At 43.5% G+C, this 104,788-nt stretch overlaps 5 protein-coding genes across 7 annotated transcripts; 1 reads left to right on the top strand and 4 right to left on the bottom strand.

The window, feature by feature from the left end:
- Nucleotides 1-3,228: 3,228 nt before the first annotated feature.
- On the bottom strand, nucleotides 3,229-34,758 carry fubp3 (far upstream element (FUSE) binding protein 3). 2 transcript variants are annotated; one of them, XM_079735268.1, is made up of 19 exons: nucleotides 34,649-34,758; nucleotides 28,549-28,660; nucleotides 19,778-19,811; nucleotides 19,365-19,414; nucleotides 19,217-19,288; nucleotides 18,821-18,878; nucleotides 18,091-18,253; nucleotides 16,985-17,083; nucleotides 15,230-15,334; nucleotides 15,002-15,104; nucleotides 13,483-13,583; nucleotides 12,034-12,169; nucleotides 7,345-7,505; nucleotides 6,376-6,446; nucleotides 5,839-5,915; nucleotides 5,488-5,544; nucleotides 5,227-5,277; nucleotides 4,983-5,125; nucleotides 3,229-4,796 (listed from the first exon to the last, which is right to left on the bottom strand). In XM_079735268.1, the coding sequence occupies exons 1-19, from the start codon at nucleotides 34,739-34,741 to the stop codon at nucleotides 4,788-4,790; spliced, it is 1,695 nt and encodes a 564-aa protein (XP_079591394.1). In that variant the 5' UTR covers nucleotides 34,742-34,758; the 3' UTR covers nucleotides 3,229-4,787. The 2 variants fall into 2 exon arrangements, with proteins under 2 accessions (XP_079591394.1, XP_079591395.1); XM_079735269.1 differs by having other exon boundaries at nucleotides 19,778-19,808.
- Nucleotides 34,759-42,540: 7,782 nt separating this feature from the next.
- On the bottom strand, nucleotides 42,541-69,772 carry ass1 (argininosuccinate synthase 1). Of its 2 annotated transcripts, XM_079735946.1 has the most exons (16): nucleotides 69,621-69,772; nucleotides 66,282-66,357; nucleotides 65,208-65,361; nucleotides 64,521-64,589; nucleotides 63,271-63,459; nucleotides 60,631-60,687; nucleotides 60,429-60,503; nucleotides 59,964-60,034; nucleotides 59,820-59,850; nucleotides 54,913-55,003; nucleotides 51,726-51,810; nucleotides 50,755-50,819; nucleotides 47,669-47,800; nucleotides 45,937-46,093; nucleotides 43,450-43,515; nucleotides 42,541-42,908 (listed from the first exon to the last, which is right to left on the bottom strand). In XM_079735946.1, exons 3-16 carry the CDS (start codon nucleotides 65,307-65,309, stop codon nucleotides 42,860-42,862), a joined length of 1,239 nt encoding a protein of 412 aa, XP_079592072.1. In that variant the 5' UTR covers nucleotides 65,310-65,361; nucleotides 66,282-66,357; nucleotides 69,621-69,772; the 3' UTR covers nucleotides 42,541-42,859. The 2 variants fall into 2 exon arrangements, with proteins under 2 accessions (XP_079592072.1, XP_079592071.1); XM_079735945.1 differs by lacking the exons at nucleotides 66,282-66,357; nucleotides 69,621-69,772 and adding an exon at nucleotides 65,843-65,963.
- A 269-nt stretch (nucleotides 69,773-70,041) lies between these two features.
- On the bottom strand, nucleotides 70,042-83,027 carry surf4 (surfeit 4). The gene is made up of 6 exons (XM_079734555.1): nucleotides 82,873-83,027; nucleotides 81,000-81,186; nucleotides 76,792-76,868; nucleotides 76,655-76,698; nucleotides 76,244-76,430; nucleotides 70,042-70,829 (listed from the first exon to the last, which is right to left on the bottom strand). The coding sequence occupies exons 1-6, from the start codon at nucleotides 82,918-82,920 to the stop codon at nucleotides 70,563-70,565; spliced, it is 810 nt and encodes a 269-aa protein (XP_079590681.1). The 5' UTR covers nucleotides 82,921-83,027; the 3' UTR covers nucleotides 70,042-70,562.
- Nucleotides 83,028-84,072: 1,045 nt separating this feature from the next.
- Nucleotides 84,073-87,571, bottom strand: surf2 (surfeit 2). The gene is made up of 6 exons (XM_079736001.1): nucleotides 87,181-87,571; nucleotides 86,838-86,989; nucleotides 86,546-86,649; nucleotides 86,008-86,202; nucleotides 84,773-84,924; nucleotides 84,073-84,434 (listed from the first exon to the last, which is right to left on the bottom strand). Exons 1-6 carry the CDS (start codon nucleotides 87,253-87,255, stop codon nucleotides 84,363-84,365), a joined length of 750 nt encoding a protein of 249 aa, XP_079592127.1. The 5' UTR covers nucleotides 87,256-87,571; the 3' UTR covers nucleotides 84,073-84,362.
- A 333-nt stretch (nucleotides 87,572-87,904) lies between these two features.
- mzt2b (mitotic spindle organizing protein 2B) lies at nucleotides 87,905-92,621 on the top strand. Its single transcript, XM_079735883.1, has 5 exons — nucleotides 87,905-88,062; nucleotides 88,157-88,363; nucleotides 88,472-88,635; nucleotides 91,054-91,188; nucleotides 92,213-92,621. The coding sequence occupies exons 2-5, from the start codon at nucleotides 88,179-88,181 to the stop codon at nucleotides 92,350-92,352; spliced, it is 624 nt and encodes a 207-aa protein (XP_079592009.1). The 5' UTR covers nucleotides 87,905-88,062; nucleotides 88,157-88,178; the 3' UTR covers nucleotides 92,353-92,621.
- Nucleotides 92,622-104,788: the final 12,167 nt, after the last annotated feature.

Raw genomic sequence — 104,788 nt, 5'->3', positions numbered from 1 at the left:
CTGCAAATCAATCTTTCATGGTGTTCTGAGGCCAATTTGACATCCATGCACTCCTCTTTCACTCCAACGACTACAAGGGGGATTGTCCGAAGAAATGGGCAAGTTCTCTCTGGACGAATATGGACTATGGCAATGTAATGGGAAAGAAGATATGGCACAACTAAATACAATAGACGAGAGTTTCTTGGAGTGCAGATAAGTGTGAAAAGCCAAGGTGAGTGACAGGGCACGAAAAAAGATTACTGTGAAACAGCTGCTTTTTATGACTGGGCTCCTCCTACATCGGTCTCCTTTTTCCCAATAAATATCTCTGGTGTGTGAATGGGATTTCTCATCTAGATTGATTTACATTTATTGCATTCATTGCACAAATCCCCGCTAAATGGCGGGGCCAGGGGGCTGGACCGCTCTTTATTAAAGATGAATTAAATGAATTGAATTGAGGTAACGCATGGATTTGATTTGCTTATTTAGGCATTAACCTATGGTATTATTTCTATCTGGTAAAGCCTGAGGCATGTCAGCAATAGCAAATCACCCGCTTAGCCGTCCCATTGTGACACCATTTAAACTATTATTCTCTCTATTTAAAGCTTATCAATTTATTTTGGATGATTGACAATTATTGCACAAAGAATGTAGTAATTGTATTATTTCAAAGAGTCGGTGGGAAATGTATCAAAGAAAAGCGTTTGATTATGAATAAATTACAGAGCTTATGCTTATCAAGGCTTATTAACATTAAATAAAAGAGAGAAAATAGCCACGGTTTTGAGTAATTCCTGGCTTATTCATCGCTGCTTGCGTCAACCTTTGTAAATCGAAATACAATATTCGAATAAAAAAACCTCTTCAACACAGTATTGTTAGGCTTATTTTGAATCAAGTAAATACAATTAAAATAAATATTTGTAATAGGCGCGATCTAAAATAGGCCATTATTTTGTTTCCAAAAGCTATTTAGTTGCTGAAGACCTACTGTTCCCCAAATGTTTAAAATTATAGGAATAACATATATAATACAATATTAGGCAGAGGCACAAGCGGTCATTTCCTTCCCCTTTTGGAGATCACTAAAGGGGACGAAATAATCATTTGAATAAACTGTCTCCCGTCTACAAAGGCTCTCGGTCCCTAAAACAACCCCACGTCACTCACTTCCTCTTTCGAACAGCTGGAAGTCTATGGCAGGGAAGTCTCGCGGGACCACCGTAAGGCCCATTAAAAAGAGATTAAGTTAGATGTGACAGGGTGTTGGATACTGTAGATCGGCTTATCTGTTGCAGAGGTGAGAGGTGCAGACCCTCCCTGAAGGGGGGGCCCTGTGCTCTGCAGGACAGTCGGAGGCTGAGGGCCACCTTGTCTGTCTGAAGGGAAAGAGAGAGGCAGAGGGCCACCTTGTCTGAAGGGACAAAGAGATGCTGAGGGCCGCCATGTCTATATGATGTGGGCTATATGTCGGGACAAAGAGAGGTTGAGGGCCACCTCGTCTATAGTTTGGGGGCTATATGTTGGGACAGAGAGAGGCTGAGGATCCCCTTGTCTGTAGTTTGTAAGCTATATGTCGGGACAGAGAGAGGCTGAGGGCCACCTCGTCAATAGTTTGTAGGCTATGTCGGGACAGAGAGGCTGCGGAGATGCAAGGACATTCACTTACAACTGGGTTTCTTGCGGCTAAATAAAGCGGGCCTATAGGCTATATATGTTTCATCTTTTATTTTTAAATGGCAATGAATGTTAATAAAACTAAGCTGAAGGCTAAATGGAAAATTCTTTAATAAAATGTCTGCCACTGAAAATAGTGCATTTGAAGATGGATGCATCGGAGCCCATAGACGTATGCACATGGATGCATGCACAGGAAGACACTTAATGGATCAATAAAGATTATTGAATCGACAACAGCAATTCATCGCCATAAACAGTAGACCTATACACTAACTGATATTCGTCTAATGTACAACGACAGCAGAGTTCATACCTTTATTGTGAAGTATTTAATAAGGCCTCAAATAATGACAGGTATGCAATGAAAAATTTATCTTCAACCTACGAGTGTATAAAACTGAACATATGAAAGGCAAACGTTAATTATTTGCTTGGTAAAGATCCCCCCCCCCCCCCCACCCCCACCCACCCACACACAATAATCATGGGCAATTTACAAGCCTCTGACGTCACAGTTGATGCAAGCGCGTTATAGGATAACGTTATGAATACAAGTGAGATTTTAACTAATTTTTTAAAAATCAGAAACAAATAACGTAATACAACGGTCTTTGACCATATGTAGGCCAAGATCCGATCTAAAAAGATACTAATTGACCGGATAATTAAGTAAACAAACGATGTAAATCCTCCGTCCCGGTGTGGGAGCCGGAGCTTGGCAGAGTCCGAGTGACCCCCCCACCGGGGACTACCGGGCCGTTCGCTGGACCGACAACACGTTACCGGGGAAGAGGATCAGAATCAAGGCGTGGATTTGGAAACAGCTGCGGAGCATCAATGAGAAGGTCCGTGTGAGGCTGGAGCCCCCCCCCCTCCCCTGAGAGCCGTGATGGAGATAATAAAGAAAGCTGCTCGCAGGGATACAGGCGGGACATGTCGCCCACCTGGAGGAGAGGAGAGGATATCAGGGGATGTGCATTGGAAAACCTTTAAAACCGACAAATAAATAAGTAGTTATCAGCCTGCACCTTTGTGTAGGAGAAGGAGCATGGACAGCATGGGATTCGTGGTGGGCATAATCTATGATCAAACAGCCAGGGTTGTGATGCTGATTACGCTCATGTGATTGGACAAGGGGAATTATTCATGAGGCAGACGCGTAGATTTCTAGGGAAATGGGGACGTTTACCAACTTTGCGTTCGGAAATGCAAATGATAATTAGCCATTTGGGAAATAATTGTAACAGTATTTGATGGAGGAGAAACTAATACTTTATCAATCCACAGAGGCAAAGGTGGACATTTGAGGGATTGTGCAAATAATGTCCAAGTTTTATTTGCTGCAATCACAATAAAGACCATCTTATCTATTCTGAGCATGTAGTAGAATACTGATTGATTTTTTTGGTCAAACATTGCAACCACCCCTAGTCTCCTTGCGGCCTACATACAATGACGTGTAGAGATGAAGTGTGTTGCGGTCAGCATTATAGTTGATCAGATAATTACTTCACCCACAACCGATGCTTGCGGAAAATTTATTGGAATTTTTCATATGGCAACGTGCTAAAGAAAATATATATTTTCCGTTTATAAAACAAAGACAATTAACCTTTATATTCTTTATGTATAGAACACAATCTGTTAGTATAAACAACAGTACCGTTAAAGTTTTTAGATGCTATGCAAGATAACTAACATTTTGTATCTTCAAAAAAACTAAACATAATGGCATAAGAAAAAAATTTGATTATCAGTACACAATAAAAGGTATAGTGTGGATTCTGTTTTAATACATTTGTTAACTGAACACAAGGGGAAAAAACTAAATTGGACATTTTTAAATTATATCCCTTTTCATTGATAAATGTAGTCAATACTATGTATTTTTACAAAATGGAACTTCTTTAGGTCACATTACAGAGAAAAACATGTAATTAGCAAGTCCAACAATACATTGATTTCACACAGTGGACTCAAAAGGTGGGTATTAATAACGGTGTACCAAATGAAACTTTTTTATCACTTAACTTAAAATATTTCATTAATAAAAAATTACAGATAGAATTATAAGGAGGCTTTGCAGTCTTGAATAGTCCAGGTACCGAAAAATCATCATACACAGAAATCTATCATTTTTGTCAATAGCAAGATGCAACATCAAATTTCAAATGATACATTCATGATCTTCATTTTCATTATGAAAAAGAAAAAACGAGGGATACCAAGTCCTGTAAAAATGACACCAAAAACAATTTTTTAAATAAACTATTTATCAAATATCGTAGCATATATACATAGTTTTACAAGATAGCAAAGAACTCAAACTATATGCAACATCCCCCTAACTACTATAAGATCTGTGTAAATAAATTATCCATTACAATGCACTATGCCAAAAAAAAATATACATGTAAAACTAAAATTATCTAAAAAGTTAAAAAGTCTGTCAAAATATTAGAGAATCTATCTTTGTTCCGAAACTGAAATAAGATATTGCACCTTTTATAAACCAGAGAACAATAAAATGACCGTGAAAAACTGCATACAAAACACAAAATGAATTAAATCTTGAATTTGTCCACATAATTAAATTTACCATGTAACAAAACATTACCTGTAACAAAAGAAAAACCACAAATATCACAGCTTAATTTCATTGAATTCTGTAAAAAGAACATTTCAGATACACCATAAACATCTCAGGACATGCCCAGAACCTCTTCAAGACTGCCAAGCCCCACCATTAGAAAATAATAATAAGCATTCAACGGTTACAAGCCCTGGATTCATTTGGCAATATCTAAATAATAAAATCATAGATCAAAGCTAAATCATAAAAAGAGAACCTTCTAGAAAACACAGTTCTGGAGTTCAAGGGAGCGACTCCCAGGGCACCACAAGAAAAATGCAGGTGGATACAAGTAGTAAGTAACAAATTAAAAGTTCCTGATTTAGACATATTCTTTTAAAGTATATGTAATTATACCACTACCATTTCCCGCCAAGAACAAAATAAAGAAAGTAAAACATCTTTGAGGCAAATCTAGAAACTGTTTCGTTATCAATTATTAGTTTCAATCCTTGAAGTCATTCAAGTCACATCAAGGTCCTCTCCTTTAATCGTCCTGTGAATGATAAACACTCGTCAACAACCATGCAGACAGAACAGCAACACTAGATGCTTCACAAGGACAAAGGCCGTTCTGAGAGGTAGAATCACACAACGACGAGTCATTGATGAGAAGACTTAATAACTACATGTTGAAGGAGGCCACTCCATCACAACGGCCTCCTAGTAAAAGGGATCTCACCTGCAGCCCGCTACTCTGGCTGTCCGGCCCGTCTTGGTTGCAGTAGTTGACGGTAGGCTGGTTGTAGCCCTGGTCCCAATAGCACAGGTCCAGGCCCGGGGCGGAGATGTAGTTCTGCTGGGAAGCCGACCCTGCTGTCTGGCCTACAGGGGAGGGTGGGAACAATCAGCCTTTAAGTTCTGAGAGTACAAGCCTCACATTATAAAAGGCAGAGCAACATGGGGGTTAACCTGGCTGGACTCACCCCAGGGTTTGCTGAACTCGGGCCCAGTGTTTTGTACTTGGCTCTGCTGACCTGTTGACGGAACAACATTGAATGCTGGCCTACAGGGACAATGCTCAGACCACAACCCCTTTATGTTGCGCACAGAACTACGTTTGTACTCCAAGGAACAGAATCTCCAGCAACAAGTACGTGAGGTCATTTCAAACCAGTCAGCCGTAGGTTGGTCAATTGGCTTCAAAGTGGGAATTGCCTGAAACCTTTTATTTCAGTGACACTTGCCTAGCTTTTTGTAGTACTGCTCCCAGTCCATCTGGCCCGCCTGCGATCCATTGTGATCTGAAAGCAGGCGGAGGCTCAATCAGCAACACTATCAGCCCTGGCTGTGGCTGAAGAGCCGCCACAGACCCCCCAAATGCATCACCTTCCGTTCTCAGGGCCAAACTCTTCCCCTAGAACCACTTCAATCGGGCCCACAGGTCCGCAATTTAATTGTGGCCATCAACACTGCAAGGGTGTTAAGCGACACATTCTATACACACACACCTACTCAGCTACACACCCAGCCACATACATATCAACCCACATACACCCAACCAGCCACATTCACACACGTACAGTTGTGCTTCTTACTTTGATCCTGCTGGCCTGGAGGCTGCCATATCTGAAATGTTGTTCCCCACCCTCCAGCCACGAAGGCCTGGGGCCCTCTGTAGAGACAACACAGGGGCACACTGAGGAGGGGCTCAGTGACTCAACATCAAGTGTTAAAACACATGAAAAAGAACTGGATCAAAGCAACTAATTTACAAAAGGAAAAAGTCAAAAGTCAATGTGTGATAATAACTAGTTTGCTGTGTGCCATCAGCAGAAGGTAGGCAATTGCTGGTTTAAGAGCCCTATTTGCTCAGGTAATGGCTAAGAGAAGGCTATTTAATTTATTCACTTTATTAACCCTAATCCCATTTATTTATCTATTTTGGCAGTGATGTGCAAAACTACTTCAGCAAAAAAAAAAATTGATTTTGTTCTTAAATGTTTTTTTGATCCGTCTGTTAAAGACAAACTTGTTCTTCATGGTTGATGGTAATCTGTGTTTTCTATATCAGCATGAAGAGCAACAGCGAGCTGCAAACAGAGAAAACAACTTTCTCCAGCTCAGAGCCTTACTGTTGTGGAGGGGTGGTCTGTCCCTGGCTGAAGAGATTCATCCCGAAGCCACTGTTTACCAACGCTGCAGCCTGCAGCAGACAGACGGAGACAGAGACACTGAGGAGGACAGTTGAGGGACCACACTTTTTGTTTAAAGGGCCCCAGCGTTGCGGTCAGAGGGCAGGGCCGCCAGTGCACTCCATTAAGTCCATTTGAAGATTCTTCATGTTTAACCCCCGCTGCCACTGAGAGCCACCACCACCCCGCTAACCTCAGCCGCTCCCCACATTGACATGTGCACTCATGAATATCAGGCCGGACAAAGGCTTTGAGGGGGGACCACCTACCCTCATCTGGGACCCACAGCCCTACTGTGTTAGGGCACCACTTCTGGGGGAGACGGTACAGAGCCCAGGAAACCAACTACTGCAGGGGGGCGGAGTAAGGCCTTATTCCGGCTTCATGACAGAGATATTCTACCGAAGGGAAACTCATCTGGGTGAGTGGGTGAGGCTTTCAGGAGGGTGTTTTAGAAAGTCTATTTCTACAGTGGCCAGTCTACATGGTGTCAGTTTCAAACCACTGCAGTTCACTACTGCTGGCCTAGTTTGAAACAAACAAAAGTGAAACTCCCCGGTCACCCTGATCCGGTCTGCCACAGGTTTAAGATATGAATCATGTCCTTGAGGCTAGGTGTACCCCGACTCTCACTTGAATATGAATCTCCTGTCCTTGAGGTATACCCTTATTCAAGGTACTTAATTGTGTAGCATCTACCGTAGCTGCTATCATTGCTTTACACGGGGAATGGGTTAGCCTATCGATTGTAATACATGCACTTGGTTCTATGAACATCTTTACTGTACCGACAGCGATATATTGTTTCACTTCTTATGACAAATGTAGTTATTGTAACAAATGCACTTATTGTAAGTCGCTTTGGATAAAAGCGTCTGCTAAATGCCCTAAATGTAAAAATGTAAATACCCCAACTCTCTCGTCAATGAGCTGCCGGGCCTTGTCCAGCTGCTGGGGGGTGCCGCGCAGGGAGAAGATTCGCACGTTGGGGTCCGTGTTGGGGGGCGGGTTCCTTTGCAGCTCCACGTGGGCGCAGGACTGCTCCTTGATGTTCTTGATCGTCTCCCCACCTGCAGACAAACACATTGTTAGGGTAGATACAAAGTGTATCACCATTTTACAGATATTGCGATACGATATTAAGATGCATTTGTCTGGTTTTATATTTTGTATGGTTTGAGCTAGGTTTAAGATAGGGTTCAGGTTCCACAGGTCCAACTATTTATTTTTTGGATTAATGTGGCCGAACAAAAACACAATGTTGTTGTGTGCATATTGACAACTGGTGAATGCTGTACAGCGGCCTCTATAGGACTGTTCTAACGTTTTGCTTCCACTAAGATAACATTTCTGGCTTACATTTTATTATTTTCTTTATAAATAAAATATACTAATTTGACATTTCCGATATTGCAGAAGCAAAGTATCTGATACCTAAAGTACACAACCAATCAGAACATAATACCTGTAAACGCCCCTTAGACAACAACACATCTTAAGAAACCTAAATGCCACCAAGCATGCTCAAATTATCTTGTCACATCTCTTCTGGTTCTCTTAAACAGTAGAATATCTGATTCCCTTACACACAGTAGAATCTCTGATTCCCTTAACCACTTAGTCTTCGGGCCATTTTTGGCCATTTTTTAGTTTTTGCGTTGCGCCTACTCTAGAGAGCACCGCTCCTTCATAGTATGACCTCTAATCACATGCTTGGTCTCTTTAGAAAGCTGAGAACCTGTAGAATTGAATAACTGTCCGAATAACTGTATCATGTACTGACAGTGCTGGGAAGGCTACAATATTGTTTTTCCTTCCAGCTGGTTACACACACCTCTAAAACCAAGCTGATTGTAGTACCCTGGGTAACTCCACATCCCTTGGGAACACTACTGAGCCCTAGCCCTAGGTCTTGTGATGCTGTGTGTAAAAGCAGATCAACAAAGCATAAAAGATAAAGTCTCCAGCTCCTTTTATGCAATGATATGTCCATTCATTTTGGTCAGGGTCCTTTTGGAGACTCCAAAAAAGACCTTTGGCTACCCAAAATGCATACTGTAAACAAAAGTGAACCCAAACATGTAGAAGCATAATCTTGGTCTCAAATTAAAGGTTACCCTCTGGGCTTTCTTGTGAACCATTTAGATAGCATACCAGATGTTCTGATATGTAACGAGACTATCAAAATCAAAATCAAAATTTTAGCTATTCCGCCTATGCAATTTTGACAAAAAAAAAGAAGGTTTTGGCTATTACTTTTACTTAAAAAGTGAAAACGGCAATGGTATAAACACCAAAACTGAAATAGTAAAAATACTATAAATAACTATGTACAAATAAACAAAAATAACTTTTTACATGATTCCCTCCCTCCCTCCCCTTTCTTCTCCGGGCGTTTAGCCATCTTTCAAAATGTTCATAAAACCAAACTCACAAAATAAAACCACACACGAGCACGCAAATCAACCACCTGCTCCACACTCGCACTCTGGCGAGGAGCCTGCTACTTTACGCACACCCCTTGCGCATTTGTTTTCTCACCCACACGTGAGATGGTGTTTGTATCGCCAAAAAGGTCTTTTCATTGGCTATTAGGATATCTAAGGCCCGTCCCCGACCCTTGCTGTCTGCTGGTGTATCTGTCAAAGTATACATGCCCTGTTTTGAAAGTGATCACCTCATTGGCTTGAAAGGCTTGTTTACAAGGAAGTATTGGTCTTACAGACATTTTTGAGGGCTCTACATCATCACGAGACCCTGGCGAACAAGAGTGACTCGCTGACACCTTAAAATCGCAGTTTTCTACAAAAAAACATTGCAGCGTTTCGGTTTTCTATTTTTTGGCTGCTTTGTATAAGATGGCTTGTGCATATACACAATGTAATTAGACTAAAATAATATTGATATTCGATTTCTGTGGACTCTTATGAACATTTCAAGACCCAATATGAAGTATCAACTCATTGCTAAGGATATCCACAACGACGATAAAGTAAGAATGCACCAAGGGAGGAGGAGGGGTAGGGGGGCCATTTTGACCTAAGACACTAGGACACATTCGATCTATATTCGCTAAACATATTTATTCCAACGAATGGTTGACATTGGGTGACATTCCTGAGATTCTAAGCTTTAAAACGGTGTATGACATGACTATATCGCTCAACCTTATGATGCCGAAAATTTACCCAGCATGTTGGGGGGAAGGGGTGGTGTAACTAAAACTTGCCCGCTGGCCAGATTAGAATCTCTGATTCCCTTAAACACAGTAGAATCTCTTCTGATTTCCTCAAACACGTCACATCTCTTGCGTTTACCATCTTACACCACACTCCTTCAGCATAATTCAAAGGAAGAGAAAACCACTAAACAGGAAATTAAACCTTTGGAATCACTGCCCTCTATCTTAAGACCACCATTGCTACAGATTCATCCCCACACATCTCGAGACATCCTTCCCTCGTCCGAACCTCCACCAGCCTGTACCGCCCTCTCAGCATTGGGCATGTGTCGGACCACTTTCCCTTAACATCCGTGAAAAATGACGAGACAAAGGCGCCCCCCACTGCAGCACACACGCACACAGAGACAAACACTGACGAATCAGACGCCAGCTTGGCGACGTGTGGGGAAAGCAATTAAACCAGCAGGGAGAATTGAAACAGAGCACTGTGGAGAAAAGGGCCAAAATTGAAGCGTATCCTTCTTCTGGGGTATGGTTGGTCCCCCCCTGCCCACCACCCCCTCCTTTCAGTCTTGACTGTTGTCTCCGGTGATGAGGCGGTGCGGTGGTGGTGGGACAACTCACATCACACCCGCTGAAGAGAAGAAAATAGCCCAGGGGGTGCTTCCCTTCTGGGGCGGGGGCGGGGCCACATTGGGGTTGTCCCAACATCAATTACACATTTGTTCGCTGGTCGCTGACACTTGGGACGACCCCAGCTGACCCCAGAATGAAAACGCTCATCAAAAAAAGCTCTCCTCCTCCCGCGCCAATAGACTGCACACGGACCATTAAGCCATTGTCAACCAAATGAAACTTCTGCCTTAATGAAGCCATTATGAGCTTCTCCACTCAGACAGCGCAGAGCAATGAAGACCCAGCCCATTCACTTCATGGACTGGGCTTTAGTGCCGACAGATAATACGGCCTTATTAATGAGACTGGTTTACTGAGCAGGAGAAAGGGAGGGGGGTACAAAAGTGCAACGGGTGACCATATCCAGGCCGCGCCAGGGGACTGGTTAGCGGCTGCTGGGGAACTCAGACAAAACACTTTAGGCTAAATGGAGAGAAAGCAGCAAGCGCTACATGCGGGCATCAGAAACACGCATGCTGTTTTCTTGTTTTAACCGACACGTTAAGCGGAAGACGATGCTGCCGTGCATTATTGAACACAAACCACTTTGTTACATCAATGTGGCATTTAAATTAAACGCGCTGGTTTCTGCCTCTATTCACCTACGACCACTACAAGGCACTGGCCTCATACCGAGTTGGACCCGTTTATAAAACTAGGGTGAGACCTCATCTAGGAAAGCTCTTTACTGCGGATTAACATCCATGCTTGACTTAAAGTCATTGCACTTTGGCTAACGGCTGGATTAGACAGCCTGAAGTTTGCCTTTTCTTGCTCCTTTTGTGCTCAATTTAGCCTGCATTAAAGTCAGCGCAGGATGGTGGGTGGCTCAGCCCATCAACAGAGAGGTAGGGGTGTGTGTGTGTGTGTGTGTGTGTGTGTGTGTGTGTGTGTGTGTGTGTGTGTGTGTGTGTGTGTGTGTGTGTGTGTGTCGGGCTGCATATGGCATCGTAAAGATATTAATCACTACGCGGTGTAAGAAACGGGTGACAGCGGCCAGACCTCAGCACCGCCACCATATTGGCCCAGTTCATATGGTAATGAGGAGGGGGGGGGGGCACCGCCCCGGTTTATTTGTTTCCCGCACCCCGCTACACGGACAAAAGCTCCTTGACATTTCTATTGCCGTGTTTTTATCTTAGGTAAAGAGCCCCCCTGGACCACACCCACCAGCACAAGCATGCACATAGACACTGAAGAGGCACACACACACACACACACACACACACACACACACACACACACACACACACACCAATGGTCAATGACTTTTAAATAGCTGGCAATAGAGTGGGCATGAATAGCCAATAAGCTAATTCCTCCTATTCATTCCCTTGCTGCACTCTATTGGACTAAAAAGGCCTCATTAGATGCCAGGCAGCCTTCCACATGATTGAGGGCTGTTATTATGCACCTTTAACAATTAATGTCACATTACACGCATTATCCCCATCATTAAGCCCTTAGTGAAGCCAATGAATGCCACTTGTGCTGTATACATGCGGCTGGGCCGGGGGGGGGGGACGCACTCTTTCCATCAGTATTCAGCAATGGAAAATAAACAAAAAAAAGACACTGGCTTGCAGTTATGAAAAGGTCAAAATGTGTTTACACTCTAGTACACATTCGCTAGTCTGTATAATTTTAGACTGTTTGTATATCCAGTACATCCTTCCAGATGCCGATCCTATGGAGTATGGAGGAGTGGTAAACCTCCTCGCCTGGAGCTCCTCACTCACCTTTCCCGATGACCAGGCCGCACTTGTCGGCCGGCACGGCGTAGGTGATCTCCTGCAGGTCGCTTGACGCCCCGGGTCCACCACCGCCGTCACTACGGCCACGGCGGCTCATCAGTCCACTGAAGCCATCGCGCTCCTGGAGACAGAGAAGAGGGAGTTGATGGAGAGGAGACTGAGGAGGTGATGGGGAGAGGAGAGGGGGACGATGGAGCAGGTGAGGGGGAGAGGAGTGGGAGATTGGGAGGGAGATGACGGTGAGAGGAGACAGAGGTGAGGGGGAGAGCAGAAGAGAGGAGGGGAGAGGAGACTGATGAGAGGAGAGGGAGGGGGGGAGGGGAGAGGAGACGGAGATGGAAGTGATGGGGAGGCAGATAGCATGCATACAAGCTAGCTTCTGCTCATGTCAACAAAAAGACACTTGGCTACATTAAAATTAAATTATGAAACTAACATGCCTTATTTTCTACAACACTTGTCAGATGAAGGTCTAATTGCACATTGAAGGGAACACTGATCCAAGCACCCACACGGGTATCACTGGAGACGATCATTGAGTCAGCTTGCGTAGGAATATAATGACACAGAATCGTCTGAATTATAGAGATGATGTATGGATAGCTTCTATACTAGAGATCCTGCAATTAGGTGAACAGGACAAAGTCAGTCAGCAACAGAAGCAAATAAATATTACATATATTCCCACTGGAGGCTGTTAATTAAATCAGACTTACCTTGAAAAAAAAGAAAAGAAATCAGAGCAAAATTTAATAAAACATTAAAAAATTGAAATAGTTCTTGTTATAATTTATAGAAAATCGGTGTTGGAGCATCGGTTATTGGCTAAGGTTGATGAAAAAAGAAATCGAACCCTAAAAAATACATATCAGTCGATCCCTAATATATTGTCTCACTTTCTTCTTACAAATGTCCTTATTGTAAGTCACTTTGGATAAAAGACATCTGCTAAACGCCCTAAATGTAAATGAATATGGCCTGTCAATTAAATGGTTAAACAGGGAGCCGTTTGGAATCACCTTTCATTGTGCACCCATGTGCTTTAGAGCAGTGGTTCCCTAATTTTGACTTTAGGGGTACCATTAAATTGTCATCAAGACATTTCGCGGACCACCTCATATGGAAACATAAATAAAGACCCATGCAGTAGACCTATGCAAATTATAAAATGCTAATTTGTGTTCATTTATCAAACACAGTCTTACATAAAACAAGGGAAAACATGCTGGAATGCAGAATGCAACACTATTATTAAAATAAGCAAAAACACAATATTGACAAATCAATATATATATATTTTTTATAATTATCCATTCAACATTTTTTTTTGGTCTATTTCCAGATCAAATGCCCCCCGGGCAGTAGCATTAGTGGGACTCGTACCACAGGTCGTAGACACTGCCTTAGAGCAAGGCACTTGGTTTGGTATATTACCTGTGCTGTGTGTACCAGCTCGTGGATGAGGTGGATCGCTAGCTGGCATTGGTTTGGCTGGCCCGTCACCTGGGCCACGCGGTCCGTACTGACTCCGTCATCTGACAGGGAGGGAGGGCACAGTGGTACCAATTAATGGCTCATTTCTAATAATTAGACCTAAAAAAACATAATAAAGTTAAAGTTCTACATTATAAAGTACATTTTTAGCACTTATTGTTTTATACTGAGGGAGAGCAATGCAAGTATGCTTTTGTAAAAAAAAAAAGAAAAGAAAAAAAGTGCTGTAGATAACATTTAAGAGCTTTAATGTGAATTTAAATTGTAAGAAATGGCCCAGCCAACAGCCAGCAATAGTGAGTGCTGAGAATCTGATTCTAGTTGACTGTGTCTTTCTCGGTATGAGAGTGTTTACATTCTAGACTGGCCAATCCGGGGGCATCTCCTCCTTGATTGGTTTGGGGAATCCCTCTTGGTGGCTAAACATTAGGAGGGAGGGGACATAATTTGTGTTGTAAATCTTTACCTCTGTTAAACTAGAGGTCGACTGTTTAATTGATTGGCCGATTATTCGACACATATGTATTACAACCCAAACCCTAACTATGGTTATGGGCGGGACTTGGCTCGATAGTGTCCGATGCAGCGCACCACAGTTCTGCACGGCAGCTCCACAAAGTCAAGGTGATGTCATTGTGTAGCTGAGAACATGTTTCTGATAGTTGTTGACCTGAGCAGGAGTAGCGTAGCTATAAATACTTGTCAGACTTGATATGTTTTTCAATGTAGACTCCAGTAGAGATTATCTTTATCAGAAAAAAATTCTCCACTCAATGAAAAAAGCTTCAAGGCATTATTCTGGCGATGGTTAGAAGATGTGGGCCAAGCCTGGCGGCCCCGGGGTAAATGTTGGTCCAGCTGATTTCATAGTGAGGCCAAGTCATTTCGGAATAATTTTCAGTTGACTTCCCAAGAAAGTTATCTCTCAAATATATAACACGACACATCAGCTCCTTGTTCACGATACAAAAGACATGCAAGAAAATAGACCACCAGAGTCAGCTTTTACAGCTTTTTACTTTTACGAATATCCAGCCACGTAACTATCCAAAAAGTAAAATCGCACACATTATGATCCCATCTCATTGTTAAAGTGGCCATTAACAATGAGTTGGGATGTGCCCAACGAAGTAGTCCATCCTGACCAGTGATAAACCGCATCCTCAGAGTAGCGCATCCTTCATTGTAGACCAACGATGTCATGCATGAAATCACACTTCAGGATGTTCTTTAAATAATGATTACTTTAATGATTAATGCTGTAGCAAAGGGCCAATTCACTTTTTGAAGAGCAGCTGAATCACTGCTTCAGCTGGAATTCGAATACATATAAACAATTTTTTGGGCTGAGAGTTCTAGGAAGGAGGGGGGCGTGTTAATCCCATGGTTACGAATCCAATCTCACTTTTTGATCCTTTCTGGTAATGTTGTGTATAAATTGCCACACACACACACTTACCTTGTTTGAACTGGATCCTGACTCCTGTATCATTCTGAATCTTCTTGATCATTTCTCCATTCCGACCGATGATGATACCAACAGCAAATCTAGGAACTGCCACCTGCGCAACGCACAATCAACATGTAGACTTTGAATCCTAGCCCAATGAGGTATAATGTATCCCTTCTCTTCGTACCCTGGTCAAGCAGATCATTAGACCAACAACAAAACACATCATATCCTCACATCAAGGCTGTTTCCCCCCAGTTTGGATCCAAACTCTGCCTTGCCGACCCTGAAGTCCCCCAGGTCTTTGTCCCGGATCAGCTTGGCCACCAGCTCCCGGGCGACCTGGAGAGGGGCCAGACGGACATTAGATTCATGCAGCACGTTACAGACGGACATTACCTTCATGCAGCACGGGACAGACGGACATTAGCTTCACGCAGCACGGGAAAGACGGACATTAGCTTCACGCAGCACGGGACAGACGAACATTAGCTTCACGCAGCACGGGACGGACGGACATTAGCTTCACGCAGCACGGGACGGACGGACATTAGCTTCACGAAGCACGGGACGGACGGACATTAGCTTCACGAAGCACGGGACGGACGGACATTAGCTTCACGCAGCACGTGACGGACGGACATTAGCTTCACGCAGCACGGGACAGACGGACATTAGCTTCACGCAGCACGGGACAGACGGACATTAGCTTCACGCAGCACGGGACAGACGGACATTAGCTTCACGCAGCACGGGACGGACTGACATCAGCTCCAACCACTCCGTTTCATGTCCTCACGAATCGATCTGCCATATGCTTTGTGGATAAAGAGTCACTTGCTGTTGATCTGGTAGGTTTTTAATTTTAAATTGCCAAGTTTTTCGGTTGACTGTCCAGGTTGGAATGTAAAACTAGTCCCAGGTACTGGATCTCCATTCTATGAGTCAGATACCGGCCTAATGTTGGAATGTTAAGAGTTTATAGTTTCTGATATTTTCTTAAAATACCAGGTCTATGACACGCCACCAATCTCCGCACAGAACCTGCACATGGGCCTTCATACGGCATCTTTGGTTGGTTAACGCAGCGGGACTACCAATTAGATTTTATGCTAACTAGTTGGGCTGCAAAGTTCTGGACGAACGCACTTGTTCGACCAAATCTTTATTAATTGGACCATTGTTGGCGTTACTTTCATCAGGAAAAAAGCACTGCTGAATCCATGATTTTGAGGGGCGGTAGGGACATGGAGACCGATGTCTATGTCTAAGTGGTGGGCTAGATTTGGTTAGAAATAACATTTATTATAAAGACACGTTATATTGAAGTATACGTAGTTTGTTTTAATAATAATATGGTTTTGGAAACTATAATAATTATAAGTTAGTGAAAGTATGAAGGCATATCATCTAAAAGCATAAGAAACAAGTTCTGTGATTGGTCATGTTGTCTGGGATTACCCGTCTACTTCCATGGTAAATGCTCGATAGGCTTTGAATGTGAACACATCCGAATCGACGCATAACGAATCACAGTGCCATCCGGTGAGACCCACTATATTAACACAGATCAAAACCTAAACTCCTATCTTCCAAAGTTTGTGGTCTATAAGCTACACTGCCCAGTGCAGCGCTCCGTGGCTAGTCCGTTTTGTCTCTCTTCATGCTCTGAAGCTCTACCGTAACAGATTCAGACTCTGACCAGGATTGGATCTGAAACACACTGACGTTTTCAGAAACAGCCCTTGCATGATATATAGGTTAGCAGGTAGAATGACGACTAACGACTAAATGTATCTAGAAATAACGTGCTAGATTATTTTTATTAACATTTTATCCCATCGCCAAATCGGTCGATTGGTCGTAGAGTTGCTCGAATATCAGTCAACGGATTATGCAAAATGTTGCCCATCTCATTTAATTGAAAGCCACACTGAAATTAGTAAAAATTGAGGCTATAAGAATGGGGGGGGGGGGCATGTATACACAAACCTGCACTTTGTAGGGGTCCCCAGTGATTCTCAGGGGCTTGTCTGCCCCAGTGGGCAAGGGGTCATTCTGAATCATGATCATCTGCACCCCAGTCCGTTCCTGCAGGATGACGAGCAGACATTAGGAAACAAGGGCCTAGAACCCATGGCCCTGGGCCAACCTGAAGACACAAGGGCCTTGGACCCACGGCCCTGGGCCAACATGATGACAGGAGGCCCGAGGACCCACGGCCCTGGGCCAACCTGAGGACACAAGGGCCTTGGACCCACGGCCCTGGGCCAACATGATGACAGGAGGCCCGAGGACCCACGGCCCTGGGCCAACATGAGGACACAAGGGACTTGGACCCATGGCCCTGGGCTAACATGACGACAGGAGGCCCGAGGACCCAAGGCCCTGGGCCAACATGAGGACAGTAGGCCCGAGGACCCACGGCCCTGGGCCAACATGAGGACACAAGGGCCTTGGACCGACGGCCCTGGGCCAACATGAGGACAGGAGGCCCGAGGACCCACAGCCCTGGGCCAACATGAGGACAGGAGGCCCTAGGACCCGCCGCCCTGGGCCAACATGAGGACAGGAGGCCCTAGGACCCAGGGCCCTGGGCCAACATGAGGACAGAAGGCCCTAGGACCCAGGGCCCTGGGCCAACATGAGGACAGGAGGCCCTAGGACCCAGGGCCCTCGGCCAACATGAGGACAGGAGGCCCTAGGACACACCGCCCTGTGTAGACTCTACAATAGTGTAGACTCTGCTTCATCAACATTAGGAACAAGGTTGAGGTACAACTATTGACTGCAACATACATTTAGTGGTCGTAGTTGGAATCAAATATTTCTACTTTCTTAATAACTTTTCCTTCCCTCATTTAAAATGTAGATTTAAAAAGCACCCCACTTTTGAAGTATAGATTAAAAAAGGATGCAAATCCTTCAAATCCAGTTCCCCTCGTTCTCCATTGCTCCGCCAGGACAGCCAACACTTATTGAGAATGAAATATTCATTCATGGCTGATGTTAAAGCCATTTACTCGATTAGCACGGCGGCTCCATTCACTATTGCCTATGAATTATTCACAGATGGTATTACCGTCTTGGCATCCTACCTGCAGCTGTTTGATAGTGTCCCCTCCCTTGCCAATGACCAGGCCCACTTTGTTGGCCGGGATGAGGATCTGCTGGATGGAGCTGTTGCCGTCCATGTCCGTGTGGAAGCCGGGCCCGTAGCGGCACTGCTCCACGATCTCGCTCAGGAGCCGCCTGGCCTGCCTGGGAGGGAGAACCAGATTAACCCGTCTTCAGTTAGGGCAAACAGCACCGAGGCTTGGCTGTCTGCATTGTACATGACGAATGGATTACAGTGTTTAAATTTATGCTAAATTAATCCACACACGCACAACTTCATTAAAAGTCCAGTAAATCAGTAAATGAAAAACATTGATATATTATCTTAAAAAATATTTAAAAAAAAGGACTGAGGTTTGCTTTTCCAACAATTAGCAACTGATCGCTTTCACAAACAAAAGCTAATGACCTGGTAACGAATAAAAAGGCTATTATCACTTCCAAACATGGCCAGAATAAATACTAATTTGTCAAATTCAAGAACAGTATGAGGAAATATTGAAATTTAGTATTTCTTATCAGATTTAAGATTTTGAAGATTTTTAATATTCAACCATTATAAGACAAGAGATAAACAGTTTGTGCAAAACATTAATGTATTGTATATAGACCGAGGTCTTCATTCAAAACGCCCCTTTGAAGCAGTTTTGTTGGGAATATCATTTGACTGCATCAATAAACATGTTATGGTATAATAGTGGCAGAGCTTACTCAATGTTCTCCGGGGTTCCAGTCAGAGTGCAGGGTCTGTCCAACAAGCCACCACTTTCTTTGAAAACACATAATTTTAATAAAACAATTAAAAAATATAACACGATGGTTTTGTGCGCTACGAGAAAGAATACATTGATGGGGTTTGTATTTGAATTAATTTACTAGCAATGTGTCCGGTTTAGAAATGATAAACACATCATGTCCATCGGCCTACGGTCATTTAGATAGATCTGCATCTGGTTGCCATTCTGGAAACCAGCACAGCACTACCAAAATAATAATAAAAGTTTAGGTCGGTTTCAGTTCATAAACTGCTACAACTGGGTGACATCCTGGAACATTATAACTAGACTGTGAAGGATCAGAAGTACGGGCCAGCGGGCTGCATCTCACCTGGAGCGATCTGGATCTTACAACCAGACTCCAACTGGATCCTGGAGATCTGCTCTCCCCCTTTTCCTATGACTGAGAAGGGGAGGAGGGAGCAGGTCAAGGTCCTGGTGGTGACCCAACACCATCACAGTGGAGAGATGCTACTTACTGAATCCCACCATCTTGTCAGGCACTTTGAAGTCTTCTGTTGTTATGGCCCTATGACAGACATGATCAAGACACTGTTTAGATAAAAGGTTTTCTGAGCAAGGACGTTTTCCAATGACTTCAAAAATGCAAATAAGAATTTGAGCCTCAAACTAATTTAAACCCCTCATTATGCAATTTGTACGTAATCCGCAACGAGCAAAGCAACGTAGGCAATATCCAAATGATCAATGAAATCAGCGTGTGAAAGCCCATGGCATTGTAGGATACAGTCTTGAACTGCTTTAGAAACCCAGATTTAGACAACACTCTGAAGCACACGGTCACACGGACGTCAAATGAACCCAAACACTTTTTCTACGGCAAAGCTGCCGACTTGCGAAGCAGCACAATATGAATTTCATTCAAGCTCACCTTTGATGCACCATGACGCCGAGCTGGTTACCTACTGAGAGGAGACATGGGAGGAAAACCAATTAGCACAGAGGAAAGGGAATTGCCAAGTCAGCTTTGCTAATCCAAATGCTATGCAGTGAACCAGGAGAATGGAGCCGGGGGAATGAGCTTCACGGAGGGGCAGGAGATGGGAACGGTCCAACACTGGGCGTGTGTGTTCCTGTCTGACCCCCAGCAGGTGGTCGGACCAGCGTGGAGACATCGGGCCTACCAGTGTTCGTCATTTTGATCCATCCAAAAAGATGGGTAGCGTTCGGGTCAGTTGTTGCTGGTGAATTGAATGTTTACAGCAGCACTAGCAGGGGTCCAGGGGGACCCCCGCAGGGTGGCTCAGTGGATATCTACAGGTTCAAATCAATTGAGTAGCTCACTGACGCCTGGGCCCAGCATTGGGGTCAAACCTGGGGAATGGACTGGCTATGAATATAGAAACAGATGTCCTGAGCTCACATCAACAATCAAGGTTTGTGGATCACACTTGATTGTAAAGGCATTGTTTTGCGCGGATGGAAATGACTTCACAGGAAGAAAACACTATCATTTTGTTTATTTTTTGTATTGAAGTATAACCTTGAAGGTGATGAAACTAGGACAAAACAATGCGTGTTCAAAAGGATAACAGTGTACCATTGAAATCTTAACTAGCATCGACTACAATTTATCCAACCATGCATTCAGAGGAGCTCAAATAACATATAGTGACAGGATAAGAGCTGAATAAATGACTCGTTTGTTTGCACTTCAAGGGAAGACAAACAAATATGAATTTGAGTAAACAAACAATTTGAACATGAATAAAATGAGTACAACAATTGTAAAAATAGCAAATAAAAATAAAAATACGAGACAAAGCCAGTTTACTGAAAAAAATACCAGTAATCTGAAGGTAACACTTTGTAGTTTTTAAAAATCATATTAGTTCTGTATCTCCATCATGTGAATATCCATTATAATACTGAATAGAGTTCCAAAACATTCAAGCTTCAAACACTTGAGCATGCTAAAACACCACAATCTGATGGTGTTCAGGAAGTTCTGATAGAATAACACTTACTACAGAGGAGAGCTGGCCTGCCACATCCCAGAGAGGATCCAGTTTGATACTAAAAGGTTGAAGAACTAATATCTGCCTGATTTGAAATAGTTTGTTTGTCAACCATCTCGAAAAGACATAAAGAAGAGGCTGGTGTCTCGGGAGGCTAAAGCAGGCTGTGTGTTATGTAATGGTGTTAGGCAGATGACAGCATCAGCACAGTGATTCCTCATGTAATAGTGACTAGCTAGCAACCAATGTTGATGACAGTTGCTATAGAATTATTGATTTCAATGATTTGGAACTCAAACAATACAACATTCAACCACAACATTCCAGCATTTAAAATGAATGCAAATAATGCAATGTGTAGTGATAAAATGGTTTAACAATTAATCCATCAATGAGAATTAAAGTAATGACTTGCTGGATTGGTGTAAGGACTGAAGGGTGGTGACGAAGTGGTTATAGATGCCTAGGAGAGCCCAAAGCAGCAGAGTGGCGCTATTTAGAGTATCTTGTTCCAACAGCACCAGGGATAAGTGTCGAGGCTTATGCTAAGCACAAGGATCGTTTTGCACAGCAGTTGTTTGGCCTGCTACTGTAAGGAACCACTAGGAACAAGCAAAGCCCCACGTCCACTAGTTTGTTTAAAGAGGGGTTTGAAGCACATCAGCGATTTGAAAAATGACCACAGGTATTTTGTTTTCTTAAATTATATCAAAATTAGTTTAGTAACTAAAATTAGTTATTTGATGTTTGGATATTAATTTAAAGGTTGCCTCAGCGATGTTGGTTGACATCACTGTTTGTATTTGAAGCAAGACCCCATACAAACAGAGCCAGCTCGCCCCTCCCTTCCGTGCTTCTTGCATCCAATAAAAACCATCATGAACGCAAAACCCCACAACACCCACCCCCTTGTCGGTGATTGGTTGGATTACTATTTATATTGGTTTTCAGTGGTTGGTAGTAAAAAAAAAAATTGTGTACGATCTCGGAGCACAGGCTGCCTACAGAGACACCGTTTTTTGACGACCCCAAGTCATCCCTGCTGACAGCAACACGCTGCAATGGTGGATAGACACAGGCTGCAACAAATACCTGCTTCTCTCAACATTGACTCGCTAATACCCGTGTGTGCCAGACACATGTGTGCTCCAAATGTGTGTTCTCCACAGCAGGTAACATCGTTTATAAAAAGAGCCGCCGCACTTGATCCAGATCAAGTTGATAGTCTGGTGTTTCTTGCAGATTATTATTCCTGCTGGTTTCTCTTGTTAAAGTTGCATGTCATTGTTTGCGCTGTGCAGTTCCGATTGTGTCTAATTTTGTCATATGCATAGTGGCCCTAGACAGGGCTCCAGACTATTTTTTTTCACTAGGAGCACTGTGGCCCCTAACTAAAAATTTTAGGGGCACAACCAGAAATGTTAAGGGCACACACCGTAAATCAACATCCCAATGTGATTTTTATTTTTTTTTCCACTGTATTACTATAAATATTTTGATAATAGATGCAGAAATTACAATGTGCGGTTTCAAATTCAGTGTCACATTTTTTGTGATTCTCATCTATACCAACTGTATCCACGTGTGCGCGCATGCGTTCGACGAGCACGGACGCAACAGTTTCACGGGAGTGCGCACGCTTGTCGTACCACTTGACAGGACGCTGCGCCTCCTGTCTGCCCGCTCGCCTCTCCATTGAGAATGCAGCAGGCGCGACAAAACGCCTCCCGTGTGAAAAGCCCTTTATGGCACATGAAGTCTTGACTGGGTTCGGGTACCCAACGGGTCTCCCGCACAATTTGGATGAAACGGGTGACAATTATTTGCTGTGTCGTACACAGGTGCGGGTCGGGTCGGACACCTGAACAGCGTGGATCGGAGCCAGGTTTTGCGATTGCGAGCGAGACTTCTCTGGAGCTGGATATGTTGTTCAGGAGAGGAGGAGTCAACTAAAAACGTCAACAGTGGATGATGTGCTTTTTTTGCACAGCAACCTAAAGCACCAGGCCAAACACCACATAGTGTAATTCCCCGGCGTTCCATTTCATGTGTCTAATTTCCCTCCGGTGCGGCTCAGGCGTCGATATCAATTTATAGCGGGTCCGGTGCGGAATGTTATTTGCGCTACTGTCGGAACATGGGTTGGATGCGGTCTAAAGTATTGCGATACGGGGGGTGCGGGTTTGCAAAATAAGACCCGCGCAGGACTCTGGCACTGACACTAGCCGCTGGTCGGAAGAACGATCAATAGTTTGCGAATTGTTCAAACACACGTAGCAGGTTGTGAAATCTTTCTCCTTCTCACAGAGACATTTACGCGCACTCGATATTTAATCTCAAGGACCCTCCCCCTCCACACATTAGCCACTAACAGTGGCCATTCCCTATCCTTCTCACACGCATTGGCCTGCTACAGATTCCGGATTTGTTGACGCGCCCCTTCCCCGTTTAACGTGTAAAAATAAAACTGATCGTACATGTTCGACCAGATGTAAAATCACTCACATTTTGGTCGCAGTCTGGAGCCCTGGCACTAGATATTGATTAAGTTGATAACCTGTTTCAAACAAAGATTATTTTTTTAACAGGATATTATGTCTGCTCTTGTCACGTAATAAATTTGTGATTGAATGTCTTAGCGTTTTCTTTTATGGGGGGGGGTATTCAATATCCGTTGACAGCCCTACTGGAACATATCTAGTACATACATATCTATAGAACAGAAGTATTTTAAGAACATTAGGCAAAACTGCAACAGAAAAAATGCAAACAATTTTCCTTACTTCGGTCTCTGGAAAAACACTAATGTTTAATAGTATGGATTCAGCCCTATCTCCATGTTGGAAGTTTCTGGCCAGGGCACAGTGTACACCTTACACTCACATTTCTCCCCTTAGTTTCAACAAGTTTGAAGTAATAGGAATACCTCCGTCCCTAAAAGTTTATGCTGGCTGCTTCTCGCTTGCCATGATTGCTCTTCATGCTACCAGCCTCTGCCACATACAGTGTGGAATGAGAGCTTGTGAAAGGCCTAGTGAGAAAGCTTGTGCACATGCTTGCACACTAATCCTTTCACAAGCTCTCATTCCACACGGAATAGCAAACTGCCTGAGAAGGCAGTGTCGCCGTCAAATCTGTCCCTGGGAAAAGTAACCGAATTGAAAAAGGAACTATGTTTCTTTACCAAATTTTCAGCTTTACTTTTTACCCGAAAAAGTAGTTGCGTTACTTACTTTGTAATGCGTTGTCTACCGGTCACACAGTAACATCAAAATCGCTACTGTAGCGCCAATTCACACCGGTGTACTCTATACATGTCTGTCAGAAGTGCTGATATTGGTCTACAACCAAACATGACTTTCTCAACCAAGCAATGTAAAATTTACAATAAAAACTGGCGGTTTAACCCTGCCTGGACTGAATATTTGTTTATTTTAGCGCCAAATCCAAACGCCAAACCGATGTGTTTAATTTTAATACAATGTGAGGGAACACCACATTGTGAAACACCAGACTTTCTGCTCAAACTTTCCAAATGGATCTCAGGAGAGGGCTGCAAAGGTGCAGAGTTTGATTGCATCTTACAACTGGAGCAGTACTACTATGGTGCGGTCATGCACAGCCCAAGAGAGTACAGCAGCTACCCTTCGTGTTTCCTGGGTCTTGGCGAAGAAGAAAAAAATGCCATTTACAGACTGCATGCTGGCTGTCGTGAATGACGTTATAAATGACAAAATAAAACAAGTGTGCCCTCTGCCATTAAAAACGTACCACCTAAAATATTCGCAGAGCTGAAATTTTTGCTACAAATCTGTTGAAAGGTTAGAAGTCCTGAAGAAAGTTGATGTCATGTTTATAGAAGTAGATTAGAACACAGATACAACTAATACTGCACAATTGTGAATATATGTCAGGTTTTTTTTATGGCAAATGCTTCCGAGAGGTGCTCGGCTTACCGTCGTCAGAATAAAACACAACTGGTGAAATGGTTTGGATACGAGGGGTGAGAGCACATTGTGACGGACGGGGCTCCATCCATGGCAGGAAGAGTAAATGATTTGGCAGCATGTTGGTCAGCTGTTGCACCTCAGATGATATTGTTACACTGCATTGTGCATCACTGTGTTGTGCGCAAAAATACTAAGTGGAGAGCTCAAAACGACAACGGCAGTGTGATGGCTACAATTTATTTTATTTGCCGCCTCCAACACCGCTTATTTCGCATACTGCCTTCAGAAACGTCTGCTGAGCCCCGCAAACTGATTGAGAACAGGGACGTCAGTTGGCCATCCAAAGGCAGTGCACTGGAGCGTTTGTGATCTCAGAGGAGATCACTCCTTTTCTCCGCAGCACCAAGCAAAAAAATGCAGAAGCCCGCTTGAATCGCAGAATGGACGATCACTTCATGGCCGATGTCTGCTTTACGAGCGTTAAATTCACAGGCACCCGAGTAGCCGAAATGTAGGGCTACAAAGACAAGAATAAACCATCTTTTAAATTGTGGAACAGATGAGTGCATTCCGAGTCACACTGGCCCTTTTTGCGACTGACCTGAGCACAGGCCGAATGCTGCATCTGCTCCCCTTATCGTGCTCAATATGTTTGGATCAACAAACACATGTGAATCAAGCTGTTCACACATGAACTCAGTGAAAAGCAGCTCTCGATGCTCCCTGACTGACGCTACTCCACCAATCCCTTCGGATTGCATTGATGTCTCATGGGCAAAAAGTAACCGCTCTTGTTCAGAAACAAATTGTCACTTCTCCCACTTAGAAACTCGGCAGGGTAACTACAGCCTAAATCAACATTATGTGGGATGTGTAACAAAGCCATCAGAAGTAGAATTGTATTAATCTGTGTGAAGTTACCGTCACTTGTCATGGGTTTATTCTTTTAAATGCACTTTGTGATGTGCCTGGGTATATTGCCAAAATATTTATTTTAATTAAAAAAGGGTAACAAGTTATTACTCATACTGTGCACCATTTTGATCATTCAATTTCAGTTGTGCATATGTCAGACCAAATTTATTAAAGTGATATATTGCTACTACCTCAGATTCTAGTCAGTGAAGCTTTTTTATTGTTTTGTTTTTAATAGTTGTTTTTTTTTGTATAAGTGCCCGTTACAAATGTTTCAAGGGAAGCGATGAATAAACATTACTAATTTTCAATACATTCATTTGTGTTGGTATAAGGTTTGTCATTACCTGCCGTTTACCAGGTGCTAAAAATGTCCTGCCCAGGCAAACTTCTTGGTTTGAAAATCTTTCCCAACTGAATTTGTAATTTAATTGCCGTGATCTAGACCCTTGGCAGCCATAGGAGTGTGTACAAGTCCAAACGATGTTGGGGTGCAACAATGCTCATGAACTAAAGATCTATACTCAGTATAGTTACATGCCAGTGCCTTAAATGTCAAAGTTGTCAACTGTGAATATACAACATTGAAGACCTGTTGCTTGGTTTGGTACAAGCATTCTGTCTACCAACTGGGCCTGGAACGGGTTACAGTATGGGGGATTGAATAGGTCAAATTGAGAGCCAGGCCGTAAGCAATTATCGATATCGATACGTCGACTGATATTCACCATATAGATAAAACAGCCTCACCACTAATGCGTCGGGCCACAGCAACATCAGATTAAAATCAACTTGAAAAACTAACTGTATGGTGAGGACCTGCCACTACGCAGAACTAGGGGTGGGAATTGCCAAAAAATGTGACGATTCGATAGTATTACGATTTTGCTATAAAGCAAGTATTGCAATTCGATTCTCGATAGATTGGGATTCATGTCCCCGTTATTATTCAAAGGCATTACAAAAAAATGCAGAAAATAAGACTGCTCAACTCACTTCAAATGTCACATTTAATTCTGTGAACAACAATATTTTCTACACATAAGTGCAAAAAACTAGGACGGTAGTGCAAAAACTTTGTCCTTGAACATTCAGTACACAGGACCTTAGTAATTATACTCTGAATAGGAGACATCTCACATGAATGCTGAGCTCCAAGCACATAACTTAAAATTATTTGAATACAATAATAATTTATGAGTATCATAAAGCAGACATAATAGAGTAACATAAACCTGAGAATAATCATATAAATAAGAGTAACTTAGAGCTTCAATCAAATTGAGAAAAATAAACAAATGTGTACTGCTAGAGTCCAGTCCTGTTGGCTGCAAGGTCATCAACCAAAATGTTAAATACAATTGGGATATGTTTTTTTTTTGCACTACTGCATCGATAGTCGCCTGCTCAAATATCGTGACAGACAGAATTGATTTTTCCCCCTGAATTTTTTCCACCGAATTACAGATCAAACAAAAAAGGTAGAAGGCACGCAGAGCTCATTAGATTATCTACCGTGATGGACAACAGGACTTAAAACAATAAATAACCATGATTTATCACAGAGGGATGTGTCTACCAATATCTCAAAGTCCGCTAATAAACTGTCTGAGGAGGAGTCAGGATAGTAGGGGTGTGGTCTGAATCTCACGGCTAGGGTTGGTTATCGTTTGGGTTTTAGCCGATACTGGTGCCTACTCTGTACTTTTCAAACGGTTCCGGTGCTAAAACGGTTCTCGAACCGGTACTTAAAAAAACGAAACTGCACACACTTGCATACATGCACGACTTGTTATGAGTTTCACATTAAGCAGAAAGTCAGCAGACACTGAGTTTGAATGGCAACGGTGTTTGCTAGCCTACTTGATATGCAAGATTTACGGTTGGCATTAAATTACTCGACTTTCCAGAAGAGGAAAGGATGCTTTGAGTGCTGTGACTGATAAATATTTTTTTAAAATAGTACAAATAATTACAAATAATATTAATTACTCGGTGAAAGCAGGCAGGCGCTCAGCTATGCTGCTCGCGTTTACACTTGCGTGCATGGCGCAACATTTCTGCCAAAGTCATATTAAGTAATATAACACAGGTGCGCAAGGCAGCCACAGGAGACGGCATCATTGTTTTCAACCGCTCGGTACCGTGTCGTATTAATTCCCAAGTTTTGAAAAGAAAATATAGTATTTGAAGCGAATAAGCGACTGCTTTTGATTTGTTTATTTGGTTTTGAATGGATGCATTGGCTTTGAGTTTGTTACTTTGAAATTACATTCGCTCGCAACACACACACACCACCAGGCCCCCCCACTACAACCTGCCGATCTTCAATCAAAACAACATCAAATAAGTAATGCCGCAGCGCGTTGACAAGTCCGTCCCGAGTCTCGAGCTGCCCATAGGCTTTGTGGTTTATATGTTTGAAAGCCGTGACACTCTTTTACCAGTTGGCCTGAAATACCACGCCTCGCGGTCATGGACCTACAAAGAAAGTCGCAGTCGTAGTCGTACCATGCGTGTTTTACGTCGGAACCGGTTCCCTACTGGAACCGAGTTTCGATGCTCAACCCTACTCACGGCTCCTCCTCCTGTTGTCAAAGGTAGTTTATACTTCCTCTTAGTCTGAACGCTTTGGCTTCCACCTTGGTCACCCAACGTAGATTGGCTACGTAGCCAGAAGTGGGAAGTTAGCAACATTGCCAGTGTTGTTTCTTTGCATTACCTCTGGCGATATCAAGTCATCATTTGGTTGTTAAAATAAGTTAGAAATACTAGATTTATGAGAACATTATGTGTGAATGGGCATGTAGATTGTTTACCTCCATTGTCCAATGAGCGCTTTTGGCCTTCATAGCTGTAGAGAGAAGGATCTATGACTGCAGAGGGATTAATAAGACTCAGCTTCTGATCACCTCCAACCTTAGCTGCCATCTGCAGAGACAGGGAGAGAAAAGAAAATGTAATGCAGCATCAAGTGTTGACACTTGTCATATATTGCAACTCATCTGCTTCAATGTATATCCCTTTTAACACAACAAATAAAATGATAGTTATCACTTTGCATTGATTTGATGATTAACGCAAGCGGGGAGGCAGCAGTAATAATTTGGTAAAGTTAAAGCCACTTCCCAGCAAATGACCTATTCTGAGCTACCATAATATAAATATCCTGAGAACACATTATTTCCAACATTCATATCTTTAACTGGAATGCGTTTAAGGGTCGGTGACTGTACAGTCAATCCATGTTGAACTTGTCCAACTAGTTTTCTATCTTCTATGGTATACAAAATGTCACTTTCCATTAAGAGAACTAGTGATTGACTGACATGTCCAACATAGTGCTACATACAATTTCATTTATTCATAATGCTTTAAAAGTCCCCAAACTCTAAAATGTCTCCACTTTAAATTAACTGTGTTCTGTGCATCATAGTCTAGTTAGAGAACAATTTTCATCCATAATTGAGCACTACCTACAATTGCAGTTGCAAAATTTGTCCTTGTATCTTCAGCATGGATGGCATTTAAATATTTAATTGTGCTGGATAAAAAACTGTTTTCCTCTTTTAAACAGCAACCTCTTCCACTGAAATGTATATTCAAGAAAATTACACTTAATTGAGATCTGAGTCTGACTGAAGATTTCTTCAACGGAAAAGATACAATGATACCAATTAGAGCCGTTTGAGAATACCGCTGAAGTGCTGGAATGGACGAAGGTGCATTTAAATACTTGAAACACATGTCAAATGGAGTACATGACAAATGTGGCAGGCCTCATGAAATTATACCACACAGGATAGCAGTGAAGAATGTGAAAATGTAAGAATGTGGTGAAAAACAGCCACATTTATAACATCATTTTTAAAGCTCTGATCAACAGAGTCATCACAACACAAACATTAACAGTGCAATGAGCTGTACGATTAGCCATCAACTAGTTTGAAGTACAGTGGGGCAAAAAAGTATTTAGTCAGCCACCAATTGTGAAAGTTCTCCCACTTAAAAAGACGAGAGAGGCCTGTAATTTTCATCATAGGTAAACCTCAGCTATGAGAGACAAAATGAAAAAAAAAAATCCAGAAAATTACATTGTCTGATTTTTTAAGAATTTATTTGCAAATTATGGTGGAAAATAAGTATTTGGTCACCTACAAACCAGCAAGATTTCTGGCTGTCACAGACCTGTAACTTCTTCTTTTAGAGGCTCCTCTGTCCTCCACTCGTTACCTGTATTAATGGCACCTGTTTGAACTCCTTATCAGTATAAAAGACAGCTGTCCACAACCTCAAACAGTCACACTCCAAACTCCACTATGGCCAAGACCAAAGAGCTGTCAAAGGACACCAGAAACACAATTGTAGACCTGCACCAGGCTGGGAAGTCTGAATCTGCAATAGGTAAGCAGCTTGGTGTGAAGAAATCAACTGTGGGAGCAATTATTAGGAAATGGAATACATACAAGACCACTGATAATCTCCCTCGATCTGGGGCTCCACGCAAGATCTCACCCTGTGGGGTCAAAATGATCACAAGAACGGTGAACAAAAATCCCAGAACCACACGGGGGGACCTAGTGAATGACCTCCAGAGAGCTGGGACCAAAGTAACAAAGGCTACCATCACTAACACACTACGCCGCCAGGGAGTCAAATCCTGCAGTGCCAGACGTGTCCCCCTGCTAAAGCCAGTGCATGTCCGGGCCCGTTTGAAGTTTGCTAGAGAGCATTTGGATGATCCAGAACACGATTGGGAGAATGTCATATGGTCAGATGAAACCAAAATAGAATTTTGGTAAAAACTCAACTCGTCGTGTTTGGTAACAAAGTATTGAGATGACCTTTTGTTATTGACCAAATACTTATTTTCCACCATAATTTGCAAATAAATTCTTTAAAAATCAGACAGTGATTTTCTAGTGATTTTTTTTCATTTTGTCTCTCATAGCTGAGGTATACCTATGATGAAAATTACAGGCCTCTCTCATCTTAAGTGGGAGAACTTGCACAATTGGTGGCTGACTAAATACTTTTTTGCCCCACTGTATATAATCATGTCATCTAATAACTAGAAAATGTATTTCCTGCAGAAAATGCGGTGAGTGCTGTAGTACAAAGTGAGGTTGAAAATATTTTTTAATAAAGCCACATAGATTAAGACAAAGAGTCAAGTGAAGGGATTTGAACAAAAGTTCAAAAGTCTAAATGGAGTAAACAATGTAAACATGCACATTGAACGATAGTTCATAAACTCGTTCCTATTTTGGGCGAACGTGAACTGAACCAACTGTATTACTGCCTGATGAACGTTACTTTGAACTCGTTCATTCTGGTTTCGGTGAACGGCACGCTCACTTGGTTTAACTTCGTTCAAAATCGGGGTTATTTGTTTATCAATGCGCGCGCAGATCGCTGTGTTGTTTGACCGGTTGCCATGCTAATCTCTGTGCGGTTAATTTGCAGTTGCGGTGTTGCCAGCTTACTGTTACATTAAACTATAATCAGAAAACGCGGTTATATGCTATAGACCCTATAGTATTTGTCGTATAAAGGCTGGGACGAATTTCAAGTTATAAATATGTACACTTTCTTTTGAAAGTACAGAACGGCGCGATTCCCATTGAAACGAATGGCGCGGTGATTATTCTTCAAAACGAGAACTGTTAAATTGTGTAAAATGAATTAAACTGTAATCAGGCAACACGGTTATATGCTATAGACCCTAGAGTATCTGTGGTATAAAGGCTGAGACGAATTTCGAATTATAAATATGTACAATCCATAACGTTAGCTCTCTGGCTCATAGCTCAGCGGACTAGAATACCTCATAGAATCATTGCTTGTTGGCCGGAAACGGAAAGGGGGGCTGTTCACGTTTGGTTGTAGTCTTTTCGCTCGGTTCTACGTTTCATCAGTAGGGCTAGAGCCGAGCGAAAAGACTACAACCAAACGTGAACACCCCCCCATTCTGTTTCCGGCCAACGAGCAATGAGTCTTCGAACAGAAATCAATGGGATTTACAAAATGCGATAAATGTGCAATAAAACACCATAGAAACTGTATTAAGCTACGATACTTGATTCAACCACTCTTACATCCTAGACAAACCTCAAAGCGGGTTCAATGTTCAAAATACCAGAAAAAACGAATAGCTCACAGCAACATATTGAAAAAAAGAACTATGAACTAGTTCATTTTTTGGAACTGTGAACTTAGTTCAAAATTTTGAATAATGAACGTTTAACTGAACTAGTTCATTTTAAAATTTGTGAACTGAACTTTGAACTAGTTCACGTAGAAAGTGAACTTTCCCAACACTGTGTGTGTGTGTGTCTTTAAGAGAATAGCGAGCCGGTGCATGATTAAAAGTAGCTCAATAGTGGGAAAAACCGCCCAATCTGGCAACACTGCCTGAACGTCATCCAAAAGTAGCCCAATCTGGCGGGAAAAACCGCCCAATCTGGCAACACTGCTGAACGTCATCGCGCTCCAGCGTCAACGTAAATCAATGAGACCAACTGAAAACGAAGCCGGTATGAAACTAAAACTGATTCTGAATAAAGTTTAAATGATATCGAAATTCAATTTCAATATTATTGAAGATACAAGTGTGTAGCTTTGTTAAATGGTTTGAACGAAAGTAAACAGTTGAAATTTGACCCGAGATACGATGTCTTAAGTTATTTAAGTGTTAGAATGGGCAGACGGCTTCAATGGGACCAACTGTAGAATATGACGGTTTGAAACTAAAACTATGATTCTGAAGAAAGTTTAAATAATATAGAAATTCCGTTTAGATATTACTGAAGATACAAGTGTGTAGATTTGCTAAATGGTTTGAACGAAGCTAAACGGTTTAAAATTGATTTAGTTACGTCCAGTGATGCCAGTACTGGCCTCGGACCACTTTTTTCAGCAACGAGTAATCTAACGCGCTACTATTTCCAAACCTGTAATCAGATTAAAGTTACTAATCAAAGTCACTGTGCATTACTATTTTTTTTTACCGGACCACCGATTGGCGTTGAGAGCGATGGAGTGATGTGTCTGTCTGTCTGTCTGCCTGTCTGCCTGTTTGTGTGCGTGTGAAGCGTAAGTCTCCAAAGACTTCAATCTATCAGAGACGAGTGTAGACCTTGAAGCCTCGTGCCCACTGCACCGTCCGTCAAAGGACGTCGGAAGGCGTGGCTGACGGATCGGGGAGCTTTCCAGGGTCGTCAGAGCCCGAGTAGTGTCACAGTGCTTAAATTTGCATACGCAATCTGATTGGACGACGGATCCGTCGCTGCCGAAAAAATTGAACATTTTTCAGTATTCTTAATAAAGTAAAGTAAAGTAATCTTAATTCACTAACCTTACTAAACAGTAATCTGATTACTTTTTCAAGGTAACTGTTGCAACACTGGTTACGTCTTAGAACAGTTGAAGTACCAGAGGTCGGCTCTGCTCCTCCCATTGACTCCCATGTTAAAAAAAAGATAATATTTTAAAAGTAGAAAAAAAGATCTGAAAATCTGATTTTTATTCCAGATATTCCAAGCTATTCTGAATATTTTAAAATTTGAATGGAGTCTCTAGGTGAAAAATTGAGGAAGGAGATAGGTCCCAAAATTTGTAGAGAATAAGCGAAAAGAAAGAAAGAAAAATAAACTTATGAACAAATAGTTGAGCGCTGCATGCAGCACTCACCTAATAACAAGAATTGCAAAGTGCCCTTAAACCCAGTCACTAATGATGCCACATGGATGATATTTGAATGCTACCACAAATTCAGGAAATGCATGTGAAAAATGCATTTGTGCGTATGTGAGAATCCCCGGTTGTAAAGAAATAATGTGGCTCGGAAAACATCTTAAAATAGGCCTACTTTATGGGTAGAGGGGAAGCAGCAGTAAGGAGCCACTACACACCATGTTCAATATTGTAAACATGAACTTTGAAACCAAACAGTAATGGCTTGAGTGAAACTACCTTAGTAAACAAATGGCACTTTGGTTACTAGTGATCTACTTGCCCAGATATCAGTCGATCATCTCAAAAGGGGACGCTGACATGACAAGGCGATCCAGGGAATGACACTTCAAGCCGAGAACTTAGTATTCGTGGCATGTGTTTAAGGAGTTGTGTACACTGTGTGTGTGCTATTTGCCAAACTTTAAAGGTGCGCAATGAGCTCGCGTAGCAGCTCACCAAGCCCCCCGCTGGTCAGCTGCCCCACGACCCTCCACTGGCTCCCCCCTGGAGGAGCACCAGGGCGCTCTGCTCCCCCCACTGGAGGAGCACCAGGGCGCTCTGCTTCACGTCCCCCCTCTGGAGGAGCACCAGTGAGGAGCACCAGTGAGGAGCACCAGTGAGGAGCACCAGTGAGGAGCACCAGGGCGCTCTGGCAAGGGCGCTCTGCTCCATCATATACCCCTCAAGCTAACTTTAATTCCGGGTCGACAGTATTCGGTCAGTGTCGTGGTGGACCGCCAGAACCGTCAGTTAGCTTGGCATTCAACGAGAAGCCATCATGTCGTGTTCCTGAAAGCTACAGCCAACTTATGTGGACTGACAACAGGTTGCACTGTGTTGCTGGTGTTGTGTTGTTAAAGTTTCACTCGGGCTGGCCGGCTGGTGGGTTTACTGGGATAGCGGCAAACCGATTTATATCGTTTCCTGTACACGTTGTCATTCCCACCACCAAGTTCCCTGCTGTGTTTTTAAATAAGCAACCCGCAAAGTGGAGATAGTCTCTGCTTCCTGGGAGCTGGAGGCTATGTAGCTTGCTAGCGAGCTTTGCATGAGGAGTGTTTCCAGTGTGTGTGTGTGTGTGTGTGGAGGGGGGGGGGGGGGGGTCTAAAGGCACTTTAACAGCCAGGAAATGTCTGTCTCGTCGCAAGAAAGCGGAGGATTTCTCATTGGTGGATTAGTTACCTGTCGTATCCGGCGTATCGCTTCTGCGAAGTCATCTTTGGATCCAGGATGAGCCACCCGGCCCTGTCCCTGCACCAGCTCCGCCATCATCATCCTCCGTACAAGGCGGCTCAGAATCACGCTTTAAAAAAAACAGCACACGTGCATGGCCGTCGCTTCTCGGACGATCTCGCGGGAATACAGCGACGAGAGTCAGATCCACTTGACAGGCTGGAGTTCAGCCGTCTGCGACGCATGATGATAAAACTGCAGCCTATAAAATAAAATTGATGGTTCGATGCAGATATCTTACACAAAAACAGAGGAGATGAAAATAGCAGCTGCTCTGGCAAGTCACCTTCCCTGCACATCTCCAAATGCAGCAATGAACTTCCTTATTCACCATATTCTGGTATATTTGGTGTATTACATCAGAACACGTAATGTTGCCAATTAATTAAGTGGTGTATGAAGTGACTTTCTGCTAAGGTTTGCCAGCTATATATTTATTATTTTACTACCGTGGTTACTTGAGTTCTTGTTGGGTTGAGTATGGTTGTTATTGGATAAGATATGAAGTCCCTGTGAATCCTTGGACTATTGGATTTACCCACGGGCCTATGCTATATGTTTTCACTTCTATTAAACTTAAAACCTTGGACATATTCAACAGCTCACTTGACATAACTCTCTATAAGTATTCATTAAAGTTGCAATAAAAGTGCCCTAAACATAAATAGTGAGTGTTGAACCCTTGCAAATACTGCAACCTTTCTCGCAAGATACCTAACACTTCCTGACGGACATGATAGATACATATATTGACTTTCCCACTATCTGCACATGTGGAAACATATTTTTCGTGCACATCTGGAAAATGTCGGCAGCTAGACAGAGGAGAGTAAAATTGCTGCAAAACTTCAAATAGTTAATGCAAATCTGTTCCTGTTCCTGAAAACGTATCCCAAGCTCAATCAGAGTGATCGGCCCATCTGTTGCCCAGAGAGAACACTTAAAACAGAGAGACACATTCAAACTATCTCTCTTATGTCACATAAGTGATATGTTAATCAAGAAATGCATTATTAGCAACATATTCTGCCTTTACTGTAAATGGTCAGTACAAATAGATGGACTAAACAGATTTAAAATGTAAAGTAGAGGACAGTTCTGATTATTGTATAAGCAATTATAACCCTGATCAAACCTTGGGCTGTAACATATCTTACATCATAAATCCAAACAGGAGATTCTAGATGCATACCACGTATAGCTTCCCACCACATGCAACACACTAATGCAGTTGACCCTGTCTTCCAGACAAGTGGATTGACATCCTCCTCCGATGTGCTCTGTCTGACATTAACTCCTAGAGATATCCATTTCCCAGCCGCGTCGGCCCGGGGGCATGTTATCACCTCTGAGGAGGACGAGGGGAACATTAAGCAGGAGCCGGGGGCCCGCTGCCCGCCAACCCCTAATGTAGCCCGACTGGAGCAGCAGACACTACACACACCCTGTTGCATATTGCAACCATGTGGCAGTAAATGTATTCGGGGTGAGAGGTGGCTGCGTGGGGAAATGATGAAATCATCAAAGACCTGGGTGGGTTTCAAGACAATTCTAAAGGAGAAGAAAAATGGCAACGGTGAGACATGCATACACAAATTCACCACTTGCGTCCAGAAATAGTCTGACAGATTGAGGTTGCACAGGTGTGAGTCTCTGGACGACTGCCAATGTGTATGCTTGCGTGTGTGCGTGCATGTGAGTGGGACAGGGTGGGTACGCTTATCAAATGTCATTGATACCATTTCCTCTACATGCCATTGTCTCTCACAACATGGTCATCTCCCTGGGGTCAGTATTCAACCTGTTCTGCAACTCCTCTGACTCATTGTGTGCATGCGTGTGTGTGTCCATGTGAGTGTGTGTGTGTTAAAGGAAGAGCTCCAAGTTCTGGAAAATAATAAAGCCAACAGAACGAATACATACAAACACCAGATTTATTCTAGGGATGATTTGGGAAGGTAGATTCTCTCCATTGAAAGGGATGAAGGGAAATGGATAGTGGAAGGGGAAATCAAAAGCGGAAAGACATACGACAGTTTACACTGAAATAGAAGACAAAGAAAACAGGCAATCATTTTTCCTTTATAAAACAGTCCAATTCTACACTTTAGTCTACTTTTTTGTTTTTTCTTCCTCTACCTGCTACCTCCTCCTCCTTCTCCTCTCTGCCACTTTGCTTTGATTCAGCTCTGTATCTGTACTTTAAATGACTCAATTATGAGGGACACTGTCGTGGAAATTACGGATGTTTTTCACTTTCTCTCTCCGCTGGGACTGTGACCCCTCCCTGCTCCACTAACCCTCTTAGCCTCCCCCCCCCCTTCCCTCTACTCTTTCTTTATCGCTCCTATCTCCTGGCGGCTCTCTCCACCTGTCCCGTTCTCGCCCCTCCACTCCCAGAGTCACCAATTCTCCTTGGAAACTGTTTTGCCCGACTCCTGCGTAGGCAACATCGGCGCCTGAAAGGAAATAATGGTTAAATTGAGTGTTTCTAGGCTTCCTGGCACTGGTAGACGCAAGTGTACTCTGCGTGTAATTTCATTGCTGTCACCACCGCGCGCCGAGATCGTGAAATGACACAGGGGTTCTATTCAAATCTGAGTGTCAGTTATGACAAAAATGAAAGCATCTCACAGTCATCCATTGTTAATCGGGCAATCTTTTTTTCCTTCTCCAAATCAAGCCGTTTCCCCTACGGAGCACCGTAGAGCCGCATATTATCGTGTCTAAAGACATATTTTACAGTGAAAGATGCAATTTTTCTCCATTGAAATATTTAAGTATAAGGCTATACAACGTTACACTCTCTTGGAAGTAAAATGCTTCCGTGAAATTTACGGCTTTGTGTCAAATTGAATAACAAATACATTACCCTGAGTGCAACATTAATCTGCTGACACGAGTTGTGCTTATAGCATAGACACATGTACACAGCAAGGAAATACATATGTGTGATCGCTGTTACGGCTCAACATATTGGTGCAAACCACAGTTTGAACGATCATGTCTTTGGTCACCAGATTTTTTTGAATAACTAGACCTATTCATTACTTTAGCCTGTACGGTGAATTCCCCGAAACCAAAGAAACACCAAACACATAAATACACGCACACGCACACACACGCACGCACACACGCGCACACAACCACGCATACATGCGCATGCACACACCCTCTTGAGTAGTTTATGTGCAGAGGAAGAGACAATCCCAGACTTGCAGCATTACCATTCATCACAACAAACATCAACAACAACCAAATAACCAGTAGTACCATTAAACATTTACATCTCCCAAATAATCTGCTGAGAGGCTGGCATGAGAGGGCTGGGCTACCCGGCTGAACCTGATAGGCCCACTCATCCACTCTCACCCCCTAGTGAGGCAATAGATCGAACCGACTTAATGAGTGTGTGTGTGTGTGTGTGTGTGTGTGTGTGTGTGTGTGTGTGTGTGTGTGTGTGTGTGTATGCGTGTGTGTGCCAGCAAAACAAGCCCAACCAGCACACCCCTGGGAGGGGCAAAGTGAAAGGGAAGACTCTCTGATAAGGAGAGGAGATAAATGTATTGATCGGAAATAAACATGCTGTATTACCACTGATCCGGGGGGGAGTGTGTGTGTGTGTGGGGGGGTTATAGTAACCTGGTATGTTAAGGATCTAAGGAAGACGTTGTATGTACCTAGACCTGCATTAAAGCAAACAAACTTTGAATTAATGTACTGTCAACGTTCAACACTTTCATTCATAGTCTGCATGTAAAAGTGGAAATGGGGGAGCTGCATTCAGTTCAGTCATTTGTACGTTTTATCTGTCAAGGGACAGAGAATATTGTTTTCGACACTTATGCATCTTTGAACAATAAACACTTTATTATATATATTGGTGGGAAAACAAATGTGAATGTATTTCAGAAAAAAACAAAGCTCACAAATAACAAAGCTATTGAGCTGGATCCCAAGACCGTAGCACAACTAAAACAGCAAGTTAAGTGATAATTACAGTATCCGTTGTGGTGGGTCGTTAGTGAGTATTTACAGTAGTAGTAGCATGCTGCATAATCAACCGAAGGCCTCTATGTTAATGAATAACTATGTAACCCAGCTGAATACCTTCAACAAAAGGGTGGTCCAGCACTTCCTGTACATTCACACTGACACAAATTAGTGAGTCAACTCTCTCTCAAACCGACCTGTGAAGAGTATAGGTAATGCAATCTGGCATTGTAAGAAGCTATCGATTAGTCGTATGTCCACAGAGGCCCCGGACTACCGACAGGTCAATGTAAGCCCTGGTAGGGCTTTGTCTTGGGGTAACAGGAGGAAGGTAAGTCCTCACACTCATTAACCCTTTTAGACGAGCACCACTGAGCAGCAGGCAAAATATTTATATTTTTCCATCAATATTTCATCACAGGCTCAGGACAAACAAAGCCATGGGCTTTGACCGTAATGGCCCTCCATCTGTCTATGGATCGTATGGATATCACAGTCGGGCTGTCCTTTGACACCAGAACATTGACTTCAACATCAAGGAACACACACAGACACACACTCTCACCCAAACACTACACTGGATCTATGGATGATAGCTGCAGCCTGGAAGGCAAAGTGTATTTCACTGGCCTTTCTACAGTACCACACAGATGGCCATGTTCTACTCAAAGGTCAGGTTACCAAAGAGTCTGATAGAGCAGGCATTGTGTGTGTTGGACCAACTCTGGATCTGCAGATGGTTGTGAACTTTCAAAATCTACAACTTGCCTTTTTCCAGAACAAATCTCAATAGTTTCAGATGTGGGTTATATTCTATGTGGTTAGCCCTATATCAACAGAGATTCTCTCTGTAATGACTCCAGGTACGAGTCCCTAGACGCTCTGTCCACCAGAACAGGCCAGACAAACCGAACCGATTGTACAGGAATCTATTTGGTGTCTAGTGACCCACACATATTGTAAACCTCCCTTGTTGTCTTTGACCAGTAAGAGTGACCTCATCATCTTACCGTTCCCATTAGCTTCCTGTCCGGCCCTCAGAAGAGGAATCCATTAACCCCTGGCCCGCTGGGTGAGGCAGGAGCAGCATCTAGTGAAAACATTCGTAGTAAAGAGGAAAAAAAGTAAAGTAGTATTTTTGCCGCATTGAATCCCCTGACACCCACCAAGGGCATGAATCTGACGCTATGACAGGAGATGATGTGAGTTTAAGGTGGGCACCAGCTTAAGACACAACGTATCTCGACTTCTTAGGTCCCCCCCTCCCCCCGTGCTAAATAATCCATTCACACCCCCACCCACCCAAGGATGTCAAAGCTGAATCCAGATGACTTCAGACCCTCCTCCCGCCAGGCTCTCCAGAGAAAGACCTCGGCCCTTATAGGGGTCCGATCCCAGATCCCAGGGTGAAGAGCAAACACAGGGAGCGGGGGACCACAATAGCCCCCCCCCATATGGTGCCCTGGGCTTGGGTTACACAGCTCCCATAATGAAGGGATGATGGGGGCACCTCTTCGGCTTCTAATTGCTGGTAATTGCCCCCCGCCTCCATCTTGCCTTTCCCTCCCCTCATGGTCATTACTTCTGTCTCTTATTGTGCAGTCTGGTGTGGAGCAGAGGTCACGTGACCTGCAAGAGAACTTCCCCAAGTCCACAGGTAAGACGGCGAGACCAGACGGCGAGGCCGGGGGGATTGAATGACAACTGAGACGCGGCCGTCTTCTCCTGCCAGAGGTCTGCTACATGTTGCGTGTTCTGCTGTTTATCCTCCCTGGACTTCGACAGAACCAATAAAACTGGCCCGGTACGTCATCAGGGATAGGAGATGATGTGCTTGTCAAGTTGTCATTCTGTTCTGAATAGGTGAATGACAAAATTAAAAGGCTTCAGTCCACAAACCCAAAACAAGCCCAAAAGACACAGCACAGAAGCTCTGCACAACCTCCTTCCTGACACATCCTGAGCTCCTCTGAGCCGCACCGCTGGGCGGCCCTTTGGTTCCTCCAGCTGACGGTTCCTCCACTCGATAGGGCAAAGCAAAGCGTGGACAATTGTCCATTGTACATGTGCTGTGAGAGAATGACAGGGACTGAAAGGTTGACTGAGCACAGCTCCTGAGGACACGCACACACACACACACACACACACACACACACACACACACACACACAAAGCAGAGCCCATTAGAGATCCATTCAGAGTCACGGCTGACTTTCATGTTGTGCTATTGTTACACTGCTCTCTCCTGAGAGGGGACACAGAGCAGGTAATGAGGGGTAATTGATGTGTGGGGGTCAAGGATCATTAATCCCCTTGGTCAGGTGTCTGCCCGCTTTCATACCTGGCTGAGTGGAAGAGGGAGACTGCCGGGCCAGGCAGTGGGAAGGACGAGGAGGAGGAGGAGGTGGCGGTGCTGATGACTTCACTGGTGGCGGTGGCTGCAAAGTGAGAAGTGAGATGGATGAGCTGCCTCACGTACGCAGATGCAAGGACGAAGAATTAAGATGGATTTGAAATTGCGACAGTGGCAATAGACATGCTGTCTCTATCGTGAACGCATATGTAGGGACACACACACAGCTACACTGGAAAACATTTACCACATCCATCAACAACATTCCGCAGGATCATATCTTATCAGAAACCCAACAAAGTTGATAGACCTTAACCCTCCCCCTACAACCTGGGAATGCTGAGAGTGATAGCTGGCCCAACCCCTCTCCTCTCTTTTCAGCTTGACTGACTAATCTCAACACCCCCCATCCCTTCATTCATGGGGCAATTTAGGATGCTGATTATCCAGTAACCTGTATGCACACGCCTGTAAATGCTGGGGCTGGCTGGCTGGTAATTGACCACGCAAAAAAAGAAAATGAGACGCCTGCAGAATAATTGTGTTTGGGGGTTGGGTGCTGAAAGGGTCCGAAGACCCCTCCATGCCCATTATGCCTGGCAGGGGGTCTCCTATGCCTATGCAATTTTACCGGGAGGCCCACCTCTTACACACACACACCCCCCTCCCGAACAGGGAGGGGTGCAGCTCCTCCAGTGGGGGGGGGGGGGGGGGGGGTCATCGTCAGAGCTCGGAGGCGATGTCCTGAACTTCACAGATGGAGAGAAGCGTTTTGAAGTGAGGAAGTAGAAACACACACTCCTCAACAAAAGGTTCTGAGGTTGACGCCGTAGGTTTGTGGTTGGCAGTTCAACGCCACTCAGAGAAATGTTTCAGACTCCTGCTGTGTTGAATGAATGAATGAAACCACTTTCCCCGTTACTTAAAAGAACACCAAACCATGTTAAGTTCTTCATTCTGGGACACGTGACGACACCAGAGATGACCGGGAAATAACCATGAGGTAGAATGTTCCCTTGCAAATACAAGATCTCCCGGTCTCCCGCAACTCCTGTTCCTTCCTTCGTAACGCCTAGATAACACATGTTGGGCAGTATACATATGTGCGCAATCGGCTTCTCTTCCGGCTGACTTGTGCCATTTAAGCTGGGAAATAGCACCATCATTTATGCTCTAGCAACCCTCAGCAAGCCACCCTGGGCAGACTTTCATTAATACGAAACTCTTGCCATCGCACAGCCTTCATCTCCATATTACAAATATCAGATCCAAGATGGTGCCCTGGTGTTCCTTTACCTCTGGCTCGCTGTTGTCCCCAGAGTTAAACAAGCGGTCGTCGGTAACCGCAGACCCAGGGTGCTCAGCCACACAAAGATGAATCACCAACACACGTCATCGATGGGGTCATGATAAAGTGTTAGCTGCAATGTTGTTCCAGTTGAAACCAGGGTGTGTGTGTGTGTGTGTTACAGGAAAAGGATGAAGAGCTGCAACATATTGGCATCAAGTTTATTGATGGCAACAGAGTAGTAAGTGAGAGTCATTTCTCTTAAGTAGTGATTACTCCCCAAGCAATACAAGAAATAACTCAAAAAATGTAAAATTTCCCCACATCAAATGTAAGTATCAATGTTCTATTAAAAGGAAATGACTAAATCCTAAAAACGATAGAACTACCTGTGATCTCCAACATATAGGCACATAGGTGGGCGTTTATAGTGCTGGTCAAGTATTAGAGTAAACAGGGATGCTAAAGACACATCAGTCTAGAGCCCTGCTGCTGAAGAGACACAGCAGAGGTCCACAGCAGGTCTTCATTTCTTGCTTCCGGACAGCCCCTGCAGACGGTGGTGCTCTCTCAGCCTGAACAACAGAAACAAGAAGAGAGTGTCAGTGTTTACCCATTTAGGAGCTTAACCATGCTTGCATCGACAGCGACTTGCACTGAATACATGCCATTTACGACAGGGGTAGAGGGTTATGATCCTTGCAGGAAGGTAATGGCAATTTAATCTGAAACCCAGACATTTTAGGACTATTATCTCCTGATATCTGACAACTCTGATACTTCCTGATCCGCTGCCATTGCACTATTAATTTCAGGACATGATCCGATCCCCAGGATATGTTGTGGTATGTTATGCTGATTTTTTGTCCTACACATTTTAGCCTTATACATTTGACTTAAAATGGTGACAGGATGCGTTTGTGTCAGATATGACCCCACGCTCGAGAACAAAAAAAAACTGTCTGGGTAAGACTGAACACTGGTACATAGTATGAAAGAAATACTTTGATGAGAGGATCTTAGTGTTATTTTTTTCCATCTTGAAAATCCTGCGTACTTTACATGTTGCTTTAATCAATGTAATCTAATGAAACAATGCTTGGGCCGAGTTCTGACCGGACAGCGTTGATCTTGATGAACCCCGAGGCGTCACATGGGTCGTAGTCTCCCTGTACGTCCATGCTGCAAGGGAGGACAGAGGACACCCGTTCAAGACAATAATACACACTTGGCAAGAGACGGATTTGCAGTGGATTTAGTGATAAAACGGTGCAGAGTAAACAGGGATGAAGAGTGAGGGAGTATGGATCAACTGCTTGGAAAATTGAATCGTTGAAATGGTGACCTTTAGGAGAAAATATTTATCAATAAATTTGTGAATGCCGTGGTTAGCGGGCGTTTCCGCATAAATAACAAGGAATCAATGCAGACGAAGATATGCACCACGAACACACACACACCTCTTCAAAACAACGCTATTGTATCAACACCAGATTAAGAACACCCCCCCCCCCATAAAAAAATAAGGAAAAAAGGAGGTACATTTTGTTACCCGACATTTTATTTCTTTAAAGAATTCTGCCTCAAACTGTTGCCTGTGCATATTTGCCCAGCGTGTCCTTGGCTTTATGTGTGTGTGCGCCGCTGAGATTTCCTCTACTCTAAATGAGTGTGAGTGTCTCACAAAAGACTGTTTGTGCTCTATAATTACAGCAGTTTCTACCTGCAGTGCTCCCTCGCTCACAGCCACGTAGGCTCTCTCGACCAGTGCGAGGGACGCACAGTCTTAGAAGGAGAGAAATAGCTCTTAGCAACAGAGAAAATTGCCAACAAACCATAGAATAAACACTTGTGAAAAGAATGATTGACGACTAAATCATCAACTCTCAACACAAGACGCGCTACCTAACACCTTACTGCCATTATACACACACAGGGACACGCAAGGGCCACAATACACAGTGTGTGTGTGTGTTCGTGTGTGTGTGTCTGTGTGTCTGTGTGTGTGTGTGTATGTGTGTGTGTGTGTGTGTGTGTGTGTGTGTGTGTGTGTGTGTGTGTGTGTGTGTGTGTGTGTGTGTGTGTTTGTGTGTGTTTAAACATTGCTATGCGCCGACATAGCCGATACTTCCATTCAGATAGTTCTGGAAATGGCTTGAATGCTAAAGGGAAATATCTTCAAATTTAAAAGCAGGGGGCTGTGTGAGCGGGGGGAGTGGTCCCGGGAGGGGGGGCCGTGGTCAGCCACGTAGAGCCCCCCGCGGGGCCATCTGGCCAGGGCCCCGAGGAGCTGGCAGCGGCACGGTAACACAACACCTGTATGCTGCTGTTAGCGGCCGACAAGGTGACGTGAGAGATGGAGAACAAGTGTTTATCAGTGAAAGTGATACGGGAGAATGCTTGGGAAAGAGACAGGAGAAAAAGAGACCTAGAGAAATGGAGGCAGAGAAATATAGATGGAAAGACGGATAAGAAATGTATTCTGGTATACTTGTTTGACCGGTTCTCTCCTGTACCATATTCCTGTTTACTATTCAGGCCTTCAGCGGGTGCTTTTATCCAAAGCTAATCTATTTAGCTACATGTCAACAAGGCACGCAGGCAAGTAGGGGTGCCGACAGGTAGACTTAACTGGGACACTGGGGTTTGAACTCACTTTTTGGCTGGGAGTCAAACACCCATGACCTCTTACCTCCCCCTCTCTCTGCCTGACCTGCCAACTAGCACGACACTGTGGCAGTTTCCTCTTCAAAACATTGTCTAAAATTATCTCGTTTTCTCTCCCCCCCTCACCCTCCCATTCCCCCCCCCCCCCCCCCCCCCCCCCGCGTGACTCGGGGGTCTGTGTGGGAGCATCATGGGGAGACGCGGGCATATGGAGGAGCTCTACTCGATCAGCACTGAGCCTGCCTGGAGGGCCTGGGGGTCAGAGCCCTGAATCAGCCTACTGTTATCCGGCGACGAGGCCACGGTTTGGGGGGTGGGTGGGGGTGGGGTGGAGGGGTCCGACCCCCTCAGGAAAAAGAGCTCTGATGTCTTTGTCTAGTGGGGTCTCCACTGGGAGGCCTGCGGAGGACCGGCTGCTGCGGCCGTCCCCCTGGTCAACATGTGGGCAGGACCCTAATGCCGACCCCCTGGTCACCATGTGGGCAGGACCCTGCTGCCGCGTACCGCATCAATCAGAGACTCCAGGCGGACCACTAGAGGACCTTCAAAACGCTGCACGGACTACCTCGTACACTAACGATATAGCACCGATCAGTCAGACCGTCAGAATGGTGCTTACTGATAACTGATGTCGGCTCAAAGCACTGTTATTCACAGGCATCGCCCATGTCATGACTATATTTAAACTTACATTTAGGGGACTTTGCTGAGGCTTTTATCCAAAGGGACTTACAACCATTCATTCACACATTCACACACCGACGGCGGAGTCAACCGCGCAGGGCGACAGCCAGCTCGTCAGGACCAGTCAGGGTGAGGCATCTTGCTCAGGGACACCTCGACACACGATCCTTCAGTTGGCCAGGAGGTCAACACCTGCACCTTGCTCATGCCCCGCTTTGCCCGTTGCCATGGTGCCCTCTTCCTCAGCCTCACCTGACCAGCTCCTCGTTGTACAGGGACTTGGGGGACTCCCGCCCCAGCATATACACCTGGCCCTTGAAGACAGACAACTGGACCTTGCCCTCCACGTTCTCCTGGGACCTGGCGATGCAGTCGCGCACAAACGCACACTCTGGACTGAACCAGAAACCTGGGTGGGACAAAGTTTGTAGAGGTGTTAGCTGAAACAAACAATCTACTACAATCTACCACCTGTACCATTCCTCTGTTATTCAGGGCTTAAAGGTATGCCACAACAAATAAAAACAAACACAAACAGACCATGATGACAAGGAAGGGAAAATCAATGACTTCAAAGACCCCTGTCCCACTCAAACATGAAAATAAATGGCCATTAGCCTAGGGGAAGACTAAGCTCTTTGATTGGTCATGACGGATCAATTGGACATATGCCCCCCGCCCCCCCACCTCTCAGCCCTATGGGCTGGGCTTTCAGGTCCAGGTGAGACTTGCATTGGCTCTTTAGAGACAGATGGTGTGTGTGTGTGTGTGTGTGTGTGTGTGTGTGTGTGTGTGTGTGTGTGTGTGTGTGTGTGTGTGTGTGTGTGTGTGTGTGTGTGTGTGTGTGTGTGTGTCAGAGGGTCAGTCCCTCCCCTCATAGCGGGGAGCCCCCTCTCTGTGCTAATGGGTGACCTCCACCTCTCCGTCTGGCCAGGTTCACAAACACTCTTGTTTCTGTTCCCCCATTACCTTAAAATGGGGCATTCTTCACCGTGGCAAACTAATCTATTTTCTCAAGTTCAACGTAAAATGGAAAACCTGAAGTCAGACGTTTGTGTCACAGAGAGACACATCTGCAACACAGTGACTGATTTAATTGATTTATAATGTTGGGACTTTATTAATGGAGGAAGGAAACCCTTTTTATTTAGTGTGCATCACAGGACGTCCAAACATGGTCCCGATGTGGGTTGAATTCTGAGTTCTTTGTGTATTAACTCCACTCTAAAGCTAATGTCTGGTCCTTCCTCTGAGCCACGAGGTGTCTTTGTGTAGGGGAGGTACTTGGCCGGCTTCAAGCCAGCCTCGGTCTCCTATGATGCCTCCTAACCCTCTGGAGGGTCGCAGTAATCAGCCTCTAATGGGGCTGATCCTATTATGGGGATGAAACGCAGGAGGAGGACAGGAGGGCGGGGTGGGACACCTGAGCCAGGTAATACCCACTCACACTCACACACCTCACGCACAAACACTCACAGACCTCTCTCAGTCACACAGAGTACGCAGCAGGGAGTACTTCCTGCATGTGGTCCGGTCTCACCTGAGTCAGAGGTATCTTTAATTTGTGATCTTCAGTTATTCTGCTTCACAATACAACTTGTGTCTTATAAATTATATTATCAAAAATAAACTATTGATTTTTTTCCTATGTCCATACATAAGTTGCAATAAGTTTCCAATCTAAAATTGTCTTGGGAACTGTTGAATCTGCGTTTGTGGATCAGGTGAAGTAGTATTTAGACATTGAGTCTCTTTCTCCTTTGAATGTGTGATTCACACACACTGGTGACTACCACGTGTCTACTGAGGTCTCTTCAGGTGTGTATTTCTGTAAAGAACCGCGAGTAAAAGGGGGGGCTGCGCCTTGTTTGGATAAAAAGCACTAGAACGTTTACATTTCTCAACAGATTTCATGAGTACTTCTTCTACTCAGTGGTTATGATTAGCGATCCATTCAGATCAGGAGCCGTGCGGGAGGTCTCACCGTTGTAGATGAGCTCAGAGAAGGTGATCCCCAGGCCCTGCTTGATGCGGCGCACCTCCTTATCCATGGTGAAGGTCTCCATGTCCAGGTGTGCCTGGTACAGGATGGTTCCTCCCGGGGTCTCGTAGATCCCTGGGGGGACAGGAGCATAGTATAGGGGAACAGGACATTGGAACCGCTTTATAATGTAGTCAGTACATTAGAACCCCGTTCTGTACTGAGAACATTAGAACCCTGTTCTGTACAGTAGGCCCCCTAGTATATGCTTTAGGTAGCTTCTTTAGGGACCAGTTCACATGCATGGACATTTCTTTATTGTCTCTAATGTCTACATATGATGTATGTGAATCAAAATAATTAATTAATTTATTCATTCATTCATTCATACAGAGAACATTAGAACATGGTTCTGATGTACTGAGTGCATTAGAACTCTGTTCTGTACAGAGAACATTAGAACCCTGTTCGGTAAAGAGAACATTAGAACCTTGTTATGTACAGAGAACATTAGAACACGGTTCAGTTGTACTGAGTAGATTAGAACCCTGTTCTGTACATCAGAACCGTGTCGTGAAGCAGCATTTGAGACTGGGGACAGAGGAGGTGAAAGGATGACCTGGAGCAGGGTGACAACCGTCAGACCTCTGGTAAATAAATAAAACAATCAACTTCATGAGGGTATCGGTGGTTCCAAAGCCTCCATCAAACGATAGCAGACAGAGACAGCTCTATTAGTCCCCCCACCCCGAGCCAGGGTTTGACTGACAGCTGCATCCTGCCTGACGTGGATGAATCCCGGGTTAATGACGGGGTACGGGGTCCTGCCAACCAGCAGCCCAGACCAGGGCTCTTAGTACCCTACAATTTACCCTCACTGGACGGGAAGGAGGAGGCTTTGAAGGAGAAAAAAAGACAGTCAGCGATGGAAAGGACAGATAACAGGAACAAAATCAAGTTGTCACTCAGCTGGAGTAGGAACAAAAGGGATCAGAATGCCCAGAGACAGATTAAGTCATCAACCCCTCAGCTCCAAACCTGCTCTCACCATCAGCCACTGCATTCTGGATTGACGTTATGTTTACCACTGAACATTAATCCAAGCTAATCTTCATCCTAACTTCAAAAGGCCAACTCCTGATGAAGAGCGCTCATCTATCAAGCGCCAGAGCAGAGCTCAGCCAAGCTGGTCATCACATACAGAGCCTGCAAGGTAAACCTGAGCTAGCTAGGAATGCTGGCGGGTGTTAGGAGGGTCACTGAGAAGAAAAAACAGAAACAACAACAGCTCCATCAGATAACTCTGTTAGAACGCCCTGCAACTGAATGAGGATTAAGTCAGACAGAAATGGCTCAACAAGAGACAAGTCAACAATAAAGAAGCAAAAACAGAATGCTGGTGAGCCTAAAAAGCAGCGCTTAGTTAAGCTGAGACAACGCCCCCCCTGGTGGGTTTGGAGGCATTAATCTTTTATGCAGTCGCCGTGTCTCTGGTGGGACGGACGGGGCTGCAGGCCGTGAAGAGAGTTAGCAGCAGGAATAAATCCTAGCCAGGGGGATTCCCATTTGCCCATGGGCACGTGGGTTAATGCATGTCCACTGGGTCGCCACTGCATTGAGACCAGGTAAACAAAAGGAGAAGAGCATCAGAAGAGAGATCAGGATAAACAGGGATACTTAGAGGGAGAGAGAGAATACCAACACGTTCACATAGCAGGTTGTAGGTTCTGTCGTGTCGGCGTGGAAGAACACTTTATGCTGTGAATTGGGGGAGGTGAGTCAGTTGCAAAGTGATTTCCCAAGAAGTAACTTTTAGAAAGCTTTTTTCCCAGGAGCATGCTTTGACGGCTTCTGCTATTTGCTGTATTTTGGGCCGTTTGACATCAGAGTGGAGATGAGGTCCTCTTTGCGTTGTGAGAAAGCGAGTGAGAGAGAGCAATTTCATGTTTTCTTCAGATTCAAGCAAGCAAGCACTACGGCTCCATCAATGTCTCTGGGCGTGCGTTGGGGCTCTGACAGGCTGGATGCTGACGGCTTTGTAGTCTTTCTGACAAAACCATTTCCAACTGCCAGCCTGTACCTGACCCGACACAAATACACCGACCCCAGCATGACATACCCAGCGTCCTTTCTGCCAACGCCATTGTCACGGCAAAAAAAAGAGACACAAACAAAGACACACACACAAACCGAATGGGAGTTATTCGACCACTTGGACACCTCGTTCTCCTCCTCCTCCTCCTCCTCCGATTGCTCCAGTGGAGAGCGAGAGAGAAAGCGCTTCGATCTTTTGTCCAATCGAGGGAAGAGAAAATTGGTCTACCCATTTTCCAATTTCTACCTGCCAAGTGGCGCCACAAGCCCCAGTCTGTTGGCCAGTCAATCTGTCAATCAAGGCGCTGTGCGGTGGTGTAGCAGAAGGGGGAAGGGGGGGGCACATGTGACCGCCCGGCCTCGTAAGCGTAGCGGTGTGACACACGCAGGGAGGTGACAAAGAGGCAATGGGAGTCACCCGTGGCTAGTTCTGACAATAAGAAGAATAACAACAAGAGAGAAGCCTGTGTTGAGAGGTGGCTGACACGTGTGTGTATGTGCGCGTGCGCATGTGAAACAACTGTGTGTGTATTTGTGTGTATCCAGCGAAGCATATGCACAATTAATCACTCACAGTGTGAGTTTGTGTGTGTGTTTTCTCAACGAGTGTACATGCATAAGTAAACGCAAGTAACCTCGGTGCTTTCGCTTTCCAGGTGAGACTTAAGAGAAAAAGTGATTTCCTGTGAGTGCACGGCAGCCAGAGCAACATCATGTTGTGTTCTACAGCCTCTCAGCCCACTTTGCATGCGGGCGGGAGGGACACGCTACACTTTAACTGACATCCCCTGAAAGCACTGGGCTTGATTTTTTTCAAAAGAAAATTGTGGAATGAATGGATTAAGATATAACCGCTCAGAGGTTTGCACCGCCACGTCAATCGGGGCGTTTGTAAACTCTGCCTCGGCGCGGTGTGTCGGCGAAGGCCTGGTTGGATTGAAAGGTAAATGGTGTGCAAGAAACATGACGACTAATGAAAAAGGAGAAATGTGTACCTCTGGACTTCATGCCGATGAAACGGTTCTCCACAATGTCGATCCGACCCACGCCGTGCTTGCCGCTGTTCAGGTAAAAGAGAGAAATCGTGCAAATTAAATTTACATTAGATCCATAGATCACTTTTAGTGAGTCCTCCTTTACACAGGTTGGAATACCCCCAGCTGTGAAGTGAGCATGTACTTTCAGAGGAAGAAGTAGGAGAAATGCATCAGGGCTGTCAGTGGCTCCGCTTGTATTGCCGGCTATGGGAGGCAGTCTCAGGAACAGAAAAATAAGCAGTTTCACATGGAGCCAAAGAGCGCAGAAACAAATTCTCTTGGCAGCATCTTCTCTAATGGCACGTTTCCACCGAGCGGTGCAGTGCGGTTAGCTTTTCCACTGCCAAAAGAGGGCAGGATCCGGATCTAGCAGTGATAAGCCGTACCTATTTTTCAGTACACCTCCGTTGGGGTACCAAGCGGTCTGAAAGGGTGCCGAAAAGTTGAAGCTACACATGCCGTCTGTTGATTGATCGGCAGAATCGTCACGTCCGTGCGACAGGGGGATTAAAACAACAAAATGTGTACTTGCCAGGAATTTCTGAACAACGGTGAAAGCATAGTTTATTTAGGAAAATGTCGCAGAAAATTTTGCCATCCTTCTTGGACGTCCTCCATTGTTGCTCTTTGTTTAATGTGTTGCATTCTTCTTTTTCTTTTTTTGCAGGCTATACTGTGTTCGGCTGCTATGATGTCACGATGTTTACGTAGCTGCCGCGGCTATCGCCATCCGGCTTAAACCCCGCCCTACCATAAGGGTACTGTTGGCGGTGGAAACTTAAGCCTTAACTGAGCCGCACCTAACTATACTACACCTACCGCACCTAAACGTTCTGGACTTAACTGCGATTCTCTGTGGAAACGAGCTTGCTTGGTGTTCTTCATCATGCAGGGAAGGTTTCTGAGAGCGAGAGAACGATGGGCCTTACCCGACCTCGTTGAGATAGGAGAAGATCTCCAGGGGGCTGTCCTTAGCCTTGCCGTCAACTACGTTGGTTACCTTGATGGGCACTCCTAGGAGTAAGAGAACCACGGTTAACAAACAAAACAAGATCACATACTCATAAAGACCACCACGGAACCCTTTGAATGGGACATAGAACAGTTTGATTTGCTCATAATTAAAATGAGTAAAACATTTAATAGCATGAATTAATAGGAAAACTAGATGCAACTTATCTATATACTAATACAATTATTGAACATTGTGTGGTTGCTTAGTTATACATAGCGCAAAATGCTACGTATTTCACAATTACATGCGATTAGGGCCCAGGAATAAGGACAATATGAAAACATGCGGGGAAGAAAAACACAGCAAATATATAGATATAAATATATAAATATATATCCACATCTGGCTTCCCCTCAATTCATCTTCCTAATTCACTGGATAGAGGCATCAGCACCAACCAGCTATCTGTTCCTTAGCATAATGCTGTGTAAAGAAACTAATCTGCTGCCTGCAGTCTCTCAGTGATGTGACCTGTTGTAACAGAGCCCGGCCGTTACACCAGAGCCTGGCCGTTACACCACAGCCAGGCCGTTACAACAAAGCCAGGCGGCTACACCACAGCCTGGCCATTACAAAAGAGCCAGGCCATTACAGCAGAGCCCGGCCGTTACAACAGAACCCAGCCGTTACAGCAGAGCCAGGCCGTAACAACTGAGCCAGGCCGTTACAACACAGCCCGGCTGTTACAACTGAACATGGCCATTACAACAGAGCCAGGCCTTACAACAGAGCCCGGCCGTTACAACAGAGCCCGGCCGTTAAAAAGGGCCTGGCCATTACAACAGAGCGTGGCTGTTACACCACAGCCAGGCCATTACAACAGAGCGAGGCTTTACAAAAGAGCCAGGCCTTTACAACAGAGCCATGCCGTTACAACAGGGCCAGGCCGTTACAACACAGCCAAGCCGTTACAACAGAGCCAGGCCTTACAACAGAGCTAGGCCGTTACAACACACAGAGCCAGCCTGTTATAACATTATCCGGTGAGAATCGCGCTAATATTATTCAAAGGCCTAGCTTGTGTGAAGGCTGTGAAATCACAGACAGGCCCTTTCCTAATTAAATTACACACCCAGCTTTGTGGGGCCTGAAGCCGCTCATGCAGGGAGGGTCGGCACTTTCCCGCCACTGTTCGATTGTGGGACAAATACAAATACAGATAGAAAGAGAGGGAGTGAGACCATATCCCTATATCTCTATACTCTCAACAAACACACACCTTTTACTAAACTACCACTTGGTCACTTCATCAACACATCCACTCCTAAGCCACTTACACCGAAGTACTTATCAATCACCGGCACCTTGGCACTCGCTAATTGGTGGAGGGGGATAATAGAAGCGACTGAACCTGACTCAGGTTCGACCCCCAGTCTGACAGTAAACCAGCCGAACCGTTTCTCTGTTCACCTGCTTCACTCACATTGATAATAATCTAGCTTTCAAGCTCACCCAATTTGCTAATCGAATGGGAAAATAAATCTACAGTTCAGGACCAATCTCTAGAAATGAGAAGGGCCTTGACGGTTTCTCTTTGTACACACCAGCATTGTGGTCGGTCCTTTCTCATATCCTGGGACTTTCTGGGAACAGATCTACTCTCAAAGTGAGAAAGGGCAGTCAGTTTAGCAGTAAGTTTGCAAAAACATTCCCCCTCCCAAAGAGTTAATAATTCGATTAAAAGTTCAAATAAATTAAGTTTGTGGGTGTGATCGCGTAGTGGCTGGTATTATGTCCTTGTACTTGTCTCTCTTTCCATCACTTGGGTTCTGACATCCACAGAGAACTCTTTCCCCTGTGATCCCTTTCTTTGCCTTTTCTCCTTCTTCTCCTCGCAGCCAAACAGTGCAGACAATGGCCGCCCAGACACAGTTGTAGGAAAAATTACTGCTTTACATTTTTCCTCTCTGTCTCTTTTTCCACTACACTTCAGAGAGAGAGAGAGAGAGAGAGAGAGAGAGAGAGAGAGAGAGAGAGAGAGAGAGAGAGAGAGAGAGAGAGAGAGAGAGAGAGAGAGAGAGAGAGAGAGAGAGAGAGAGAGAGAGAGACCTGTCGTTTAATATTCTTTTTTAATCAGTGAGAAAACTCTGGTGAGAAAGGGCTTGGGGATGGGAGGAGAATGGGAGGAGAATGAAGTGAAACATTCTTGTGGTGATCTTGCTCATGGGAGGAGGCGGAGTAGGCCCGGCGCCCTTTGTGTGGACAACTAAAACAGCTTTTGTCATACGGGTGCTCAATAAAAGGCACACAGACTATGTGTGAAAACGCCGCGGCTTGGACCAGCAATAGACGCGGCCGATACAAGACAAGGTTTAACTATCGCCTTGGTGCGGTTACAAAGGGACACCTCGTCGCCAGTCCAACTGTTTATACTCCTGGCTGCTTGGTTGGAGCCGAGTTTAACATATTAAAGAACCCAGAATAAAACAGTGGTTTATTGAGAGCCTTGTTTATTAAGAGCCGGGCTCCTCCTGAGCTCCTAGGTCACCATTAGAGCTGGTCAAGCTGCCAGTCAGCCTGCGGATCAGAGGGGCTAGTGTCCATCATGATGCTCCCCTCTGGCCCTGAGCTCCGGGAGGCTCGGATGAAGGGACATCTCAGGTCATGATGTCCCCCTCTGGCCCCGAGCTCCGGGAGGCCGGGATGAAGGGACATCTGGGCCCTTCGCCCCAGGCCGGGATGTTTCTTGCCGGTTTCTCTGTGCAAACATGTGACACTTTCCACTATTTGGCCTGGCCCCTATGGTCATATATCTAATGGGCTCTGTGTATTAGCTGGACTTAATGCTTCCGGCCTGTTTGTGGCCCCCAGGCTAAAGGCAGAGTGATGTGTGTGAGAGGCTGAAGTTCAGTCTGGGTGGTCAGCGAGGGTGATAAAATACTAGAGCGGCATGGCCTGAGGCCCTCACCATTCATGTTAACCAGGAACCAGCAAAGAGTGCCCGTAGGATGAAGAGTTACGGCCCAGCTCTCCCCGGCCCACACATCTCACTGATGATGTGAAGGTCATAAAAGCCAGAGTAAATGTACAGATGTTGCAGATAAGAGGAGGATGCAAAGCGGAGGGAAGGGAATGCATCAACATGGGAACCCATCACCGACCTTTGAGGAACTCTATCTCCAGAACATCCGGAGTGTTGGGGGAGTCTTCAGGGTTCTTGGTCATGAGGTACAGGTCCACCGGAGCGTGGGTCTGAAGAGAGAGAGAAAGCAATTGAACACACCGAGATATCACGCAAACACAAACAAGTGTTGTATACAGGGGATTCACAGGAGGATGCGTGGTGACAAAGGAAAAAGGAAGGGAACCAGGGGAGACCGTTTGCCGTCAACAATAACGACCAAAACAAAAATCTACGTTTCAATCATTCCCCTCCATTTGGTTTCATTGTCACTGTGTGGCCTTTCACCACGGGGTGAGGCAGGACGTCAAAGAGAGACTGCAGAACGGACTGTTGAAAAAAAAAAACGTGCTGAACACATCTGACCTGAGCACAATGAACCGGATGAAGCTGGAAATGTGCGACATCACCAACCACGCTGCTTCTCGCACCGTTTGATTTGGGATGATTTGAGGGATGTTTCTCTGCCATTTCGGTTCCCTATTTAAATAAAAATGTTTTTTTCCTCTAATGGACATCGTACCTCAAAACGGGGTATACCATTACTTGTCCATGACACACGTGAGACATTTGTAATCTTTCCAGTTGGAGGGAGCTGGGGAGAGCCGATCCAGTAGGTCACGGTTCAGACTGCAGTGCGGCGACGGCGGCTGCATCTGCCCTTGTAGCACGCGGCCCAACACAACAATTACACGGCATTAGGACCAGACGATGGCCAATGTCTCCTGAGCTGAGGCAAATTGCAGGGGTGTGTGTGTGTGTGTGGGGGGGGGAACTATTGGGACTATGCAAAATAACCACCGGGTGCATTTAAATGGAAAGCTTTACCAGACGCCCCAAATCATCATACAATAACTAATCGTTGTGCGGCCGCGAGCCCGTCGCAGTGAGGAGGAAACCAGCAGCCAATCACTTGCCTTCCTTTAACTAAACACCACATTTGCCGGCCAGGCGAGCATCACACACTCATTCAGATTTTTTTTATTTTCTGCTGCTTTATTTTCTGCCTCAGTGCCCCGAGAGATGCCAAATGAGAGAGAACGGGAGAGCAGGGAAATGATGCCCATGAAAAGCCTTCTGATGCATATAGTCTCAGAAGAAAATAAACATCAGATATCCTGAATATTAACTCTAGTAAAAGGACAAGGCGTCCTGGTGGGCTTCGGGCCTGCAGTCGTCTTTGATTCTTTTGCTAAGTGAGAGTTACCATGGTGATTCTTTTTTTTTTTTTCAGAGACCTGTTTGTTATTCCGATATGGAAGAACAAAAAGTTAAAAGAACTAAAAAGCATTAATAGAATTATCATTATGACAGTATTATCCTTGGACCTCTACGAGCCACAAAGGATTATAAAGTCAGTTCACAGTTAGAAGGGATGGACTAAGGCTACTTTAATACATTTAGCGCATTATGATTCAACAACAAATGCTGCTTTCTTCAGCATTTTGAAATGTGTGTGTGTGTGTGTGTGTGTGTCAGCACTGTTTCCAGTTTGCAGGATATCAATGCATTTCAATGCTAACCCCCCGCAGGTGGACCTGTCCCGACTCCCTGGGCCTGAAAGGGGGAGAGGGAGGTGGTGAAAGGGAGGGGTGAGTGGACACATTGGGGAGAAATGGGGCGTGAAGCGCACCATCACGTAGCACAGAGTAGCTTACTCCTGCTGCCGTCATTATTGTGCTGAAAGTGCCCCATAGAATGTGGAGGAGGGCTGAGGCACTGAGAAACTTCTGGAACCACGGCTTTCAATCAAGCCCTCTAGCAATACAACTAAAAAGCACATATAAACATGAAAACACATGGAGAGGAGAGAGAAAGAGATTAACAAAGGGTTGGCCAATCCTCTGCCCATGAAGCTGTGACATCAAACTTCAAACCTTATTCAATGACATGAAAACAGGTCCAATGAATAACCTAATAACATCCATAGTGTATATGAGCCTACACAGCCCACTGGTTACCATGATCTAGGCGGAGGAAGTGAGAGAGACCTAGCTCTGACCGGCCTTAACACACGGTGCTCGACTAGAGGAGACCGGCCGCAGCGACTTCTAGCCGCATTGGCAGGTAGGTGGACCCAGGGGAGGCCAGGCCTGACACGGGGCGGACGCAGACCCTGCAGGGTTCAAAGGCCAGATATGTGTGTGTATATAGACATCACCACGCACCCCTCCCCCTACAGGTGATACACTACCTCTCACCCTCCCTCCCTCCCATGGGCGGTCGTCCAGGCGACTCACCCCGGCCCCCAGCCGAACAGCAAGGCTTCATTTCCTGTCGCTAAACGGGGCTGTCGTTACGCTCCTTAACCGCGGGTCCAACACACGCAGCCTCTACCTGCATCACCCCCCATCAGGAGGATGAGCCGTTCAGCAAGGGAGGCCAGGGGACAGGAGGGGGGTCATTAAGACAGAGGAGACGTCTTAATGACTGCACAAGTGTCAGGATGGGCCCTGGGGAGGGGGTCCCTGACTGCTAGTGCAGGGGAGGAATATATTGGAGAGGGAGAAAGGCAGAGAGACAGGGGGTGAGAGCGAGGCAGAGGGACGGAGAGAGAGAGACAGAGAGAGAGAAGGGGGGGACAGTGAGGCAGAGGGACAGAGAGAGAGGGACAATCAACAGAATTAGTTTGTTAGCCTAGTTTAACACCTGAGCTTTACGTTGGTCTGGGTGCAGATATCGTACGAGCCGTTGCACTGGCCTGTTCTCCGTGGCGGCTGGAGGCCGTCAGGAAGGATGAGGCAGCATTTAGCCTGTAACCCGAAACACCAGGATGGCACTCTTATCCAGTGGCCAACATGTGAGCGGCCATTTAGATATTCCTTTATCCGCCTGCGTTCAGCAGAGAGGGCCCATTGTGCCTCAGGTGGGGGTGGGGGGGCGCACAGCAAGGCCTCAGGGCTGTAACCAGAGGAGGACGCCGGCCTGGGGCAGGATGACCTCTTTCAGGGCCTCGCAGGGAGATAAGATCCGTACATGTTGTGTATTTGGATTAGAGCCAGTGGGGTTTAATTACATCACTCAAGGTGCCTCGCGTTGTTAGTTTGCTTGTTTAATGCAGACCCTTGTCTTACATGCTGTGATGGGTTATTTATTTATAAAGACTAACATGCTCAAATTAAATACATTTTGTTTTTTAAACCTTAACAGGTTAGACCACAGCTACGTCGCTATTGTGTTCAATGGAACCAATTACACACACACACACACACAAACAAAAGGGAGGCAATAGGGGCAGATGAGGTTAGAGCGACGGAGTGAGTGAGAGTGAGAGAGAGTGAGAGTGAGAGAGGGCTGTGAGTTACAGTGGCTCTTCCCGCCGTGCCCACAGTACCCCCAAGACCATAGACACCCCCCCCCCCCCCCCGCCTTTGTACTTTACTGTTACTGCTGACATTCTGGTGTCACCATCAACCGGCTCCCCTCCCACGTCGCAGCCCGCGGCGCAGCAAGGACCCCAGACAATAGAGGTTCCCGAGGAGCCTCCCCCCACCCCCACTCCCCCCCTCGCTCCCATGAAATTGGGAATTAAGCGAAGCGTCGCTGATGACAAGTCAGTGTCTGTGTGTCGCCGGCTCTTCCCAGGGCCCGCAGAAGACCCCAGTTAGGCGCACACACACACACACACACACACACACAAACACATAAATGTGCACGCAGGGACTTACAGACTCACAAACGCAGGGACACAGGGGGAGTGGGGGTTGAGACATGGAGGTTGTCGGAGGGCGATAAGAGTGTACCGCCTTGGCCCCTGACCCGCACTCAGATCACACTTAGCTTGACTGTATCGCACAGAGAGAGAGAGAGAGAGAGAGAGAGAGAGAGAGAGAGAGAGAGAGAGAGAGAGAGAGAGAGAGAGAGAGAGAGAGAGAGAGAGAGATGGAAAGAGGCAGAGGAACTGAGTTGAGGACAGTGAGGAGGTTGGAACTTGGAAGGTGAAGGGTCATCTACAAGGAGCAGCATCAGGTCGTTCTCTTGATGTAGAAAGCACCACGGTGCAGCCCTAAATGAACAGGCTCAGTTTAACACAGTTTAACACAACGCTTTACATCGGGCTTGGTGCAAATACTGCATTAGCGATTGCACCGGTAGGTTCACCATGGCTGCTGGAGGACATCAGGAAGGATATATATATATATATATATATATATAAGAAAGAAAGAAAAAAAGGGAGAGAGCAAGACAGACAGACAGACAGACAGACAGACAGACAGACAGACAGACAGACACAGAAAGAGAGAGGTACAGGGAAAGGGAAAGAGAGAAAGAGAAAGAGAGACAGGGTTAGAGAGAGACAGAGAGAGAGACAGAAAGACAGAGAGAAACCCATCACTATTATGGTAGAGGCCGGTAGGAGGAGCTGACAACACGTGAACTGAGCCACGCAGACCACCCTGTGCTGAGTTATATCGTACACATTATCCATCAGTAATTAAGTTAACCTGGTCAGGTTGAATCACAATTGTCAGTATTGTAAATAAATTAAACCGTAATTAATTGAAGGTCAGGGACTTGTGTTTAATAAGCATGATTCAATTCATTGTTAATGTAATCGCTAAATACAATGCATTCTTTCAAGATGCAAAACGGATTTCTTTTTTGAAATTATTGATTTAATCAACAAAAAAAGAAGTTAAAGTTGAATCATTTGGTAATTAGTCGAACTACTGAACTAGTCGCTCGGCCCCCTGAATCGCTGCTTTCTGGAGAAGCACTCAACCAAGCTACTTCACACCAACACCGAGTTCCTCGGCTCCTCAGCAGCACCTCCCCAGGAGGCAGGAAGGGGATTGGATGAACGGTTGTCGAGAAAATCAAAAAGACAGACATACAGATATTCCTCTTATTATAGTTGGATGATTATTTAGCAGAACAGCCTCTTACCTTGGGATTCTCCAGGATGCCAGACTCGTAGCTGTTTTAAAACAAAGTTTGGAGAACGACAATGTGAATATCTTACCACACAAAAATAATTTGGGTAATAATCTGATCTGGAAAAAGAGCTGGTTGCATCTAACCCTCTCTCACCTTATGTGCATGAGGTTGGCGTCCATGCTCCACGGAGCTTTAGGGGTCACCGGCACCGGGATGTCATGCTCCTAGGAGACAACAAAAACAAAAACCAGAAGATGAGATCCAATCTAGATTAATTATGAGTGAGACTCAAAACAGATAAAAAACAAAATCTGTATTTGTAAACCACACTAAACAGCAGCTGTACTTCTTTGTCAAAGGTGTTTTATGTTACCAAAATGTCATGTTTCATTTCAATTTCAAGTGAAAAATCATTTGGTTTACTATTTCTAAGAAGCTGTGCGATTTGTTTGTCACATGATCAGCATGAGATAAGGTCCGTTCAGGGCAAGGCTGAAGTAGCAGATTCTACCTAAGAGTCAGTAGCTCCTTCTGCTGGATGAAACTAGACAGTGCGCCGTGATGAACCCATGCTGGGAGTGGACACTGATCTACTCGATACCAACCAAATATAGTTACATTAGCATATTCCATCAAGTCCTTTCTTCCACGGAACCGGTTAAAGAATTCTGGGATCCTCCAAGGGGAAATTATCTAAGTATAGGAAATAATATTGGTGTTTTAGCAAGATGAGTGTACAACAACAACAACAACAACAACAACATGTGATAACATTTTGATCACGTATCAGCAATAACCACCATGAAATAGAGATCCATACCTTCACTTCAGGGAAAAGGGCATAGCATGTGAGCTCAAAGCGGACCTGGTCATTACCCTGAAAAATATGTAAATAAGGTTAATGAATTTAACAATCGCAATGATGATCGATTATCATTTCATTTTCAATCAATCATTTACATGGCTATGTACTGTGACCCGTTAGAAAGCATTTCTAATCATATTTGATAACAGATGGCATTACGCAGGGGCGTAGGAATGAGTTTAACATTGGGGGGGACACATATCGGAAACCTGACAGATCCGGTATAATTTTTAGGTGGGACAAATGCGCCTGTCTCCGATATTGGAGGGGACACGTCCCCTCCGTCCCCCCGGTTCCTACGCCCTTGGCATTACGGCTATTTGCATATCCAATCTCTAACCGTAGTAAACACAGGTCCTGTGCAAACTTGATTAGTTGGTATTGGTCTCCCCCTAGAGGCAAAACAATATTACTGCATTATGAGATGCAGCTGTGTGTACATCCGCTGGTATGTTTGAAGCAGGTCAACGTCTCATTTGAGTATTCTGTCAATTGTTAAATCTGTAATATTTGAGGTCGACCCAAAAAGCACCTGTTGCACTCCTCACCATTAAAGGCACAGGAATTGCGGTAAGCTATTTCACAGGCCTCCTGCCCGAAATGACATGCCCAAAATTAATAGAGTATGCCTCCACAACTACAAGGGCTATATGAATAAAGTTGGTTTAAAAAAGAAGGTAACACCTGTGAGGTGGCTGCACCTCACATGTCAATTTTCAATTTTCGCCTAGAGAAAACACATTATTTAGAGTGAATACCACCTTGAAACTATGGAATAGTAGCCCAGAACCTTTAGGGAAACATATAACAACATCTGATGAGTACCCTGTTCCAGGATAAATGCTAATAAAGTGAATAAAGTGATTTTAGAGAGGTTTTAGTACAGGTAGGTCCAGGCGGACTAAATGGTGCCATTTGGGCACTTTTGGGCACCATCAGTGCCATTTGACCTTTCTAAGGTACCAGACTGTAAAACTAATTTTATTTTACTGACATATCACTATAGGTATTCATTCCATCCAAATTCAACAGTTTTTACTTGTTTTGAAAATTCACCCTCTGTACATTTTCCAAGTCAAAGAAAACCATACAATCGAAATGAAGTTTGACTCCAATTGGAGCAGATATATTTGAGAACAACATATAATAAAACCAAACTGTAAAAACAAAAGGTAAAAACACAGCTAAAGACTACAATCACTAGGGATAAAGAAATATATATATATATATATATATATATATATATATATATATATATATATATATATATATATATATATATATATATATATATATATATATATATATATATATATATATAAATAAACACGCTGGCAGCAACTTTGAACAAATATAACTAACTAACTAAAACTAACTATATACACTAAGGGCTGTCATGCCACTGCTGGAAGCAGTTCTTTTTGGAAGTGAAGCACAAAGCGACATGGCACTCCCTGCAGTACAATTAATCCGTGTCCAGTTCTGGCAACAGCAGGTTACTGTCGTCAGACGAGGACTCGAGAGGGACTACAGTAGCCCCACTGTCGCTAGTAATGATAGCAAATGCCTCCGCAAACGTATAGGTCTTTCTCCTGCCTGCCATTATTTATTTGAAAAGAATAACAAATGGAAAAAAAAGGCAAGAAAATACAAAATAACTAGCTAACTACTAGCTAACTAGGAATGCAAACGTTGTAAGAAGCGTTTTGTAGGAGCGTATGTCTCAATCTAGCCGGAGTGTCTGCTCTGAGAATGTTCTCGCGAATTATGTTGACCTTCCAGTCAAACGCAGGAAGATATATTGGGAATGCATTGGTTAATTTGGATGATTGACCCCTCTACCGAACCGTCAGAGCCAATAGAGTCGAGGGACAGTCAAATCAAGGGACCCAAATCCATGTAAAAAAACACCATTCGCCAATCAAAAGTATCCCACTGTATATACGTTTTTTATTTGTTTATTTATTTTGCTCTTCTTTGGCTGCTAGTTCAGTGAGTTCGTAGAGTGATGAGAGTGATATCATTGGAATCTGTGGAGCCTCAGCTTTCATATGACATATAGTTTGTGTGGGTGGCATGAAGTAGCGAAATCTGCGGCGGCCAGTATGCGCCCATGCACGTTTTGCGTATTTTGGTGGTTATCATGGGCTTTTAGCCAAGCTTCTCCCCGTTACGTTGGTATGCACCATGGACATGTTTGCATGGCATGGTGGTGCTGTTTACAGCTGTTTACAGCACACGTTGGCGCAGCGTAAGTTCAATAGCACTCCCTGCCAGAAATAGCTTTCTGGCAGGAAGCTTGAGGGCCAATTATCCTATCACACAATGCTGAAACACAGGTTTATCTGTGCCATCCTCCACCTGTTCTCACATCTTCTAAATGATAGAGAAATGTAGGGAGGGGGGAGCGGAAAGGGTAGGGCAGGTTCTCAGAACCTTAATAATGTGGCGCATTTCATATACAACATCACCAAGCCATGAACAATAAGAGGTCTATATTGTTAATGGAGGTATCGGGTGAGGTGGGAGTTTCAAGCTTCAGCTTGAATTGCTACCCAACAGATTTGTGCTTGTCTACCAGGATGAAGCACTAACCTTTCCCGTGGCACCGTGGGACACGTACTGCGCGCCCTCCCGCTGGGCAATCTGCACCTGGCGGCGGGCTATGCAGGGCCGGGCCACCGAGGTGCCCAGCAGGTAGCGGTCCTCGTAGATGGCGTTGGCCTGGACCGACGGCCAGATGAACTCCTCCACAAACTCCCCCCGCAGGTCCTCGATGAAGACCTAGGGTAGAGAGAGGGGGCTGCTCTGAGGATGGATTGTGTCCATTTACTAATTTCTTCGCAGAGTCCAAAGAGACTTTTTGGTTCTTTCAAGCGGGCAGGGGTGAGGCTTCTCGCTCAGGCGTCTCCCCCCTTTATAAACAATGTAATAAACGCCATAAGCACCAGCACCAGGCCTGACCCACTACATAACATAGCACTGCATATCAAACACAACTTGGCTGTTTGATCAACTGTTTTCTTGCACTGTTTTTATACACTGTGTAAGCACTACCTAATGTTGTAATATTGTATTTTAAATGTTGGCTTGTATAGTGTTCTTCTTGTATATTATTTCTGCATATATATTTTCAGCATTTTTTACTTTTTCACATTTACAGTATGCTTGTTTTAACTCTTATTCGATTTGTAACATGGTGTTTGCTGCTGCTGGAAGTGCAATTTTCGGAAGGAACCTTCCCGAGGGAATAATCAAGTTCCTACCTACCTATCTATCTATAAACAACTTCATAAACAACGTCATAAACAGCATCCAAAATGGGGCGGTATAAACCACACTATCCTGAACCAGCATTGGTAACGAAGAGAGCATCATAGCCTGATTGAAATATCTTCAAGGAACATTAACACTATACCATACACTTTGGGAATTGTTATGTTTCGGGGAAAAAAAGTGTTACGAGTCTTCATCTTCATAAGAATCATACAAATAGGGTGTAACTTTTTAGGGTTGTGTTCAATAGCCACCCCATTCGATAAGGACAATTGCATTCTTGGGGGTGGGGGGACTGTGTAACAGACTCTTTTAAACTGTGTTCAGGGCTCACTCAGCTAGGGATGAGAGTGGTGTGTGCATCAATGAAATAGGTTATTTGTATACATCTACTGTGGGCTTTTTTACATCTCAACTAGACAGAATGCCACGTGCAGAATTGTCACGACACATTGATTGCATAATCAACAATTTTCAAACAATGTGTGTATTCATTGTTGAAATGTAGACACACAGTCACAGTCATGTAGACACACAGTCACAGACATACAGTTGTGTAGTTCACCCACCTTCTTGGCACCCAGCTTCTCTGCCTTCAAGCGGGCCTCATCAAAGTCTTCCTCTTGTCCAATATTGGCCTGAAAGGACATGTTAAAAAAATAAACATTTAACAGACTCTGGAGTATTGACCTTTCATGGCAGTAGGCTTTAAGACAATCAATTGATGTCAATCGATTAAGCAAACTGTGATGTATATGAAATGACATAGTATTTTGGACCTAAGTAACCCCAGAGCAGAGTCATTATGCTCTCAAAATGAGTACAGCATGATTGTAACATACATACACAGGCGACAGGATGTCTCAGTGGCTCTGCTGGTTGGTTCAGACATGTGGCTAATCATTTACTACTCCACTCCTGACACCAACAATGTCAAATCTGACAGGCAAAGAAATCCCCCCGCACACACACGCTCACACACAGCTGGGCCAATGAATAAAGAGTTGGAAAACAATATCTGTCCAAAATCTGCAATGCTTTGCTGTTCTGAAAGCCCAAGGGCAAAGCCTTAATCCAGCTAGCTTTGCACTGGCATTATGGAGATAAATCCTTTGGTTGTGTGTGAGTGTCTTTTTGTGTCAAAAGAAAAAGTGACAATGGAAAATACGCGAACACGAACACCTGTTGTACACACCGGCTGTAGGCCAACATTCACGCAGACAACTGTTGAACAGCCAGACTCTTCCCAACCTTACCAAGTAGGCAATAACGTCGTAGCCCTGCTCTTTGAGCCACACCAGAATACAGGAGGTGTCCAATCCACCGCTGTACGCCAGAACCACGGTCCCCTTCGACATGATGCTGCGTGTTATCGGTCACAACCAAGGGATGCGCCAAGAAAATTGACACCTTGGATGCATTTAAACGAAAAATTATGATTATTGAATTATGTACTCAAATGTAATTTTACGATAATGCAACAATATCAAATTACATGCTTAATCAAGTCTAAAGCGTGTGTATTCGATCGGGATGTGAGGGAGTCATCGTGGTGACGAAATGGCGTTTGCATCAGCCAGCCTGGTTCATAGAACGGGCAACAGCATGATATAGGGAGTAACAGCATGAACTAGGGAGCGACAGCATGATATAAGGAGCGACAGCACGATACAGAGAGCCAGAGCACAATATATGGGGAACGCTGTTTAGGACCACGCATGTAGAAATAGGATTCTTCTAAGTTAATGACTGTTAATGTGGCCGCAACAGATCGCTCGAATGAATCAGTGCATATTCCTGTTATATATTCCTGCATATTGTCTTTATCAGAAATAGTCCACGTTGAAATAGAAAATACGAAACGAAGTGGTACTTAATCATTTCTACTTACAGATAGAATAATGATGCGGCGCAAAGGGATTATTCTATAGGGCTTGATGGTGGAAGTCGGACCTCTTCGCATCAATAAAGTGAAGACTAAAGGAGAAAGCGACCAGTTTTGGTTTGCGACAGCGTGGTCGAGCGGAGCTCAACTATGATTGGTCGATCGTATAGAGCGTCACTACATTCTGCGTAGCAGACGTTTGCCAATAAACAGAGATATGTATTATCTCCCTGTGTATATAAATACACCATGTTGTTTATTACGTGTGTGTGTGTGTGTGTGTGTGTGTGTATGTGTGTGTGTGTGTGTGTATTGAATTTACTGATCGAAGATTTTAACTGTCTTAACTGTATTGTATTAACATGGTGACCATGTTAATAATTTAATAATATGGACAATTATCCCCAATGTTTCCAACCATTTCTTAACTCAGAGAAATACGTACTTTTATGCATGGTTAGTCCTACGTCCCGGGAAATTCTGTCGAGTGTTAACGGCGTCATCCTTTAACCCCTAACATCCTGGAAATCCAGGAAACAGAGTGAGAATGGAAATAAACTATATAGCTATCCACTCTATCGAATCTGCTGTTTCATTCTATAGTAGGCCTAATACTAGTACTAACAACAGTAGTAATATGACTATCAACATAGTACTAACAACAGTAATAATAGTACTATCAATAATAGTACTAACAACAGTACTACAGTAAAAATAGTACTAAAAACAGTAATAATAGTATTAACAGCAGTAATATTATTACCAACAGTAATAATAGTACTAATGACAGCAATAATAGTACTAACAACAGTAATAATAGTCCTAAAAACTGTAATAATAGTAGCAACAACTGTAATACTAACAACAGGAATAGTAGTACAGTAATAATAGCACTATCAACAGTAATAATAGTACTAACAACAGTATGAACTGTTTTCCGTTAGTTTGTAAGCATCCTGTGTCTTCATTTTTGCTAATTATGTATTCTCAGTTTGTGGCACATGCACAATACATTTTTTTTTTTTTACTTCACATACAGTTACCAAGCAGGAGGATCATCCACGTCAACTGCTAGCAGGAGACCTCTAAAGCCTCTTCAAGTCCTTTCTACCTAGCAGCCTCCACCGTAGCACCATCCAGTGACTTACCATCAGAAAGGTAAGGAATACTGAATTAATAGAATATCACTTCTCAACAGTTTTCTGGAGCCTGGAATTGTAAAACATGTCAGAAATTGAATCACAGGTCCTAGATGAAAGGTGACGTTAAACTGTATTATTTAAAGGGTATGTGGTTGGTTGTTTTAAATTGACACTAGGCTATACACTTCATTCCTTAAGGATCAAACAGACAGTGAAGATATTAGTTCTGATGAGGACCATATATCCAGCCGCAGACTGTAATAGCATAAGTTTGAGAGAAAGTATCGAGGTGTCCCTGAGCAAGACACCTAACCCTAACCGCTCCGACGAGCTGGCTGTCGCCTTGCATGGTTGACTCAGCTGTCTGTGTGTGAATTGTTGTGTGACTTTGGATAAAAGCGTCTGCTAAATGTAAATGTAAAATGCTACTGTTCTGTCTGATTGAATAGCAGTATGGCCCTGGTCTATATTTTTCTGAGATGGTATATTATGGTTATATCTACTCATCTGAATGCAATGTCTTTGACCTCTCAGGGGCCAGCTCTACATTACAAGAGACGAGAGCTAAGTGTAAACTACAACCTTGTTCTTCCAAACGCCACACCATAATCAACGGTCAACTGAACGAGCTGCACTTTATAAACATTTTTCATGAAATGGAAACAAGTTCTTTGCATAGCAAACATTGGACTTGAAAACAATATAAATTGTTTCTAAAAATATAAATGTCTTGCACTATGTATAAAAATCATTGCTTCTGTATTTAATCACTCATAATCTTACTTTTATTTGAATACGTAATGTCTTATAAAGATGGCAGTATGGAACCATATACTATATACTAAATCAATAATTATAAAATGTACAAAAAAATAAATAAATAAAAAATAAACATTCACTTCTACAAAGAAAAATATTTATAAAGATAACATGTGTGATGTTGCTAACAGTAATAGTGCTGCCATGAACCCAGTGTGCTGGCCATTTGAAACATATTGCAAGACATGTGTTTTAGCTAATACTTTTACTTAATTAATGTTGACAGCATCAATCATTTAGCAATTTATTTGTGAAGTTAATACTAAGTGTTGCATTGTGGGGGTCCCTATAAATAGAAGGTTTATTACAAAGTTTTTCTGCTTATGCAATTATAATGCTTTGGTTTTAGACCATGCAGACTTAGTGCCTATTAAGCAGCCCTTTAGACTTAACAGCTTTTTTTTTTTTGGCGCACAATATGATGGCTACAGAAGGGTATGTCAAGCTTCAAAATCATTATTGTCACAGTCATACTTTAGGCTATATATTAAAGCCCTGGTAAAGGTAAAGATTCAAAGATTCATGAGTACTGTACATTGATGTTTATTTAAACACATACACACCTCAAAGATTTGCAAGCAATAAGATCCGCTTACTGCAACCATTTAAGATAAGAAAGACTCAGATTCTTAGCTACCTCAACCTCAATCCACATTTAAAATAAGTATTTCAGGAAAATAAAGTAACTTACAAACAAATAAACAAAAAGTCTCTTTAAGACCTTCACCTTCTTATCGAAAGCAATATTATGCAGGATGCTCCCTTTTAAGGAGAAGTTGGGCCTTAGGCTAACAAACTCCAAAAAAATGGTAAAATCTAAAATGCACATATACTTATTTACAAGCTGTGTGGAAAGAGCATAAGTATGGCAGAACGACATGGACAAAAAATATATCTCCCCTAGGTCACATATATCCTCCTCCATATTCTGATCTAGCCCCCATCATGTCCTCATCAGATTCTTGCCTGTCTCTCTCCTCCTCCTCCCCCTGCCTGGCCCTGGACTGCTCAGCCTGTGCTCTTTCTCCCCTCTCTCCTCCTCGTCTTTCTTCACTAGCCAGCAACATCCACATAGGCCTAAGTATACTCACTGCATGTATTTCATAGGCTTTCCTACTTAACCGGGAAGCTGACCTTTTTCAGTATAGACAAAACTGAATAGGCAAAATTGAGATGTACTTCCCTTCAAGGCAAAACCAGTCAGATAACCTATTACAGGTTTTCTTTTGAAAATTATAAAACTATTGAATTTACCGTAGGGTCCTATAGTCATCCTGGCAATACTGCAGTTCTTTGTAGCTTAAATGCTAAAGCCTTCATGCTGACTTTTAATATAGCCCACTCTGATTCTGTAGAGTATAAGGTACATTTTCAAATGCTGCAAACACAGCACATCATACTAGCAATTGTTGGCTATGACCAGCATAAATATTAATGTTAACGTTAATGTGGACAATTATCATACCTCCCTCGCACTCAGCTCTCCTCACTGCTACTCTCCATCTGTTCATGAAGAATTTCCTGATGTCCATCTGAATCGTTTATCAGAGGGCTAATTTGTAGTTTTATAGGACAGCTTCACTAAACAAAGGCCTATACTTTTACAGGGCTCTCAAGTTTTGAAAACAGACAATTATTCATTCATTATTCATTTTCCGCGTGCGTGTCTGCACGCACACACGCAAATTAAGGCTACAGACGCTCAGTATTGAAAAACTGATGCTAATTATGTGGGCAACATTCTCTAACAGCAATGAAGTTGTCATTATGTGTGTCTTACAAGTTGTGAATTTGTTTTAACATTACAAGATACGATGACTTACTCTGTGCTGTTTCCAGCTCCCGTGGTTTCTGTGTTTACAACGAAACATTCAGAAGAATCACGTGAACGATTCCAGGATTTTCATTGGTTGTTGCGTTAAATCTTACCCAGATACAGTAGTGCTAGTTTCTGATTGGCTATTATGTAGCCCCTTTCTTTTTTTGATTGGCTGGTAAGTGGCAGGCTCGACTAAGTTCTCCCGAGTCAGCAGGAGATGCGCTTGATGAATGCTGCCGGTTCCATAGCGAGAGCGGCGCTACTGCAGATTAATTTAATAATGATCACTGGAATTTTACTGGGGCACTGGAGACTTTTACTGGGGCACGTGCCCCAGTAAAAAGGGGCTGACGACACCTGCTGCAGGAGCCATCAAAACATCAAAATATTGAACAAACCAATGTCTACTCTTTTCTTTGCCCGTTTTATTCACAAATACACAATTTAGCAATGGCAGGTCATAGAACAACCTTCACAGAACACAAGTCATATTCACTCTGACATACAACAAGGTTTCTTTATTCCTCGCTCTTCTAAACTGCTTCATCCAAAGTTAGACAACTTGCACTTTGACAAATGATTAAATAAACAACCTTTTTAAATGGATCTTTACTCTGGCCAGCTGTTAGAAAGGGTGGGCATAAATACGGATTGGGCTCACGAATTCAGGGTCACTGCAGTAGAACTCAGAAACCAGGGTGGAGACAGCCGTTCAGGATATGCTCGTTAAAATACGAATAAAGAAAAACGTAAAGAAAAAGAAAAAAAAGTCTGTACCCTTTGAAGGGGGATGAGGAGAAGGGGGGGGGGCATTTCAGTCCATGTGGTAGTTGGAAGTGGGTGGTGGTGGTTGGGAGAGGGGGGCAATGAGTGGTGGGTAATCCTCTCCCCTTGGCCCCCCCCCTCTTGCTTGCTACTAGTATGACTACTACTGCTGCTGGTAGGACTACCACTCCTTCTTCTTCTCATCCATTGAGACCCCCCCCGGGCCCAGTGCCACCACCAGCAGCAGCCCCCCTACCACCGAGGTGGTCTGGAAGAAGTCATACTTCAGGAAGTCGTGCATTGGCTTGTAGGCAGGGATGGTCCAGAAGGCGTTGAAGTACACGTTGATGGCCAGCAGCCACACCACCAGGGTCAGCGCCGCCAGCTTGGTCTTAAAGCCCACCGCCACCAGGACGATCAGGGCCGTGCCCACCATGTTCTGCAGGATCTGCAGGGAGACAGGAGGACGGTGTGCACCTTGGTTAATGAATAGTCTAGTGCAAATCTGGGACCTGGCAGTCCTACTGTGTTATGCCTCGTTTCCACCCAGCACCCCGGCTTGGGGCGGATCGGATCGGGAGAGCTCGGTTAAGCTAAATCTTTCCACCGCCGACAATACCCTTATGGTTGGGTGTGGTTTTGGCTGGACGGCGATAGCCACGGCAGCTACGTAAGCATCATGACATCATAGCAGTGCGACATAGTGTAGCCTGAATATATTCGATGAAAAAGAAGAAAACGAAACATTAAACAAAGCGCAACAATGGAGGACGTCCAGAAGTTCCTAATCTTTCTTCTTGGGATATTGCAAACTTTTCGGCGTCGTCACGGAAGTGAGGATTCTGTTGAACAATCAACGGACGGCGTATGTTGCACCCCCTTTTCGGCACCCTTTCAGACCGCTTGGTCCCCCAACGGAAGAGTACTGAAAATAGGAGCGGCTCACCGCGCTTATTTTGGGTCCCTGCCAAACTTTTGGCAATGGAAACACCAACATAAGCTGACCGCACCGAACCGCTCGGTGGAAACAAGGGTCTTCTGGTCCAGCAGTCCTACTGGGTTATAGCAGAACTTCTGGTCCAGCAGTCCTACTGTGTTATAGCAGAACCTCTGATCAAGAAGTCTACTGCGTTACAGCAGAACTTCTGGTCTAGCAATCCTGTTCTACTATTCAATAGCAGAACTTCTGGTCCAGCAGTCCTACTGTGTGATAGCAGAACTTCTGACCGCGCAGTCCTACAGTGTTATAGCAGAACTTCTAGGGAGCGATTTTGATATTTACATTTGCGAATTAATTTGAGTGATTAAGACTGACGAAACGCTATTGAAATAATTATAATATTTAAGTTCATGAATTATGGTTTACAATTACGTAATTTTCAACCGCGTGAAAGCGATAGAGACATCTATGTTTGTATTTTGAGTAAGAAGGGAACAAATAAATCGGTACTTTAAAGGCCGTGTAGCAGGGTTTATTTTCCAACAAATTTCTGCAATTTGCTTGTTGGTAATAAAGATTTAAACTGTTATTTATTGTATTTAATGTTGTTAGGTATCACAAAATGGAATGTATTGCGAAAAAGTAGGTACTATTTTAGCGGTTTGCTATTGATTCTCATTTCCCCCAGAATGCATTGCATGACGTCACGTTGGGGAGACGCCGACCAAAGCCACATTGAGCCCCTTGAGAGTAGAGACTAGTAAGAGAGTGTTCAGCAGATTATACAGATACATAGATATTATATATAGTTAGTATATGCTACACGTGAACCTCCTAAGATGGCGCAATTTGATTGGTTCACTATCTCGGGATATTGGGTCATATCCCATGATTGACATCTCAAACTTGATATTGTTTTCATCGCAAAATGTCTGCCAATAACAAAAAATAAACCGCTAATAAAAACAAATAAATCCCGGCAAAAAGTGTTATCTTGTTTATTTTTGGAGTGTTCACGTGTAGTATCTACTAAAACATTTAATTAACAATTATTTGCCGAAGGCGAAGTGAATAGTGGGGAATAGCCCCCTCAGCCTTCGGTCTTGGGGGCTTTTCCCCACTATTCACTTCGCCTTCGGCAAATAATTGTTGATTAATAGCCTAGATAGATAGCCTAGTCAAGTCTTTATTAATACCAAACGACACGAATCGTCTGGAATTCATTTAGGTGATTCGGCTCACGCAGTATAGCCTACAAGACCACACAGAACAAGGGAGACAACAAGTCTGACTGGACATACACAAAATACATCACATTAAAACTAGACACATGCGCTGATAGACAGATAGAAAGATAATTAAATATATTCTATTATTTGCCTTGCGGAGCCAGCCAATCCTGTGGTCGCATGCAAATTAGCCATGTGTGCCTAACACAAGAAAGACTTGATGTTGAGAAGTCATACTAAAAACGGATATCAAGCAAAAGCTAAACCAGACTGTATCAATCACATACTTTGGGTCAATTCTAACTTATGGCAAGAGGCTAGTCTTTAAATCTTTGCAGTGACTGAATGTTGATGATTGTTTTGCATAAGATGAGCACACCCGCCGTGGTGTTGTTTGGCTTGTTGTGTGCTGTCTGTCAGCATCCGCCGGGTTGGACGATGTGCTTTGTGTATGTGTTCAATGTACTGTCTGATCGTATTTGCGGTAGATTGATAGTTAAATAATGTCACACCACGATCGGTTATACTTGCAGGCACTCATTTGTAAGTGCACTTGTACTTATCTAAACGACATAATCGCTGTCACTAGATATAAAGAAAACATTGACTTTCACTCAGTGCTATTCACTGACAGTAAAAGTAAATAAGTGTTGTTATTGTGTGCACTGCTGTTCATTGACTAGCTCCAGCGCTCGTTGCTGCATTGCTAAATGATAGCAACTCTCCACTCATTCACCTCTGACCATGCATTTAATTGGCTTTAACCACCATCAGTTCTCTGCAATTCCTCATTCGCCCTCTCACGTCTGACAGGTTCGAAATTATACGGCTATGGGCAATCATACATGTTATTTTTGGTTCTTGACACCTTTTAGACGCCATAGTTCTAGTTCTAGGCTGAGGCTACCTTCCACCACGTCTCCCCAATGTGACATCATCGCTGAATGGCGTTAGAAAACACCCGTTACTGCCAAAAACGACAAAAACTGGACTTTATTATTTGAGACATTTTATAAATGATACACATAATTTGAGTGCTTTATGTACCCATTAATCAAAACTTCCGGTTAACCTGCACGTAGGCCTTTAAGACGTGCGTTGTCTCGATTTATCCGCTCTCAGAAGCAGCCACTGAAAAGCTGCCACTACAGGGGGCCCAGCACAGTAACACCTTGTTTCCTGTTTCGTTCCAGAAATATTTTAACAAGGAAAGGTAATTTGCCTGAGTGGATGAAGCTTTCAAAAGTGTATTGTACAAATTGTTTATTTAAAACCTTACAGACCCTTTGACAGTATACTTCTGGCCGAGTTTGTGTTTGCCAATTACATGCTTACAGATCCCAGCCATCATGCAACATGTTTACTCAGGCAAATATGGAGAGGTCCAGCACTAAAGAATCTAGGGAATAAGTGCAATAACCAGCAAGCCAATTACCAATTAATTTTGCAATAGCACTACATTACTTTTTCCTCTGCAGACGCTTTAACGTCACTTTCCTTACATACTGCTTTAGCATTAACAGCAGGTTAACAAGACGACAACAGTGTTTTCCACAGTGACTCTACAGACGGCTGCCTGCATAACAATTAACCAACTTGAATGAATCAGTAAAAGAGTTTCAGCCCCTTTTGCACTGACCCCAAGGCTTATGTAGATACATTCCACTCTCTCATTTCTACCTAAACACCACCTTTTCATTCTCCCCAAAGATCAAAGCTCAAAAGTTATATCCAGTGTTTGAAATCATAGAACCCCACCTTGATTAAACCTATTATTCAGTTTTTGGTTTAGGATTGCTTAAGACGGGTTATCACCTCATGAGGTGAAACCCTTAAGAAAAGTCAAACCTGCAAAAACACAGATTTTAGATGAACTGTGATGTAGAGGCTTTCCTAGTACTGCTACGGCTTTGTACCAAATATAGACTTAAATCAACCCTAAACGAAAAAACGGTCCAGATTATGGGTCTGCTATATGTACATGGTAGGGGTGTAACGGTAAACTGAAGTCACGGTTCGGTTCATACCTCGGTTCAGACATCACGGTTCAGTACGAGTTCGGTACAATGAAGGAAAAAGAAAAAACAAAAAAGGCAATTCTTTTTTATTGTGCATGTCTCAGGTTGTACCACCTAGTGTCATACAGTCTGATTGTCTTATTTTGATTACCGTACAGTCTCCCCTGAGCTAGCTGCAACAGCCTGAACTGTGCAATCTAAGATTTAAACAATAAGTACCCCACATCATCTCCAGACTCCATACGTAACTTGTAAACAAAATAAGACAATCAGTTATAAAACTGAAAATGCAGCATGTCTTATTTATGGAAGTGCAAAGTACACAGAATTAGCGCATCTCCACTGGAGAGGGCGGGTCGGTTCGTGCGGCTTGGTGGAGTAGTGAAGGTGCGGATTGGAGCAGCTCAGTTATGGCTCGCGTTTCGACCGCCGACAGTACCCTAATGGTAGGGGGGGGTTTAAACCGGATGGCGATAGCCGCAGCAGTTACGTTAGCATTGTGACCTCATAGCAGCCCGACACAGTGTAGCCTGCTAATAAATCCAAGGAAAAAGATGAACGCGCACAATGAACAAAGAACAATATACGTCCAAGAAGTACGACAAACTTTTGGGCGACATTTTCTTCAATAAACGAAGCTTTCGCCATTGGACACAAATACCTCACGGATAATGTGTTTGTTTGTTATTATTCCCCTGTCTCACGGAAGTGCGATTCTGTCGACCGATCAACGGACAGCATGTGTAGCTCGAACTTGCCGGCACCCTTTCAGGCGTCTCAGTACCCCAACGGAGGAGTACAGCGAGACGAGTACGTTTCAATACGGCTCAGTCCGGGTCACGCCCACTTTTGGCGGTGGAAACGCGTTCCGTGCCACACCTTAGCGAACTGATTTGACCCGCACCCTCTGGGGAAAACGCGCCATTAGTTGTCCCTGAAGAACTTCCGTATCTAACATTAGTTCTGCATTACATTAATTAATTTGCATGCCAGTTTTATTGATTTTTTTACTGTGTGTTCTCCGTGTAAATCCATGCACCCAAGTACCATAATTGGTGTTATGAGGAAACCTAGGGCTGCTCGATTATAGACAAAATCATAGTCACGATTATTTTGGTCAAGATTGAAATTACGATTAGTCAAACGATCATTTTGAGTTTGAAAACATGATGTATTTATTCAGCATGTCTCTCCCAAAAACACTTTGTTACTGAGAACTTTGTATTTTCTCCTTAAAAAAAATACACAAAATGGTCAAAAAGAAAATGTTCAAAACTAAAATAATGTACAGATATGTATCCAGCTTTTCTATGCACTTTCTACAAAACAAAAAAATAGGGTAAAAGAAAAAAATCGATTATATTCGTTTTTTGATCGTTTGACGCTAAAATCGAAATTCGATAAATCGCCCAACCCTAAGGAAACCTGTACGACGACACCTCTTGAAAGGTTCTCCCTAATGGAGCCTTTTCAGAGACGTCATCGTAAGCAGTCCCAGATGTCCTCACTACACTTATTATGGTCTGCTCCTGTCAGGTCCCCCAGTCCATGGTGAATGTATAATATCTTCACTGATTTTAGTCTTCTACCAGGACGCAGGTACATTCAAGTAGACTAATAACTGGTTATATGCTACGCTGTGATTTTGGTGCGAATGCGTGAGGCTAATACTCACAGAGAAGAAATTGGCGTCAAAGTGCAGCAGAGTCATGAACATGAGCACCAGCAGCACTCGGCCTCCCAGCTGCATGTACTGCTTCGGGGAGCTCTCCCCCATGGAAGGCACTCCCGCAAACATGCTCTTCCCTTCCGAACGAGACTCCGCCAGCAGTAGGAGCAGGCCGCCCCCTAGTGCTAGGTTCCTGAATGACAAGTCAAGGGACATGTCCCACCAGATAGTCAGACAAGAGGAGACATGTGCCAGCTTGTATACAAAGGCTGTTTGGTTCTTTACCTAATGTAAATTTGCAGGAGTGGTTATGCGGAAACAAATTAATGCACTGATCAATACAAAATATTCTTATAAAAACTATATTAGATTTATATACAAGGCTTTTCAATGAACTTAATTTAGTAAAAAACTTACCTCATCAAAAATTTGAGATCCCATAAAATGCTGTATGCAACAGTCTGGGGTAAAAAAGAAGATTGAATAAGAAATTACATTTTTTGCTCTAAATTTTGTATGTATGCATTTGCCAATACTAATTATCTTTATCTTACCTGAAGGGCAATGATGCTAAATAATCCAAAGCAGGCGTATTGCACAAAGTTTCTACTGAGGATAAGAACACAGCCACCTGTAGAAGCAGACAGAGGAAGGTATAGGGTTGATGCTGTCCAATGAACAAGGCTGTGTCACAATAATAATTTTAGCTTACGGCACATAATAGGCTCAAACATCTGAAGGCATCATGGGAAGGCTTGGTGATAGGTGATACTCCACCATTTTGAATGGAGAGAGTGAAGTAGAAGTAAAAGGTTGTACTAAAGTAAATCCATGCAAATGTACCGTAACATGAGCTAGTGAAAACGTTTTGCCACACCTCGCATGAGAAGCGCAGGTGCAGTTTCAAACACAAGAATGCTCACACTAATGACATATCTAATTAATTACTAAATCATGACCCAAAAAAACATTAGAACCAACACAATAACGAAAATTCTGAAGTCCTATGCGTCCGAAATGGAGGCGGTCATTGCTGTGATTTGGCGATGTACAGGCCCTAAAGAATACACATACAGTGGGGCAAAAAAGTATTTAGTCAGCCACCAATTGTGCAAGTTCCCCCACTTAAAAAGATGAGAGGCCTGTAATGTTCATCATAGGTATACCTCAATTATGAGAGACAAAATGAAAAAAAAAAAATCTAGAAAATCACATTGTCTGATTTTTAAAGAATTTATTTGCAAATTATGGTGGAAAATAAGTATTTGGTCAATAACAAAATGTCATCTCAATACTTTGTTACATGCCCTTTGTTGGCAATGACAGAGGTCAAACGTTTTCTGTAAGTCTTTACAAGGTTTTCACACACTGCTGCTGGCATTTTGGCCCATTCCTCCATGCAGATCTCCTCTAGAGCAGTGATGTTTTTGGGCCTTCGCTGGGCAACACAGACTTTCAACTCTCTCCAAAGATTTCCTATGGGGTTGAGATCTGGAGACTTGCTAGGCCACTCCAGGACCTTGAAATGCTTCTTACAAAGCCACTCCTTCGTTGCCCGGGCGGTGTGTTTGGGGTCATTGTCATGCTGAAAGACCCAGCCACGTTTCATCTTCAGTGCCCTTGCTGATGGAAGGAGGTTTTCACTCAAAATCTCACGATACATGGCCCCATTTATTCTTTCCGTCACACGGATCAGACGTCCTGGTCCCTTGGCAGAAAAACAGCCCCAAAGCATGATGTTTCCACCCCCATGCTTCACTGTAGGTATGGTGTTCTTTGGATGCAACTCAGCATTCTTTCTCCTCCAAACACGACGAGTTGAGTTTTTACTAGTGGTGCAACGGTTCACGGGTTACCCGTGATCCGTACGGATCAACCCCCACGGTTCGGGACGCAAGTGATCCGCGGATCGGCTGATAAAAAAAAAAAGTTGTGCGTTCACGTGATCATCGCATGTTTAAAGGACAATTCCGGTATTTACAACATCATCAAGTAGCGTAGCGAAATAGTTTCTGTCATGTTTTATTTGGCGTTCCATAAATCCCATTGAAACGGAAACCGGAAGCGGAAATGTTTATGTTTGGTTGTAGTCTTTTCGCTTGGTTCTCCGTATCAACAGTAGGGCTAGAACCGAGCGAAAAGACTACAACCAACCCCCCTTGCAATGAGCAATGAGTCTTCCAACAGAAATCAACGGATTTACAAAATGCCAAATAAAATACGACAGAAACTGTATTTCGCTACCATACTTGATGAAAAAAAAGATGAGGATGTCTGCATTGCCTGGGGAGAGTGTAGACTCTAAACTCTCCCCAGGCAATGCAGACATCCTGAATTTAATTCAGGATTATTTACTATCGATGTTAATAAGAAGAAGGAATAATGCCTTAGGTTGCAATTCTTTTAAATATTGACTATGTTTAAAGGGAATAGGATTATTGCCTAATTTTTCACTTTATTTAGTTTTTACACATTTGAAGAATTATTTAAAGTCACATTTATCTTGTTATCTTTTTTATTGTTGTTGATCCGAAAATGATCCGACCCGTGACTCAAAAACCGTGACACGATCCGAACCGTGAGTTTTGTGATCCGTTGCACCCCTAGTTTTTACCAAAAAGTTATATTTTGGTTTCATCTGACATTCTCCCAATCCTGTTCTGGATCATCCAAATGCTCTCTAGCAAACTTCAAACGGGCCCGGACATGCACTGGCTTTAGCAGGGGGACACGTCTGGCACTGCAGGATTTGAGTCCCTGGCGGCGTAGTGTGTTAGTGATGGTAGCCTTTGTTACTTTGGTCCCAGCTCTCTGGTGGTCATTCACTAGGTCGCCCCGTGTGGTTCTGGGATTTTTGTTCACCGTTCTTGTGATCATTTTGACCCCACAGGGTGAGATCTTGCGTGGAGCCCCAGATCGAGGGAGATTATCAGTGGTCTTGTATGTATTCCATTTCCTAATAATTGCTCCCACAGTTGATTTCTTCACACCAAGCTGCTTACCTATTGCAGATTCAGACTTCCCAGCCTGGTGCAGGTCTACAATTGTGTTTCTGGTGTCCTTTTACAGCTCTTTGGTCTTGGCCATAGTGGAGTTTGGAGTGTGACTGTTTGAGGTTGTGGACAGGTGTCTTTTATACTGATAAGGAGTTCAAACAGGTGCCATTAATACAGGTAAACAGCCTCTTAAAGAAGAAGAAGTTACAGGTCTGTGACAGCCAGAAATCTTGCTGGTTTGTAGGTGACCAAATACTTATTTTCCACCATAATTTGCAAATAAATTCTTAAAAAATCAGACAGTGATTTTCTGGATTTTTTTTTTTCATTTTGTCTCACAGCTGAGGTTTACCTATGATGAAAATTACAGGCCTCTCTCGTCTTTTTAAGTTGGAGAACTTGCACAATTGGTGGCTGACTAAATACTTTTTGCCCCACTGTACATGTCTAAGGTTTATAGGTCTCCATGATGGAGGACTTGTTCCCCCATGTGGTAGGGACAGATCATGATGATCTACACTTCATGACCCAGTTTCCTAGCCTGCCTCCGCCCGCCTAAGTACTTCAGCTCAATTTGAATTTCCCTTCAGAACTAGGTCTGGGTCTGCGGTATGTTAATGGGTTTCTCCGTCTAAATTTTCTGTGTCCAATCAGCGAACAGAGGGAGTGGCTGAGATCAATGACGTTAAAGTCAGCTCTTGTTGAAGGACAACTTCATGCATGGTGTTTGGTATGTTTACAGCCTGCACGCAACGTGATTCCCGGCAGAACGTTAGTGATTGGTTATGGCAGATCCAGAGTGGGGCTGGGCAGATCCAATAGTTTCAAACTTCAACACCCGCCTTCAAGTGAGTTAACGTTTGTCCATTGAGTAGGTCCAGACTCTCTGTACAAATTAAATGAAGTACGAGAGTCTGGTAGGACCAGGCTACAAGTTTCCTGTTGACGCTATCACTGTAAATCAAAGCACTAAAACTGGGTGTAGTACTATGAAGAAAAACAAGTTCCCCTATTGTCACCTTCAAGCACCGCCAACACATTCAAGTGTGACTCCATAACAGCAAAAGAAGAGTGGTCCTATGGGAGTCTGATCGAGTGTTAGACTGAATGTGGGTTTGTTGACCTAGCTGGTCTGGGTTGGTTCTCAACTGTATTTTTAGCTTGTCAGAAGTGATCAGATTACTGAAGATGCCAGTTTGAAACAGGGTCTTATCTGAAAGTGCAGATATAAATATCCATTTCCAAAGAAATGCTTGGTACACTTGATCTGTATGAAGAACAGGTTCAAGTATCCAGTTCTTCCCATTAAAAGCAAGGGCTGTGGTTATGAGCACTGTTCTACAGTGTACTTTCTATTCACTTAACTCTTAAAGTTGTCTGTTGAAAGAAGTGACGTCTAAAGGGTGATAGCAGCGCATCATATCAGGTAGAATTGAGTTCACCCCTCTATTTACTTAAAAGTGGACGAAGCCAGCGTCTCAGACAACCAAAAATAAATATTACCCCACTAAGCCTGGCCAGTTGGTATGGAATAAAACCATTATTTATTGGTCTTCATGTTGGTCTGTTGAGTTATTTAAAATTATGCACATTGTGAGAGCTATCGGTTGGTGGCACTGTAGTACCCAGAGCAACTACAAGTTCCTGGGAAAAGCAGCATTGAAAGGAAGAAGCGAAACATTTACACATAAAATGTGGTACGGTCTGTTGTGGGAACCATGGGGCCAGCCCTCCATGGCCATGTACCCGCCTGGCATTCTACTCACCCAGCTGTCCTATGAGGTTGATCAAGACAAAGCAAGTGGCCAGGAAGTAGCCACAACTCCAGGTAGCCTCGATGTAGTCCCGCTGCTCGTTCCACTGGAACCACATGCGGATGCCGTCCTCCAGGAAGGTGCTGATGAGACACAGGCGGGCAAGGTGCGGCAGGTACTGTTTGGTTACACGCAGAAACTGGAAGACAGAAAGACGGTAGAAGCATGCTGTCAGCTAAAAAGATTATCGGATGCAAGTGAAAGATTTGTGAGGTCTCAATAAGCAGCAGCACAAGAAACAACCCAAGCAAGAGAGTACCGTGGTTTTAGGTACTTTTTAAAAGAGGGTCAACAAGATTTGTTCACAATCAGTGGTGTTTGATCATAACTATATACTATAAAAGTGTGTGTATGAATGAGCCTATAGATGGGATTATTGTATGAGAAATCAAATTCAGATTAAGAGCATGTTCCTGACCGGCTTTCAGTGTGCCTCTAAGCCAGCAGCCATTGTGCAACACTTGTGTAAACAATTCAAGCTTGTCTTGGCCTGGATGATCGTGTCAAAATATGAGCACAAGTCTACGAATGATCCAAACTAGGCAAATGGATTAGGCTTGGCTGTATCAGATGATAGAAGCTGTATTGAAACCAGTGTAATTGAGACTTCAGAACACCAAACAATAACCTGCTCAGGCCCTCCTACTTAGGAGGCCACATCAGCATTGACAAACTATCCTAGCCTATCAGGCAGCCCTAACTCCCACTTTCGAGAGCAGTGGAATATGAATGGAGGACCACGGGCCAATGAGGAAATGCATATGGGTGTAACGACTGATAGAAATAGGCCATGCTGAAATGTTGCAATGGGCTAAGAGCTGAACTTGTTGTTCGGGAATTAGCTTTCAAAAGGCATTAGTATGTATTTAACAGCAAGCATGGGCACATATAATTCCATTAAGCCAAGGAAGGAGTTTAACCTTTTGTAAATATACCTAAACAATGGCAGCTCATGCAAATCCAATAATTGTACTGAATTAACAAACACATGTTGTCTACAGTCACAGCTTACTTATAGAGCGGGAATTGGGAAATGGTTAATGCTCTGCAATAGGAAATAGGTTTTGTCCAACCAATATGAACACATTTTAGGAGACTACATACATTCACGATTATTGAAGTTCATTACTCGAGCTTAGAGCCCATCGTACTCTGACTGTCAGGACACAGACGCCTCTCCTAGAGACCGGTTTTATCAGTCTGGTCGCGGCGTTATACCTCAATTAGTTAACTGTTAGGCAAACGAAAACTTTGATTTGATTAATACATTCCTATACCAAGCCACATGTTAAGGGGCATTGTGGGGAAACGCCAAACGCCTTCTTAATAATGTCCATTTTTTCGCTATTCGCCGAATAGTGGGGTGTCGATTTGATCATAATACACCAACAAGGAGAAGAACTACTGGTTCTGGTGGTCAGCCCTGGAGCAATAAGACTACTCGGAGCATATAGAGTGAACAGCTGCCGAGCCATCTCACCTGTAAGCAGAACACTGCACAGTAAACCACCACACAGTATGAACCTTGGCCGTTTTACTTTGCCACGCATATAGGTGAACGGTACTCCCGACCCAGTGGGGGGCAGAAAGGCATAAGGTAATACCCACACACCTCATGTAACGCCCTGACGTGCATAGCTTTGAGATAAGGATATGTGTAATTGATTTGCAACAAGCTGTCGTTAACTTTTGAACACCAAACCGCGTACTGAGCCTCGACGTCTCTTCAGTCGGTCCGCGTCCAGCCAACTCTTCAGCAGTCACCGTTATTCAGCTAGCTAGCTCATATCCGCTCATAGTTATAGACATGCCGGGAATCAGTTACCTGGTCCGCCACGTCTTCGGCTGTATTCATAAGGTCCTCCTGCCCCATGTTGTAAAGTTGTCGAGGCCTAAAACACAGCCGTAAATTCCTTCTGCAAGCAGCGTCCACCGTAGCCCCCGTTATTTACTCTCAAGGATCTGGGCTCTCTGGAGCAGGCCGCCTCCGCCCCACAATGCCCCGCGGTTTACCTCCAGCCCCCCTAGTGGTGCTGCAGCCGCTGCATGCCACGTAGGCCGAGAAACAGGCCTGTCATGAGGCATGGAGCGTTGTTTACTTGTCTTTGTGTATGTAAACATGGACGGGGGCGTTGAGACTACCCTGTAACCATGTTGTGAACTTTACTTTTAATTTTTCCCTATAGAGAGCAATATAATGGAAAACTATCATTCATAAATACTATCACAAGTTCCCATTGCATTAGATACAATTGTCTGTTTCTACAAAATGCATTTGACCAAACTCTACTTTAAACCAAGCAAATATTTAAAACTTCATTGTATCCATGCAAATTTGACCGTGGAGCAGTTTCTAAATCAAGCTGGGCCTGTTTGTGAAGGGTCGTGAGTCTCGTGTCCAGCCACAATAGCATAATTTTGTCTTCAGGATAGGTCACAGCCCCCCAAACCCATTCTAAAACTATCTTTGATATGTCACTGTCTGGTGAGCAGACAATTGGTTTGTCCAGATTGCACCTATTCACCCAGGACTTCAAAGAAATGAAATGTAAGGTGATATTCACCTGAATCCTTCCCTCGATGTAGTGCAATATGGGTTTCAGCTGCTGGTACAACCTGTAGGAGAAATTGAATCACTTTGCAAACAATAAAGAACAATTCTTCCATGAAGCTAAAAGTTGGGTAAAAGATTAAGGATTAATGTGAAAACATTACTGGAAAAGCTTAATGTCCAATGTTCCAAAGACAATGTTGTACTTCTTCCTATGTTTTAAATGCACGTTTCATTGTCAATAGTTTAAATTAAACAGAGCCCTTCAAGAATCACCAAACGTATTTAATCATTGGGGTCTAACTCCATCTATCTATATACCTAGCAGGCCCATGGAACAATACGTTTCATTTTTAGGAATCATAGAACGAATATTAAAATGTAATATTGGATATTAGAACCATATTACTGAGTCAATGACAGAGACTGTTTGTTGCATAATAGATTTATTGCATGACTCTACACTCAGCCAAAAACACCATGCAACATTACGAATCAATTACGGACACCTGTTCCATATTTAACAAACAAGTGCCTCAAGCTTTCTTCACTATTGCAACCACTGCTGTGTATAAGCAGGACAAACCTGGTCGATTGTAGCAAAAAGACCCACCAAAGGGAATGGAACTGGTGAAGGGTATAGAAACTACTACTTTATAGAAACAAGTGTTCTGGCATAATGTCTGTGCCAGTCCCATTCGATGTAGATTTCCAAGAGATTGTCCTAAGAAGTCAAAAGTATCTGGCCACAGCCCAGTTTAGTTTCAAGGTACTGTGCTCTTCTTTTTTTTCCAGTTGTTATTTTTGAATTTCTTGTGGACTCCACCGCGCTGAGCCTAACGGAGAAACGAGAATATCAACAGGAAGTGATGCCAGAGCAGAACACATTTACATTTAGGAGATTTTGCTGACGCTTTTATCCAAAGCGACTTACAACCATTCATTCGTACATTCACAACCCGCAGCGGTGGCGACCACACAGGGCGACAGCAAGGTTGTCAGGAGCAGTTAAGCTGAGGCGTCTTGCTTAGGGACACCTTGACACAGCTAGGAGGGGCCAGGGATCGAACTAGCAACCTTCCGGTTACCAGTTAACCCACTCTACCTCCTGAGCTACTTTCACCTCTAAATGTATTACCGTCATGGCTGAATTCCGATGAAGAGACCTACTGACCTTTTTGCGTTTCTGCAGATGATCACTTTCAACCTCCATGTTCTCCTCCTCTTCGTCATCATCTGTCTGAAAGTCATCCTCCTTCTTCTCTCCAGGCCCATCCTTCTCCACCTTAATTTCAGTTTCTGGATTATCTTGCAAGAACATAGTTGCTATGGAGAAAGAAAAAAAATTAATAATAAGGTATTCATTACATTTCGAAAGGAACCTGTCACTAACACACATAACTGTCACACAAACAGCGTCAGAAAAACATCCTTCTTCCACCTCTGCAACATTGCATGCCTTCGACCCACTCTTTCATCCTCAGCTGCCGAAACACTAATCCACGCCTTCATCACTTGCAGTCTCGACTATTGCAATAGCATTCTGTATGGCCTCCCCTCCACTATTCTTCAAAAATTGCAATATGTACAAAACTCTGCTGCCCGACTGCTAACAAACTCCCCCTCCAGAAAACACATTACTCCAATCCTCTGTCAACTTCATTAGCTTCCAATAAAACAACTCATCAATTTCAAGATCCTCCCCACCACCTACAAAGCGCTAAACAACTTTGCACCCTCGTACATAACAGATCTCCTCCATCGCCACCCCCCGCCTATGCTCCGCTGATGCCAACCTTCTCACCTCCATCACCAATACCAAGTTTCGCACCCTGGGCGCAGAGCCTTCGCCATCGCCGCCCCTACCCTCTGGAACTCCCTCCCTCTGGCCATCCGAAACTCTGATACACTCTGTTCATTCAAAAGTCAACTTAAAACCTATCTCTTCAGGACCACCTACAACATTTGACAAATCATCCTCCGCCATCTTCCACAATCTCCCGCTCTCTTAATGTGTTGCCTATTGTTGTGGTGTTGTTTATTTTTTCCCTTTTGTTTGAGTGTCTGTACTGTCTGTATGTATTCCTTTCTTATTTGTAAAGCGTCTTTGAGTATTTAGAAAAGCGCTATAAAAAACTGATCAATTATTATTATTATTATTAACTGTCCATTTTCACCAAATTAGCTCTGGTTCATGAACTGGTTTCGTTCAGCATTCTTGGAACCTCGGTGCTAACTAGCAAACCAGCTCGCATTTCCACAAGTTTTTGGTGTGTGTGTGTGTGTGTGTGTGTGTGTGTGTGTGTGTGTGTGTGTGTGTGTGTGTGTGTGTGTGTGTGTGTGTGTGTGTGTGTGTGTGTGTGTGTGTGTGTGTGTGTGTGTGTGTGTGTGTGTCTGTCTCTCCCTTACGGGGGTAAAGGTCACTCATGCTGTCTTCCGAGTCACTCTCTTCTTCATCGTTGGAGGATGGCTCCCACACTTCATTTTTCTGTTTTGACTCCCTCCGCCTAGGTCCCTCTGCCTCAAACTTGTTATGGTTTTTGGGCCTTTTGTTTTGTAGTCTGGCTGGAACAAATGCAATCCCCTCTCGCATACAGTCTTCATCTATTGGGATAACACACACTGATCAGTACAAATAGGAGTCATTGAGAGTAAACCCCTCTCCATTTGGTATTTCATAGAAGGATTGTAAAAAGCTGTGTTCACACCACAAAGGTAAATGTAAGGGCAGTGTGAAATATGTAGTTAAAGGAAAATACCGGTCTGGGGGACCAAACCATCTTAATGTTGTCCATGTCCTAAGTGTGGAGGTATCCTAAAAGCTTTTGCTGCCTTTATTTTATTCTATAATTTGCTGATGAGTACAACAGAAAGGCTTATACTAATCGACATTGTTGTATGCAGTTGACCGTTAAGGAGTGGTAAGGACCAATATAGCGACACTTACATTTTCCCAGGGCTTTTTTGAAGCGTTTCCCGTTGACATGTTTGAGGACGTGGTGAGGCTGCCGGTTGAGGTGCCTTAGAGTCAGTTTACAAAACAGCTGCATTCTGGAAAACAAATGAAACAGGAAAGAAGACAACCCATTAACGACAACATTTGCTATTTGCAGTGTTGTATTAATTTTCTGATAAGCATGGCTTAATTACGTCGTAAGGCTTTGTTCAACATGTACAATGTGTTGAGACATAGAAACTATATTTCAAACTCCAAAGTTATTTCCAAACTGTGTACTTACGGTTGTTTGGAGCTGTGAACGATGTGTGGTTCATACTGGCTGTAGTTGAACTCCGACACAGAGCTCAACTTCTGATATTTCTTCCCATTTATAAATCTTTGTAGTTCTGCTAGATCGCAGGGAAACTCGTGGTCATTTAGTGTACATTTGATCTGAAATTACAATATGGGCGAGAGGTCAAGTTAAATTCAGTAATGATATTCTTCAATCAAAGGGGATGCCATCTATATTGTTATCGTTCAGGGCACACAGTATGGGCTCATACAGATGGTATGCTAGCAGAATTATCTGAAATAAATGGCTAGCTCTTACTTATTTGTAAACGACGAATTCGTGTACTGACCCTCTTATTATCGATCAGTTGAAGAAATGGCTGGTTCAGAAGGAAGGCTTTGAGATCTGTGGTTAAGTCTTCCATTATGAATTACTCTTGTGATGGCCACGCTGCGAGAGCCTTCACGTGGGTGGAACACTAGCTGTTGGTGTTGCTGTTATTTATCTCCTGACACCTTGGCACCATGTGGGTTCAACGAAAGTCTATTTAATTATCAATAAAAATCTATATTTATATATTGATTGATATATTGATCCGTGTGGTTTAAAAGAAAGATAACGGTCGTTATCAATTAAAAAATAAATAGGTGGTCAAGGTTATGGATCTTTATTAAGTTTTTCTTGGAATATAGATTGGAATCTCAAATAAATGTTAAGCTCATATATAAATTCTTGCCCACATCGTCTCGGGGAAACAGACTTCGACCTGCTAACACGTAGACAGGCACAAACAATGTGGTACTATTGGGTCCTGAATCACCTGATATGGTGACCCACGAGGAACACTTTTCTTGGATTGCGGATTGCTATTCTTAAATAGGTCCATGATTGCTATTTGCCAAAACAATATAATCAAATAATAATTTACACTATTACTCGGGTAGTTAGTAACTTAGTACTTTGTTTTTTTCCTTTACACCTGTCCATTTCAAATTAAAGATTGCTCGTGACGGTCTTCCGTTGTCTTCTTCGTTAGTAACCGTGATGACGTGAATCTTAAGCGCCCACTTTCCTCAACGCGTTGTTCAAACTCGACAGTCAACACTTAAACCACACTTAATTTTAGTCATTTTACAATTTATATCAAACTGTTTATAAGGATGCTAACACTTCGGATAGACAATTGAAGCCTTCTTTATTCTTGAGGAAGTAAAAAAAAGTATATTCGCATGTACGTAAACCTATCCCAAGAACCACAACAAAACGGAACATCTTTGGAATGTTTTATCAATCAAAAATAATGCTCACTGTTCTATTTTTCTTAGGAAATAGACCAGGTTTACATGAATGATGTCTCAACAACCCCAGCCGCCCAGTCAGGTGCCGCAGGCTCCCGATTCACCTGTAGTCGTAGTATCTGGAAATGTCCAAAAATATGCAATGAAGAAAAAGAAGATCCTTAATGCTGAAGAAAGCGAGCTGTTTGAATTAACCCAAGCAGCTGGTATCACGATGGACCAAGAAGTGTTTAAGTAAGGAACAGTTCTTCAAACTAACCTCAGCTTCAGTGTTTATGGACGATGAAGATAGCCCTGTTTGGAACGATGAAACTCAATTTCTCTGCTATTAATTTGTCCTAGGATCATAGTGGACCTCTTGAAGATGAATGTTGCCCCACAAGCGGTGTTTCAGACGTTGAAAGCCATGTGTGCGGGGCAGAGGATCGTTGACACCTGCGCGGCGGACGCGTCCAAAGCGTCACAACCAGCGGGTACCACCACAGCACAGACCACGGAGCACAGAGGTCAGTACACAAGGGTCACTGTGATCCCAATAAAGTGGGATTCATGCATAGACTATTTATTTCAAATTCTTTATTTGATGTGATAGTGATCTATTTGTAGTTGTACATGCCACAACTGGTCGTTGTGGTAAAGCAAATCTTATTTGCCCCCAACTTTCTAGACCTTTTGAATAATATGATGTTACTGAGGAAGCATAAATTGTTTATCAGTTGGAAAGATTCAGACGAAGCAAACTATAAATGGTAGAGAATTGTATCTTCCAATACCTGTAATAAAGTTTAGTGTCAGCTTTAACACATAATGTACAGCTTAATGTACTATATATCGAGATAAAAAAAAACGAATAACTTAAAAGATATCAGACTTAAAAGACATCCGATTTGAATGCATTTCTAGACAAAGGTCATGCGATTAATGTAGAACTCCACCTGCTTTGCGGTATGCAGAACACGAAGCAGGCTTCAAGTCGGCCTTCTCACAGTGCTACTGCACGGCCTTGGGCTTGTTTATGTACACTGCTCGGCTTAACACACTTATAAACAGCAATCAGTTCATTCCCTCAGTGCTTAACATCGAAAACACAAGCAATTCTTTCTTGAAGAGTAATGCTCTTCTAGTTTACACTGGCATAATGTGGATAAAGGCCTGGAATAGGTTAACACCATATTCTTTTTTTTAGGAAAATAGTAAAAAACGATTGTACTGCGTATTTGTATTTTCCAGAATAAGCTATATTTTTTTGAGGAAGTCTTGAGTTTCAGATACAAGGAAAGACCTGCAAATTGCAAACTTTAAGGTTCTGGGGTCTCATTTATAACCGTTGCGTATGCACAAAACGGGGCTGAAAGTGGCGTACGTGACTTTCCATGCCAAGGTTTTGTTCTATAAAAAACTAACTTGACGGGAGAATGTACGCAGCCCTAAGCAAACTCTGACCCATGCGTACGCATGGTTTGGAGGAAAAGGAGAATTGGCGACACAGACGGTGTGGTGGTGAACGATGAGAAGAACATTTATGTTTAATCATCGCCCTTCATAAATTTAATTTCAACCCGTATCATGCGTTAAATCTATGTAATCAGAATAATTTAAGTCAACTGCTTTATTTCTCAGTTATAACTCCAGAAACATCTCCTTAGAATCGAAATGAAAATTCAAAATTCTCTATATTTAATCCCGTCAATCCATACTGTCCACTGACGGCGCGACTGCATGGAATAAAGCATCTGTCCAACATGTGTCAATAACATAATATTTTTATGTGACACTGTAAACACATAATCAAATGTCAATTAAATCCCAAGTGTGGAAAACCAAGCCACATACTCCTCATCACAATTGTTATATTATTGTCCGTTCCTCTTGATGCTTTTCATGACAAATCAGGCATTAAAAAGGGGTTATGTTCAAGAACATTTTACGTGGGTGATTACAAACTGATTATCCAAGGTGTTCTCGTCAGTCTTATTACCGTAACCCTATAAATACAGTGTTGAGCCCCGTGCGTAATGCTGCACCATGGCACTGCTGGAGGACCATGCAAATGGCAGGATTCGGAGGGAGAGGGTCTTCAGGGACCATAACGATTTATTGGTACATAAAAATATGTACCTTTATGTCAGACCACTTTCTTTTTAATTCTGGGACTGTGCGCTCCATGCCACTGACGGAGTTCACTGCTGCAGCAACATGTTGCCACTCACTCTGCTTTTTGTTGTTAGTGATCCCAATCAAACATCGAACAAAACTACTTTTCGGGCCTCCACCTCACCCACAAGTGTCTCCACTTCAACCTCTGTGAAATTTCGCATTTTTGCTTTTCTCAGTCCTTCTGCCATTGTTTCCGAATAGACATAATACTTGCATCTGAGTCTGATTTATATGCAGATTGCATTCATGAGGTCGTTTGCATTGACCATTTATGGTTAAAAAGGGGCGTGTACAGGGCGGAACGTGAAGCTGATTCAGCTGCACACACTTGTAGGCACTCTGTGATTTATAAAGCAAAGATTGCTTAGAGGTGTGCGTACGCAGGGTTTTATAAGTCTGAATATTTTTTGGCGCATGCAAAACTTGGCTTTTGGGCGTACGTACACTTTTAGTAACGATCCCACGCACAGTTTTATAAATGAGACCCTTGGGCAATATGAATTCACAAGATCATGTTATGGGATCGGTTAATAATGATTAAATGGATTTCAACATTAGAAACTATCCCTTTATTTTCACCTTTGAGATGAAAATAAAGTAATAGACCCATCCTAAATAAACAAATAATTAAATATATATTATATATATTTATATATATATATATATATATATATATATACACGGTAGTTCAAATCCTAATATTCCCCTTTTCTGAATGTCAGTGGGTGTGTAATGTATGTATGTGTATTTCCCCTTGTTTCCTGAAGAAGAGGACACTACTTTGGTCCCTAGCAAGAGCTCTAAGCCTCCTGCAGCCGCGTCCTCGGCGTCAGGCCCCAGGGCCGCACGGCTGGGCTCTAAGATCGTGGTCTACGGCTCCCAAGACAATAGCTCTTCTCAAGGTCCCCTCAGCTGCTCCCTTTCTCCTGCTTGCACTAGCGTCCATTCCATTCCACCGTCTCTGTCTCCATACAAACCCACCGCCGTTGCAAAGCAGTAGACGGACGTTCTCAATACAAACATGCTCTGTTTCGTGTATTCATCATCACCCAATAATTGCGATAGAAAGCATGGAGAATGGGTGTATGCATGGCTTTGTGCATTTGCTCGTGTGTTGTATGGAATGTATCCATGGCATTTTTTTGATTAACCATTTCCTCATAACCAGGTGGACATGCTCATTGTAGTCACTAACATGTCTTTCTTTCTTCACCAAGGGCTATAAGGGGGAAATAGTAGCATGATTGGTTGATTCATTTCATTTTGCGAAAAAAGTTGATGTTCTGCTGTTTCAGTAATATACATATGCTATAGACTTTGAGTTTTAAAAGCCTTTCTAAAGTTAATTGAGCGATTTCACTTAGACACTGTCGTTCAAAAGAACCCAGCTGAACCCAGCTGTCAATGTGTGGTAGGCTGACGATACCACACATTGCCCTTGCTGGTACTTACACACACACACGAATAAAACACCTGAATACCCATGCAATGTTAATGTTGGGCTGCATACCCATGCAATGTTAAGGTCGGGTTGTACTAACTGCTGGTTCAGCCCAGTGAAAGGTCCCGGTCACTGTTATTCTCTCTGGTTTAGTGTACTACCCGGGCCCTGTGGTCAACGGAGCAGTACAATAATTAGTGTCATGATCGTCAACTGTGTTTGTTCTATGAAAACCTCTGTGAAGAGGCTCATTGGTCAGCCCGGCCTACAGACATTAAGCAAAATCACAACTTAAAGTTACTTTGTTTGCATTGGAAGGGGAAAATTGTCGTGTGTGTGTGTGTGTGTGTGTGTGTGTGTGTGTGTGTGTGTGTGTGTGTGTGTGTGTGTGTGTGTGTGTGTGTGTGTGTGTGTGTGTGTGTGTGTGTGTTAAACTAATACGTTTTCTTTTCACCTGGTTTCGTGATTCCCCCTTCTGTCAGCAGTGCGTAGTAAAGCGGGCCATAGCGAGAAGACGAGGGAGAGCTCCAGCCAGAGGGTGCAGCGGCCGCCCAGTGCCACCAGGGGGCAGAAGACCAAAAGTTCTGGCAGCAGTAGTTCCTCTTCACAGATAGCTTCGAATTGAAGAATCATGTCAAAGAAAGCTGTATTAACGCAACGGTCAACGGCGATTGATTTTAAATTTATTCTATCTTTATGGTTTACCCACTTGGAGATGGTATACATTTTTTGCCCTTTTATCTTGGTCAAGTCGGGTTTTTTAAGGCTACAATTGTAGGCTAACCCATATTAACACTGACAATTATTTTCACATTGTGCTATTTTTTTGCCTATATATCTATCTATACCAAATGTCAAATAAAAAATATTTGTAATTTACAAATCCATCATTAATTCACGTGTGTGTGTGTGTGTTTTTCTGTGTGAGTGAGTGAATGAAAGTGTCGCGCATGAACTCTGCGGCGACAGGACTTTATGTGGCTGCCGGCAGGCCTTTATGTGGCCATTTGTCCTGTTTATGTGTCCCTGCCTCCTCTACTCTTTTTTATTTTGTACTTCACATCGATAGCGGTGTGCCAGTTATTGATGGCGCTATATCGCTGTGGTGTTGCAGGTTTAATGGGGCTTGACAGAGCAAGGGAAAGCACCACGCAACCAAGGAGCCAATTTAACCCTTTCACAAACGCCTCACCCCACCTTTCATCTTCTACGTTTATTTTGTTGATTACAAATAAGGCCCCAATATCCCCCCCCTAATTTTGAATTGTAAACAAACCTTGGCGTATTATACTCATTGAATACATGGCCACTGAGACAGCGTGGTTCGGGTTAGGATAAAGCAAAAATCTCGGCCTATTGACTTGGTTTTTCAGACAGAAAACATAAAAACAACGTTTGAAAGAAAGTGTTAGATTTTCACTGCCCACTGTTGCCATCCTTTCCCTTAAACATACATACACATGGATTAATAATTGAGTCCGCTCTAAGACTGTAGTTTGTGGGAATAACCAAGAGGGGGCAGTGTGCCACCAAGATACCGTTTTTTCTTAAGCGTACCGCAACAGTGTCTGCTATTGGTGGAGGGTTCTACTGTTATGAGGGGAATTTATAATCTGCAATGGACTTGATCACACACAAATAGGAAAAAATACACATTCGGTCCTACCACACAGTTGTGTGCACACATCTGTGCATGTAAGCACTATATGCACCATTAATCAATGGAGGCAATGAAAGTATGCCATTGTGTGTGAAGGCAAGGCGAAATAGACATTGAAGAACGATGTAGTCAAAGCTGTTGGAAAATCATTAATGTTAGGTGTGGTCTAAAAAAACAGATTCTCACACGATTTCTCTCTCTCTCTCTCTCTCTCTCTCTGTCTCTCTCTCTCTCTCTCTTTCCTCTCTGTCTCACCCTCTCCCTGTCTCGCCCTCTCTCTGTGTCAGCTGTTCCCAGGTGACAAAAAGCAGGGGGACCTATTTTAAGAGCTGATATCACACCTCACGTTCTTTCCCCCCAGCACCTATCTTTCTAAATTCCCCCTTCTCTGTGTTAGTAAAGGAGAATATTGCCCCTTCCTTATTCCCTCTCTCTATTCTAAATGTATTTTTTGTCCCTCTGTCTCTCAATTCCACCCCCCCCCCCCTCTCTCTCTCTCTCTCTCTCTCCCACTTGCCCATCAGCCTCCTCTCCAGGCTCGCTGAAGATTGGCTATTTCCTGCACGCGCTCAGTAGAGCTCTTATCAGAGGTAGAGGGGTGATTGTTGGTCTGTCTCTCAGACTGATTGACAGTTGGAGCTTTGCAGCTGAAATGCGTGATTTGGTCAATGTTTGTCTGTGGGCCCTTATCTCCAAACCTTATATTAACTGACGTGACAGGATGTGTGTGCAGTTTCTCTCCATCCTAAACCCCTTTCCCGCCACAGATGTGCACACGCACACACACAACCTAACAGCTACACAAATCCATCAAAACACAAACACAGACGCACAAGCAAACACACAGAGGCACATACGCACACACACACACACACACACACACACACACACACACAAATCCATCAAAACACTCACACTCAGACATACATAATCACAAGCACAAACCCAAATGTAGGCCTCAACATAGAACTCAACAACTTCAACATTTTCTACGCCTGCAGTCGAACTCCTGCAGTTGATTTCTGGGGCCAGTTCTTTTCCTTGGTACATTCTTCTTCTACTCGCATCTTGGTTTCTTTTTTACCAAGGAGTTCATGTCAAAACATTAAAACAAAGATATTTCCAGCGCTTTCTAATCACATGTCTCCAGAGATTCTGTTGAGTTGTGTCACGAGACAACCACTGAGGAGGTAAACACGGACCCCTAAGCTTTATTTATTTATTCATTCATTCACTTTATTAGCAATAAGCTGTTTGTTCCGTCTGTTAATGGCAGCTGTGGGTAACCACAGAGTTCACACTCACTTGGATCCCTATTGTGTAGCAGGCTGTCAGGTAACACATGCTCGCACATACACACTCACACACACACAGACACACACACACATTTTCAAACACATGCACGCTCACACATTCAGTCACATGCATACAAGCACACATGCACACACACACACACACACACACACACACACACACACACACACACACACACACACACACACGCATACCTGTTTTTCCTTGAGAAAGCATAATTGCAGTTCAATCTTTCTGGAACTGTTAATGTTGTTTCAAACGCACGGAGCGTGTTCTTTCCCTAAAACATAGGAGCACACCACATCTGCTCTCAAATTTAAAAAAAAAATCGAAAAGCCTTCTTCTATTTTTTAATACAATTTAAAATATCCAAATATTTGCGCTTCCATTGATATACTAGCACACAACCGGACACATAACTCCCAGCCTTTTTATTGAGTTGTATGTTTGTGTATTGTATCTGTATCTTTATATTTGTAGGGGTGGGGTGGGGGCAGGGGGTTTGGGTGGTTGGCGGTAGGCATAGTTACAGTCGATGTGACATAGAGTATGAATTGCTAATTGAACGCTAAAGTATAAACAAGGTAGAAAATGGGGTTTTAATCATTTGCCAATTAAAAGGCATTTCCAGAGGTGTTCCGCATGCACGTGTGTGTTACAGTCCAAATTTAGTTTAATTAACTGAGAAGAATAGTCTATCTTTATCCTGTTGTAGTATATCATGCGTTCACCTCCTATGAAAAAAGTATGAAAAAGAAGGAACTGTGAATATTTTAATTGCCTTTAATTATGCATATTTAATTAATACAACTTACTGTTTTTTCTTTTTGCTTCACTTTTATACCTGTTGGGTTCCAAGTGTTGTATAGCTTTTCATTTTGAGAAAAAAACACATTCTCTTGCTGAATGTAAATGAACATGTGTATGCGAACAACATCAATTAAGGAGACATATGCAATTTTAATCTGTTTTGATTCTAATTATTTGTTATTATTTAAATGTTTGCATTATTTGGATGATTAGACAGGTAACATGTAGGAGTGTTGCATCCCTGGAGGCGCTGTGTGAGGATGTGCCTATCTGCGTGTACATTAGTTGTTCACAGGGGCTATAGTCGTCCTGCAGGGCTCATCTCTCCCCAGAGGATTCCATTGGACGACAGGGATGTCATGTCATGACATCGCCAGGAGTCCTTGACAGCAGGTTGGGTGGTTTGCATATGTGTGCATGTAAAGATCATGCATTTTCTCTATAGCACATTAGTTCAACGTGCGATTGCATTTGAATATGTGGAACATAGCGTAAGTGTGTGTGTGTGTGTGTGTGTGTGTGTCTGTATGTATGTAGCTATCCATGTGTGTTTGTGTGTGTGTGTGTGTGTGTGTGTGTGTGTATGTAGGTATCCATGTGTGTGTGTGTGTGTGTGTGCGTGTGTCTGTTGGTGTGCATGTGTATGTGTGTGCATGTAGATGTCCATGTGTGTGTGTGTGTGTGTGAGGGTTACGTCAGTGTCCTCTGCATGTGTCCACATGCGTGCTGGCAGACTGCTGTGTGGCTGCTCCATTGTGTTGGCTCTCATATACTGACGTGCTGGAAATGTGCCAACTGCAACCTTTTGTGCTCACTCTGAATGGAATGAAAGACCCTGTCACGTGCAACCGCATGCGCACACACACACATACACACACACACACACACACACACACACACACACACACACACACACACACACACATCACACACACATCTGACCCGTGTATCTGACTGTTGATCCATATGGTAAAAAAAAACATGATAACAATTTGCATATTAATAGCTTTATAACAATCTTATATGCAATCTGGTATAAAGGAGATATCTACCAATGATACTCTGAATGTGTGTGCGGCTCATTGTTGGTCTGTGTGCTGCATGTTTTCCTGATCTGCTGCAGTCCTGATCTCTGTCCTGTCCCCCCCCCACACACATATTTCTTTTCCCACCTTTCCTCTGCTGTCTCTTGCTGCTGTACCTCCTGTATATTTTTTTCTCATTCTCTAAATCTCTTCACCGCAGCCCCGCTGCCCCACCAACCCCTCCACCCATCCAGCCCCAAGCTCCCCGGTTCCACCACGTTCCCCCTCTATACACAAACCCCCCATCACTCTCACCCTCTCTTCATCTCTCTCTCTCTCGGCCTCTCTCAGTCTCCCTCTCTCCTTCTTTTCCTTCTTCCCCCTATCTCCTTTTCTCCCTTTCTCCCTCTCCTCTCTCCACCCCCCCCCCCCTCTCTCTCTCTCTCTCGCTCTCTCTCTCTCTCTCTCTGTCTCTCTCTCTCTCTCACACACACTCTCTCTCTCCCTCCCACTCCCTCCCTCTCATTCTCTCCTCCCTCTCTCTCTCTCTGTCTCTCCCTCTCTTTTTTCCCCTGGCAGCCCGATGATTGACACTTACAAATTACCCGGCGGCGGTGGCATTGTGTGTGACCCCGCTCTCTCATCTCCAGCCCACCGCCGTTTTGTCATCTAATTACTGTGAATCCCCGGCCTGCTCCCCAATGCTGCATTTTTAATGTGCTGTTCCTGCGCACTCTCTTCCTCTTCCTCTCTCTCTCTCTCCCTCTCTCCATCTCTCCCTATTCCTATCTCTCCCTCTCTCTATCTCTCCTCCCACCTCTCTATCTCTCCACCCCCCCTCATTTTCTATCCCTCTCTCTATATCTCCATCCCTCTTCCCTCTCTCTCTCCCTCTCTCTCCCCCAGCATCCATCCACCTGTCTCCCCCTATCTCTCACCCTTCATTTCTCTCTCTGCTGTCCTTCTCTACCTTCCATCTCTCTCGCTCTTTCTCTCGCTCTCTCTCTCTTCCTTCTCTCTCCCTCTCCCTCTCTCCCTCTCTCTCTCTCTCTCTCCCTTCTCTCTCCCTCTCTCTTTCCCTCTATCTCTCTCTCTCTCTCTGTTCTTTCTCCTTCTCCTTTCTTTCCCTTCCTTTTTGACACTCACTCACCCACTCACCACTCTCCAAAACCAACATCTAGATAAACAACCGCCCTCTACTGTGAGCTAAGGTTTGCGTCGCCTACAGCTGAGCCATAAAACGGCCAGCATCATACAACATGCACGTATCTATTACCTTTAAGGGTGTCTATTACCTTTGATACACACTCGTCATATCCCTCCTGTAATGTGCCTACTCCAGCCTCCTCTCCCTTGTCAACTCTGTCTCCTCTCAGCCTCCGTCACCCATTGGACGGAGTGAGGCCAATCACTCTCTCTGAAGAGTTGAAGAGATATTGTATTTGTATTTATTTATTTTTCCACTCTGGTTGTCCAGTGAAGATGACCATTGAGCACAATCATTTATTTTGTTTAATTATTTATTTTCCTCTGCAGCCATATCCTTGGATACTTTTGATAGTTTGTGAAAGGGCCTTCAAAACTTTATAACTGTCTGTTTACATTAGATATTGTAGTTTTAATTGATTTGCCTGTTTTTATTGGTTTGTTTAATTACTTAATTAAGATTCGATTGAGTATTTGTTGTTTTGTTGACTGAATGAATGTACGCCTCTTAAAGGTTCACAAAAACAAACCTCAAATGAAGAAAATAATAATTGTGTTGCTCTGTGTTTGTGTGTGTGTGTGTGTGTGTGTGTGTGTGTGTGTGTGTGTGTGTGTGTGTGTGTGTGTGTGTGTATGTGTGTGTCAGAGTCTGTGTGTGTATTTGTGTATCTGCTGCACGAAGATTGCACATCATTCTATTATTAAGTGCTTTGTTATGTGAGGGGGATGTCCAGTTATTATGGGTGACATTATGAATGGTAATTGATAAATATAAAGACATATCAGATAAAAAACAGGCGGTCAATATTACTGAACAATAAACTGTTCTGTTTATTTGTAATAACCAGATATACAGTTAGTTGAGAATGTGCTATTATTATAATGTAAGGATAAACATAGAAACATATAATAAGACATAATATACAAAGCAAAATGTATAATGCGCAATGACATCAATTATATCAAGACCTCTCCATCCTGCGCCTTTTTCTATTCATTAGTTTGAATGAGCGTAAATGATTGTGGTGCCTGTGCTTGTGTTAGTGTGCTTTATTCTATGTGTGTATGTTCTGCGTGTGTATGTTTTGCGTGTAGTGTGCGTGCTGTGATTGTATGTATGTGCGTCAGTGTGTGTGTGTGTGTGTGTGTTCATGCATTAGCACTGAAGTGTATTGCCACCATAGCTCAGTGGTCCCAGCCAGACTGCGCCCCCCGCCTAGCGTATCTCTGCTGCAGCGCCACCAGCAGGCCACTGGGTGGGAAAAGCATGGTGCATCATGGGAAACATCCACGTAAACATCATGGCTCAAACCATGGTAACTGGCATGATAAATATGGTAAATATCAAGTTCAATATTATGGTTAATATCATGATTGATTTTATTAATTTATAATGCTTGAAACTGTGAAAAAAAGGATTCAAAAGTCTTTATTTTATTAATACACGTCACGTACAACAGGCCCACACGTCAACATTCCCATCAACGACTCAATGGTGATACGGCGTCTGGGCTAATGCTAGGATGACGGATGCACGCCGCCTAACCACTATGCCACCGCCACTGCTGAGGCGTGAGCCTCCTCCTGCGGCCTTCTGGGATAGCTGCGGGGCGTGGCCGGCCGTAACGTGGCCTCATTACCTTGTCATGAGGAGGGAGAAATATTGTTCTCTAGGGAGAAAAGCTCAGGGATGGAGACTGAAGAGAGCAGGAGAGAGAGAAAGAGAGAGAGAGTGAGAGAGAGAGAGAGAGAGAGAGAGCGAGAGAGAGAGACAGATGAGACACGGATGGGAGCCAAAAGAGGAGCGTGAATGAGTGAATAAGGGAGTGATATTGAGTAATTGCAAGAGAAAAAGAAGTAGAGACGTTGGCAAAGCACGAAAGAGGAGAAAGAAAAGGCATGGCGGGTTTTGGGGAGGGAAAGAGAAAGAGAGAGAGAGAGAGAGAGAGAGAGAGAGAGAGAGCGGGAGAGAGAGAGAAAGAGAGAGAGAGAGAAAAAGAGAGAGAGAGAGAGAGAGAAAGAGAGCGGGAGAGAGGAAGAGAGCAGGAGAGAGAGAGAGACTAATGGTCGTGCCTGGAGAGATCACAGTCAATCAGTCATCTTTAAACAAAAGCACTCCACCCAGGAGGATGTTTAAGAAGTGCTTATTTAATTAAAAGTCCCTTAGCCGGTATTTATGGGCCATCCTCCCTTCAAATATTAACCTTAGCGGTCCTGAGAGGCTCACTACTGGTAAGCCCAGTTCCCACACAATGTTCTTGCATTGTTGCTCAATAACGTCTCCATATCTCTAGATAATCTGTATATAGGCTATGTTTTACGGTCTTTAATGCTTGGTTGAATAACATGGATACTGGAGGGAGAAGTGGGATATTTATTTCCTGTGCAAATACTTTATTTTTCTGCTCTAATATTGTGTGTATATTATTTCTCGCCCTCCACCTCTGTAAACACTCCTGAATGGGCCTGTTTGTTTTCGCCTCCCACTATCGGGTCAGCGTTTACAGCACACACTTCTTCTTGTGGTGGCCTGATGTAGTCCGCGTTATCGCCCGCGCTGTCGCTGCATGGAAGGAAAAATATATGTATGGTCGTTTGCAATGCGAGAGATATCTTAGAGATTCTTAAATCAACAAGACAATTCTACTGCCGTCCGAATCCTATCAGCTTTTCTATGAACCTTGAACAAATATCTACCAGACAAGCCGCCATTGCTGTAAACAGCAAATATACCCTTTTAAGTGCTCTCTATTTGCATCCATGTTTGGTAAAAGTGTACAATGCAAATCCAATTCCTCTCCAATCTCACCAGGCCTTTTTTTTTGTGGCCATTTTGGCCACTTGGTGACAGCCAAAGCGCACCATATAGCATTTTACATGGCGAGAGTCGCCATGGAGAAACCGTTCTGTGTTTCATTCACAGGGAACATCAGGGACTCCAGAATGTTCTTCATAAGGACTCGAAGAATATAGAATATAGTCTCTCAGGATGTTCAGAAAAACCTGAATGACCGAGAACCACTTTAGAACTGTGCTTTATAGAACAGCTTACACAACTTGCTGCTTTATATGACTACTTTACAGAGGGTCTTTAAAGTATGTTACAGAGGGTCTTTACATAACTGCTTTACAGAGTGTCTTTACATAATTTCTTTACAGAACTGCTTTAAAGAGGGTCTTTACAGCACTGATTTACATAACTAGTTTACAGAGTTTCTTTACAGAGGGTCTTTACAGTACTGCTTTACAGAACTGCTTTCATAGAGTCTTTACAGAACTACTTCATATGAATACTTCGCAGAGGGTCTTTAAATAACTACTTCTTATGAATATTTTACAGAGGGTCATTACAGAGGGCCTTATAGAGGGTCATTAAAGAGGGTCATTACAGAGGGTCTTTACAGAGGGTCATTACAGAGGGTCATTACATAACTACTTTACAGAGGGTCTTTACAGAACTACTTTACAGAGGGTCTTTACAGAACTGCTTCATATGAACATTTTACAGAGGGTCTTCACAGAGCTGCTTCATATGAACACTTTACAAAGGGTCTTTACAGAATACCTTCATCACAAAAAACCTTAAAGAAACAATTTACAGAACCTCTTTGCAGAATAATATAAACCAGTAACAAAGTTAATTCATTACCAAAAAGGAAATAATTTCAATGTATATCCAACAGAAGTTGAAAAGAAATAGGGAAGACAATAGTAAAGGAAGTAGCTACATTCTTGGCTCACACTAAACAACATTAAATAAGATATGATTCGTATCAATTCATGATCATTCCAGGCTTCTGTATTTAGCAAGTTTGTGTTCAACGTGTGGCGTCGTCTGCAAAGAGAAATCAGAGAAAATGAGACCCAAATTCTCTACTTTTACTAAACTAAAAGTAAAAATAAACAAGACTTGAGACGAGGCTGTATCTGAGCTACCTTCTCATGTTTCATTCTTCCTTGTTACATTTTTGTAATCTCAATTATGATTGAAATTTCAAAAATATTAAAGTTAAATTAATCCTACATTTCCATAAATTGGCTTAATATATATATTTTTTGGAAAAAGTGTGTGCATAAATGTGTATATATTTTTGTTGTAGATTTGGATATGTGGTATGTGTGTATGTGTGTATGTGTGTATGTATGTACACATACGTACGTACCTGCACACATATGTACACATACACGTATGTACACGTATTTATGTATTTATGTGTTAATGTGTATATATATGTATTTGTGGATGTGTGTGTGTGTGTGTGTGTGTGTGTGTGTGTGTGTGTGTGTGTGTGTGTGTGTGTGTGTGTGCGTGTGTTACCGCCTATCAGAGAATGTCAGGGGGAGAGAGAGAGAGAGAGAGAGAGAGAGAGAGAGAGAGAGAGAGAGAGAGGTTATCGCTGGAGAGCGTGAAGACAATAATGCAAACTGACACTTTAGAAATGAGATGCTGGTTGCCTTGGCAACCAGCCCAAGGCTGGGAGCTCCGGTAAGGGGGGGAAAATGGGTGAGCACGGAGCGATATAGAGGCTCAATTATATCTGATTATAACCGTAATCATTAAAAAGAGCACAGAAACAGGCCCTTTTCCAGTGACACGTTCTGGGTTCCTAAAAAGAGAGATATCTCCCCCTCTCTGCTGGGAGGTTGTCATGTTGTTACCAAAAGTTACTAACCCCCCAGGGGTTAAAAAAGTAGAGTAACCTTTGGTCGGCAGGTATGGTGTAGTCACACGTTTCAAGTCAAATACAAACAACATGTTTAGATACGTGAACGGGTGGCTGGGTCATCAGCATCTGCAGGTACCTCGTCACTAATTCACCCATTTCGTCAACATCAGCTCAGCTTTGACGTTGTCTTTGGATGAATAAATAGGGTGGGTGGGGATTTATGGTTACATGGAATTTATATTTACTTTTCAGAGTGTATGGGCTGAGGTGTCACTTCTTGACACACACACACACACACACACACACACACACAAACACATGCATGCAAGCACATACACAAACACACATTTGTTATAAGGAAATAAAGATCAACAGTTTTTAATAAGTTGCCATACCTTACAAAGACATCAGCTATTTAAATGAGGACATATCAGGTTTATTTTCTCCCCCACTGCGGAGTAGGCCTCCAACACGGAACATTAAGCCACCTAAGCCTTGCTGAAGTCCACTGTGCGAACTGATTCCAAAGCCCTAGCAGAGAAAGTGAAAGTACAACTTAAAGTGAAAGTAGGAGTGGGTCTCCACCACTGCTACACCTCTCCTGTAGGGGACGGCAGGGTGGAAAGGAACTGAAGTCATTAATAACCAAATATTATTAGGATGTATTCAGCAATGCTCCTCTAAGGTTCAGCTGATACCAGTGTCAACTGATCAATTAAAAATCAACCTTTGACTTTAAGTGTACCACTGTTCACGGACCAACTCATATGCAAAAAGAAAATTACACACGCAGTGGCTGAGAAAGGGAGCCAACGTCCCTATAGACACAACTATTACTGCAAGAAGGCCGGGCCAGCGGGAAGTTTACAGAAAAAGTAAGCAAGGCTATTTATACTCCCAGTGTGTTTATTGAGCACAAATTAACCAATCATCAAGGTATGACGGAATAATAACAAACCAATCTATTATTGTAATGTTTCTATTTTCCATAGGCCCCTTGCAGTACCCTGATGTACCACCAGTAGTACACGTACCCCAGGTAGGAAACCTAGAGCAAGATGCCAGGAGACGACCTGCTGCCGACCTGAAGACTAGTATCTGAATTTATTCTCTAGCTCGCGTTGGATAAGTCGTTGGTTGCCATTTACAGTAATACATTTCCCGCAGCCTCTTGACACCTTCCAGATAGTCTCAAGAGACATTTGCGTTTCATACAATGAGCATCAGTCTGGCCTTGCCTGGGCAGGGATTTATACATATTGGTGTGGCCTTATGTTGGTAAAAAAACTCCGGGCAATCAGAGTGATGCACTTACTCTATCTGCTCTTGAGGAATAGGGTTGAAAGTTAAGAAAAAACATATTGTTGTCTGAGAATTTTTTTTATTTTAACATCGTTATTCTATTTAGAATAAATGTCTTTCATCAAGATTGAGCCCAGACTGATAAGAATGAGGACTCATCTGACGGTCTCACAAGGCAACAGCCCCATATACACAGTATGAGTAATCTGAAGGTCTCTCAACAGCCCCTAATGTATCAGTAATCTGAAGGTCTCTCAACAGCCCCTTAAGATCCTTATCAGGAAAATGTATGCATCCTCAATTGTTTTAAAGATTAATTCAGTGTAATCTGTAATTGTAATGTTACCAACAACAATCAACGTAAATCAAGAGCTTGTAAGTCCGCCCCTTCCGGTAGACCCCCATGGGACCTCTGAGATCGTAAAATATGAATGGGTTTCAATGGAGAGAAAGTAATTATTTTCTGGTCCCAGTCTTTATATACCCTGGATTACAAAATGTTGTTTGTGGATTTAAATGATAATTTTTCATGCCAAGAGTTTGACCGTTTATTTTGCAATCGTTCAGTTACAGGCTGTAGAGAAAATACAATGAGAAAGGCTACACGTCTCGTATGTGACGTTACGCTCCCTGCGACTGGCATGGACAAGACCGACAATCTCCCAATCGGCATAACTGAAAATCTACACATGCTCCGATTTATAATGGTTTTCACCTCTTTTGATACTGTTATCCTCCCCTTGGATAAAGGCAGTGAAGTGGAGCAGAGAGATCGCCATGTCTGTAACAGAGTGGTGGTGACGTATATCATTCGCGTCGAGAGCAGCGAAGAGCTGTAGTTCACAAAGCGGCCTCACACACAACCTAACATTATCAAATTATCTTCTTCGCAAATCTTTTTTGGTTTCTTTGCATGAAAAATTATAATTTTAATCCACAAACAACCTATGTGTAATCCAGGGCATATAAAGACTGGGACCAGAAGATAATTACTTTCTCTCCATTGAGCCCATTCATATTTTACGATCTCAGAGGTCCCATGGGGGTCTACCGGAAGGGGCGGACTTATGAGCTCTA

This window comes from Pollachius pollachius, assembly GCF_949987615.1.
Source record: "Pollachius pollachius genome assembly, chromosome: 4".
Taxonomy (NCBI): domain Eukaryota; kingdom Metazoa; phylum Chordata; class Actinopteri; order Gadiformes; family Gadidae; genus Pollachius; species Pollachius pollachius.
The sequence above is the reverse complement of the archived record's forward strand: the minus strand, read 5'-3'. Positions and strand labels throughout refer to the sequence as shown.

What these genes read in the sequence shown, in the direction of transcription:
- fubp3 (XM_079735268.1), bottom strand. Translation starts at nt 34,741, where the DNA reads ATGATGATGGCGGAGCTGGTGCAGGGACAGGGCCGGGTGGCTCATCCT. An exon ending in TGACAAGATGGTGGGATTCA is followed by an intron (nt 19,289 to 19,364) that starts GTAAGTAGCATC and finishes TCCCCTTCTCAG; the next exon opens with TCATAGGAAAAGGGGGAGAG. An exon ending in AGCTGGTACACACAGCACAG is followed by an intron (nt 12,170 to 13,482) that starts GTAATATACCAA and finishes CTCTGTCTCCAG; the next exon opens with GAGCGCGATGGCTTCAGTGG.
- mzt2b (XM_079735883.1), top strand. Translation starts at nt 88,179, where the DNA reads ATGATGTCTCAACAACCCCAGCCGCCCAGTCAGGTGCCGCAGGCTCCC. An exon ending in ACAGACCACGGAGCACAGAG is followed by an intron (nt 88,636 to 91,053) that starts GTCAGTACACAA and finishes TGTTTCCTGAAG; the next exon opens with AAGAGGACACTACTTTGGTC. An exon ending in AGACAATAGCTCTTCTCAAG is followed by an intron (nt 91,189 to 92,212) that starts GTCCCCTCAGCT and finishes TTCTGTCAGCAG; the next exon opens with TGCGTAGTAAAGCGGGCCAT.
- surf2 (XM_079736001.1), bottom strand. Translation starts at nt 87,255, where the DNA reads ATGGAAGACTTAACCACAGATCTCAAAGCCTTCCTTCTGAACCAGCCA. An exon ending in AACTGATCGATAATAAGAGG is followed by an intron (nt 86,990 to 87,180) that starts GTCAGTACACGA and finishes TTGTAATTTCAG; the next exon opens with ATCAAATGTACACTAAATGA. An exon ending in CAAAAAAGCCCTGGGAAAAT is followed by an intron (nt 86,203 to 86,545) that starts GTAAGTGTCGCT and finishes TTATCCCAATAG; the next exon opens with ATGAAGACTGTATGCGAGAG.
- surf4 (XM_079734555.1), bottom strand. Translation starts at nt 82,920, where the DNA reads ATGGGGCAGGAGGACCTTATGAATACAGCCGAAGACGTGGCGGACCAG. An exon ending in CAACCTCATAGGACAGCTGG is followed by an intron (nt 76,869 to 80,999) that starts GTGAGTAGAATG and finishes CTGCTTCTACAG; the next exon opens with GTGGCTGTGTTCTTATCCTC. An exon ending in TTAGCATCATTGCCCTTCAG is followed by an intron (nt 76,699 to 76,791) that starts GTAAGATAAAGA and finishes TTTTTACCCCAG; the next exon opens with ACTGTTGCATACAGCATTTT.
- ass1 (XM_079735946.1), bottom strand. Translation starts at nt 65,309, where the DNA reads ATGTCGAAGGGGACCGTGGTTCTGGCGTACAGCGGTGGATTGGACACC. An exon ending in ACGACGTTATTGCCTACTTG is followed by an intron (nt 64,590 to 65,207) that starts GTAAGGTTGGGA and finishes ATGTCCTTTCAG; the next exon opens with GCCAATATTGGACAAGAGGA. An exon ending in CTCTGAGCTCATCTACAACG is followed by an intron (nt 46,094 to 47,668) that starts GTGAGACCTCCC and finishes TGTCCCACCCAG; the next exon opens with GTTTCTGGTTCAGTCCAGAG.